At 35.7% G+C, this 144179-nt stretch overlaps 4 protein-coding genes and 2 pseudogenes across 7 annotated transcripts in view; 2 read left to right on the top strand and 4 right to left on the bottom strand.

Moving 5' to 3' along the window:
- Window positions 1–7710, bottom strand: part of LOC100820189 (8-amino-7-oxononanoate synthase) — a 14442-nt gene extending 6732 nt beyond the window's left edge. For both annotated transcript variants that reach the window (XM_003522833.5, XM_006578356.4), the window contains exons 1-5: window positions 7130–7710; window positions 6092–6234; window positions 5868–5975; window positions 4693–4931; window positions 4546–4587 (exon numbers count right to left, since the gene is read on the bottom strand). In XM_003522833.5, coding sequence (XP_003522881.1) covers window positions 4546–4587; window positions 4693–4931; window positions 5868–5975; window positions 6092–6234; window positions 7130–7373 — 776 coding nt within the window. In that variant the 5' untranslated portion in view covers window positions 7374–7710. The remainder of the gene's footprint in view (window positions 1–4545; window positions 4588–4692; window positions 4932–5867; window positions 5976–6091; window positions 6235–7129) is intronic.
- A 42199-nt stretch (window positions 7711–49909) lies between these two features.
- LOC106798507 (probable cellulose synthase A catalytic subunit 6 [UDP-forming]) lies at window positions 49910–54196 on the top strand (annotated as a pseudogene).
- Window positions 54197–56419: 2223 nt separating this feature from the next.
- Window positions 56420–93792, bottom strand: LOC100819656 (E3 ubiquitin protein ligase RIN2). 3 transcript variants are annotated; one of them, XM_006578355.4, is made up of 13 exons: window positions 93684–93792; window positions 92610–93048; window positions 91951–92028; window positions 91056–91142; window positions 90822–90943; window positions 84610–84706; window positions 84399–84504; window positions 83903–84060; window positions 83662–83799; window positions 83511–83578; window positions 83197–83427; window positions 81762–82140; window positions 56420–56874 (listed from the first exon to the last, which is right to left on the bottom strand). In XM_006578355.4, the coding sequence occupies exons 2-13, from the start codon at window positions 92847–92849 to the stop codon at window positions 56818–56820; spliced, it is 1761 nt and encodes a 586-aa protein (XP_006578418.1). In that variant the 5' UTR covers window positions 92850–93048; window positions 93684–93792; the 3' UTR covers window positions 56420–56817. The 3 variants fall into 3 exon arrangements, with proteins under 3 accessions (XP_006578418.1, XP_003522880.1, XP_006578417.1); XM_003522832.5 differs by having other exon boundaries at window positions 93634–93787; XM_006578354.3 differs by having other exon boundaries at window positions 93629–93786.
- On the top strand, window positions 79845–81736 carry LOC121174814 (secreted RxLR effector protein 161-like). Its single transcript, XM_041015090.1, has one exon. It carries the CDS (start codon window positions 79845–79847, stop codon window positions 80604–80606), a length of 762 nt encoding a protein of 253 aa, XP_040871024.1. The 3' UTR covers window positions 80607–81736.
- Window positions 93793–94439: 647 nt separating the features above from the next.
- LOC106798638 (uncharacterized) lies at window positions 94440–95583 on the bottom strand. Its single transcript, XM_041014635.1, has 3 exons — window positions 95215–95583; window positions 94915–95060; window positions 94440–94467 (listed from the first exon to the last, which is right to left on the bottom strand). The coding sequence occupies exons 1-3, from the start codon at window positions 95581–95583 to the stop codon at window positions 94440–94442; spliced, it is 543 nt and encodes a 180-aa protein (XP_040870569.1).
- A 216-nt stretch (window positions 95584–95799) lies between these two features.
- On the bottom strand, window positions 95800–96874 carry LOC106798506 (uncharacterized; annotated as a pseudogene).
- Window positions 96875–144179: the final 47305 nt, after the last annotated feature.

Raw genomic sequence — 144179 nt, 5'->3', positions numbered from 1 at the left:
CTATGTAACAGCTGTCTGCCCTTGACAAAAGCTAGTTGCCTTTCATCTACTAAGTGGTTCATGACCTTACCAAGCCTATTTGATAGGACTTTAGCAATGATTTTGTAAACGCAGCCAATGAGGGATATAGGCCTGAAGTCACTAATAAGTTGGGGATCCTTGATCTTGGGAATGAGGGCGATGAATGATGAGTTAAGGCCCTTAGGAAATACTGCATTCTCATAAAATTCTGAAAAGAACCTTAGAAACTCAGGCTTCAGCTCATTCCAGAAGAACTTTATGAACCTAAAATTAAGTCCATCGAGCCCCGGGCTTTTGTCACTCCCACAAGCCCACACTGCACTGAAAATCTCCTCCTTTTTGAAAGGTTCCACCATCATATCACGCTGGATAGTGGATAAAACATTAAAGGCCACCCCATCCAGATTAGGTCTGTTCAAGGAAGGTTCTGCAAATCTACCTTGGAAGTGCTGGAGAATTGCAGCCTTAACCACAGCAGGATTGTCTACCCATCTACCCTCAATGTGCAGCCCTCTCAAGGCATTCCTTCTTCTGCTAAAATTTATGATTTTGTGAAAATAAGAGGTGTTGGCATCACCCTCTTTAATCCACTTACTCCTAGACTTCTGTCTCACTATTGATTCGTGAATAAAGGACTGCTCCCATAGGTCAGCCTGAGTCCTCTTGAGCTCTTGGATTTGCTGATCAGAGGGATTAGCTGTTAGAGAATTCTCTAAATCATTCAGATTTTTCTGTGTTTGCTTCACCTTGCTGCCCGAATCACCACAGTTATCCCTGCTCCAGATTTTTAGCCTATGCTTGAGATTCTGAAGTTTGCATTTTAAAGCATAACCCCCCCAACCCAAAGGCTGATTTGCAGTCCAGCAATCCCTGACCACCTTAGTGTAATCCTTATTAGACAGCGAAGCATCAAAGACCCTAAAAGGCTTAGGGCCCCAATCAGTGTGTTTAGAATTCATGAGAATAGGGCAATGATCTGAATAACTCCTTTCAAGGTTGAATTGGGAACTATTGGGAACTATCAGGCCATTTAGATACCCAATCATCAGAGACTAACACTCTATCTAGCTTACTCTTGCAAGATCCATTAGGCCTAACCCAAGTAAAAGGCTTCCCCACACAGGGAATATCATCAACTTCCATTTGAGCGAGCCAATCATTAAATTCAGCTATAAGATTCACATCTGAATTGTAATGACTGCTTCCCATTCTTTCAGCTGGGTGTCTAATGCAGTTAAAGTCTCCTACAAGGCACCAAGGCTGAACCTGGGACTGGTTTTTCCTTGAGAGTAACATCTGCCATAGTTGTCTCTTGCTTTCTATCTCACACGGAGCATATATGTTGGCCACCACTACTCTCTGCATTTCTGCCAACCAAACCCCCTCCAGCATGATGAATCCTCTTTCAGAAATTTTGACCTCAACCTGAAAGTTGGTGTTGTTCCAGACACACAACAGCCCCCCTGCTGTATTCACTGCAGGGAACCACCCCCAATCGAAATCTGAATGGCCCCACAAAGCCTGGCACACTGCCTTATCCAGAAAGTCCCTCTTAGTTTCTTGCAAGCATAGAAGGTCTATCTTATGTTTCCCAACCAAACTCCTTATAGAGGCCCACTTAATACCTCTACCCAGCCCTCTAATGTTATATGACAGGATATTCATTTAAAAGATTTCCTGTTCCCCAGCTCCATTGCTTCTTTTCTGTCTCTGCACTCCATAGAGGCATAGCTTTGAAGAATATCTGAATTAGTTGTGGGTACCTCCATGCCTATGTTTTCTCCAAGATGCCATAAGTGTTGAGCCTCTTCCAACACCTCAGCACTACACTCAATAATGCTTTTTAGTCTCTTTTTTGCTTCCACATTATTCTGATTATTAGCCCTGTCCTGGTTGTCATTTTGAATTACTGAAGCAGCTTCTCCTTCTTGAAGCTGAGGGTAATTTCCTTCAATCTGCATAGGACGAGCTTTTTTGAGGGAGTGTTTCTGTCTAAAATAGACTTTAGAATACTTATCTGGGGTTTCTTTAGAGGGTTGGGGTACAGGTAGTGAATTCTGCTGGTTGCACCCCTCAGCTTTCGAAGTTGGGCCTATGGTGTTGCTTGGCCCACCAGTTTTTTTACTCTGGTCTAGATGTACACCCGACAGAACTACAGGGTAAATATCCTGCTTACTGCACCCCTCATATATCATATTTGGGCCTTTATTATAACTTAGCCCAGCACCTTGATGGGTCTGTCCCAATGTTAGAGGAGAGTGGAGTTGCATTACGTGGACCTCTTCTCCCCCAATATAGCTCTGGTTAGCTGGTGATCCTGTTCCAGCATTCAAAATACTTCCCGATAGATGATTATTCTGCCCTCGTGCTTGCAGTATTTCCTCTTTTGTGTTTGCTGCTTCCTTCTCAGGTCCCGTATGGCTATCTCCAAGGTCGAGCTTACCGCAACAGGGGTCCTGTACACCTTCGTCATCAAGGTTTGACATTGCATGGTAAGTAACGTCCACCTGGGTTTTACCCAAAGGTCTGATCGTATATCGGCACCCAGCGGTCCCTCCCTCTACCTCTTGGGTATCAGCCGATGACCGTTTCTGGTGGTACATCTCCTGCGAGAAGGACGAGCTAGTGTCGCCGTCGTCTATGGCGTCGTCAACGTCACCAACGTCGTCCGATAGAATCTCCTCCGACCATCCCTCAGACAGCGAGTTTGCTTTCCGGGTCAACCCGACTTCGGGCCCCATCTCTTCCACAATCCATACCCGATACTCTAGGTCCCCCACACGAACGCGAACCTCTGTCCTTATCGCCGGCGGAAGAGGTGTCCGCACCAACAGCCTAGCCCGGTCCAGTCGATATTTGTCTTCTGTGTCATCATCTAGCTCGATGACGTCGCCGATATTTGCTACAGCTTTTCTGAGGTGGTCCAGTTCCCACACCTGAATCGGGAATCCCCACACCTGAAGCCAAATAACCCTGTTGTTGGGCCTGCAGTCCGGCGTCCACTTCTCTAGAGAGTAGAAGAGGGAACTTCCGGATTCCATCTCCGAACGAATGATGTGCTGGGCTTTGTGATCAGGCATCCCAGGAAGAAGAACCATATCATCTCCGAGGAACTTCATGCGTGTGTTGTACCCTAACTCCCAGGCTATACGATCCTCTAAGGTCCCCACCTCCATCACCTTCTTTAACTTGCCGACCCAGGCATCCTTACACCAGTACCCTCTGTCTTCTTCTGAGTTGATCAGAATAGTTGTTATTGTTGCCTCCTCTCTCTTTGCGCCTCCTGTATACGCCCCATTAGTCGTTACGTCCGCGTATGATCTCCTCATAGGGCCAGTAGTTGCCCCACAATGCTTATTGGGTCCATCAAGAGACTTCCTCCCATTGGAACTCTTCTGCTGCAAGTCTTTTTTCAGTGCTGGCCTCTCGAACCTGGGTAGGTTGACGAACAATTTACAGTCATTGATGAAGATGTTATCCAGTCTCACCTCCAAGCCTTTTACGTCCGATACTCCCTTAAACCGCACGAAGCCATATCTCCTGCCTTCCTTGTTGAGCCTTTTAGCAATATAAACTTCACGAACGCCGCCCCACTTTTTAAAAAGCCCCATAGCAGCTCTTCGTTAACTTCTTCAGGGAAATGAGTGAAATAGAAGGAAGTGATATCAGCATTGTTCCTCCAGTTAAGGCTGTAATGTTTAGATTGTCCCCCTGATTCCATGTTCTTTGTTTGTCTTCCCGTTATTGGTTGTTTCTTTGTGGCCTTCTTTGATCTTCTAGTAACCACCGTAGTCCAGTTATCTTCATCAGCAAGAGTATTCACCCGTCCCTGGACATTGATTCGTTGCCCACCATGCAGATTTTCCTTTCGATCCAGGCTCCGTCGTCTCCATGAAGACCCAGTTGGTGTTCTTCTGTTTTCGCTCCATCTCTCCTTCCCTCGAGTTCTGTCACTCGCTCTCTCTCTTTCGCTCCTAGGCAGTCTCTCGCGCCCTCGCTCTCTCTCTCTGTGTCTCTCTACCTCTCTCTCTGTGTCTCTCTCTACCTCTCTCTCTCTCTCTCTCATCTCTCTCAACCATGTTCATATTTAATGTTTCTCCTGATTTTGTAGTTTTCAATCAATTTTAACCGAGAGTGTGTTTGAAGGAGTGTGTTAGAGAGTGTGTTCCTAGCACTCAACTATCAATAGCAACAGATGACCAAATATGATTTCATAAATGTTTCAAAAAAACACAAGAACACTTCACAACAAATAACAGTATCACAACATGTTAGAGTTTTAGAACGGTTTTTGGGTTATTTCTCCCAAACACACAGGGCAGAGCAGGGGGGTGAAGACTGAAAAGAAATGCAGAGCACAATTGCATGATCAGTGGTCTCAATGACAGCATGAAAGTGATAAATCTGGCCAGAGTCCAGAGATGTATAATAGACACTGCATCCTTCCAAACTCCTCCCAGAATATAACACTAGTTGTTTTAAACCTTGAAAAATATATGTTTTCCTACTAGCAGAATGACTAACCTGTCAGTCACCACAACTTTCTTCCTCATTCTGCAATTAGATCTGTTAAAATCATAAATGACAATGTCAAGTGTCAACACATTGAGTGACTGGATCAGAAGGGAAAAAGAGGTGAATATGCAGATTTCAGGAAAAGGTAAAACCTACAATAGCATATTGAGGTGGGACACGTCACAATGTCTATACACATACACCTTTACACTTTTTTGCCGCTCAGCAAGACGAATGCCATCAATTATTGATGCATGATTTAATGCATCAGAAAAGACAGCAATCTTTTCATCCTCTGAAGGTATTCTATTCCCAGCTAAGAGAGTACCGATACTTCCTATTGCTGTCATCAAGGCCATATTAGCAGCAAACCCTGTGGGACAAAGAAGGCAATCCTATAGAATGGATTTTAAACCAAAAATGAGTCAGCATTTCACATAATCCATATTTATTATCATATTTGGGTCCTTTCTTCAATTCATTAGACAATAGGTGGGTCTGGAAGAATGTAATCATTAGCTCCTAAGAATCAGAAGAAGGTGACCAGAAAATATAATTGATTCAATGGGATTAATTTTATACTTGGCAACTCATAAGTAGATTCAATCATGGTCACTGAAACCATATTCATAAATAAGTAAAAATGACAAAAAATAAAAGCAAATATTGTTATTATTATTTTAAGCTTGGGTAGGCCATATCAAGTACTAATTCCTTAAAAAATACTAAACATATTCTGGGACATGGACAAAATAATAACAACTTTCCAAACACTACTGGTGTAATCAAGCTTTTGTAGATCTATAAAATATATCACCTCAATAACCTCTTTGGGTGCATTTGGGTAAACAAGTTAATTAAGTGCTTATGCATAAGTTTGTTTCTATCAACGAAGAAAAAATAGGATTAAACTGTTTTTTCATAAAAGTTATTTTCATAAGCTATCCTAGATAGTTTACTGAAATAAACTGAAGACAGCTTATGAATACAACATAAGAAGCTCTCCTTATACAAGTGCTTATGTCATAATAAGCCCAAATGAATTGTCAATAAGCCCTTCTAAACGCACCCTATAGTCTTCATTAATAATCACAAAGATCAAGCAATGTTCAAACTAGGACAAAAGAGCAATTACAACTCACATTAAGTATGCATCAAATTGTGGAGTGAGCACCATTTCACAGTATTCAATTATACTAAACAATGGCATATGATTCTAGATTCTCAAGTTTGATCATAGCCATCAATTAATTATTCTCTGGTTAGGCTACAAAGAATAACTGATAGCCAAACCGGAACAGTTTAAATAGTTCTAGCAAGCCAGTTGTTACCTCTTTCTTTTTCAAATCTGCCAGGCTCGACTCCAATAGCCTATGATAATTGGTATATCCACAAATAAGAGCAGAACCTCTTGGTCCCATACCATGTTCTTGGGCAGCCTGATTCACAACAATGAACACTATAGCAATGAGCTCAAGCAAAGAAAACAGTAGAAGAAAAGATTCACTAAAGCTCAGTAAGAAGAAAGAGAACAATTCAAAATTCACAAGCACACCTTTGCAGCAGCCTTTCCAATAGTTGGATGGGAACTCAGACCAAGATAATCATTCCCAGAAAACAAAATTAATTTTTTAAACTTCTCATAAGATGCCCCTGCTTCATCACCACCAACAGCTGCACTACAAACAATCTCATCACCTACTCACCACCAACAAAAGAGTTTCATTATTATTGTCGGTAATCAGAACAAAACACATGTTCAATATACTCACGTTTCTACAGAAAAACAAAATGTAGTGGATTCTACGGTTCCTTTAGTTGAAGAAATACTTTTTTGAGTTTAATTTCTATGCATTGTCAGTATAAGAAAAATTTAGCTTATCAACTAACCAGGAAACATTGTTGATATGATTTTTAAGATATAATTATTATAAAATTAAGAAAATTTATCATATATGATAGTTTGTGATTGAATGATAATATAAAAACACTTTTAACTGTTGTGCATATAATATCTACTCTATATTTTTTCTGGTATGATTACTATATCTTTTTTATTTTAATTATAATGTTTAAATTAGAAAATAAAATATGACTAACGTGACATTGAAATTAAGAGCGTGCATTCAAATTAGCTTCTAAAATTACAAAAATGTGATTTCAGTCCTTAAAATTATGAAATATCAGTCATTTCATTTTGTCACCATGACATTGATGCGGAGTATCCACCAATTTTGTTTATGACTAATCTCCGCCGAAGAATCTGGTTGCCCACCTTTAGTGAGATCTCCCCTCCTAACAACATTTTTCCCATTCACAAGACTTGAACCCAACTGGATGAGAGACTTGTTGGTAAATATCAGTCATTTTAGTCTTTGTTCATACAATTTTATGAGTAAAACGATTGTTCTTTAATAATTTTAGGACCTTAAATATTTTTAAAATTTTAAGAAATAAATTGAGGGTGTAACTTCAATTCCACTTTGATGAATTACTCTTGACTCTAACTTACCTATAGTTATTAGCGAAATCATAAAAAACAGGTACATTAATAACTTTTTTAAGCCAAACATGGCCGAAGAATAAAGGGTACCAGAACTTGGGGTGTCGTGCATCCATCTACTAAACGTGGTTTCAGCAATTTCCACTTCGACAGAAGACCGGTCCCATTGCTGCATTTCATCGAACACTTGGAACGCACCATCGTCCACCCCGAATTGGAGAGGCTGGCTATTGCGGAGGCAAATGGGTCTGACAGATCGAAGGACTTTGAGAGAGTGAAGGGTCGCGAGTGCCTCTCCGACCCACTTGTCCCAGCATGCACTTGGCGTCTCCATGGTTGGCGCACACAACAGAATTGGGTAGTGTCTGTGGTAATTGGTATGCTAGCACAGAGGAATGAGAAAGGGAGGGTGTATGAAATGAATGCAGATTAGTTGGTTGGTTAGTTTGGCTTTTGATTCTGGTTTGGGGCTGTTGCTGGGTGCTGTTAGTGTTAACTTTTCATGTCAGCAGCAGCTCACGTGTGCTAGTTTTCTACGTCAACCTCTTACCTTTTATTGTGCTAACTGCCAACATAACTTTCAACTTCCTTCCTCATTTTTGTCGTTAAATTTAGGTGGATTGGATTCTACCGTCAAGAAGGTGAACAAGTTGCAACTTGCAAGTGCTTCATTGGTGAACCACTATTTGTTACCGTTGGATATATTATAAAAAATCAATGTATGAGATTCATCCCACTATTAGTTAATTAAACATGATAAATTAAAAACAGTTTTAAAAGGTGGAGGGGGAGGGAGTGGCACGGTAGAAAAAGAAAAAAAAAAGGAAGAAGATGAAAGAGGGAGGAAAAGAAAAAAAAAGTGAGGGTGAGCATTGAAAAAAAAAGAAAAAAGGAAACTTGAGGCAGTGAACCTTGCGGGGGAGGAGATAAACTATTTAATTTAATAAATAATTAAATAAAATATTTAAAAATGAGATCTATGTGGGACCTATAAAAAATTGTCTAAGATTTCAAAATGAGATTTATCACTAAAGAAAAAAATGGAACAGATTTTGAGAGATTTTTCGTAGCACTCTAGGATCCATCAAAAAGTGATATAAGATCTCAATTTAAGATTTACCATTAAAGATGCTCTTAGTTTTAAACACCCTTTCACATTGATTTCTCTCGAATCTTAAAATTGCTCTCTCTCTCTTTGGCCTTTCTCTCCTGCCCTTGCTACTCTTTGCTCGTCCCATCTGTCGGAGAAATCTCAAAGTGATCTTCGTCCTCCATCGTTGATCCCTTTCCTTCACATTGATCTCTCACTCTCTCTCTCTCTCTCTCTCTCTCTCTCTCTCTCTCTCTCTCTCTCTCTCTCTCTCTCTCTCTCTCTCTCTCTCGTTGTCGTTCTTCGTCGGTCACTACTCGTTAGTCGTCGTTACCCGCCTCCTGCCACTGCCTCTATCAATCGGTGAGTTCTTCGAATATGGTTCCTCTTAGGGGATACCAGTCTAAAGCTTTCATTTGAATCCGTTGTTAAAAATTTTGATTTCTCTTCTACGTTAACCCAAAATCTGAATTTCCCTCACTTTTCATTTATTATATCTCCTGCTAATTGCTATTGTGCATATGGGTAATGCATTGCACATGTTCGATTTCATTTTCGGATTCGCACTGTCCTAACTAAGTCGCGATGTGACACCCTCTACCCCACACATATATGTACTAATAATAAAAGGAATAAGAATGCATAATTAATTAAAAGTTTTTAAAACACATTTAAATAAAAGCATTTAAAAAGGGTCAAAGGTTCACATTCATTTTTCTAACATCATAATTGAATGTGTCATAATAAATAATAAAATCATCTCGGCTCAAAAACAAGGTCGTCCAAGACTTCATGCAATTAATATAGAAACATATGTCCCAATGACACTACCTATCAGAGCATTGTGTTCCAGCGCCTTCTAGCATGAGGTTCTTTAAAGTCATCCACCTAGTCATTTGCTCTCACGAACACAAAGTTCAAGATCATCGCAGGATACAAACACAAATAGCACACAGGGAGTGAGTTATCACATTTCTAAAAAAAATACAAATAAACAAAGGCGTAATCAAAATAAATTATGGAAGTATTTATAACATAGTTAAACTTAATACAATCCAAGTCACTTCGCCACTTTAACATTTAAAATTCATTTTGCAATCACCAATCACATTACACATGAATCACACACTCGGATTAAGACGTAATAACACTCATCGATTTCATAATAAACAATTAGCAAGCGTTATGCAATAATTATACTAAGACTCAAGCCTATATGCAATGTGGTACCATGTTAGTGAAAAATCACACTGGGATGCTTAAGAGTACATAACAAGACACACCACACAATGGGTATGTTAGGTCACTCTCACTAAGTAAAATCATAAGGTAACCAGTCAGGGTCACTCTGTTTTGCGAGAATGCTCCAACCATATGAAATCAACATATGCTTAAAGGAGAACTCAAACTGAGTATTTTTACCTCTAAGGCCTAGACTCCAAAGAATCTGTTAGGGCCTCACCTTCCTGATTCAGATCCAACCCCTAAAACAATTTTTGCACGCAGACACTGCTAATGAATTATACAATACCTACGACCTCACACTTGTGTTTCAAACACGTTTAACACATTGCGCTACAATTTAACACTTTAGATTTCTAACTAGGAATCCTACATTTTTCCTTTAATATTGTGCATAAACACTTTTCTCAAGGTAAACACCAGTCGAATTATTGTATAATTCACAGCTCACAACACAAGTATTGTCACATCAAGTCTTAATCACACACTTATTCACAATTGTGCACAATTTAACATCTCATAATGTCACAATCCATCATCATATTTTTACACGTATCTCACAAATTAACACATGTTCAACTTTGCACTTATACTCAATCTCAATAACAATATTATAATTTCAAAGCAACATGTTATCCCACAATTCATCACATATTCAATTTATCACTTATACATAATTTCAATCACAATTTCATGATCTCAATATAACTATTTATCACGCTAATCTTATCTAAAACACAAACAAATCATACAAAAAATTTTCTCACAACACGGGGAGTAAACCCCTCAAACAATTTCACATAATCATACAGGAACAATTACAATACAATAAGCATCCCAAAATAAACCCCAATTTGATCCTCTAAGGACCCCTACACATGTTCATTCTAACCCCAATTGTGATAAACTCATCTCTTACCTCTAAGCGGGTTCACGTGTGTATTCCGGTAGTGATAGCGACATCTCTAGCACTTTTATAAGATTCCTCAAGCTTTTCCTCTAGTTCCTCTATTAGGGTTTCCAAGTGTTAGAGCGAAAGAGAAGGGATTGGAGCCTCTATTTTATTGTCTCCGTGCGAGAGTTGCCTCTCTCTCTCTCTCTCTCTCTCTCTCTCTCTCTCTCTCTCTCTCTCTCTCTCTTTCTCTTTATGGACATTATTTCACAAATCCCAATGGTGGAGGTATACAAAAGTGAATTACAAACTTGATGTTTAAATTTCTTGACGATCCAACGGTTAACGAGCCCAGGATTATAATTTTACTAAAACAGATTTGGGTGTATGCAAGAAAAAGAAAGCTACTCTCAGCCTGAAAACTGACATAACATGTTTCTATTTATAGCTAGGGTACTCCCAACCTATTATTTACCCTGTTTTTTTTCTTTATTTTTATTATTTTATAAACAAAAACTTTATTTTATTTCCTATCAAATGAATAAATAAAATATCTTTTTTATTTTTTATTTTTCTTCAAACCATTATTTTAATTAATAAAGTTATTTCTTCTTATTTATTTAATTATAAAAACCTCATCATTTTTCTAAAACTATTTATTTTTAAATGAAAAATGTTTTAAATTTATTTTACGAAAAATAAGGTGTTACATGAGCCCTAAGTTCGTCCATTTCACTCTATTCGTTTTCCCATCCGTCTCCGCACGGTTGGCCCCACTGGTATGATCACCACCACCTTAACTTCCATTTTTCATGCCAATTACTAACAATAGTAACATCTCTTTCGTTATGTGTTTCTTCATTAAAAGCAATTTTGGGGGTTAAATTGGTTTAAAATGACTCGGTGGGAGCAGTCCTTGTCGTTAAGACTTATGTGCAAATTGGCTAAAGAAATTTGTTGGAGGACTATACAACATTCACATATTCTACAGTCTGCATAAAAATATTTAAATGTACATGATGATAAGGTGTCTCAATTCATGTCTTAAATATATAAATGAAATCATATTGGAATAGAAATTTTTAGAGAATTGATTCCCCTCGATTATGTGTGGGGTAAGTTTTTTCTTTCATTATTAATAGCACTTAGTACTCACGCTTTTCAAATTCATGTTTGTTAAGATGTTTAAAGTGGCTGATCTATTAGGATGATTTGAGTGTCTAGTTTTCTTGATAAATAGTTTGTGAATGCTTACGCAGTTCAACAGTATTGTCTGCTTTGGATTTTTTTTCAAGCAATAATAGTTCTAGCCTGATCCAAGGAGTAATGTTATGCACAAAGGGTGAAAAATCCTAGCATTCGAGGCCTAGGTACCTCTAAAAGAAAGGTGAGGAAATGACTTTTATTACTGCTTATCCATCTGAATACATCCATTATGTATATATAGAGTTTTTCCTACTAACAGTATTCTAACGGATTTTGGCATTATATGCCTTAGAGGAAATCAAATACTGGAATAAAAGCATCTTCTAACAGAATTGGGTATCTAGCTAACAATGCACCTGGAGGACCACTACTCTGCTGCCAGCTCAGCTGATACACAAAATCTTTAAGGTAATGAGGTTTGTTAATTTCCCTCCTTGGCCTTCGATTCTCTTCTCTTTTTTCGTCTGATTCTGTATCTTCTTACTATGTGTCTTGTTGCTCAATGCTATTAGTCATAACATCCCTATGGGCTTCCAAAACAACCTTGTCCTCAAGGTTGTATTCTAGTTTAAGGTCCTCACACTTTTCCCACGAAGTGTCTTCTAGAAACAGCCCCTTCCATTGCACAAGCACGAGTAATTGCCTTCCATTGTCAATGTTCTCCCATTTAGTATCGAGTATAGTGAGTGGTGTTATAATGGGCTGATTGTCTTCAGCAGAGTTTTGCAGTAAAATTGGAACATCAACCAGATTAGTGGGTGGGAGATATGGTTTGAGTAAAGAATAGTGGAATATTGGATGGATGCGCGAAGTTGCCGGCAGGTTAAGTTGGTAAGCGACTGGCCCTATCTTCTTCGTAACTTGGAATGGCCCATAGAATCTCTTGGCTAACTTGGAGTAAAGACCCTCCGTTACTGAAGTTTGTCGACGAGGTCTTAATTTCACTAGCAGCCATTCTCCTTCCTCAAAATGCACGTCACGCCTCCTCTGGTCTGTGAAATGTTTCATCTTCTATTGGGCCTTGGTCAATTTCTTTGTCAAACTAGTGAGTATGACATCCCGTTGACTCAACCAATCGTCAACAACTTCAACGTTCGTCATTCCGGTCAAATATTGAGGGATGCTAGGAGGTTTCTTGCCGAACATAACTTCATATGGAGACATCCCTGTAGTCGTGTGAGTGGATGTATTGTAAGACCACTCAGCCCATACCAGAAAGCGCCCCCAGGTAGATGGTCTTCGATGAACGAAAGCTCTCAAATATTGCTTAATGACGCGATTTGTTACCTTGGTCTGACCATCAGACTGAGGGTGGTACGCGAAACTCATGTGCAACTTCGTTCCACTGAGTTTAAATAGCTCCTGCCAAAATAGACTGATAAATAAGGGATCATGATCAAAAACTAAACTGCGGGGCATGCCATGTATCTTCCCTGAGATTTCCATGAATAGACGAGCAACTGTAGAAGCTGTATAATGTGCCGGTAACATTCCCAAGTGCACCCCCTTAGAAAATTGGTCCACCACTACCAAGATTATAATGTGTCCCCAAAAAGCGGGCAATCCTACGATGAAGTCAAGTGACAAGTCCTCCCATGGCTGTGCCGAAATTGGTAGGGGACAGAGTAACCTGGGGCGTTTTCTATGGTTGTACTTTGTCTGTTGACAATCAACTCAGGTGGTGACAAATTGATGGACATCTTTCCTCATTGTCGCCTAGATAAAATTTTTGCCAACACGAGCCAAAGTCTTTGCAACTCCTATATGCCCTCCGGTAGGTGTGAAATGAAATTCCGCGAGGATGATTTGAATGGCCGGGAGCCTTTTTGGTAGCCAAATATGCCCCTTCTGCATGATGAGATCCTAACAAATGATGCAATCAGGATGGTCTCGAGGAGTATCTTGTATCTGTTGTTGATATGCTAGGAAATCTTGATTACTCAATAGTTCTGCTTTCAAATCCTGCAAGAAAATCAAATTTGGAATTGTTAGCATTAAAAATTCATTGGAGAAGGATTCCAGTAATCACGAAAGGGCATCCGCTGCTGCATTTGATTTGTCAGCACGGTATTGAATGGTGTAATTGTATCCCAACAAATGAGCCAGGTAAAGTTGTTGCTCTAGGGTCTGAATTACTTGCAACATGAGTTCCTTGATACTATGATGATCCGTTAGGATCGTGAAATGGTGCCCCAACAAGTACTGCCTCCATTTCTTGATGGCGGTCGTCATGGCAGCTAGTTCTCTGACATAAGTGGATGCATGTAACAACTTCAAAAAAAAAGGCAGCCTTACAAAAGAATGCAATGGGATGATTTTGCTGTGACAAAATCGCACCCATGCCTATCCCTGAGGCGTCTGTTTCCATAACAAATGATAAGGAAAAGTCTGGTAGGCCAAGGATTGGTGCGCAACACAGAGCATCCTTTAAATTCATGAATGCTTGTTGGGCCTCAGAATTCCTGTGAAATTAATCCTTTGCCAGAAGTATTGTGAGTGGTGCCGCCATTGACGCATAACCTTTTATGAATCTTTGATAGAACCCCGACAGGCCAAGAAGGCCTCGTAGGGCTTTGGCAGAACAGGGTGTCGGCCATTGTTGGATAGCTTCAATTTTCGTAGGGATTGATTCCACTTCGCGTTTGGAGACAATATGGCCTAACTACTCCACTTGTTGGGTAGCAAGGGAACATTTTGAAAACTTAAGGAAGAATTGCCCTGCCCTCAGTACTTGAAATGCGGTTTTCAAATGCTCCAGATGTTCCACGAACGTCTTATTGTAAATTAAAATGTTGTCGAAGAAAACGATGATAAATTTGCATAGGTAAGGGGCAAATGTGGTGTTCATGGTTGCTTGGAAAGAGGAGGGAGCATTGCAAAGCCTGAAGGGCATGACCAAGAACTCGTAATGGCCGTGATGAGTTCTAAATGTTGTTTTGCTTATGTCACTCTCTGTCATCAGAATTTGGTGGTATCCTTAAAGAAGATCCAGTTTCGAGAACCAGCAAGCACCTCCTAATTCATCTAATAGCTCGTCAATAGTAGGGATAAGAAATCGGTCCTTAATGGTTATGGCATTTAATGCACGATAATCAACACAGAAGCGCTATGAACCATCCCTCTTTTTAACCAACGATACCGGCGACGAGAAGGGACTGGTGCTGGGTCAGATAACTCCATTCTAGAGCATTGTCACGACTTGCATTTCAATCTCCCGTTTTTGAAAATAAGGGTACCTATAAGGTCGTACATTAACTGGTGTTGAATTGGGTAGAAGATGAATGGAGTGATTATGGACGAATTTCATGGTCAATGCATTATAGTCTGTTAAGACCGGTCAGAGCGACTTAATCCATTGAACTCCCAAGACAATGTCGGCACCACATAATGGAAGAACATGGAGGTCCATCATGAACACACACCCTTGTACGTGAATCGTAATGCCCGGACAAATTCGATGGCAATCCACTTCATTACCATTTCCGACCATCACTCTCAATGGCTGTGTGGGCTGAGACAAAAGGCCCAGGTGTTTCACTAGGCGTTCTTGCACCAAATTATGTGTGCTTCCACCATCGATCAAGATCATGATGTCCTGTTTGGATACCCGGCCCAATAAGCGCAGTGTTTTTGGTGCAGAATAAACCGATAGAGCACAAAAACTGATTTAGGACTGGGGCGGGTTTACCTAGGGCGGATCATCTGATTTTAGTGAAGGGATCTCTATTTTAGGGTCTGCGTCTTCTGCTTCTCGTTCCTCATCTACGATGAGAAGAAAGAATCGAGAAGCACACTTATGGCCTCTGGTGAACTTTGCGTCGCAGTTGAAACAGAGGCCCCTTTCTCTCCAACTGGCCATCTCCTCAAGGGTGAGCCTTCTTAAAGGTAAGGGTGGTGGTTTGGCGGGTGAAGGTAAAAGGGGTAGTGTTGGGGGTAAGGGTGAGGTGAGCAAATTAGATGGTGGGTGGGAAATGGGTTCCATATATGTACGACCTCGAGGATCGTGATGATGCTCCATGAGCTTTTCTTCCTGGAGTCGCGCTAAACCTGCGGCATGAATCAGGGTGAGGGGCTGACACGCCTGGACTTCGTGGCGAATATCTAGGTCCAGCTCCGATATGAAGCAGCTTAGGAGAAATGGTGGTGGCAACCCTACAATGCGATTGGTGAGCACTTCAAATTTCGACAGGTAATCGTTGACTGATCCCTTCAAGGTTAATTTGAAGAGGATTCCAGTAGGGTCCTCATATGGTGAATGAGCAAATCGAGTCTCAATTACTTGTAGGAAATTCAACTACGAAATGAGTTGATGGTTTCTCATCATCCACTGAAACCATGCTAAAGCTAGTCCCTCCATATAAAATGAAGCAATGGTAAGGCATTCTGATTCCGCGGTTGAATGGTATTCAAAAAATTGTGTGATTTTGAAAACCCAGCTTGAAGGGTCTGAACCATCAAATCTCGGAACCTCGAGTTTCATGTGGGGTGGATGGGTTAAAGGAGTGGTTGATGTGGGAATGGCTGATGAAGAAGAGGGTGATGGAAGTTGTTGAGAATTGTTTTCAAGATTGGTTACCCGGTTAATAAGCGCATCAAGCTTTTATGTGACATGGAGTTTATTGGAGGCTAATTTGGCTATGGCTTCTTCAATTCGTTCTATATTGGATTTGGATTTGGTTGATTCTGCCATGGTTTTTCTCTCAATGAAAGCACCAAATGTTATGCACAGAGGGTGAAAAATCCTAGCATTCGAGGCCTAGGTACCTCCAGAAGAAAGGTGAGGAAATGAGTTTTATTTCTGCTTATCCATCTGAATACATCAATTATGTATATATAGAGTTTTTCCTACTAACAATATTCTAATGGATTTTGGCATTATATGCCTTGGAGGAAATCAAATACTGGAATAAAAGCATCTTCTAATAGAATTGGGTATCTGGCCAACAATGCACCTGGAGGACCACTACTCTATTGCCAGCTCAAATGATTACACAAAATCTTTAAGGTAATGAGGTTTGTTAATTTCCCTCCTTGGCTTTCGATTATCTTCTCTCTTTTTGTTTGATTCTGTATCTTCTTGCTCTGTGTCTTGTTGCTCAGTGCTATTAATCATAACAAGTAATGTGATATGTCTTTGGTTTAGTGAGCTTTGATTAATGGAAAATGGAATTGAATTTTGTAACTCAAATGCAGTAGATTGACTAATGTTTTCAACTGAGATACGAAAAGGAAGAAGTTTTTTTACTCTCCTAAGTTATGGTGTTGATACAAGGCGCAAAATGTTTTCTTTCTCCCTCCTATATTTCTCAGGAAAAAAAAGAGTTTTATTTAAAAAATTGTATATTGTTCTAATTCATAAGCCTAAAACTATTTGTATGAAAAAAATATGTGAGTGTGAGAACAGTGATAGTGTTTCCTGAACAAGTTGTATATTGTTTCCAGAAAAAAAATGTGAGCATGAGGGAACAGTGGCTGGACTAGATTGGTAGGTTCATACTAGATTGGTATTTGGTATGTAGGATTGTCAAGGCTTGTCTTTAGTTTTTTGTATTCACATGTTCATTACACTAGAGTACTTGTATTATTATGTGCACTGTTAATTTTATTTTAGTATGCTTGATGAGAATGAAGTGGTTGGAGATGATATGGTTGAGATTCCACATACAAAAAAAGATATATGGTCACAAAATGTTGAATCTCATTTCATAACTTTAATGGAGGAGGAAGTTAAGAAGGGTAATAGACAAACAACTACTCTTACAAGGTTGGCATGACAACACATCAAGGAAGAGATGAAAAAAATTGGTAAGAAATACACAAAAGATCAATTTAAGAACAAGTTTAATCAGTTGAGAAGAAAGTGGAAGGATTTCACTAATTTGATTAAAATGGAGATTTCATTAGGGTATAATTCAACTAATGGACAAATTATTGCCACAGATGATGAATGGAAAAAGCTATGTGAGGTATGTTTAATTCAATTTTATGTCTTTATGGTATATTATTGTGTTATTCTTTTACAATATACTAATAATTGAAATTATGATATTGCAAAAATATAAAACAACAAAGCAGTTTAAGAAGAAAAGTTGTCTTCATTATGATGAATTGTCTATCATATTTGGGGACACAGCTGCTTTTGGTGCAAATCAACATCCTTCTACAAAGAGTCCTTCAACAAATGATGATGATGATGGTGTAGAACATAGCTCTCAACCAAAAAAGAAGGCACTTGTTAGTGTTGATACAAAGAAAAAAAATCAAGAGAAAACTTTCAAATGGCATTTGCTAAGGCTTTAACAATTATGAGTGAAACTTCTGAAAGGAAAATTGATATTTTGGAAAAGATCAACCTAAGTCAGGTTGTAGGGTCATCCTTTAAAGCTACGGTGTGGGAAGTAGTTGGACAAAACAATGAGGATAACAACAAATTGATGGCTTGTTTAGCATCCTTGAAAAACTTGAAGGAATTGGTGTTGCTCCTTTTACAAAGGCAGTCAAGGCATTGAAAGATAACCCTACTTGGAGAGATGTATTTCTAACTATATCAGATGGGCGGAAGAAAGACCTACTCCTTAATCTTTGAATTTATGAATATGCTTATGGTTTGATTAAAACATACATATGCTTGAATCTTTGAATTTTTATATTTTGTTTTCATTAAGACTTGTAATTTTCCATTTTCCATTCTACAACCCTATGCTATGGATTGTTGGATTTATGAATGTTATTTAGTCTTTTGCTAATTTTTAGTGTGAAGTGAAATATTTATATTGTTCTTATATTATTGTAAATTTGCAGGAGGATTGTCATGTAAACATTATTAGAAGCTTAGTAAATGATTCAGATGAAGAGATTGAGAGTGTTATGCAACTTTATATTATGTTTGAATATACTAATTTGTTGAATCCAAAACCTCAACCACAAAGGACATCAATATTGAAGGGGCATGAATAGGTGGTTGAAACATTAAATGGTCATCCTAGAAATTGTTGTGAAACATTTCAGATGACACCATCCCAATTTATTAAGCTATATGAGTTGTTGAAAGAAAGGAAAAAAAATTAAAGACACTAGATTTTTAACTATTCAAGAGCAGGTTGCCATATTTTTTTGTTATTATTTGCCAAACGATGACTACTAGATTTGCATCGAGTCATTTTTAACCCTCGATAGACACTATTCATAGGAATTTTAAGCGTGTTTTAAAAGTCATTTGCTATCTTTCCAAGGATATAATTGTTCATGTTTCTTTTGGTGAAGTTACTTCATAAATACAATTGAACCCAAGATATAGTCATTTTTTCAAGGTAGTCATTATTCTTTCTTTTTTATAGTAATTATGATTATTTTTTTATATTTTATATCTTACCTTCTTTTATTTTGTTAAAGGATTGCGTAGGAGCTATTGATGGTACATATATATTTAGCATGCATTCCAAAAGATGAACAAATTCCATACCATGGAAGAAAACTTGAACCAACTATCAATGTGATGTGTTGTTCCTCATTTGACATGAAGTTTACATTTGTCAAGGTTGGTTGGGAGGGTACGGCGAATGACTCAATAGTCTTTTTAGAAACTATTCAGAACCCAAATACCATTTTCCCATTCCTCTTGAAGGTAAATATTATTTAGTGGATTCTGGATACACCAGCATCTGGCTTTCTTTCACCATGTCATGGAGAATGTTATCACTTGTGTGATTATAGAGGCCAATGAACACCCCAAATTCCACAAGAGTTATTTAATTATACACATTCTTCATTACACAATGTAATTGAAAGATGCTTTGGGGTTTTAAAAGTACGGTTCCCATGCTAAAATCAATGTTGCCATATGCCTTGAAAAGACAAAAATATATAATGCTTGCATGCTGTGTTCTTCATACTTTTTATTAAAATGAAAATGCAAGATGATCCTCTGTTTAGGCAATATGCAGAAGAAAATATTGAAGTAGGAGTTGAAGAATTAGATGGGAACAATATGACACAGTAACAGAGGCCACCATGTGTGACTACAACAGATACAATGACAAATTTTCGAGACCGATTAACTCAACGATTATGAGATGTAGCAAATGTAACATGGTAATTATATTGTACTTAATTGTTATTATTATCACATTTTTATATATATAAATCCTATCCAGATTTTTGTTTTACACATGTAATGTTTTGCTTAATAATGTTATGTAACCCGACATACTATTATTAGTGTTATGTTTGTGTCATTATTTTTTTTTAGTTTTAAGAAAATAATTGTACAACAATTATTTTATTTTTTTAATACCTTTTAATTATTTTTATTATGTTTAATTATTTTTTTACATTGCATAATTTCATTATGAAAAACGATAAAATAGAACAGTAGACTTATTTCATCTATTTCTAACTTACAATAGCTTATAAAATTTTGAAACTGAAACTCAACATTCAAAACTGAAATTGGGTTTAGTTTTTTATAATTTCAAAATTGGAAATAGAAAACCACCCAGAATAGGGTCTTAAGCTTCAATCTAGGTGGTTTTTTTTTTTTTACAGTTTGAAATTATTGAAAATTAAATTCAATTTTGAGTTGTGAGTTTTAGTTTTTTTTAATTTTAAAAATTATTGTGAATTGGAAATAGATAAAATAAGTCTACTATTCTATTTTATCGCAGTTTATTATGAAATCATGTAATATAAAAAATATAAAAACAATTAAACATAACAAAAAAGTATTAAAAAGTAAAATTATACAATATTTTTTTAAAAATTATAAAAAGATAATGACACAAACATAACACTAATAATAATTTGTCAGGATATATAACATATGTTTATACAATTTATGTTTAGTTTCTATCAAGAAAAAAAATACATGAATAAAATAGAAAAGTGCATATGGTTTATTTTTCAAAATGTGATAATAATAACAATTAACTACAATACAATTATAGTGTTACATTAGTTGCATCCCATAATGGTTGAGCCAATGAATCTCAAAAATTTGTCATTTGACTGTTATTTGTTGTAGTCACCAATGGTGGTTGTTAGGGTTTTATTTCACGTTAGATTTAACTTATAGGTCAAATGTAACCTAATCATGATGTAGTAACTGAGCTATTCTCCAAGTCATCTCCCAAAGGAATAAAGGAAGGATTTCATGTAATTATTTAACTAAGAACCAAGTTTTTGTATTTTTGTTTTGTGATTGTCACGAAATAAACAACATAAAATAAATTGCAATAAAAATTAAATGACAATAAAATAATTAAGTAAAGATAGAAATATTAGACTTGGATGGCGACATCAATCTTGATGAATGAATGTCTAGGTTTGGACTTGGAATTCGCTTGATCCACTGTTATTTCACAATTCTCTACCCATCTCTCTTACCCATCCTCAATTCACTAATGTATTCTACCCCGGCTTTGCATGGTCACAGATTCTAAACTACTTGTCCGATACCCAATCCCTTGGACTTACCGACACAAGCAATCAACATTAACGAGAATTAGTGAGACTTAATCAAGATTATTTCTATCCCTAGAGATAATCCCAATTAAGTACTTAATTCATGTTCGAAATTAAACAAGGCTTGCCAAAGGGCAAGTCAATTTCTGAATTCATTTATAAGAGGCCCAATCAAATAAAGCATTAAGTACGAAAATAAATAAAGAACTCAAGATGAAGTATTGAATTGATAGAATTAAAGCGAAACAAGATTCATCATTTCCTCTCCTAGGTGGAAGGAATTGCACTCATAAAAATGATACAATGAAACCTAGAATGTCTACTGGAATAATGGAGGTGTCTAGTAGGTGGAAGTCTAAAATATAATTCTAAGAACTGCTCAGGACTTCTACACACCGTTACAATGAATGTTTAGCCTCCTATTTATTAAATTATAGTTGGGTTTAATTAAGGAAATAATTACAAACAAATAACATCTCTAAGTAATTCAATTAATTATATTCTTTTTTAGCTGATTTATCCTTGAAAAATATCTTGCTCTTGATTTTCCCAGTTTTTATCTTCAATTTTGACATTTTCTCTTTCTAGAACTTTCTGCTGATTTTCGGCCTCTGGAGCTCTAGCTAGATGACCTGTTTTTGCTGAAAAAATATCAAAAATTCACTAAAATAACTAAAAAATAAAATTCTTCCTAAGACAAAGTAAACACTTAATTTAAATCTAATTTGATTCAAAATATGGCCTAAAGTTAACTAAAATGCCTAATAGAGGTCACAAAATGCATATGAAAATCTGGTAAATTTGACGTTTATCAGTGGCCTATGTTGTTTGTTATATTGTTCACATCTAATTCTTCAAATTCAACTTCAAATTCTACTTCAACATTTTTTTCCGCATAGTATCTAAGTAGAGGATCATCTTGTATTTCCATTTTAATAAAAGTATGATGAACATAATATGCAAGCGGTATATATTTTTGTCTTTTCAATGTGCTTTTAAAACCACAAAGCATCTTTCAATTACATTACATAATGAAGAATGTGTATAGTTAAATAACTCGTTTGGACCTTTGGGTGTTTGTTGGCCTCTATAATCACACAAGTGATAGCATTCTCCATGACATAGATAGTATTTACCTTCAAGGGGAATGAGAAAATGATTATCTGGGTTCTGAATCATTTTTAAAAAGACTCTTGAGTTGTTCGCCGTACCCAACCAACCAACCATTACAAATGCAAATTTCATGTCAAATGAACAACAACACAACACATGATAGTTGGTTCAAGTTTTCTTCCATAATATGAAATTTGCTCATCTTTTGAAATGCATGTTGAAATATGCGTACCATCCATAGCTCCTATACAATCCTTTAACAAAATAAAAAAGTAAGATATAAAAATATAAAACAATAATGATTATGATTATAAAAAAAAGAATAATGACTACCTTGAAAAAATGATTATATCTTGGATTGAATTGTAATTTTGGAGCAACTTCATCAAAAGAAACAAGAACAATCAATTCCTTGGAAAGATAGCAAATGAATTTTAGAACACTCTTAAAATGCCTATGAATAATGTCTATCAAGTGTTAAAAATGAATCACTTCAAATCTAGTAGTTGTCATTTGGCAAATAGTGACAAAATAATATGGCACCCTGCTTTTGATCAGTTAAAAACCTAGTGTCTTTAATTTTTTTCCTTTCTTTTAACAACTCACATAGCTTAATATACTGGGATGACATCATTTGAAATGTTTCATAACAATTTCTTGGATGAACATTTAATGTTTCAACCACCCATTCATGTCCCTTCAATTTTGAAGTCCTTAGTGGTTGAAGTATTGGCTTCAACAAATTAGTATATTCAAACATAAATAAAACTGCAAAATATTTTCAATCTCTTCATCTAAATCATCTACTATGCTTCTAATAATGTCTTCCATGACAACTATAAATATTTCCACTTCACACTAAAAATTAGGACAACTAAATAACATTCATAAATCCAACAATTTGTAAGTAACATTCATAACTCCAATAATCCATAACATAGGCTCATAGAACGAAAAATACAAAATTACAAGTCTTAACAAAAACATAACAATAAAAATTCAAATATCCAACCATATGCATGTTTTGATCCAAACATAAGCATAAAACATATTTAGAGATGAAGGACTCGATCTTTCTTTCGCTCATTTGATATTGTCAAAACACATATCTCTCCAACTAAAGTCATCTTTCAATGCCTTGACTGCCTTTGTAAAAGGAGCAACACCAATTCCTTCAAAGTTTTTCAAGGATATTTTACACAAGTCATCAATTTGTTATTATCCTCACTGTTTTGTCCAACTACACCCTCCACTGTAGCATTAGAGGATGACCCTACAACCTGGCTCGTGCTAATCTTTTTCCAAATATCAACTTTTCTTTTAGAACTTTCACTCATAACTATCAAAGCATTGGCAAACAAATAGGGGCATTCTTTCTTGGTTAAGACTTATGTTCCTCTTGATCAACATCATCTCCTTCACTGTCATCAACATCACTTATTGACAAATGTTTTGTAGCAAGATGTTGATTTGCACCGGAGGCAATTGTGTCCCCAAAAATGATACACAATTTATCATAATAAAGATAACCTCTCTTCTTAAATTGCTTTGTAGATTTATATTTCTACAAGATCGGAATTTCAATTGTTATTATATTGTAAAACAATAATCATTAATAGTATACCATAAAGACATAGAATCAAATTAAAACACACCTTACATAACTTCTTCCATTCACCATCTATGGCAACAATTTGTCTAGTAGTTGAATTATACCTGTCGCAACCTACCTCACGACAGGACAACGAAAGCAAAAACAAATAAGCCAAAGCATTCGTCTCCTAGGGAGAAAATGCGTGGAGTCGCCACCAAGGTTTATTCGAGGAAAATGTTAGAAAAACCGAAAAAGAGGTCTGTGAATTTTGAAAAGAAGGGTTAGGGAGTTGTTTACGCATAGGGAAGGTATTAGCACCCCATACGTTCGTCACAAGGGATGACAACCTTTAATCAAGTGTGCAAAAATGTGACTTCAATATAATTTATTTTCCCTTTTTATATTTTTTTTTATTTTTTGGGGTCGACAAGGGGGCTGCCCTTGCTCCTACGTATCCTCAGGTGCGATGAGGAATTTAGACCTACGTAGTTCTTTTAGTTTGAAAGTTTGTGTGTTGAGTTGGTTTTATGCTTTTGAAACATTCATTTTAATTGCAAACAAAGAGTCGTTTAAGGCGTTGGACCTTGAAACGATGTTTTAAATTTTGAAAAGCGGAGAGAATCGTTAAGGTGTTGGACCTTGAAACGATCTCAAGTGATATTTGACGAAATGAAGTTTAGTTATGAGTTGGTTTTATTTTGGTTTTTTCTCTATTAACTTTCAATCTCTTTAAAGACAACTTTACGACACTAGTGATCGGTTGAGATTAAACTTTACAAAAAAAAATGAGATTACCGATGATAGATGGAGGAGATGAATATGCACATAATAACAAGGGGGACCCCTAAGGGTACATAGATCATATTTAATCTTTAAAAATAAAACTAACTGACTGCCGCACGAAGAACACAGAACAAGAAACGACGTAGGGATTGATCACGATCGCGATTCGGTAGCGTCTTGACTTCGTTTCCTCTTCTTTCTTCTTCTTTTCTCTCAATTCTCTCAACTCCCTTCAATGTTGTACCTTCTAACCCCTTAAAACTCCCCCCATCATGCCTTTTTATAGGAAAAATAGTCACCTTGAGGTGGTTTAAGCTTGCCCAAGCGAGCTGAACCTTAGCCCTGAACTAATGAACTCGCCCAGGTGAGCTGATTGCTTAGCCAGGAGGTAATTCCATGGCCTAGGTGAGCCAGATACTAGCCGAGCGAGCTGGGGTCTAGAAAAATAAAAAGACCATTTTGCCCCCTTCCTTGGTATCCTTTTGTATTCTTGATCAAAAAACTGAGTGATCCTTTGCTTTGTGCGGTAACTGGTGTCGAACACCGCAATTCAGCTATTGAGAATCAAAACATCAGTGAATGATAGTCCCCAGACGAAATTAGGGTCTGACAATACCCTAATCCAGTATCCATTTTTATCAAATTAGTGAAATCTTTCCTCTTTCCTCTCAGCTAATTAAACTTGTTCTTAAATTGATCTTTAGTGTATTCCTTGCCAAACTTCTTTTTCATCTCTTCATTCCTTGATGTGAGACCATGATGACCTTGTAAGAGTAGTAGTCTATTTATTACCCTTCTTAACTTCCTCCTCCAGTAAAGTTATGAAATGAGATCCAATATTTTGGGGCCATATTTTTTTGGTTGTTGAGATCTCAACCACATCATCTCCAACCACTTTATTCTCACTTGCCATGGTGAAAAAAGTTTTGACTTAAAACAACCACTCTAACATGAATAGAACACAATATACTATAGTTCGAAAGAAAAATAACCATAGAACTCAAAATCAACCATGAGAAACTCATATTCACACTGCACATATAAAAAGCTATAATCATCATATTCAACAATAAAGAACTATTGGACATTTTCGTCCCTTGAGAATAAAAGAGTTTAGAATTAGGAAACATGTTTATTAAACAATGGAGAGTATATTAGAATACATCAACAAGAAGTACTACATGAAGAATTTTACAAGATCTAGGGAAAAACAAAAGTATTTTCATGAAGAATATCATCTACAACCAAAATCAAACAATAAATTGAAATATGCCACCCATAACTTTCCATATATTCAAGTCTCTATTTAGCTACAAATAACTTGATGATTATGTTTTATTGACACAAATATGTAACTAATAACATAAATTGGTCAACCTGTGAAGATACAAAAAACCATATAAGACCACTAAGAAACTAAGGATTCTTCCCCCTTAGCACACATATCAAACTCGAATTGTATAGTAAGGTTCCCTGACATTTTTAAAAATAATAAAGTAGCTTTATCTCCCCACAAGGAAATTTTATTTACTCTTTAATTCTAATAACCAAACAAAATTTCTTCACAAAACATAAACTTGAAAATGACTAATCATACAAGAAAAAAAACAAAAGTGTCCTGACTACAATCAATCATACTGTTAAAATAATGATACAAATTTCTAGACCTTTCCATAATGTTTTAGTGTAGTAAGCATGAGAAGTAAAAGTTCAATGTCCATATTACCGGAATCAAAGAATTTACAAATTTTTAAGCATAAAAGATTTTAACTAGAGAAGGAAAGAGAGTCTTAGTCATAGGTTTCATACTTTTTCAGTGCAACTTGAAGATCGAGAATTTTTATCACTTTTGTTTCTACACAATAAAATAAAATTAAATAAAAACATTCAGTAATTGAATTGAATTGAACCATATACAAAGGAAGCATATGTTTGACCTGTTTCTAGTTTCTACTATTTTATACAAGACAAAAAAATGGAGAGAGAAAATTACATATAAAGGCAATCACACACTTAGAGAAAGAGGCAAAGAGGGAGAAAGAACATCTCACAGGAGGGAGAGCACCTACGAGAGGGACAGGGACTACGACAACATAGCGAAGGCAAAGTGACAACCCAATTGGAGTAAGTGCAGACTAACGCACTAGAGGGAGAGGAACAGCAATAATGCGGTGTCACGACGGTCGAAGAGGGCAGGTCAACAGATGGAGGGAGAGTGGAGATCGAGATTTAGGGAGAAGAGATGAACTGGTAGGGAAAGGGCCACAATGGGAGATTGGATTGAAAAAAAGGTGGCCTATAAGGTAAAATGCAAACCATAAACCATAAACACTTTTTTTTGTTTCTCAAAAGGGGTCAAAACCGTTTTCAAAATGGTTTAAAACATCAACTTGAACCAATTTTTGCCAAATGTGTTTGGTTTTGAAAATGCATTTTAAACTGGAAAACTGAAAACTAGCAATCACCCTAAATGAAGCCTTAGTTATTGGTTTTCTGGTTTATGCTTTTGCTGGTGATTGTCCATGTCATTTTCATTGTTGTCGAAGTTGAACTTTTGCAATTACTATCATGGACAAGCAAAATTTGGATCATGATTCCAAATCTTAGTTTTTTTCCATGTCTCATGTGTTTAGACATGATGTTATCTTAGTTAACTAGCATCGTCTATGTGCAACGAACCATCTTTGAAGGAAAACAAAAACAAACATAAAAAAGAAGAATTGTGTGAATAAAAAAATTGAAAAGTTGTCCAACCGACATATGGCATTGACGGGATAGTTTTTATATAATTTTTAATTATTAATGAGAGATTAAAAATATAATTTATCAAAAAAATTATATGTGATAATCATGTTAGACTCCTTGATGATGTGACAACTCATTAAAATGTCAACCTGATTGTTACGTCATCAATTAACATTAATAATTGATAACTAAGACTAAAATTATTAACAAGAAAAAAGTATATGGACCAAGAATCCTAAAAATTTTCTTTAGGGACAAAAAATATATTATTTTTTTATCTTTTTTTATATAAAATAAACTATTGATCCAAAACAATTACATAGAAGACTAAAATTTTGCTAAAAGGATTCCGACAACATGTTGGAAAACTGTATAACTGATGTTGTGAATAAAGAAGTTTTCAAGATTTTGTCATAATAAAAATTTTATTAAAGAGAATTCAAATTTTATTTTTGTGAATACTATTTTTTAAGTCTTTTTTCTGTACATTATGAAAATCATATGAATTTTCTTTTGCATTTAAAAATATTTATTACCTTTTATCTCCTTATGAAACTCATTTATGCATGATACAATTAAGAAATTAGTAACCTAATAATGCTAGTTATCTTTTTCTCTTTTGTTTTAACACATTTTGTATGTATTACTTAATCGTTCACTATAACAGATACTTTTGTTGACAAAGAAAGTAGGGTTGGGGATAACTTAAAAAATAGTGATATGTGAATTACATAATTATTTCTCATTCATTTTTTAATTTAGTGAAATTCATAAGTTTGACTAAATATGCAATTTTTATTCGCTTTTTAGTTGGTCTCGTTATGAAAGTAATAAAATTCATAAAAAGTTTGATGATGCGTTAAAGGATTAGATAATATGTTATGAACCACTAAGATTGACCTAGTGGTAATGGGTTTGAGTAGTATGCACGAGGTTATAAATTCTAATGTTAGTGCAACAATTATACACACAAAAAAGTAATGTGTTGTAAGCATTGTGACAAGATCCACTTAAATAAACATGTTTCACCTTTATCATTGCCTATAATCATTATTACCAAAATCATTATTTTGAGAGACACATAAACATGCTCCATGCATGAAACAAAGCCATCTAATTATGGGAGAACATAAACATGCATCGTCCATGAAACAAAATGTTGTCCCAAGAGGTCTTTAAACATGTTTCACACATGAAACAAAACCATCTTCCAAGAGGCACAAAATCATTCATGCATGAAAACTTGACTTACAAAGCCATTTTCTAAGAAGCACATAAACATGCTCCACACATGAAACAAAACCTTCTTTCGAAAGGCATATAAACACATTTTGCTCAAGAAAACTTGAATTAGTTATAACAACAAATGGTGATAAACATTCATTGTTGGTTCCAAATGTTCTTCCATGCCTTCTAAAGACCCTAACCTAGATAAAACTTCTAAGTAAGTCTTATCGTTCAAGGTGTTAACGATATGGTAGCTAATAACAAGGGTCCAATATGTACTTGAATGAGGAAGGAATCTTTATGATGTCATAGGGAATCCTTATGGATTGAAGGCTATGAATCTCATCGCTATTGGATGCCTGACAAGTGATCGAGAGTGATCTATACTTGGTTTTTCCAGAATGGATTAACATGACCCTATGATCTTAAAAGAAGATTTTATCTACTAGTATCTTGTATCCTTATGGCTAATATTGTAATTTAAATGCAAAACTTATCTAATTACTACAACTTTGTTTAGATTATGATAGATCTTATTTATTATCATCCTATCTTTTATCAATTTATTGTGCATAGACTTTATAAATGTACTATACAGTATCAATGAAATGAAAATGAGAATTTGTCAATAGTATATATACTCTATATTGGATCAATCACCTCAGCTTAATGATGTTCAATCCATAACTTTTCCACCACGATTTCCTTTTCTGATAAAACCACTAATATCCTTATCACAAATACTTAAACAATAAACGTACTTAACACTTATATTTCCATTAAGCTCAAGGGAATCAACTTTGGAGATTTAAAATTAAGTCTTTCCTTTATGGCTATTATATCATTGGCTTATTTTATGGCACTTGCCCAACCTCAAATCACACCCCAATTATTCCTATTGGAAATGCTAAGACTTGGTCATCCTACATGCAATTATCTCCTCTGTTGATTAACATGTCATTATTGTGCTTGACAATGTCAAAAATTCCAAACAAACATTGGATATTCTCTATAAAATGTTTCCAAGAAAATGCTATGATCATTCACATCAAAGAACGGTTATCTTGATACATCGATGGAGCTGAATTTGTCTTTAAGTATCTCCATGGCATTAAGTCCTTAGAAAATTAACTTGTAATCATCAATTCACCACTTGACGATTGTCAAACCATAATTTCATCCAGGTACAATGTTTTATCATTTGGATATGACGTTTTGATCATTGCTAATTGAATTGTGGTGTTTGGCACCGGTTACGGCGCAAGGTCGAGGGGTCGCTTAGGGTTGATGTTTGATTGTCAGACCTAGAAACAAAAGCCACAAGAAAAGGGGTAAAATGATCATTTTTTGGAATTTTCTGGATCCTAGCTCACCCTGGTTAGCATTTGGCTCGCCTGGGGCCATGAAATACCTTCAGTCTTAAGCAACCAGCTCGCCTGGGCGAGCTAATGCCTTTAGCTGTAAGAAACCAGCTCGCCTGGGCGAGCTTCCCATGCACCAAATGGCGTTTTCCTATAAATAGCCATGTTGGGGAAGGGTTTAGGGGGCTAGCAATTGAATGAGAAAAAGGAAAAACGGAGGGAGAAAGAGAAGAAGAAAAAAAGCAAAGCCGAGGCGCCGTTGAATCGAATCATGGATCATTTCCTACATCCTTTCTCTTGCTAGCCTTGTACCCTGTATGATAGTCAATTAGTTTACAAAGGATTGCAATTGTTCATATTGTTGGTGGTTTCCATAAACATGTCAATAGGATGTAATCAATTTTGAACAAACTAATATAATTTGAATGGTATCGCAAGAGTTTTGATGGAATGTGAAGGATGTTGATGGTGCCATGGGGAAGAGGATGGGGAGGAAGAAGATATGGGAGAAAAAAAGAAGAAGAGGTGTTGCTATAAAAAATTGTCTTTATTGCCGACACACAGTGACGCGTTGACAAAGAGGGCTGTAAAGGGAATTGAGGAAGGAATCTAGTGTGCAAGACGCATGATACTATTGTGTGCTTTAGATAAAACTGACAATTTGGTGCACAAAGTACTGCGTCTAGGGATCACTTTTGCCACTTGGATTTTCCAAGTCGTCCTTCACGTGTCATGTCACCAGAAACGTTAACTGAAATGAAGATCACTTAACGGTATGACTAAATTATCAATACATTTACACAATTATGGACTAAATTGATCATTTTCATAGTACAAGGACTAAATTGACAGTGAGTGTAAAATATAGGAACAAAATTGGTCATTTACCCAAAGTATTTTGTAAGCAATCAACACCCACCACTACTACAAAAAATGTTTTTTGCACCGGTTAAAAAAACATTTTACATTGGTTGTATGACTGATGTCTATGCAGGCAACATAGAAAAGTCTAACCTTTTAGATTGGATTTTAACCAATCTTAAAATTTACCTTTTAAGATCGATTGTCATACAACCAATCTAAAAACTTATTTGAAATGCCTAAATTGGTTTAAAAAACACCATTTTTAGATCGGTTATGTCTTATAACTAATGTAAAATTTTATCATTAACTAATTGGTTTTTATTTCATTAATTGATCTAAAAAGTTTGCTTCTTACATATGTTATTGCACAACCCGATGTAAAAAATAAACTTCTTACATCGATTATTATCATAATTGATTTTAAAACTTTTCTTTTAATTTGAGTTGTGTTCTTATTCATTTCCCTATGTAAACAGTCACCACAACCACATACATACCACAACACAAACAAACAAGTTGATCACAAGTTATAATGTATTTGCTTATCAATAAAAGCATCAAATACATTCTAACCAAATTATAGTCAAATATTATAAACATGTACTACTCATTGAACCTTACATAATATAAACAACACAAATAAGTTCATCACAATGTCATATATTTCTTAACATATAAAGAAAAAGTACTCATTAGAGTTTAACATATATGTATTAACATACAAAATATTATACACAAATAAGTCTAATATTTGTCAAGTTCAAGAAAGAAAGTGGTCCAATGGTGTCAAATGTTAGCAATATCTTCATCGAGCATTGAACCTGAATTATTGAAGTTCTAAAATTCCAAACAAACATATAAAGTATTAATTCATGAACTAAAACAAAAAATAGTTAATTTTATTTGTTGAGAAGTTCATTAATTACATGTTTCCATGCAACAACAATATTGTTGGTGACAATTTTGAGAATATGTGTCATGACACAATATCTACACTCATAACTCCTTGGTTGCATTTGACACTACAACTGAATATCAAATTTGAATATAATAAGAATTGTTTAAGTAACTATTTTAAATTTTAATTTATCGTCAGTTTGTAAACTACTTACACAGGAAAAAATCTATATAGTCTTCTTTCTATTTGTTGAAGCCAATTTAGCCTTATCTATTGTTATGGTCTAGAATACCTAGTTTCTCTTAGACTTAGACATCTGGGATGATTCAAATAGTGAGAAGAGCAGCAATTTAGACGATCAGCAAGCTAATATCTATCTGATGGCAGATATAGACAAAAAGGTTAAGATATCCTTGGTAGGAAATTGTCAGACCCTAATTTCTTTCGGGGACTATCATTTGCTAACGTTTTGATTCTCGCTAGCCAAATTGAGCAGTTCATCACCAGTTACTACGCAAGATGAAAGATCATTCGACGTTCTGGTCAAGGAGGGCAAAAGGGTCATTTTAAGCCTTTTTCTAAACCCTGGCTCACCCAGGCTAGCCTCTGGCTCGCCTGGGCCCCAAATAGCTTATGGGTGAAGTAACCAACTCGCCTGGGCGAGCAAGGTTACTTTAGGTTGAAGCAACAGCTCGCCTGGGTGAGCTGCCAAAGTCCCAAACCCCCTAATTTCCTATAAATAGGTGTGAGGGGGCTGAAGAAAGGGTTCAACTTTCAAACATTGAGAGGTTTCAGTGAAAATCTAAGAGAAGAAGAAGAAAGAAGAGAAAAATGAGGTCGAGGCACTACCGAATCACGACGGTGAGTGATTTCTACATCGTTCTTTGTGCAGTGTTCCTCATTCGTCATCCGGTTAGTATTTGTTTTAAGAATTTGGGTACAATCTATGCACCCTTAGGGGTCCACTTTGTCGCTTTGCACATCATCATCTCATTCTTCTACCATCAGTAATCTCTTTTCTTCTTGTAAAGTGAATTTTGACCGATCATTTACGACACAAATCATTTTTTAAAGAGATTGAAAGTTAATAAGTGAAACCAAGATGAAATCAACATGTAATTGAGTTTTTTATCCATAAAAGTCACTTGAATCCGTTCAAGGTCCAATGCCTTAACGATCTCTTTTGTTTTTGTTGGTTAAAATGAACCTTTCAAAAGTTTAAAATCAACTCAACACACAACATTCTCGCTTTTAAGAACTACGTAGGTCTGACTTCCTCACACACTTAAGGATACATAGGAGTAAGGGCAACTCCCTTGTCGACCCCAAAAAATAAAGAAACATAAAAAGGGAAAATAAATAATATTGAAGTCACATTTTTACACACTCGATTAAAGGTTGTCGTCCCTTATGATGGACACATGGGGTGTTAATACCTTCCCCTCGCGTAAACAACTCCCGAACCCTTTTCTTTGAAATTCGTAGACCTTTTTTTGGTTTTTTTCTAGCATTTTCCTCGAAAAAACATTGGTGGCGACTCCCACGTGTTCTCCTTTTTTGGAAGACACACCTTTTATCTCATTTTGCCCTCTCGTCGAAGGGTGGGTTGTGACAGTTGGCAACTCCACTGGGGACTTGTTAGAGAGTTAGGCCATTCAATCAGTGTGCAATATTTATCGTGACCTTTTCTTTATTTTGTTTCCCCTTTTTCTTTTATGTTCTTATGTTCATATAACTCTTTTTCTGTGCTTTTGTGTTTGTTGTGGCTGTCTACCTACTACATGCATATTTTAGAAATGATGCAATCCTACCCCCCTAGGGCATTAGATAGAAGACTTCAAGAAGATTGGGCGAGAGATGCAGGAGAAGGCCCTAGGATTCTTATGGGCCTTAGGGTAAATTTTGGGCCCATGGGCTCAATATGAGCCCACTTATCTATGTATATATTAGAATAGGATTTCATTATTTTTGGGCCTTGTATTTGGGGCTCCATAATGTAGGTAGGGTACCCTAGAAATGTAGGATTTTTCAACCCTTGTATTTTAGGACACCTAGACTAGTTTTTGTATTAGGGGTAATTTTGTAATTTCACATACATTAAGTGAATATTTGATGTGTGTGTTGGGAAATAAATTTATTTGAATTGGAAGAAGCCCAATCCAATTAAATTTTAGAGGGGGAGGTGAGCATTTGCTTGCTACACCCCATTGTCACATCATACAGTCACACTTTGTGCATGTCCTTCATGTTTTACATGCCTCATGACACCTAAGCACACTTAGTGGAGAATCTTGGACTTTATCTTGGATTAGTTGGCAAAACCATAGCCAAAATTCACTAATCATAATTAGTGAAATTTTGGCTCCAAAATTTGACTCCACAAATTCAATTTCAAATTCAAGTGAAATTTGAATAGAAATTCAAATTTCTCTCCAATTTTGTGTGACACTTAGGCTATAAATAGAGGCTACGTGTGTGCATTTTTTCAACTTTGATCATTTGAGAATTAAACTTCAATGTTTAGACCTCATTTGAGGCACAAAATTTTGTGCTTCTTCTCTCTTTCTCCCTCCCCTCATCTTCTCCTCCTTCAAGCTCTTATCCATGGCTTCCTATGGTGGTGAGCTTGTGCTTGACTCATCTTCTCCTTGAAGTGGCGTCTCCAATCATCTTTCTTCCCTCTCCATTTTGCTGCCATTGAACTTCAAGAATCAAAGGACTCTATTGATGAAGAAGATCCAAGGCCTACAAGCTCCACATGGAGGTATGTCATGTGGTATCAAGAGCATCTTCATCTAGGTGACGTTCTTTTGCTTCCTCTATCTTTTTGTTCGGTCAATTCACTTTAATTCCTTGTTCGTCATCTTACTCTCCATGTATATCCTCCATTGTCTTGTGGTTTGGTTTTGTTTGGATTAGATTCAAAAAAAATAAACTGATTAAATCTTAGATCTACACTTGTTATTGCATTTCAATGGTTCAAATTTTATAGACCTACTCTTGAATCATGTTTCTATGTTGATTTTAGGTTCTATCTTTTTTTAGTCATAATATTCTTGTGCTGAACCTTTAGATCTAAATTTTATTCCAAAATATTGATTATAAATAAAACACAAAAATCTAAGTGTGAATCACTTAATCCATCTTGTCTTAGAGTCATGTTTAGTCATAATAATTGTCACATTATGTTCTAAGTTTGTGTTGAATTTTTATTTTGTTGATTGAATTCTAGATACATTCGTTCATGTATTCTTGTCATTCTTAGCCTATCTTTTGAATTTTGAGTCAAATTCATGCATGTTATTTAGTTCATAACATGTTCTAAATCAATTCCTTGAAGTAGTCTTGTTGTTGAACTTTATTTTGTTTTCTAAGTTTCCTATATGATGCCTATGAAGAAATTGAGTTGTGGTGCTGAGTTGTGGCTGGATTTGTGAATAAAAATAAGTCATAAGCTCTCTTGAATTGTGTTATTCAATACATTTGAGCATAAGCAAACACAAATTGTAATTATCCAAGCCTTAACCAACATAAACACTACTCTTGATTTCTAGGTTGAAATCGCTGGTTCTGGCAGCGTGAACATATGTACTTGTAAACATTACTGGGAATTGGTCACTGCGAATTTTGATATGAAATTTTTACTGAATTTTCTAGACATATGGAAAAAAATTATAAATAAATAACCAAGTGATTTGGATAAAAGGACAAAATACGAAAAATCACATAAGTTGGAAGGGAAAATCAGTGTTCAGGAAAAAAAAAGTGAAAGGGAAGTGTGCTTGTTGTTTTGGCTCAAAATTTGTTCTATAATTGATGCCTATTTTATAACAATCTTAGTTATGAAATTTCATTTGAAATTAGTGTGAAAAAAAGTTCCAAAACTAGAGATTTCTTCAGTCTTATTATTTTTAGTTTTTTTTACTCTACTCTAGAACCATTCTAGGTTTTTCTTTGAGTCCTGGCTTGCTTTTATGTGCTTTTCATTTCTTTAATTGTTGAATAATCCTTGAAAATTTGTCTTGTTAAAACTCTATTGGTTTGACTTTCATTTCATTTTTTGGTCTTTGGTTACTGATTGTCTCTTTGTTTCCTTGTTTGTGAGTTGCCATATAGGGAATTGGAAATGAGGATTGGTGTCATCCTTTTAAGAATTTGAGTCAAGAAGCAAGGGGCCAACCGCCATAAGAGCTATTGGACTAAGAAGCTCTCCAAATTGAGTGAATCACCAAAGAGAGCACGACCACCAAAATTGAGGACTATTTTGTAATTTTGTAATTGGCAATTTACTTACCTTCATTGCTTTCAAATTTTGTAACAAAAAGGTCTTTCATTGGAAGTGTGTTGAGAGCCTCCAATAGGTTACCAAACTTCCATTTGTGTGTAATAATTTTAGGCAATTTTCCCTTAGGATAGTGAGTGTTTTGTTGGGAACCTTAAATGTGGTCATCCATACACTCCTAGGATCCGCCTAGTTTACATGTCTTGCACTTTAATTTCTTGCTTACTTTCATAACTTATTTTCTTTACTAGTCATGCCTAGTTTATCTTGTAATTACATAATACTTTTTCTTGCTTATCACGCTTATCTTGAGTTCTTTTGAACCCTATCTTTTACCTTTTACAATCCCCCAACAAGAAAGAACCACAACTTAGGAACCAACATGAGTCATCATTCATCTAGTGTTAATGGTGAGGGTACTAGTCATAAGGATCCTCTATCTAAAATCTCATATGAGTTGAGTTCCCTCAAGTTATAGAAAGAAAAACTAGAAAGAAAAGAAAAAGGAAAAGAGAGGGTAGAAGTAAATCAAGATGAGAGAGAGAACAAATAAGAGAGGAAGAAAGAAGAAAAATAATGAAAGAAATGAAAATAGAAAAACATGCCTCCTATAGTAGTCATGACTCTTGCAAGAGTTTAAGTGAAGAACTTAGCGACTATTATAGAGGGCGCCATAGTTCACATACTAAACATCATTCCTAAAGAAGAGAAAAGGATAGAAGGCATTAAGAGTTTAATATTTCCATGGAAAAATTAATGTTGAGGCCTACTTAGATTGGGAAATGAAGGTTAAACAACTCTTTGATTGCCATCATATTAGCGAAGAGAGAAAAGTTCCATTGGCTACCCTTAGCTTTCAAGGGTATGCCCTCTATTGGTGGACTTACTTTGTTAGGGAACGAAGGATTCATGGGGATCCTCCAGTAAAGTATTGAAATGATCTTAAGAGTGCCCTTAGGAAGAGGCACATTCCCTTCTACTATGAGAGAGAGCTTATGGACAAGCTCCAAAGGCTTAGTCAAGGGAGTATAAGTATTGAAGAATATATACAACAAATGGAACTACTCCTTTTAAGAGCTAGAATTAGGGAGGTGGAAAGAACAACCATAGTTAGGTTCCTTAGTGGGCTTAATATGGAAGTGAGGGACAAGGTTGAACTCCATCCATATAGGGACCTAGATGAGCTAGTCCCACTTTGTATAAGAGTGAAACAAAAACTTAAAAGAAAGCCTTCTTCAAAATCTTATGGCTTTCACTTTTATCCAAGGAAGGACCAAGCCCAAGGAATTTTGGGGGTTGCACCTTCAAAACCCAAGGAAGATAAGGGTAAGACCATAGAGAAATCCACCCCTAAGACTAGTTCCCAAGAAAGGACTAGCAACATTAAATGCTTCAAATGTCTTGGGAGAGGCCACATTGCCTCTCAATGCCCAACAAAGAAAACCATGATTATGAGGGGTCAAGACATTTATACTAGTCAAGAGTAGACTACTTCTTCCCCTTCCTCTAGTGGAAGTGAAGATGAAGTAAAGGGTGAAGAGTCTAGTGAGGAAGTCTACCCCCATGAAGAAGGTTACCTCCTAATGGTTAGAAGGCTCCTTGAAGGTCAATCTTGTGATCTATCTCAATCCCAAAGAGAGAGCATATTTCATACAAGATGCAAAATTTTAGATAAAACTTGTTCTCTCATTGTGGATAGTGGATCTTGTTGCAATTGTTGTAGAACAAGATTAGTTTCCAAGTTGAACCTCATTATCATTCCCCACCCAAAACCTTATAAACTTCAATGGCTCAATAAGCAAGGGGAAATGATAGTTAACCAACAAGCGAAGGTACCTTTCTCCATTGGGACATATATGGATGAAGTTAATTATGATATAGTTCCTATGAAGGCAGGGCATATTCTTTTAGGAAGGTCATGGCAATTTGATAGGAAGATCATTTACAATGGCGTAACTAATGAGATTACCCTTACCCATCTTGGCACTAAATTTGTGTTGCATCCTCAAACACCTTTACAGGTGGTCAAAGAGCAACTAACAATGAAAGATAAGAGGGATGAGGAAGAAAAACTAGAAAAAAAAACTGTAGATGCAATTGCCTTTGATGTTTTGATGATGATCATGAAGATGTGTTACAATTGATGCAAATGGGCTTTTCAAGATTGAATTCAAGACAATACTTCAAGATTACAAGTCACAACATCAAGATGATCACTAGAATATTAGGAAGGGAATTCCTAATTGAATTAGCAAAGGTTTGGCCAAGTGATTTAAATTAAAAAGTTTTTCTCAAAGGTTTTACTCTCTGGTAATCGATTACCAGAGGATGTAATCGATTACCAGTGGCCAAATACGTTTTATAACAGCTATAAAAATTTGAATTCGAAATTTTAGACTGTGTAATCGATTACACAATTTTGGTAATCGATTACCAGCAGTTAGTAAACGTTTTAATTCAAATTTTAAAAGCTGTAATCGATTACACAATTACTGTAATCGATTACCAGACAGGATTTTCAGAAAAATAATTTCAAGAGTCACAACTTTTCAAAGGCTTTATTCATGACCACCAATGGTCTATATATATGTGACTTAAACACGAAATTGCTCAGAGATTTTCAGAACAACAAGTGTTTATCCTCTCAAAGAGAAAATTCATTTTATCCTCTTACAAATTCCTTGGCCAATTCAATTGCAATTCATTAAGGAATTATTTGAGTGCTCAATCTGTAAAATCCATCTCTTTCTAGAGAGATTTGTTCTTCTTCTTCTTCTCATTCTCTAAGGGATTAAGAGACTGTGAGTCTCTTGTTGTAAAGGAATTCTAAACACAAAGGAAGGATTGTCCTTGTGTGTTTAGAACTTGTAAAAGGAATTTACAAGATAGTGGAACTCTCAAGCGGGTTGCTTGGGGACTGGACGTAGGCACAAGGGTGTGGCCGAACCAGTATAAAACTGAGTTTGCATTTTCTCTTCCCTTAATCTCCGTTATTTATTATTGCTTTATATTCATATTCAAATTGTTTCATTTGAATTAATATTTAAGAAGATTGTCATTAAGGGAATTCATAACTTGAGTAAAAAGTGAAATAGATTTTTAATTAGGGGAAATAGTTTGGAATATCTTAATTCAACCCCCCCCCCCCCTTCTTAAGATATTTGAGGCCACTTGTCTAACAAGTGGTATCAGAGCTTCATTCTTGTATAAAGTTTAGAAGCTTCAAGAAAAAGATGGCCTCAGCAAATTTCTTATTTCCAGAAGAGAATTCTATCAATAGACCTCCAATCTTTAATGGAGAGGGTTACCACTACTGGAAAACCCGAATGCAAATTTTCATCGAGGCAATAGATCTAAATATCTGGGAAGCCATAGAAATAGGGCCTTATATACCCACCACAGTAGAAAGAGTTTCAATAGATGGTAGTTCATCAAGTGAAAGCATAACCATAGAAAAACCTAGAGATAGATGGTCTGAAGAGGATAGAAAACGAGTACAATACAACTTAAAAGCCAAAAACATAATAACATCTGCCCTACGAATGGATGAGTATTTCAGGGTTTCAAATTGTAAGAGTGCTAAGGAAATGTGGGACACTCTTCGATTAACACATGAAGGAACTACAGATGTTAAAAGATCTAGGATAAATGCACTAACTCATGAGTATGAATTATTTAGAATGAATGCAAATGAAAATATTCAGAGTATGCAAAAGAGATTTACACATATAGTAAATCATCTAGCAGCCTTAGGCAAAGAATTTCAAAATGAGGATCTTATAAACAAGGTGTTAAGATGTTTAAGTAGAGAATGGCAACCCAAAGTAACGGCCATTTCTGAATCAAGAGATTTGTCTAACATGTCTCTTGCCACTTTATTTGGTAAGTTGCAGGAACACGAGATGGAACTATTGAGATTGCACCAAAATGAAGAAAATGACAAGAAAAAGAAAGGAATTGCTCTTAAAGCATCATCCTCAATTCAAGAAGAGAGTGATCAGGATAATGATCCAGATGATGATGATGATCTAAGTCTCTTTGTAAAAAGATTCAACAAGTTTCTTAAAGTAAGAGGAAATCAGAGGCGACCAAATTTTAAATCAAAGAGAAGGACAGAAAATTCATCCTCTACTCTAAAATGCTTTGAATGCAATCAACTTGGACATTTGAGGGTTGATTGTCCCATCTTCAAGAAAAAGATGGAAAAATCTGAAAAGAAAAATCATAGTGAAAAGAAACTAAAGAAAGCATACATCACATGGGATGAAAATGATTTGGAATCCTCTGAAGATTCTGAAAATGAAGAGATAAATCTCTGCCTTATGGCCAAAAGTTACGAAAGTGATGAAGAGGTAACATCTTCAAACAACTTATCTATTTCTTTTGATGAATTGCAAGATGCATTTGCTGATTTGCATAAAGAATCAATTAAACTTGCAAAATTAGTTTCATCATCAAAGAAAACAATTTCAAATTTAGAAAATGAAATTTCGAAATTAAACAAAGAATTAGATCTTCTTAGAAATGAAGTCTCAATCTCTAAAACAAATGAAAAAGTTAATATCTCCACTATTAATGACAAGAAAATAACAGATTCTTGTAGTTGTTGTGATAAATATGTAAAAGAAATTAAAGAGTTGAAAAATTCACTTGCAAAATTTTCATATAGTAGAAATAATTTAGATGTTATATTAAGTAAACAAAGATATGTGTCTAATAAAAATGGACTAGGGTATAAATCTGAAAAACAACAAAAGATTCATAAAAACTTTTCAACTTCCACACAAAAATGTAATTCTAATTCTATTACTTGTTTTTACTGTGGAAGAAGAGGACATGGCATATCAACTTGCTACTTCAAGAAAAATTACAGTAACATTAAAATGATATGGGTCCCAAAAGGATCCTCAGTTTATACTAACATGCAAGGACCCAATAAAATTTGGGTACCTAAGTCAAAAACTTGATTATGCAGGTTTCTTTGAGAAAGAAGTGGTACATAGATAGCGGATGCTCAAAACATATGACTGGAGATGCATCAAATTTTACACATATATCTCCAAAGAAAAGCAGGCATGTAATATATGGTGACAACAACAAAGGTAGAATTCTTGGAGTGGGTAAAATAGGTACAAATTCTTCAAACTCCATTGAAAATGTTCTACTTGTTGAAGGCCTTAAGCACAGCCTGCTTAGTGTTAGTCAATTATGCGACAAAGGCTATCTAGTATCATTTGATTCTCAGAAATGTCTTATAGAACATAAGCATGACATTAATATAAAGCATGTAGGACATAGAGTCAATAATGTTTACATGATAGACTTAAGCATAAAACAAGAAAACAATCATTGCTTTCTTAGTAAAGATGATGATCCATGGTTATGGCATAAAAGAATTGCTCACATAAACATGGATCACTTAAATAAATTAATTTCAAAATATTTAGTAGTTGGTTTGCCTAAATTGAAATTTGAAAAAGATAAACTATGTGATGCATGTCAAAAGGGCAAACAAACTAGAGTCTCATTCAAACCTAAAAATGTTGTTTCAACCACTCGACCCTTACAGTTATTACATATGGATCTATTTGGTCCATCTAGAACCATGAGTTTTGGAGGAAACTACTATGCTCTAGTTATAGTTGATGATTTCTCTAGATATACTTGGACATTATTTATTACACATAAAAGTGATTCATTCCAAGCATTTAGAAAACTTGCTAAAGTCATACAAAACAAGAAAAATCTCAAGATTGCATCCATTAGAAGTGATCATGGGGTGAATTTGAAAATAAATATTTTGAATTATTTTGTGATGAACATGGTATTGAACATAATTTTTCTGCACCAAGAACCCCTCAACAAAATGGAGTTGTTGAGAGGAAAAATAGGTCATTGGAAGAAATTGCAAGAACTCTATTAAATGATACTTCTCTTCCAATGTATTTTTGGGCTGAAGCTGTCAATACTGCATGTTACATCATGAATAGGGCCTTGATAAGACCTATTTTAAAGAAAACCCCATATGAGTTATTTAATGATAGAAAACCTAATATCTCTCATCTACATGTTTTTGGTTGCAAGTGCTTTGTACTCAATAATGGCAAAGATAATTTAGGAAAATTCGATGCTAAATCTGATGAAGGCATTTTTCTTGGATATTCATTACAAAGCAAAGCATATAGGATATATAATAAGAGAACTATGAACATAGAGGAATCCATTCATGTTACCTTTGATGAATCTAATGCTATATTATCAAGAAAGAATATGCTAGATGACATTGCAGATTCTGTAGAACATATGAACATTCATGAACAAGATTCCAAAGGAAATGACAAAGGAAACATTGAAGATCCTCCAGAAGAAGTCAAATCCAATGATGAACTTCCAAGAGAATGGAAAGCTTCAAGAGACCATCCCCTCGACAATATTATTGGTGATATCTCAAAAGGGGTAACAACTAGACATTCTCTTAAAGATTTATGCAATAATATGGCTTTTGTATCCATGATTGAACCTAAAAACATAAAAGAAGCCATAGTAGATGATAATTGGATCATTGCCATGCAAGAAGAACTAAACCAATTTGAAAGAAACAATGTGTGGAAATTAGTAGAAAAACCTGAGAATTATCCTGTCATAGGAACAAAATGGGTTTTTAGAAATAAATTAGATGAACATGGTATACTTATTAGAAATAAAGCCAGGTTAGTAGCAAAAGGGTATAATCAAGAAGAAGGAATAGATTATGAAGAAACATATGCTCCTGTTGCAAGATTAGAAGCCATTAGAATGCTTTTGGCATATGCATCCATAATGGACTTTAAACTTTATCAAATGGATGTTAAAAGTGCCTTTCTAAATGGTTTAATTCAAGAAGAGGTATATGTTGAACAACCCCCTGGTTTTGAAATACCTGATAAACCAAACCATGTTTATAAATTACAAAAGGCTCTTTATGGTTTGAAACAAGCCCCTAGGGCATGGTATGAACGATTAAGCAATTTTCTTCTAGAAAAATATTTCTCCAAAGGTAAAGTGGATACCACATTGTTCATAAAGAGGAAGCATAATGATATTTTGTTGGTTCAAATATATGTTGATGATATAATTTTTGGATCCACTAATGATTCATTGTGCAAGGAGTTTTCCCTTGATATGCAAAGTGAATTTGAAATGTCAATGATGGGAGAACTAAAGTACTTTATGGGATTACAAATCAAGCAAACTCAAGAAGGTATATTCATCAATTAATCCAAATACTGCAAGGAATTGATCAAAAGATTTGGGATGGATAGTGCAAAACACATGTCTACACCGATGAGCACTAATTGTTACTTAGATAAAGATGAATCTGGTCAGTCTATAAACATAAAACAATATCGAGGTATGATCGGATCTCTTCTTTATTTATCTGCTAGTAGACCTGATATTATGTTTAGTGTATGCATGTGTGCTAGGTTTCAATCCAACCCCAAACAATCACATTTAAGTGCAGTAAAGAGAATCATGAGATATCTATTAGGAACAATCAATTTAGGATTATGGTATCCTAAGAATTCAACATGTAACTTAATAGGATATTCTGATTCTGATTTTGCCGGATCTAAAACTGATAGAAAAAGTACAAGTGGAACTTGTCAATTTATTGGATCGGCTCTTGTCTCATGGCATAGTAAGAAACAAAATAGTGTTTCTTTATCTACTGCCGAAGCGGAGTATATCTCTGCCGGTAGTTGTTGTGCACAGATTTTATGGATGAAGCAACAATTATCTGACTATGGCATCATTCTTGATCGCATACCTATTAAGTGTGATAATACTAGTGCCATAAATCTATCCAAAAACCCAGTTCAACACTCTAGAACTAAACATATAGAGATTAGACACCACTTTCTTAGAGATCATGTCCTAAAGGGAGATTGTGTATTAGAATTTGTTGATACTAAGAATCAACTTGCTGATATTTTCACTAAACCTCTCCCCAAGGAAGTGTTCTTCTCTATTAGAAGAGAATTAGGTCTCTTAGATGTAAGAGATTTAGAAAAATAGGGATTGATTGGTTGATTTACTCTTACCTTTTGATTGTAGATTATTTTGTTTGATCTTGTTTGAATTCTTGTTTTTATGATAGAATTTATGATTTCTTGTGTATATAATAATTGAATGATTGAATTTAGTGTATTAGTAGTGAAAATTAGTCATATAGGATGTATTTGAGCATAAACATGAATTTAGGGCATTAGATAGAAGACTTCAAGAAGATTGGGCGAGAGATGCAGGAGAAGGCCCTAGGATTCTTATGGGCCTTAGGGTAAATTTTGGGCCCATGGGCTCAATATGAGCCCACTTATCTATGTATATATTAGAATAGGATTTCATTATTTTTGGGCCTTGTATTTAGGGCTCCATAATGTAGGTAGGGTATCCTAGAAATCTAGGATTTTTCAGCCATTGTATTTTAGGGCACCTAGACTAGTTTTTGTATTAGGGGTAGTTTTGTAATTTTACATACATTAAGTGAATATTTGATGTGTGTGTTGGGAAATAAATTTAATTGAATTGAGAGAATCCCAATCCAATTAAATTTTAGAGAGGGAGGTGAGCATTTGCTTGCTACACCCCATTGCCACATCATATAGTCACACTTTTTGCATGTCCTTCATGCTTTACATGCCTTATGACACCTAAGCACACTTAGTGGAGAATCTTGGACTTGATCTCGAATTAGTGGGCTGAACCATAGCTAAAATGCACTAATCATAATTAGTGAAATTTTGGCTCCAAAATTTGACTCCACAAATTCAATTTCAAATTCAAGTGAAATTTGAATAGAAATTCAAATTTCCCTCCAATTTTGTGTGACACTTAGGCTATAAATAAAGGCCACGTGTGTGCATTTTTTGAACTTTGATCATTTGAGAATTAAATTTCAAAGTTCAGACCTCATTTGAGGCACAAAATTTTGTGCTTCTATCCTTCTCCCTCCCCTCATCTTTTCCTCCTTCAAGCTCTTATCCATGACTTCTTATGGTGGTGAGCTTGTGCTTGACTCATCTTCTCCTTGAAGTGACATCTCCAATCATCTTTCTCGCTTCTCCATTCTGTTGTCATTGAACTTCAAGAAGCAAAGGACTCCATTGATGAATAAGATCCAAGGCCTACAATTTCCACATGGAGCTACATCAAGAAATATTTGTTTGTTCTATGCACACATGGTAGTTACACCTTTGCACACACAGTGAGTTATTGGGCCCTATACCCGGGTCCGTGGAGACATAGGAAGTGGAGGTTGATCTGTGGTCATGCTAGGTCTCTGACTCGTTTGATGACAGTGAAGCCTCATCTAGAGTTTTTCTTTTTCATGATACATTGTCGCTGGTAGTCCTTACCGCCACAATGTTTGATGTCTAAGAGGATGATATCTCTAGAAACCTTTGAAAGTTATGTGCGACCATCCTTGGGAGTTTTCACTAAATAGAAAACCTTTAACACTTTTCATTAGGTTCCTAATTTAGGTACACGGAACAACCACACTATGTGTACATCATTCCTGTATTTACCATGTTATTATGTTCACACACGGTATTTTGGCATTAAGTCGTTGCATTATCATGCTCATTCATTTAGCGTGTTCTCTTTGTGCTACCAACCTCATACTCTCATGCATGCATACCCATGTTGTGTCATTACTTATGCATTGCATTTGTTTCGTCATCTTTGTCACAGGAAGTCGGAAGGTTTGCATTGTGGCGTCCCTAAATAATGACTGGATTAATAGTAATAAATTAAATAGCAGAAACCATGAAAAAAAAATTTGTTTTTTTTTCTTTTTCTCTCTTTTTTTTGCACTGTTATTCATTTCACGGTAATTAAATTCAGAAGGAGAATTATCACTATAGAGTCCTGAATGGCCATATCACAACTCTATTCGGATTCATTTCTTTCTGATCACTCATAACCTCTAAACTATTTTGCTCTTTCAAAAAAAATATACTAGCCATCATTTTAGGTCGTCGCGTGAAAGATAATAAGATGCAGTCGGTAAACTCTTTTCAAATAAAATTCGTTAACATTTCCTTTTCAAATAACAAGATCAAACATAATTGTTTTTATCATCTAAAACTGTCCAAAATATGGGAGTTTGCAAAATAACATAGTGACATCCGGAGCAAAGGTAACAACTGTGGTGGCTTCAGCCACATTATATACAATCATCAAAATTTCTATACAATAGGTCTACCCATCCAAAAATCAAAAGAGTAAACCTAGGAGTCTGAACTAGATACACCCATCCACAAAAAGTATGTACGCCTAGTCTAAGGAGCCGTCTGCTATGATGAAGAGTCGTCACTATTCGCTGTCCCTCCAGGGCCACTCTCCTCTATAGAGTCTGCCTCAGATGATGACATAATATCCTCTAGAGAATCAACATCAGGGAGTGGGTCTTCATCATCCTCAGGTAAGTCAAGGGCGTCCATAGCAGGTTCAGGAGGTAACTCCTCTGGGTCCTCTTCAAGATCTTCTTCAGAGGATGACACCTCTATCACTTGAACCGGCTCAACTAGTCGATATGGAGTAGGTGTAGGTAGTATCCACTCCACAGGCTGCTAAAGTGTGCGTGTGGGTTCCTCCGGATGTACTAATGAAGTAGCAGTGAGTCGAATTGTGCCACGGAATCGGCACCTCTCATTGCCTTCGAGGGTCTCCCAAACACCCTCTAGGCACTCCATCACCACACGATCATGGATCAACTGTGCTGCCATCGCGATCTACAAGAGATAAAAGAAAGAGGGTAGAATCTTTCACAAGAAATCTAATTACACAGGTAACCATACTATGCGTCCCATAACGGCTACGTATAGTAGAAATGTCTTTTTCAAGGGATTTCCTCTCTGGTAATCGATTACCAAAGTATGTAATCGATTACTAGTGCCCAAAAATGAATTACTCAGCCTTTGCACATTGGAATCTACAAATTACACCGTGTAATCCATTACACATAAATGGTAATCGATTACCAGTAGCAAGTAGCACTCTGTAATCGATTACACACAACTGGTAATCGATTACCAGTGCCCTATCATACTGTGTAATCGATTACACACAATTGGTAATCGATTACCATAAGCTACTTAACATCCTGTCTCCATTTTAAACCCTGTAATCGATTACCCACGAATGGTAATCGATTACCAGAGGCTAATTTTCAGATACCACCCAAGATACATAGTTGACCAGCCGCCACACAAGCCTCCTTGCTTCGTGGTCTTTGTTCTTTTATTGGTTGACTGCCAGGAGCTCGCCTACTTAGGTACGTCGCAGGTTCTCACTGACTAACTATGCCCGGGTTGGGTCAGGATTGGCCAAGTTTGGTTTTGGGCAATAGCACCCCACCTGACGTCCCCAAGGTCTCTTGACCCCCGCGACATATCTCCAGGTACCACTCTGTGGTCAACAAACAAAAGTAGGAAGATTGACTCTTCCACGCTTCCTCATATCAAGCTTATTGGATTATGGGGCACCCGTCATATGTGGTACTAGGTGGCGATCGGGCGATGGTGCAAATCAACTCTCCCATTTCCACAAGTCAGGCATAAGCACACCATCCTTAGTTGCCCACCTTTAAATTGAGCTAACGCACTCCTACGTAGCCCTTATCCTCGTTCCTCTCAGCACCGGGTCCCATCAACCCCTCCAAGCTTTCACAATATCCAAACAATTCAATTCCATATGTCATGAAACTAACCTAAACCAATAAAAATAGAGTGGAGGTAGAAAACTTTGTACAAAGCTCATTCAAATTCCACAGTTTTTCCTACTCACATGCCCCAATAACATTCTCTTCGTTTCGATTTGTTAACCATTGGATCGCCTTGAAAATTTTATTGGAGGTTCCTAATACAGAAATCTAATTTTTGACCGTTGGGATCTACTAAAAAATGTCTAGAACACGAGATGTACTACCCTTCCTGTGACTAGCACTGCACAACTATTTTTCTGCACATTTGGTAAAATCTACTACACAATTTAACATCATTTTTCTGCATAATGTGGCAGATTTCGAATTCTAGCTTGCTTGTATCCAATTTCACTCAAATTGGATCCTACAAGTCCTAAACCATGTCTAAATCATGTTCAAGCCAAAAACAAACTTCAAACCAAGGTAAAGCAAAATATAGGTATCCAAAACCCACCAATTTAGTGAATTCTCAAGGTTTGAAAGGTGAAAATGAGAATTGGGTAATTTTGGGATAAACTCTCATCTTCATCAAGTCTATAACATTGATTTAGACTTGCTCAAACTGGTTTTAAGATGAAATCTCTACCTATTCAAAATTTGACCTCTCAACACCCAATTTACCTTAGAAATGGCTCTTTCCTTTCACATTTGTCACTCATTTTTCTCATTTGCCATGCCCAAGCTTTCCTACAAGTCCTAATTGACATTATAAACTAGAATCAACTCACCTTAGACTCCAATTTCCACTAACCCCAAATTTGGCTTTTCTAACCCTCAAAATCTCACACTTTTCCACTCACAACACTACCATTCTCACATTTAACCCTAAGTTAACTCTCCCCATCATCTCTACCAGTTTTCTATCAATATTTTAAGCATACATATATAAGAAAGGATCATTATAAAACCCTAAATCAGCATGGGTAGTTTTGCTCACATCAAACATGTCAAGTTTAGCATGATTTCAACAAATTCCTTCACAAATAACTACCCTAAGGCAATAACCTAGTAGATCTACCCATCATAGCTCCCAAAAACCCAACACTCACAAATTTCAAGTGAGAAGAAGTCCACCCTTACCTGAAATTTAAAGCCCCACGAAGTAGAGGTATGCTCCAAGACTCCGAAAAGGGCTTTTCCTCGCAATTTGGGGTAGAAAGGAAGAGGAATTTGGAGCTTCAATGGAGGCAACAATGGTGGAGAAGAAGAAAGAAGAAAAGCAACGTGGAAGGGAGGAAAAGCTTCTGAAATTTTTCTGAAGGAAGAGAGAGAAGATTTGGGCTTTTTATAAAAAATGATTTTTCTTTTTCTTTTTCATTTTCTTTTTTTAAAAGCAATTGTCACATGTCCCATTTTAAATGGAACAAAAGGGCCCACCTTTTTCCTTTGATTTGACCTCATACTCAGCCACAAAGGAGAAAAAATTGGACCTTTTGGGTGCTGAAATCCTACCTCGGTTTGTGTGCCGCCTTTCTTGTTCCAGTTTCTCTGCACTCGTCGGGGCCCATTTTCGAAAGTAGGCAATATATATATCAAAACGCTCAGAATGAGACCTTGAGCGTGGTTCAAAGGTTGGTTTTTTTAAATTTTAAGTTGCACGCAAAACGATAATTTTTAGACTAATTAATTACGAATTAATCTATAACCGTTCGGTTATGGGTTACTCTTTGTTAATTAGTCTAACCCGCATATCTTTCCCCCAATGTACATACTTCTACCAAGAATATATATATATACACTGAATAATATATATATAATTATTTAAATGTAACACTTACAAAATTCCGGGTAGAAATTCTAGCATGTCACATGCATCGCCTTCTTAATTGCATGCATTGGGCACCATGGTAATGACTGCGAACGAACCATGATGCCCAATGCAATGTGGGTAAGAAGAGAGGGTCTTCTGAGCTCTTGTGTCCATAGATAAACGCATTTGTCATGCATAGCATAAACATGCCCTGATGCACTCATCGTACCTCCTCTATGATAGGGTGTTGAAGTATTGGTCATCAAAATTTTCATTCTAGCAAACATGGGGTCGAACCAAGCGCCCTCTTTTAAAAAAAGGTTATATCATGTCAAAGTCAAGAACCTAGAACTAGCTAGCTTGCGAGAGCTACGGTAGAGGATGGATCAAGTTTGACGTTAAGCCTTTAGTAAGGCATATGGAAAAATTTGTGATTTGGCCATGATAGAAGTGTTCGTTGAAGCCATAACATCTCTCGCTTAATACTATGACCAGTCACTCAGATGCTTCATGTTTGGGGAATTTCAGTTGGTACCAACCATAGAAATGTTCGAAGGGATCTTAGGATGCCCGCTAGGAGGAAGGAAGCCATATCTTTTTTCTGGATTCTATCCTTCCATGGCAAGAACATCAAAAGTGGTCAAGATCTCAGCACAAGAGTTAGACCGAGTGAAGCAATATAAGAATGGGGTGGTAGGGATACCAAGGAAGCGCTTGGAGGAGAAGGCAGAAGCTTTGGTAGATCAAGGAAAGTGGACCTCGTTCATTGACATATTAGCTTTGTTGGTGTTTGGGACTATACTATTTCCAAATGTAAACGGGCTAGTGGACTTAGATGCCATCAATGCCTTTCTTGCTTATCATCACCGCAAGGAAAGCCTGATCATCGTTGTTTTGGTCGATGCATATGATACGTTCAACCTGAGATGCAAGAAGAGAAATGTAAGAATTGTCTATTGCACACCTGCTCTTTATGTGTGGTTGGTCTCTATTAGTCGGTGAAAATGACTAACTTTTATGTATAAAACTTGTATAAATTGTATCAAACTCTCCTAATTTATGGTTATTTTGTAGTGTTATAAGTATTTTCTGTTGAGTATAGGTAATAAATACTAAGTATTCTCATTTTATGTGTTTAATAATCATTTTCTCTCAATTTCAGGTTAATTAGGCAAGCTTTGGAAAGTGTTGTTTTTCACCTTCTCGCTAAGCCAATCTGCTGGCTTAGCGAGCGTCTGCTAAGCGCAACACTCTTGGGCTAAGCGCGAGGAAGATTATGGAAGAAGATGAGTTGTACAGGTTCGCTAAGCGCACCACTTCATCTCACTAAGCGCACCGCTTCAGTTCATCCGCTAAGCGAGAAAGGCGCGCTAAGCCAACAATCACTAACGTGCGTTAAGCAGTCCATAAGTGCGCTAAGCGCATAAGCACGAAAAAGCCCACCTATTTAAGCCTGAAATTAGATTTAAGAAAGAGAGTTTGGACTAGGATTCAGAGCTTTGCATGTCTAGGGTTTCTAGAGAGAGAAAGGTCCAAGTTCCAAAGAGTTTTTGAGATATTTTGTTGTGTGAAGATCTGCAGAGACCAGAGCTTGAAGCAGGAGTCGGTTTGAGAGCTTGAGATGAGTTTGTGAGAGATTGTGAGATCCTAGAGCTGAAGGAGACATTCTCACCACTTATATTTTTACAATCTTTCATCTTGTTCTTCTCTTTGTTGTTAAGAAGGCTTCCTGGTATGGAAAGCTAAATCCTCTGTTGGATCTTCCCTGTAGGTACCTAATGTAAATATATTTCTATCTATTTAATGATGTTTTGTGTGTTCTCTGTGCTATCTGATTTTCATTCCAGTATGCCTTTACCTTGATCACGTAGATGCATGCTTTGTTAGGATCATTCAATAGTGGAAACTGGTCTGACTCTAAAGTCCTTGATAGTGCAGGGCTGAGTTGTCGTGCTTTCACGAGGAATCGGGGTGCGACAATTTAGTTGAATATGTTTGTCTTAATGTGGTCCTGGTTGAGTTTAGTCTTACAAGAGGAATCTGCGGACGATGCTTGATCAAGATTAGGCTAAAATATCATGAGGAATCGGGGTTTAGTATCTCAGGAGACACCATAAGAACACATGAGCATTGTTAGATAGAGAATATCTTTTTAGCATCAGGCACCTATTAGGAAGACCAACGTGTTCTCTACTTTTTTTACACATCATTTTTCTCGCATGATTTTCTTTCTTTTTATGGATCATTGAATGCATTGGTAAGCAACACACAAAAAATGAAGGTGACAAGAAGCTTGAGAAAGCTCCACAATTTTATGTAATGATCTAATTTAGTGCAAACTTTCTAATGTATTTCTTTGTTGATGATTCCATCTAACAGGTTAGAGTGTCGGCTGTGCTTTTGAACGTGCCTTCTATGTTGAACTTGGACTATAATCATTGCATCAATAATAGCAAAGTTGTAAGAGAGGCAATGTGTTTCATGATGGACCCATTATTAAGAAAAAGGGTCTCCTATGCTCAGTTCTCACAGATTTGATAGTATTGATAGTGATAAGCAATATGTCAATCAAACAAATGGATTCGTTGGTGTATGAATACTCTAAGAAAAACAAACTTATTTCTTTGAATTTCCCTTCTAAATGGAATTGTAATAAGCTAACTCTCTTTTCTTTTAGATTAACATGAAAGGCTTGGATGGTATACAAGGACCTACATATATTAGGACATGATGTGTTTTTAGAAGGCAAGCACTCTATGGTTTTGATTCTCCAAGAAAAAAAAAAGAAGCCTCCAACCAAGACATGCAATTGTTGGCCAGAGTGGTGCTGTTGTGGATGTTGTTGTATGGGAAAGAGGAAGAGGAAGAAGTTGAAGACACCCAAGTTCGAGATAATGGAGACTAGTCATAGAAAAGTACATTCTGAATCATCTATAGTTGAAGGTGCTTTGAAATATATTGAACATGGTACTATATTATATTTGCCTGCAAGTTACAATTAATTCTCTTTTGCATTGTCATATATAACAGTTATGCCAAGATGCTAATCAGATTAGAAACACTTTACTTTTCAATTGTTCTTTGGAAAAAAAATATAAGGTTCAGTGAAGAAACTTATGAAGTAGGAACCAAATGATTTTATAAAAAAAATATCATTGTCTAATGTAAATTAGTAAAACATTGAATGCAAGCATAGAAGATGAAACATCAGCTCACATTTCAAATCCAAAGTTTGCCAAGAAATTTGGACAATCTCCTATTTTCATTGCATCTACTCAACTAGTGGATGGTGAGACACTCAAGCATGGAAACCTTGCTTTTCAACTTACATAAGCAATACATGTCATTAGTTATGGCTATGAAGAGAAACAAAATGGGGAAAAGAGGCAAGGAAACCTTTCCATTACTATGTTCTTCTTCAAGTCTTCTTGTTCAAGTTGTAACTTGTAAGCATGGATTCAACTCTAAAAGAATTGTTTTAATTGCTCAGGTTGGGTGGATCTATGGTTCAGTTACAGAAGATATATTGACAGGTTTTAAAATGCATTGTCATGGATGGAGATCTATATATTGTACTCCTAGGAGACCTGGATTTAAAGTATCTACCCCAAGAAACCTTTCTATTGGTTTGCAACAAGCCTTTCAATGGGCCCTTGGATCCATTGAAATATTCATGAGCAAACATTTCCCTTATTGGTATGGATATGGAGGACTAAAGTGGTTGCAACATATTTCTTACATAAATTCCATAGTATATCCATGGACATCAATACCTTTGGTGGTATATTGCACCCTCCCTGTTGTTTGCTTCCTCAATGGGAAATTTATCATTCCTAGGGTATGAAGTTTATCTTTTTTTTTATCCAAAAGAGCTTTTCAGTATTCTAATTTAATAGTATGACTGCAACCTTAGTCTTAGTTAATAAAGTATATGATTAGTTGGTTGGTTAGGAAATTAGTTACAGATAATTGGCCCAATAAACAGTATAAATAAGAGCATGTGTAATTAATTTGATAATATTTTAATCAATCAAAACGTTACCTTCTTATTATGCATCTCTTTCAAACTAATTGGCTTTAGCCTATGATTTTTGTCACTCATGTCCTCTAATTACTTGGTGTTAAAGTTATGAGTGAGTGACTTGGAGAAATACATTAAAATCACCTATCACCATTTCCTATCCCTTCAATTAAAAAGTGACACAATTAAAAAAGTATCACTCCACTGGTTGTTAGTTTTTTAGCTCATCTGACACTATAATTGAGGGGAAAAAGAGAGGGACAGGAAATAGGGAAAGGTGGCTTGGTTTCTAATTTTTTGCTAGAATATTGCAAATAATATCAATATGTATGCTTATTATCAATATTCTTGTTGGCATTGCAGCACAGTAATGCAGTTGGCATGTGGTTTATGTCTCTTTTCTTTTGCATTTTTAATACAATTGTGTTAGAGATGAGATGGAGTGGTGTTACAGTTAATGAATGGAGAAATGAGCAATTTTGGGTGATTGGAGGGGTTTCGACACATTTTCTTGCAGTGTTTTCACGGATGTTTAAGGTCTTAGGAGGTGTAAATACATACTTCATTGTGACATCAAAAGCATATGACAAGGAGAATTCTGACATGTTTGCTTTGAAGTGGACCACTTTACTAATCATACCAACAATATTGTTGACACTAAACATAATTGTTGGAGTTGTTGAAGTCTCATATGTAATAAACAATGGCTTTGAGTCTTGGTGGCCTCTACTTGGTAAACTCTTGTTTTCTTTGTGGGTAATTCTTCATTTGTATCTTTCCTCAAAGGTATGATAGGTAGGCATAACAGGACTCCTACCATTGTTCTAGTCTGGGCAATCCTTCTTGCCTCTTGGGTGTTGCTAGGTGCACCCAGCATTTTTTAAAAATGTCAAAATTGTTCCTGCGCTTTCTTCGCATTTGTGATGGGTGTGCGTGAGGGTGGTTCGTAAATTGTATAGATCAAGTTGATTCGTAAACCTTTTACAGATCAACTTAAAAGGCTTACAAATCAAGGGTATTTTAGTTTTTTCCCCTTAAGTGTTGGGTGCACCTAGCAACACCCTTTCCTCTTTCATTTCTGTCTTGTGGGTGAAAATTGATCCATTTTTACCCAAGTCAAATGGGCCCATTCTTGAGGAATGTGGATTGGATTGCAATTAGCTACAATTTTTTTTTCCAACCAAAATGCTATGATGCATGGATGATAAAAGTTCTAATGCAAACTAGAAATTGTTTGGTTGTGGGTTATGAGGAAGGTTGTTTGACTTATTGACACTTTTAACATGTGATAATTGTATGTTTTATTCAACTCTAGTTTAGGGCCTTGTATTCTTTTCTTTGTTTCGGATGCAAGAAAGATAAGTATTTGTTTGATTTTTTTTCACAAAATAAGGCATTCCATCATTGTAGTCTTGTTTTAAAATTAGATATGGACATGCACGATGCACGGATAAATAAGTAAATTAGTTCAAAAGTATATTGAAAATATATTTTTATTAGTTGACGTGTTAGCTTAAATGTGACTTAATTTTTTGGTCATTACAATGAAACAATATCTATTTATTATCTATCTATGTATCTATCTTTCATAATATATACTCCCTCCATTCTTTTTTATAATAAAAAAACAGTTCAAATTATTTATTCTCAAATATAAGTAAATCTCAATTACTTTTAATTTATTTTAATGAAATTATCTTTAAAATATCCTTTATATAATCGAGACCTTGTGTTTGATATCAAATTCCAATTAATGATAGTTTAAGAAAAAAAATTAATTGGGATTTACAGAATTTAGTGAATTTCTTTTTTTAGTATATAAATGAGAATAGATAGAGTTTAATTGGTAGATCTTTTTTCCATTCTTACGAACTAACATGTTTTTTTTTTTTTTTTGTTTCTTATTCTGTCTTCATCAATGATGACACCCTTGTGAAAAAGAAAGTTTCTTTCTTCATAAGGTTGAATGGTTCTTAAGATAACAAGAGTATAAGACCATAAGACTAATGACAATTTTTCATAAGACATATGTAATTCTCATACAAAAGTCACTAAATATTTCATATGTACTTAAAAAAAACTCGTTAGCAATTAACACCCTTATTCATCACCTTATTTGTTATTCATTGAAACCATGAGGTTAAACCATCTTTTCCTCAACAAATTGGATGTACAAGTATTTTTTTTATTTTCATACAAGATATAAATTTAAATTCTCAATTGAATTGGTTTAGAAAACTTATCAACAAGTATTTATAGGAGGATAAGAATATAAGATAAATTTAAAAAGTAAAATAAATTAAATTTCTCTCGTAAATTAAACTGACTTATGCCTTAACTTGTGAAAATGTTAAATGAGTCTTCTAAAGTTTTTTTTAAAAGAAGTCTTCTAAAGTTATTGAAATGCATAAATTAATTTAAATTTACAAGTTTTTATTAATTTTACCTTGTTAAATTATTTCTCTATCTTAAAAGTACATGTTGAAAAATTATCTATTAGACCTATCGTTACATTAACTACTGCTCTAACATAGGCCTTGACCACCATGTTGTTGAGTAAATATGTCTTCTTGCATCATTTGATTCATTTCATCGTATTCGGGAAAAAATAATAATGTAGAAATATACGAATTATCATTTAAAAATAAGGACTATGTAATTATTTATTTTTTATCATTTTATTATTACGTACAAACATCAGCATTGGAATCAAATTAATGCACGATCTATGATTCTAATATTACAGGTTGTAAACACTTGAATTGAATATATAACGCATAATTGGGATTTCATATGTGCAACTATTTCAATTCCGATCATACAGCCTCTGTGGAAAAAAGAATAAGATAATTTGTAAGTATTGTAGGAGTTTGTCATTGAAAGGGTACATCAGTTGTTTATAAATCATGAATTCTACCACTTAGAGAAATAAATTGTTTGTCTCTTAAAAACTTTCTGAAAAGCTAAAAATAAATAAATGTCTATTCAAAATAAATTGAACTCAACCACCAAACTTGCACTGAATTATTTTGTTACCATCTTCCAATCGCACCGTGATAATAGAAAACCTATTGTATAAGTTCTGTATAGTTTAGAACACATTCGAATTAGATGTTGCATGACCCAGATTGAGTCACTTGAAGAAATTGATATTCCCCTCATTCTCTCTGCCAACCCCGCAAAATGGAGTGGGAGTGGAAAGAACATTACAACATATTTTGGAGGTAGCAACAGATTCAAAATTACAATTGAAACGGAACCATGACAGATAGGAACTTACCCAACTTGGGAACATACCCCACACTTATTTTACTACAGATTCGAGGAGAAGACAGAAAGCAAGAACATGCCTATATTTTCTGCTCTTTCTTAAGTAGAGCAGGTTGAATGTGCTGACTCTATATACATAAAATGAAGCCTATGCCTTTCCAAGGACAATTGTAGTAACTCTCAAGTCCTTGATTCTTCATATTCCTTGAGGAGTAAAATAATACACCTTGATACGTCACATTTGGAGGAGATTATTCACAGTAACCGTGACTGAATTTGTCCTTTGCAAGTCCTGCAATATTAATTGCTTTAGATTCTAATGCACATTACATCAAGCAAGCAATCTATATGATAAAATCATGGATCCAAAATAACAAGTAAACCCCCTCAACTATAGATCAATTGCAACTACACCCTTCAACTATAATATTTGGAAAGTAAACCCTTAAAACTTTGAATAAATAATATATGCTCCTGACAATACAATATATTTTTTTTTTTGAACTGCAAAAATAATTATATTAATAGATAAAGAGTACCAGGGGTACTACATAAACACAGGAGAGAGATCTCCTGATGAAGATACAGAAGACAGCAACCCAACAGAAAGACACCACAAACCCAACCCTACAGAGCAAAACTATATAAAGGCTAAGGACATTGCTGAGGACCAGTGGTGAAAAGGAACATTGAAATCTTTTTCCCACCCCTTCAGCCAAGACCAAGTGAGGAAAATTGTATTGTCCACCAGCTTAGAGATATCAAAAGACTGATTATGAAACACTAAGTCATTCCTGAATTTCCAAATTGACTTTGTAGCAGCCAACCACCATATCTTCCATCTTCTATTGATGTCCTTCCTTCCTGCTGTAGTTGAGTGCTGGAGAAAGTTATCCATCGGCCGATAGTGGAGAACTCTATCTTCCTTAACCCATGTATTGAATTCCCACCACAAAGGCAAAACTTTACCACATGTGAAGAACAAATGAGAGGCAGCCTCAGGTTGGCTTTGACAAAAGGGGCAGAGATCATTGTCAATGTCAACTAGTCTCCTAGATAAGTTATCCTTAGTAGGAAGCCTATCCCAAAGCAGTCTCCAAGCAAATGATAAGGCTTTTGGAGGGATTTTAAGATCCCAAAGCTGATGGAAACCCAGACATTGGACTCCAGAAGACTGCTCTGCTTTAATAAGGTTGTAAGCAGATTTGGTAGAAAAGATCCCATTAGATTCAGCTCCCCACACCCAAGTGTCCTTCAGATTACCATTTATACTGATAGCTGCAATTTGATCAATAAATATTGAAGCTATCCCCATCTCACTGTCAAACAAATTTCGTCTCCAAGAGAAACTCCATTCCCACCCATTTTCAGAAAAAGAACCCATATCTTCCACAATCTGTGATCTTTGGGAAGAAATTTGGTATAATTCTGGAAATTGGTCTTTAAGAGGTATCCCACCATCAACCCAAGAGTCTTCCCAGAAAAGAATCTGATCTCCCCTACCCACCTTCCAAGAAAACTGATTAGAGACATCAACCATACTCGGACGCTCATTAACAGACCTTAGGTCAGACCACCATTGAGAGAAATACTTCTTTGGTGGCCCCTGTTCCAAGCCTCTCCATCCCTTGTATTTAGAGACCAGGATCCTGCTCCAAAGCTGATCTGATTGGTGAAACATCAGCCATTTCCATTTGATTAGAAGAGCATTGTTGAGGACCTTAATGTCTTTGATCCCCAAACCTCCCATATCTCTAGAGGCACACACTTGTCTCCAAGCAACCCAGGCTATCTTCTTCCCTTCAAAGCTGCCACCCCAAAGAAATTGCCTTTGAATGGCAGTTAGCCTATTAATCACTGCTGAAGGGGCCCTGAAAAAAGACAAATACAACACTGGCAATGCTGTTAGGACAGCATTGATTAGGGTAATCCTGCCAGCCATTGAAATGCTTCTCTGGTTCCATTTATTCAGCCTAACCTCAAATTTTCTGATTATAGGTTCCCACACCACCATTCTTCTCAAATTAACTCCAATTGGTAGCCCTAGGTAACAGAAAGGGAAATGAAGCAGGGCACAATTTAAGTAAGCAGCGGCAGAAAGGCACCAATCCTCTGATTGCCCAATTACTCCAAATTGGCTTTTTGCAAAGTTGATTCTCAGTCTAGAAACCATCTCAAAACTTCTAAGAATGACCTTCACAGCTTTCACAATCTCCATAGAAGCTTCTCCAAAAAAAATAGTCATCAGCATATTGAAGAATATTCACACGCACCTTATTCTTCCCCACCAAGAAACTTTGAAAGCAGTTTTTGCTTGTTGCTTCCCTCATCAAACCTTCAGCAACCAAATCAAATAAAAGCGGGGCCAAAGGATCCCCTTTTCTCAAGCCTCTATGAGGCTTAAATTCAGAGGTTGGGCTTCCACTGACTAGGATAGATACAGAAGCTGAGGTGATGCATCCCTTGATCCAGCTAATCCATCTCTCATGAAACCCCATTCTTCTCATCATGTAGAAAAGGAATTGCCAAGACACAGAATCATAGGCCTTCTCAAAATCTACTTTAAAGACCAGACATGACCTCTTGAACCTCCTAGCCTCCTCAACAACCTCATTAGCAACCAGAACTCCATGGAGCAGCTGTCTATCTTTTACAAAGGCTGACTGCCTTTCATCAATGAGGTGAGCTTTTCTCAGCCTATTAGCTAGCAGTTTAGCAATGACTTTGTAGACACAGCCTATGAGGGAAATAGGTCTAAAGTCACTGATAGACTGAGGGTCCTTAACCTTAGGGATGAGAGCAATAAAAAAGGAATTACTGCCCTTAGGGAATGTAGCATTCACATAGAATTTTGCAATAAACCTTAGCAAGTCAGGTTTTAGCTCCTTCCAAAAGTGTTTAATAAACCTGAAGTTAAACCCATCTGGTCCCGGACTTTTGACGCTGCCAAAATTCCACACAGCACACTTTATCTCCTCTTCATTAAAAGGCTCAACCATCATCTCCCTCTAAGTAGGAGACAGAGCATTAAAATAAACCCCATCCAAGTTAGGTTTGTTCAGATGAGGTTCATTAAATCTACTCTGGAAATGCTGCAAAATTTCTGCCTTAATCAAGTTAGGATTTTCTACCCAAATACCATCCTTCATCAGCCCCCTCAAAGTGTTTCTCCTCCTGCTATAGTTAATAATTTTATGGAAGTAAGAGCTATTACTATCCTCCTCCTTAATCCATTTGCTTCTTGATTTCTGTCTGACAAAAGATTCATGCAGGTTAGCCTTTTCCCATAGATCAGCTTGAATTTTCTTCAACTGTTGAACTTGCTGGTCAGAAGGCTGAGGAGGCATGGAATTCTCCAGATCATTCAAATTCTGTTGAAGCTGTTTCACCTTGAGACACAGATCACCTGCATTGTCTTTACTCCAACTTTTCAACCTTTGTTTGAGAGTCTTTAGCTTGCATTTTAGAGCAAAACCACCCCACCCCAAAGGCTGATTATCAGCCAGCAATCCCTCACCACCTTCTGATAATCCTTATTATTTAACCATCCATCAAAAACCTTAAAAGGCTTAGGGCCCCAATCAATGCTCTTGGATTTCATGATGATAGGACAATGGTCAGAGTAATTCCTTTCAAGGTTAAGTTGAGAACTATCTGGCCACTTAGATAGCCAACCATCAGAGACCACAACTCTATCCAATTTGCTTTTACTGGATCCATTGGGCCTAACCCAGGTAAAAGGCTTACCTGCACAAGGAATATCATCAACCTCCATAACAGCAAGACATTTATTAAATTCAGATATTATGTTGGTATCTGAATTGCCACGATTGCTCCCCATTCTTTTTGAGGGATGCCTGATACAATTAAAATCCCCAACAAGACACCAGCAATTGTCTTGGGATTGCATCTTCCTTCTACTCAAATCCTGCCACAGCTGTCTTTTACCCACAATATCACAGGGGGCATAAATGTTGACCACAACAACCCTTTGCAAATCAGCCAACCAAACCCCACCCAACATGATGAAACCCTTTTCAAAGACTCGAAGATCAACCTGAAAATTTTTATTATTCCAAACACACAGCAGCCCCCCAGTAGCATTCACAGCAGGCTGCCACTCCCAAGCAAGATCAGGATGACCCCACAAGGCTTGGCAAGATGCCTTATCGAAAGATTCCCTCTTTGTCTCTTGCAGACAAAGTAAGTCAACTTTAAGCCTACCCACCAGGTTCCTGATAGAGGCTCATTTAATACCTCTACCCAACCCTCTAATGTTATAGGAAAGGATATTCATCTGCAGATTTTTCTATTTCCCAGCTCCATAGCTTCCTTCCTATCACGAAATTCCATGTTGGCAAAGCTGTGGATATAGTCAGATTGATCTGTTTCAGCCTCCAAACCTAGGACTTTCCCAAGGTTCCATTGCAGTTGAACCTCTTCCAACACTGTTGTATTACACTCAATTGTGATTTCTAGACCCCTTTCTAAATCGAAATGTCTCTGATTTGGGCTTTTGTCTTGTATTTCATGCATGACATCCATTCCATTATCATCTTTTATTATTTGAGCTTCCTCTTCCACAGGCTCGAGAGATGGGGCTTTAGATTTAGCATGCTTTTGTCTAACATAGACTTTGGAATACATATCAGAAATTTCTTTAAAAGAATGGGCTGTGGGTGAGTGTCCATCCTTATTACTCCCCTCATTCTCCCGAAATGGGCCCAAGTTGTAACTTGGCCCAACATCTTTTTGGGTCTGCAAGGAGGGCAGACTTAGATAAGGATGTGTGTGCCTTTTATCTCCCACGCTTTCCCCATAAGGAGTCTGGACATTTGAAGCTTTATCTCCACAATTCAAAATATTTCCTCCAGGGTCACCGTTATGCTCCCGAGAAGCAGCTTTATCCATGTTCAGGATTGCCTCTTTTAAGCAACCATTTGCCTCTGCCTTTTCTGCACTTCTGCTTCCAGAGTCAACCTTTGCTGTATTCAGGCTCAGGGTAATCTTGACTTTATCCTCTGTTCCCTCTCTGCATGTGTCATCAAAGTAGTTGTTACCCAGCGGTCTGGACTGGTATGTGGTGTCGCGGCTGTAACCACTGGTTTTGTCATCTGACCAGTGGTTCGAGCGGAGTGTCGACTTCTTCAAGGATAGCTCTGGCGAGAAGGAGAAGGTGGTATCACTGTCATCGTCGGCGTCAACATCGTCGCCTCCTTCCTCCGACGTTACCTCATCCGACCATGAGTCGGACGGTAAAGTTCTCCTCAAATTCGAATCTCCATCGCCCCCTACTTCCTCCACCATCCACACCTTATAATTAATATCGCCGACACGGACATTGACCTCCTTCTGAATCGCCGGCGAGAGGGGTGTCCGAACCAACAGGCGAGCTCTGTCCAGCCGGCGACGGTCTTTAGTATCGTCGTCAGGTTCGATGACGTCGCCGACAGTGGAGACGACCGTCTTAATGTGCTCAAGCTCCCACGCCTCTATCGGGAAGCCCCACACTTGGAACAAAACAACCCGATTGTTGGGCCGACATCCCGGCTGCCACTTCTCCAAGGAATAGAAGAGTGAGTTCCCGCTATCAGTCTCCATATTGATAATCTGCTGCGCTTTTTCGTCCGACAGCCCAGAAAGAAGAATCATGTCATCTCCAAGGAATTTAGTACATATATTGTACCCTAAATCCCAGGCTATTCGGTCCTCCATTCTCTCCACCGCCATAGCTTTCTTTAGCTTCCCAACCCAAGCACCATTACACCAGTATTTCCTACCTTCTTGTGGTTTGATCGAAATGGTGGGTGTTAAAACCTCACATTTCGTCTTGTCCCCTTGAGAGTCACCCTTGATCGTCACTTCCGCATAGGATCTCAGTGTTGGTCTGCTGGTTACTTCTCGAGGTTTGCTGAACTCGCTGCTAGGCTCCCGTCCGTTAATACCCTTTTGTTGCAAAGCTAAGGTTCGAGTTGACCTTGCAAACCTAGGTAAGTTGACAAACAGCTTGTGGTTATTGATGAAGATGTTATCCAACTTCACCTCCAGTCATTTTGCATCCGAGACTCCTTTAAACTGCACAAAGCCGTATCTTCTGCCTTCCTTATTGCAGTGTTTGGCAATGTAAACCTCGCGCACATCACCCCATTGTTTAAACTTTTTCCAGAGCAGCTCTTCATTGACTTCATCTGGGAAGTGAGTGAAGTAGTAGGACGTGATATCCTCCTTATTCCTCCAGTTGAAATGGTGGTGTGTAGAGTTACCCCATGACGCGTGATTATATGGTTGTCTCTCAGCTAGTTTTATCTTCTTCAGTTCCTTTGTTGTCCTCCTGCTAACCACCTTAGTCCAGTTTCCTTCATTACCATGGCTATTATCCCTGCCATTGTCGTTAAGGTATAGCCTATCGTCTATTTTCTCCCTTTGTTCCCTCCACCTCTTCGAATGACCTGCTAAGTTCCTTCTGTTTTCTCTAGTGTTACCTCTGTCTCTGCTTATGATTCCATGGCTCCTATACTTCAGATCTCTCTGACGATGATGATGGTACTCTCTCTCTCCCTCTCTCTCTCCCTCCCCCTCTCCCTCTCTCTCCCTCTCCCCCTCTCCCGCTCTCTCTATCTCTCTCATGTATCTCAAGTAGTTGCATCAGTGTCACATTCTTCGACAATACAATATATATATATATATATATATATATATATATATTGTCCTTCAATCACAAATCATCCTTCCTGTATGATGAATTTGTTGACTTTTATAATAAATATCTTAAAAGTCATACTAAGATGATTTCTGATTGGTTGGTCGAGTAAAAACTTCTACACCTGCATACTTTATGTCTTGGAATCAGCACCTTTATCCAAAGTCTATCAACATCAACTATAGGATGCAGAACAGTAATCAGAGGTGGCAATCCAATATGACGAAAATTTTCAGCATCAATTTTTTTAGTTTTGTTCATAACAAGCATACTTTGTCCTTGAGAAGTTGAAAATGAACTCTGACAATGACATGTATCATCAATGATCGTAAAAGTTATCCATCTCATGCCATTATGTCATTGACAGAATTTGGGAGATACTTCATTCACTGAGAAACTTTAAGGGTATACTAACTACCTAGACAATTTCTTTAGTTGCCTGCTATAGCCACAAGTAAAGTTTATGGGTTTGTGACAGTACAGATATTTTCCTATTACTAATGTCTTTGTGAGGATTAATAAAGAGAAGGCAGTAGGTTAATGTCTCACATGAGCTAGAAGGATAAGGTTGAATGGTATATGAGACAAGGGAGGGAGTGCAGGATGTCATTTGATATGGTTTCTGGGTTTGAAGTAGGAAGGTTTACACACCATCATAGCTGTTCTATCTCTTTTCTTTCTTCCCATATCAGAGTGTAATCTATTATCTATCTTCCTTGTACACTGATATTCATCAAATATCAGTAGCCGAAGTGTGCTTGCGAATATCATGTTTTTATTATAGCAATTCTATATCAGTTCACTTGTATGTTTCACCCAATAATGGATCATTCATTTTCTTATATATGAAACAGCTACATAATAAAAAGACTGACCGATACATGCAATCCAAAGAAAAACAAAATATTAAAGAAATAACATTTTGTAGACTTGTTACCCCTACAACCAATTTTTCTTAAATTTTTCATATTACAAAAGTCAGCCAAACCAATTCCATCCACCATTTTTATAAACATGATATCAGATCATTTCATTTACCCTTCAATACATTCTTATCCAAGTATTAAGAAAGTCATAAAATGAGGAAGAATACAGCAAAGAAGAAATCAACTGGAGTTACATTGAGTTTATAGATACATATGTAAGCGTCTTAGGAGATGAGAGAGAGAAAGGAGAGAGAGGAGAGAGATGAGAGAGAGGAGTGTGTGGAGAGAGACACTGGGTGGGTAAGAGTGACGAGTAGAGCCAAGAGAGGTGTGAGGAATCGTGTGAGCCTTAGAAAGGAACCCCATGTGAGGTATGCCGAGACAAGAGGAAGAGCACAGCAGAAGGCAGCTATAGTAAACTGGAGAGATCACACAGATATCTCTTCATTTTACTTTACAAGGTTTACGGATGATATCACAGAGAATGAACTCTGGCAGCATTTCAAAAGATGGGGTGATGTAAGAGAAATCTTCATACCCAATCGAAGGAACTACAATGGAAGAAGATACGGTTTCGTCCAATTTAAAGGGGTCCGAGACGTACAGCAGATGGCAAGGCAGCTAGATAACATTGTCATTGGAGGTCAGAAGCTCTTTGACAATATTCCCAAGTATAATCAAGAGAGACGAACACATGAAGACATGGGTAGACAAGCAAAGAACGAAAGAGGAGACATGCCCACACGATTTCAGCGAACCATGCAGCAATGCCAGAGAACAGCACTACCGTACGCGGATGTCGTGAGAAAGAAAAACACCACTCAGCCACGAAGACAGGACCAAAAGCAACCTGTTTGACGGGACGAAAGCAACACTTCCTCAGTACACTTAAATGTGAACAAAGAAGAAACCAAGTGGTTAGAGGACGCATGGGTTGGACGACTGACCAACCCCGCCAGGTTCGAAATGTTGGAAGAGGAGTTGAGATGGGAGCTGGGACTGGATTTAGCCCCGCGATACTTAGGGGATGATCAAGTTCTTTTAACTGGAATGAATGAAGACGAAGCTGAACGACTCATGAACGGCGGATTACATGGAACTATATCTCATTTCTATTCATTGGAGAAGTGGAAGCCAAATCTTCGCACCGGAAATAGAATGGTGTGGGTCCACTGCTGGGGTATTCCACTTCAAGTCTGGGACAAGAATCGTATCAGGCAGATAGTTGGGACTATGGGAGACATGGTGGATGTAGACGAGGATGTCGAAACTAAACGACAAGTGGATAGGGCACGAGTCCTCATCAGGACCCCATGGCCGCCGACGATCAAGCACGTCATTTAAGTTCACGTCGACGACGAAACCTTCAAAGTTTCTGCTGTTGAGGAGTGCGGGTCCATGAGTTGTGAGCACCACAGTAGGGGCAGCAGTTACAGTGACTCGTCGGAAGAAAGGGAATCTGCCGATAGCCTTGCCGGAGACGAATTTCTACAAGCGACAACTTTTGCGGGTACAAACCGAGAGCTGACGCGAGACTCGCCGTTGAATCAGCGCTCCAACTCCCCACATAGCTCTATTGTGCCAAACACCGGCGTCGGAGACACGACAATGACTGGAATGCCCACTAGATGGAAGCAGACCGAAGACCCGATGGATAAGGAGGAAGGCCCGCGGGTAATGACTGGAAAGAATGATGAGGAAACGGTCAATGCCAATATCGAGACGCATGCAGCAAAGTTCCCAACTGTGGAAAGCTACTTCAACGGTCAAGAGATACGAGCCTGTGTCTTTCACCAAAATAGGCAGAGAGAGAAGGGGGAGACTAGTGGTGTACAGTGTCAGCCCCCTTCACCTCCACGTGATTATGCAGCAAAGAACACATCAACAAAAGGAAAGCAGGCTTTTGGTAAATGACGGGGCACATGACATAGAAGAATGCTTTGAACATCAGAATATGACATTACAATATGGGCCTAACTTGGGCCAGCCATCCATATTACTTAATGAACCTACAAGCTACTTGGGCCACACCCCCTCCAAAAATAAAAATGAAATGGGATGTAACTGGCAGGTATACTCCCGCGAGAGTTGGTCCCATAGGAGACATCAAAGGCTAGAAGGGCAAATACAAATGAAGGCAAACTATGAGCAACCAAATAACATACAGCAAAATAACATATAGTGAGAGAGAGTGTACGAGAGAGAATGAGAGATCGTGAGAGAGAGAGAGCGAGAGAGAGAGTGTACGAGAGACAGGGAGAGATTGAGAGAGAGAATGAGAGACAGAGAGACAAAGACTCTGGGTGTGAGAGAAACTTTGAGAGAGACACAGCAAGGGATCACGAGTGGATAACAGTGAGGAACCGAAAGAGAGAGAGGCAGCGTGGATGGAAGCACCTGAACGAGGGCCTTGGCCATCGTCACGGCGGTCGGCGGCAACGAAGGGTTGATGAGCAACGTAGCCACTATCAAGTAAACTGGCGTGACAAATCTGATGTCACGACATTTTACTTCACTCGATTCCCGGAGGAGGCATCGGAGAAGCAGCTGTGGTTTCACTTCAAGCAGTTGGGGGACGTGAGGGAGGTTTTTATCCCTAGACAACGAAACAAACAAGGAAGAAGATACGGTTTCGTCAGATTTGTAGGAATCTCCAACGTGAGTCACATGGAAAGAAAATTAGACAACATGATTGTCGGGGGTCTCAAGCTGCACGTGAATATCCCAAAATATGGGCGAGGAAGGAAAGAAAAGGATATTTCTGGGGCCTGTCATAAGGGGTATAAGGAGGGTGATATCCTGCGGAGAAACATGGCAGCAGAGCAAAACATGAAGAGATCATACGCAGAGGTTGTCACTTCATACGAAGAGAACAAGGAACGAAAAATCTGTACCCCCCCCTTGACGATGACACGAGGGAGAACACATTCTTCTATTACTCTCGAGATATCGGAGGAGACGAAGAATAGATACGCACATACCTGGGTTGGAAGACTGAAGAAACCGCAGGTATTTGAACGAGTTGATGAAGATCTCTCGTGGAACCTTGGTGCAGAAGTATCGTCGAAATATCTAGGAGATGACTGGGTTCTCCTTATCGGCCTCTCTGACACAAAGGCCCATGACTTGATTACTGAAGAATCCAATCACGGCACAACTGTGTTCTACGAAATGATGAAATGGAACCCGAAGCTCAAACCAACCACCAGACTCACTTGGGTGCAATGTTGGGGTATCCCCCTAGTGGCATGGAGTATCGATCATATACGCCAAATAGTCGCGGAAGTGGGAGATTTGATCGAGGTTGATGAAAACTTTGAAGACATGCAAAGGCTTGACAGAGCTCGGGTTTTGGTCAGAACCCCACGGTTGCCGATAGTTGAGCATACCGTCATGGCTAATATAGGAGGGGATGATTACACGATTTCAATCGTGGAGGAGAACTGCAACGAGGGGGTAGCTTGTGCAAGGCAACGTCAAAGTGTATGGGGGTCATCGGAGGAAATCCTCTCCGTCGGTGACGATACCGACACTATGCAGTCATGGCCGACGGACAGTTCACCGCCTATTACCACCTTCGAAACGCACGGCGACAACCCAGTCCGGCAAAGATTGGTAAAATCCATCGGTCAAAGGGATAGCCCTTTGGATATTAACCGCAGCAGAGAGGATCAGGGTCTGGGTAAAGCTATCAGTCATTCCGAAGCCGTAAATGGAAATGAGACAAACTTTGAAGAAGGCAACCTAGGTGTAGCAGCAGAAAACATCACGGCTTTGGAAAGTCAGCCTGCAGCAGTTCAATGCCTGGTTTCGCAAAAAGGGGAAGATTGCCTCCAACGGCTTCTGCCCATCACAGAGGAGGATCAAATAGGGGTGCCTTTTATCGTGGACCAAGGTCTAGTGGGGGAGACTTTTCAAAATTTCAGCAATGGGTCTGAGGACGAGTTGCTTAATAAGTCACGTGACATGGTGGACTTAGTTGGGCCTAATCCTAATATGGGCCTTCACAGATCTATAACCCCTTTGAACCAGGGACTTAGTCAGCAGGAAAAACCTGCAAGCACCTTGCAGGTATACTCAAGAAAAAAGGGGTTGTCTAAGAAACGGGCCCAAGTCAGGGGGAAGCAGATTAACCCAAAGATTCTGGATTTTGCTGAAAATCCCAGTAACCACAATCACAATGCTGCCTCGTGTTCTCCGAATGAAGCCCTGGAGTCTCCAAAACAGCATAATCCTCACCAAAGCTCTTCCTCTGCAATCTGTCCCAATAAGAATGAAATGGAGGATAAGGAAGATGATTATCGGGAATTAGCAAAGGAACTGGGTGTCGTTTTTGCAGATGCTAATAGTAGTGGTGCAGAAGTGAAGACTGATATGGGCAACATTGAAAATCCTCCTCAAACAGTTGTTGTGCTGGGTTATGAAGATAATGCCCCATGAATATCTTGTCCTATAACTCTAGAGGGCTGGGAAGTGGTGTCAAATGGTCAGCTATCCGTAAATTGACCATAGCTAACAACATAGATGTTCTGTGTATTCAAGAAACAAAAAAGGATTATGTTGATGCTTTTCTCTGTCAGTACCTGTGGGGTGATAGCAGTGCTTCTTGGGAATGTCTTCCTTCCTCTAACACTGCTGGTGGCCTTTTGTGCATTTGGAATAATGGATCTTTTGCGGTTGATAGGAGGGTGCTGGGGAGAGGTTTCATAATGTTGGAAGGCTTGTGGTTAAAGGAGGATAAGAGGGTCACTATTATTAATGTATACGCCCCCTGTGATCTTCAAAGGAAGAGAGAGCAGTGGAATGATTTGCTGCAGCTGAGATCATCCCATCAAGCAGGCCTTTGGTGTGTCTTGGGAGACTTCAATTCCATAAGGCATCGTGAGGAGAGGTTCAGCTCATCTCAGACAAGGGATGCTACTCTTGGCATGTCTGATTTTAACTCATGGATCTCAGATATGGAGCTTGAGGAGGTTAGGTCTGTTGGGAGGAGATTCACATGGTGTAGACCTAATGGCAGTGTTATGAGCAAATTGGACAGATTCTTACTCTCTGACGAGTGGCTGTCCCAATGGCCGGATTCTACTCAATTCGTGTTGGAAAGGGATTTTTCTGACCATTGTCCTATCCTTCTGAAGGCTAGAACCATTGATTGGGGGCCTAAACCACTCAGAATTATGGAGTGGTGGCTAAAGGATAAAGGGTTCCAGGATTTGGTGAATCTTGAATGGGGAAATTATCACCCTCCAGGATGGGGGGGATTAGTCCTGAAACAGAAAATCAAATTCATTAAGCAGAAAATCAGGCAGTGGAGTATTTCTCAGGGTCATATAAATTCTAGGAAAGTCCTTGATTTGAAGAAGGAGCTCAATGCCTTGGAGGATGGATTCATTAACAGAACCTTATCTCAAGATGAAGTCAACCTCAGGAAATCTCTCCAGGAACAACTCTGGAATGCAGCCTTTGCAGTTGAATCTATGCTAAGACAAAAAGCTAGAGTGAAGTGGTTAAAAGAAGGGGACAGCAATTCCAATTATTTCCACAGATTGATTAATTACAGAAGGAGTCAAAATGCTATCCAAGGGCTTTTCGTAAATGGAGTATGGGTGCAGGATCCTAGAACTGTGAAATCTGCAGCTGTTCATTACTTTAACAGCAGATTTGCTGAGGAGAACATTAGGAGGCCAACTCTAGATGGGGTGCAATTTCCTTCTCTGCTTCAAAGAGAAAAGGAAAGCCTTGTAGCTAGATTTTCAGAAGAGGAGATTAAATCAGCTGTGTGGGACTGCGGTGGGGACAAAAGCCCTGGTCCGGATGGGCTAAATTTCAATTTCATTAAGCTTTTTTGGGAGACTTTGAAACCTGACCTTATAAGGTTCATGGATGAGTTTTATTTTAATGCATCCTTCCCAAAAGGCAGCAATGCCTCGTTTATAGCTCTCATCCCAAAGATCAATGACCCTCAATCCCTTGATGACTATAGGCCCATATCTCTCATTGGGTGCACTTATAAAATTGTGGCCAAAATTCTGGCTAAAAGACTGGCCCTTGTGCTGCCTCATCTTATCGATGAAAGGCAAACAGCGTTTATGAAGGGGAGGCACATTCTCCATGGTGTTTTGATTGCCAATGAAGTCATAGCTGAGGCCAAATTAAAGAAAAAACCTTGCATGGTCTTCAAAGTGGATTTCGAAAAAGCTTACGACTCAATTTCTTGGGGCTTTTTAGATTATATGTTGTTGAGGCTGGGCTTTTGTGAAAAATGGAGGAAATGGATTAATGTTTGTTTATCATCTGCATCTATTTCCATTTTAATTAATGGAAGTCCTTCTCAGGAATTTGTTCCTAGGAGAGGTTTAAGGCAAGGTGACCCTCTTGCACCTTTGTTATTTAATATAGTAGTGGAAGGCCTTACTGGATTGATGAGATCTGCAGTAGAAAAAAATCTCTTCAGCAGCTACCAAGTGGGAAAGAAAAAAGAGGAAGTTAATATTCTTCAATATGCTGATGACACCTTGTTCTTTGGGGCTGCCACTAATGATAATGTTACAATTCTAAAGTGCATCCTGAAAAGCTTTGAATTGGTCTCTGGTCTTAAGATAAACTACAATAAGAGCAAATTTGGATGTTTGGGCAAATCGGAGGCTTGGTGTAGGGAGGCAGCATCTTCTCTCAATTGTAGTCAAATGGATATTCCATTCTCTTACCTTGGAATTCCTGTAGGGGTGAGCTCTAAAAGTAGGTCTGTGTGGCAGCCCATTATTAGCAAATTCGAGGCTAAACTTACAAAATGGAAGCAAAGAAATTTATCAATGGGGGGTAGAATAACCCTCATTAATTCAGTCTTAACAGCCTTACCCATTTATTTGCTATCCTTCTTCAAGATTCCTAAGCTTGTGGTGCAAAAGATTACATCTATACAAAGGAATTTTTTATGGGGCAGCCTCCAAGACTCCATTAAGATTCCTTGGGTGAGGTGGGACATAGTCTGCCTCCCTAAGAGTAAGGGTGGGTTAGGGATCAAAGATTTGATTAAATTCAATGAGGCTTTGCTTGCTAAATGGGGGTGGGAGTTGGCAAATAATCAACATCAGTTGTGGGCCAGAATTCTATTGTCTAGATATGGTGGTTGGAGGGATTTGATTTCTGATAGGAACTGCAGTTTAGACTCTCCTTGGTGGAAAGACCTCAAGGTTATCTTCAAGCAGCAGCATAGCAACATAATTTGCAATAACATGAAGTGGAAGCTGGGATCGGGAGACAAAATTAGCTTTTGGAAGGATAAATGGCTTCATCATAATCTGACCCTTCAACAGAAATACCCCACTTTGTATCAGATTAGTGGACAACAATCCTCTACTATCAATTCAATGGGGACTATGGTAGAAGAGAGGTGGGAATGGAAATTAAATTGGAGGAGGAACCTTTTCGACCATGAAATCCAAATGGCAGCAGATTTCATGGCAGAGCTTGATAGTGTTCTAATTATCCAGACCAGTGGGGATTTTCTAACTTGGAAACCTGACCCTAACGGTGTCTATACTACAAAGTCAGCTTATAGTCTGTTGCAGCAGCATGACAGGGAGGTTCCTGATGACAGTGCAGCAAAGATAGTTTGGTCTTTACATATCCCTCCTCGAGCAAAGGCATTCTCATGGAGACTTTTTAAAAATAGGATACCTACCAGGGCTAATTTGAGAAGAAGACAGGTGGATCTGCCATCATATACCTGCCCTTTATGTGATTCTGAAGAGGAAACTACCAGTCATGTTATGTTCAACTGTTCAAAAACTAGGATCCTTTGGTGGGAGGCCATGAGTTGGGTCAATAGGGTGGGTCCTTTCCATATAGATCCAAAGAATCATTTCTTGCAGTTCTCACATTGGAATTTGCAAAGAGGCATAGATAAAAGATGGGAAGTTCTTTGGATAGCTCTGTCTATGACCATTTGGCAGCATAGAAACAGTATGGTCTTCAACAACCAGCTCTTTTCTCCCGAAAAAGTTATGGACGAGGCTCTATTCCATACCTGGTCGTGGTTAAGGTGTTTGGAGAAGGACTTTAATGTCCACTTCAACCACTGGTCATCTAATTTGAGGGAGGGATTTTCTAGGGGGGGCTGACATACTCTGTCATTGTATTATCCTTTTTTGGGCAGTGTCTCCCTATGCCTATGATTTTTGTTGTACCTTTCAGTACATCTAGTACTGAACCATATTTATAATATTAAGTATTTTTGCTGTGCAAAAAAAAAAAAAAAAACAGAAGAAATAACTCTAGCAGTGGGACAAGAGATATCAACAGAGACTTTGAAGAGGAGGCAAATACAGATAATATACAGACCCAGGAAGCAATTAAAATGTGGGAAATGATCCAACAATTGGGGGTGACAGTGGAAAACATAGAAGATGACCAGCAAAGCAAAATTCTACAAAAATTAAGTAGTATGGAGACCAGAGACAAGATAGAAGCTGAGAGGTTGGGAGCTAATGTAATGGATCCATGAATATAGCCTCATATAATGTTAGAGGTCTGGGGAGGGGAGTAAAATGGGCTGCCATAAGGAGATTGATCAACAAAGAAAATATTCATATATGTCTTCAGGAGACTAAGAAAGACACTATTGATAAGTCATTATGTCAGACTCTATGGGGAAGTACTGAAGTTATGTGGGAGATGCAGCCTGCAAACAATTCAGCTGGTGGCATTTTGTGCATGTGGACTGAAACAGCTTTCAAGCTACAAAATAAGGTCATTGGAAATGGATTCATTTACTTGGAAGGAGAATGCATCAGAGAAGCCCAGAAAATATGCATTGTGACAATATATTCTCCTTGTGACATACACAACAAGAGAATATTGTGGGATTCAGTGAGACAGCTGAAACAATCATCCCAAGTAAGATTATGGTGTGTGCTTGGGGACTTTAATTGCATAAGGAACCCAAATGAGAGAATTGGAAAATCTGAAAGGCTACTTGGAGACAATAGTATTCAAGAATTCAATGAATGGATTGATGATTTGGAGGTCTTGGAGGTTCCTTCTGTGGGCAGACAATACACTTGGTTTAGACCAAATGGTGAGTCTAAAAGCAGACTAGACAGGGCATTAATATCCCCTGAATGGAGGGACACATGGCCAGAAAGTGTGCAGTTTACCTTACCAAGAAATTTTTCGGACCACTGTCCTATTCTACTTAGAGCTAACAATGTTGATTGGGGTCCTAAACCTTCTAGGATATTAAATTGCTGGTTAACAGATAAGTCCTTCAGAGAAGTAGTACATCAATGCTGGAATTCTGTCCAAGTTTCAGGATGGAGAGCATATGTATTAAAAGAAAAAATCAAAAGGCTGAAGTGCAGACTAAAGATATGGAACAAGGAACAATATGGAGATAGCTTTAAAAAAGTCCAGAACCTGGAAGAGAAGCTAAATAAGCTAGAGGAGGACACACTACATAGACAGCTGACTGATCTGGAAATTTGTAAAAGAAAGCAGCTGCAGGAAGCTTTGTGGATGGCTGCCCAAGCCCATGAATCATTGCTAAGGCAGAAATCTCGATCAAGATGACTAAAGGAGGGTGATTGTATCACTAGATATTTCCATATCAGGATGAATGTAAATAGAAACAGAAATTGCATTAAAGGACTACTCATTGAGGGTATATGGATAGATGAACCTAACAAGGTGAAGGAAGAAATCAGAACCTTCTTTTCCAAGAGATTTCAAGAAGCAGATATTCATAGACCTAAGATTGATGGTATTAGTTTCAAAACCATAGATCAACAGCAGAATTCCATGCTTGTGGCCCCTTTTCAGGAGATAGAAATACAGAATGCAGTTTGGGAGTGTGGCAATGATAAGAGCCCAGGTCCTAATGGCATTAATTTCAGATTCATAAAGCAGTTCTGGGATACATTAAAGCATGATATATTTAGATATATCCACGAGTTTCATGCTAATGTTGCTATTCCCCAAGGTTGTAATGCTTCTTTTATAGCTCTTATTCCCAAGATATCAAACCCACAACATTTGGGAGAGTATAGACCCATCTCCTTAATTGGATGCATGTACAAGATAGTGGCGAAATTGCTTGCAAACAGAATCAGAAAAGTGATGCCAGCAATAATTGAGGAAACACAATTTGCTTTCATTGAAGGTAGACACTTGCTGCAGAGTGTACTTATCACCAATGAGATAATAGATGAAGCAAAAAAGAACCACAAGCCTTGCCTTATATTTAAAATAGACTTTGAGAAGGCATACGATTCGGTATCTTGGGAATTCTTGTTGTACATGTTAAGAAGGTTTGGATTCAGCTCTCGATGGATCAAATGTATTGAAGGAAGTATAAAGTCTATGTCAATGTCAGTTTTGGTGAATGGAAGTCCCACAACTGAGTTCCTACCTCAAAAAGGAATTAGACAGGGGGATCCGCTAGCACCCTTCCTGTTTAATGTGGTAGTGGAAGCCTTATCTGGTTTACTGAGAAAGGCAGTAGCTGAAAATATGTACAAAGGCTATCCAGTGGGATCTAAAAAGGTTGACATAAGTATTTTACAATATGCGGATGACACCATATTTTTTGGAGAAGCAAATATGGAAACTGTGAGAGCTTTAAAGACTACTTTGAGGGCTTTTGAGTTAATCGCAGGCCTAAAAATCAATTATGCAAAGAGTTACTTTGGAGCTTTTGGGGTTTCAGACCAGTGGAAGAGTGATGCGGCTAAATATCTAAACTGCAGTCTGCTAACTATTCCTTTTACATATCTTGGCATACCTATAGGGGCTAATCCGAGGCGAACACAAATGTGGGACAACATCGTCCACGAATATGAGAGGAAATTGGCAAAATGGAAACAAAGATATATCTCATGGGGGGGAGAGTGACATTAATTCAGGTTGCACTAACATCAATCCCAATTTATTTCTTGTCTTTTTTCAAGATCCCAAAAACAGTGATGGAAAGGCTAAAAAGGATACAACTTTGATTTTTGTGGGGTGGAGGACTAGATCAAAATAAGATCGCAAGGATTAAATGGGACCAAGTATGTTTGCCAAAGGAAAAAGGTGGGCTGGGGATTAAAGATATTGATACCTTTAACCTTGCATTGCTTGGCAAGTGTAAGTGGAATCTAATGCAAGAGAAGGGAGAGATATGGTCCAGAGTGTTGGAGTCAAAATATGAAGGGTGGAGGAGTCTTCATGAAGCAGGGAGGGAAGGACACCAAACTGTGTGGTGGAAGGATTTAAAACAAACAGTAAATTTTGCACATCAGGGAGACATCGTTCACAGCAAAATGAGGTGGAAGGTCGTAGGTGGGGATAAGATTAGGTTCTGGGAAGACAAGTGGAGTCAGCAACAACCTTTAGTAGAGAGATATCCTAGACTGTATCTAATATCATCACAGCAGAACCAAACCATTAGACAGATGGGACATCATCTACATTCAGGGTGGGAGTGGCATTTTATGTGGAGAAGATCGCTGTTTGATAATGAAATCGAGTCAGCCATCAATTTCCTAAGGGAGATCGAAGGCATGAACATTCAGCAGCAAGGATCAGATCAATGGGAGTGGTTAGGTGATCAATCAGGAAATTATTCGACAAGCAGCGCATATAATCTGATTTTGGAAACTATTACAGGAGGTCGGCAAGAGGAATGGTGTAAGGAATTATGGAAGATTAGAATTCCTAGCAAGATAACGGTATTCGCTTGGCGGTTAATAAGGGACATGTTATAATTATGGGTATTATTAGATGTATCTTTAGAGTAGATTTCCCTATTTTATCTTGTTGTAGAAAACAGCAGTGTGTACTGTCTTGTCAAAGCTTGTCAAGCTGTCTCTCTCCTATTTGTATATATATATGTTATTTGAATGAAATAAAACTAAGCAAGTGAGTGAAAAGTTTTCCTCCTCACATATTCAAAGCTTCAAGTTAGTACCAGAGCGGGTCGTATCCGCCGCCGTCCGCCGCCGCCCGTTTCAACCGGCAACTACAGGGTTCTGTGCGCCTCGAGGAGCGCAACCCAGCCCAACTAACCGCTGGGCCAGGAGCTTCCCCACGCGCCGTCTCCGTGCGCGCCAAACGCCGGCGCGTGACCACCACGTGCCGCCCTCCCCTTGCCGGAAACGCGCGCATTTGCTTCCGACCGTCTCGTCGGGCTCTCCTGAGTCCATATCAGCCATTAGTTTTTGGTTTCGGCACTTCGTTGAGTGACCTTGTGCCTTCCTTGTCTCTCTACTTTAGTTTCCTTTGATCTGTGAGTGAAAATGGCTTCGTCTGACCCAGTACTTTCGTTTTCTGGAACTCCCACTATCACAACAGCAAAGCTCAATTGGAAAAATTACTTATCCTGGTCTGCTTCAATAGAACTGTGGTTCCTTGGGCAAGGGCATCATGACCATCTTGAAAAAGATGCTGAGGCAGTTCCGGATGATAAGAGACCTGAGTGGGAAAAGTTAGATTATCAGCTCTGTGCTGTCTTATGGCAGTCAGTTGAGGCAGATGTTTTGGAGATTCTCATATCGTTCAAAACATGCTGCTCTTTTTGGAAAAAGGCCCGAGAAATCTTTGCCAATGATATTCAGAGTTTGTTTGATGCAACCATGAAGGTCACAGCTCTCAAACAAACCAACCACGATATGATTGCACACATAGGTAAAGCTCGGGCAGCAGTGGAAGAATTGAAGAGGCTCCTTGTGGCTGAATCGTTGGAGGAAGTGAATAGAAAGCTAGATAAGTTCAATATGGTTCTCATCTTGAGGAGTCTACATTCAGACTTTGATCACGTTCGTGATCAAGTCTTAGCTGGAGATCAGGTTCCATCGATGGATTCTCTCATCACTAGGCTGCTTCGTGTTCCCCATGCATTGAAAGAAGAAAATCCGGCTGATGTAGTGGAGACGTCAGCCATGGTTGCACCTCGTGGGAGAGGGGGAGGACGTAACAGTAGAAGAGGCCGCGGTGGGAGAGGTGGACGTCCTCAATGCACATATTGCAAGAGGATGGGCCACACACAAGAGACTTGTTACTCCTTGCATGACTTCCCTGACAAAGTAGCTCAGGTAACTCAGACCGAAACCGAAAAATCAGAATCTAAGTTCTCTGATAAAGAATATCAAGAATATTTTAAGCTGAAATCTGAGAAATCCAACAGCCAGACTTCATCTTCCTCTGTACCATGTTATTCAACAACATGTATTTCTCAATCTATCGATGGTCCCAGTCCTTGGATACTTGATTCAGGTGCCTCTGATCATATTTCTCGTAACAAGTCTTCTTTTACATCCATTTCTTTTCTAAAAATTTCTCATCTTGTTACTGTGGCTAATGGTTCCAAAGTTGCAGCTCAAGGGAGTGGTCAAGTGTCTTTATCTTCCTCATTGAAGTTGGATTCTGTTTTGTTTATTCCTCAATGTCCCTACAATTTAATTTCATTGAGTCAGTTAATCCGTTCATTAAATTGCTCAGTAACCTTTACCGCTAATTCTTTTGTTATCCAGGAACATGGCACGGGTCGACTGATTGGAGAAGGACGTGAATCACGAGGACTTTACTACTTGAAGCCCAACTTTTCTGTTTTTTGTTCAGCAACTTCAAACCCCAAACTTTTGCATGATCGTCTAGGTCACCCAAGTCTACCAAAACTGAAAATGATGGTCCCTAGTTTGAAGAATCTTCGAGTCTTAGAATGTGAACCTTGTCAACTAGGAAAACATGTTAGGTCCTCATTTCCACAAACTGTTCAAAGATGTAATTCAGCCTTCTCTATCATTCATTCTGATATTTGGGGACCAAGTCGTGTTTCCTCTTTTGGTTTTCGATATTTTATAACTTTTATTGATGAATTTTCTAGATGTACTAGGGTTTATTTAATGAAAGACAGATCTGAACTTTTGCCTATTTTCATGTCCTTCCTCAATGAGATTGAAAACCAATTTAAAACAACAATTCAGGTTTTCAGAAGTGATAATGCCAAAGAGTATTTCTCATGATTTCTCCTCTTTGTTATCTTCAAAAGGCATTCTACATCAATCTACATGTCCCCATACACCACAACAAAATGGTATCGCCGAAAGGAAAAATCGTCATCTCCTTGACATCACACGATCACTAATGTTAGCCTCTCATGTTCCCACACACCATTGGGGGAATGCGATGCTTACTGCTTGTTTCCTAATTAACAGAATGCCTTCCTCCTCTCTTGAGAATCAAATTCCTCACTCAATCATTTTCCCTCATGATCATTTATTCCATGTTCCACCTAAAGTGTTTGGTTGTACTTGTTTTGTTCATGATCTCTCTCCTGGTTTAGACAAACTTTCTGCCCGCGCAATCAAGTGTGTCTTTTTAGGTTATTCTCCTCTTCAAAAGGGTTACAAATGCTTTTCACCATCCACCAGGCGATACTACATGTCTGCAGATGTAACCTTCTTTGAAGACACACCATTCTACCCATCATCTACTGACCATTCTTCTTCCATCCAGAATGTCCTTCCAATTCCCTCTCCATGTCCTCTAGATACCTCAAATCCAGATGTCAGTGAGGTTCCTTCTTCTCCACCTCATCCAACTGATGTTGCTTCTCCACCTCTTCTCACAAACCAATGCAGGATACAGCCAGTTGGTCCTTCAGTACTTGAAGCTTCTCCTCATGATTCTCCTCCTTCTTCAATCAATCCTCAAGCCATGGATCCTGCTACTTCTCATCCCTCTGATTCAGATTGGCCCATTGCCATCCGAAAAGGTACTAGATCCTCTCGTAATCCTCATCCTATCTATAACTTTTTGAGTTATCATCGTTTGTCTCCTTTATATTCTTCGTTTGTTTTCTCTCTATCTTCACATTCTGTCCCTTCTAATATTCATGAGGCACTTAGTCATCCTAGATGGAGACAAGTTATGATTGATGAAATGCAGGCTCTTGAACATAGTGGTACTTGGGAACTTGTTTCTCTTCCTCCCGGTAAGAAGGCTGTGGGTTGTAGATGGGTCTACGCAGTTAAAGTTGGGCCTAATGGTGAAACTGATCGACTTAAGGCTCGATTAGTAGCTAAAGGCTATACTCAGATATATGGCCTTGATTATTGTGACACCTTCTCTCCGGTAGCTAAGATCACTACTGTCCGTCTCTTTCTTGCTATGGCTGCCATGCGTCATTGGCCTCTCCATCAGCTTGATATTAAAAATGCATTCCTTCATGGTGATCTTGAGGAAGAAATTTATATGGAGCAACCTCCTGGGTTTGTTGCTCAGGGGGAGTATGGTCTTGTTTGTAAGTTGCGTCAATCTCTCTATGGGTTGAAGCAATCCCCTCGGGCTTGGTTTGGTAAATTCAGTCATATTGTTCAACTTTTTGGGTTGAAACGTAGTGAGGCTGATCATTCTGTTTTTTATTGTCATTCATCCCCTGGAAAATGTGTTTACTTGATAGTATATGTTGATGATATAGTGATTACAGGGAATGATGCTTCTAAGATTATTCAGCTAAAGGAGCACTTATTTAGTCATTTTCAACCAAAGACCTGGGATATTTGAAGTACTTCCTTGGTATTGAGGTGGCTCAGTCAGGAGATGGTATTATGATCTCTCAAAGGAAGTACGCCCTTGACATTTTTGGAGGAAACAGGCATGCAGAATTGTAGACCTGTTGATAGTCCTATGGATCCGAATCTGAAGCTTCTTGCAGATCAGAGTGAAATGTATTCTGATCCCGAGAGATATAGAAGACTTGTGGGAAAACTCATCTATCTCACCATTACAAGACCTGATATTTCCTTTGCTGTTGGAGTGGTGAGCCAATTTATGCAAAATCCTCGTGTTGATCATTGGAATGTTGTTATGCGTATTCTTAGATACATTAAAAGAGCTCCAGGTCAAGGATTACTTTATGAAGACAAAGGTAATACACAAGTATCTGGATATTGTGATGCAGATTGGGCTGGTTGTCCTATGGATAGGAGATCCACATCCGGATATTGTGTCTCTATTGGAGGGAATGTTATTTCTTGGAAAAGTAAGAAGCAAACTGTTGTTGCTAGATCTAGTGCAGAGGCTGAATATAGATTTATGGCTGTAGTTACATGTGAACTTATGTGGGTCAAACAAATTCTTGAAGAGTTGAAATTCTGCAAAGTGATGCAAATGAAGCTGTATTGTGATAATCAGGCTGCTCTTCATATTGCTTCAAATCCAGTCTTCCATGAGAGAACCAAGCACACAGAGATTGACTGTCACTTTATTCGGGAGAAGCTACTGTCTAAAGATATTGTCACTGAATTCATTAATTCCAATGATCAGCCAGCAGATATTTTGACTAAATCCTTAAGGGGGCCTAGAATTCAGTTTATATGTTCCAAGCTTGGTGCATATAATTTATATGCTCCAGCTTGAGGGGGAGTGTTATAATTATGGGTATTATTAGATGTATCTTTAGAGTAGATTTCCCTATTTTATCTTGTTGTAGAAGACAGCAGTGTGTACTGTCTTGTCAAAGCTTGTAAAGCTGTCTCTCTCCTATTTGTATATATATATGTTATTTGAATGAAATAAAACTAAGCAAGTTAGTGAAAAGTTTTCCTCCTCACATATTCAAAGCTTCAAGTGGACAGACTACCAACAAGGATGAATCTGCATAGGAGACAAGTACAGATTCAGGATTTGCGTTGTCCTTTTTGCAGGGGTGCTGAAGAGGAGGCATCTCATCTGTTCTTCCATTGCATCTTGATCCAACCAATTTGGTGGGAATCGATGTCTTGGTTGAACTTAAAAAGTGCCTTTCCTCTCGGGCCTAAACAACACTTTCTCCAGCATATTTTCATCCAGGCAGAAGGGTTAAGGGTTAAGAGGTGGAGATATTGGTGGTTGGCGGTAACTTGGGCTATTTGGAAATTAAGAAACAGAATTCTATTCTCAAATGCAGAATTTGATGCTAATAGATTGTTTGATGAAGCTATTTTCTTGACCTGGACTTGGCTTAGACATTTTGAGAAACATTTCACAATCCATCTAAATCAATGGTCAAGCAATATTAGGCGGGGTTTTCTTATGTAATGGGTGTTACAATTAGAACAAAATACATGTTCTCCTAATATCTAGAATACCTTATTTTGGTGTCTAGATATGAGGATGTATATCCCTTTGTACTACACCTCTGGTACTGTTTTGATCATATATATATAATATATTTAGTTTTGCTGATCAAAAAAAAAAAAAAATGCAAATGATTGAGCAGTATCACTAATAGACTGCTACATTACATCAATCGTTTTCCAATATTAAAGGCTTTGGTGACATTAAAATGAACATAATACAACGAAGAAAGTCAAGAATAACAGACCACTACAGTGCCCTTCTAAAGAGATGTTACTACAACAGCATCTTAAAGTACAGACAAGTGAAACTACAAAGTTACATTATAAACTTCATTTATTGGCCCTCAACCATCACACATACCCAATATTAAATGCTTAAACAAAATTTCTCTAATGAATGGAAATGGTTTTGAAAACTCTGGCACATTATATAATGCAAATATCCAAAACACACCTGGAATATCATGTCATCCGGAATATGAGGTAGAACCTCCCGAACAGTCTCAGCCATGGCAAGTATATTTGCAACATCATCATTAGCTGACTGTGAAGCATTCCTTAAATGTAAACTACCAGTTCTTTCTGGCAATCTTCCACCAGGGGGAGAAATGGTTGAACCACTTGCAGAAGCCTGAGAGGGATTAATGGGCCAAAGGTTCCACGCGGTATCTTCAAAGGCAGTCTGAGCATAGGTTTCTCCAACCGATGCAAGATGCCTCATCATCATTTGAACTCTTCCCAATCCAACTGTTCTGATAGCAGTAGATGGACCAGCCCCATCAACACCTTGATTTGGCCAAGAATGCCACCAACCTGAGTCCAGCCCTGCACCCCTAGATAAGAAAAAGTAAAATCAGCAAAAGAGAATGCATCAATACATGCAAGATAACAAATCTATATATTTTAAATGCAGTGGGTAACTACTAGGTTTGTCAATAAAAAGAAGAAAAAAAGTAATCAACCATTCTTTTCTTGCAATAAATCAAATAAGAGGGAGTTAGGTAATATTTCCTTACGGTAGTTATTGTAGAGTCAATATCCTTTATTTATTTTGATTATTGAACATATTTCCTTTTACAGAGTCCAATAGATGGATACAACTATACTTCTTCATTCAAAAAATGAAGTTCCTAAACATAAGAAATAGCATCATTAGGAGACAATATAAACATTTTAAAGGATCTGGTGCTTGTATTTCTTAAAGTATTTGATTTGAAAAAGATAAATTTCTCTTCCAAATCGTTTGCAAAAGATAAATTCAGTGAACAAAAAGTTTGTTCCCCTTCTCTACTTTTACAAATATCTTTTAAAGACTTAAAGGACCTAAACAGCTACATCCCCTGATATCCATTTCATGTGTTTTCAAAGTTCGGGGTCACAGTCATTTTCACAACATTGAGAAGTGGCCAGTCAACTTCAGAATTGCCACCTTGGAATTCTTTTGCTTACTCTGGGTTTCACCAGCCTCTACAATCACACTTTCAATTCATTTTTTCAGAGGCTTTGGTAGAACAAAGAAATACAAGACCATGCTGCTGGGTCCTCCTTTTTCAGGGTTGTGGTGTTTATGGTTGGAAAAAAAAATAGATCAAGGATCTCCAGCAGAGATTCCATTCATGCTCTTTTATTGAAATAACTGCTTAATTGACTACCTCCAGGATTCCAGGTGCTTCCTTAAGTTCAACTGAGTGATTGAGGAGTTCTATTGAGTTTATTTCTTTGCTTTTATTATTAGCGTTTTCATTTGTTAGGCATCTGTGCTTACGAATTTTGTATCACCTTCAGTTGTGGCTTAATAACTTTTCAAAACTACATTTTTAACAAATAAATAACAGCTAAATTCAAAAAAGAGAGATAAGCCCATGTAGCATTGAGTATGAAGATTGAACCTCCAAGGAACACCTTCAGGAGTGTTTAGTGTCTGATTTGGATACAATCCTGCAGGCATGGTATGCCTAGCAGAGTTTGGCCGATCCAATCCAGCACTTATTTGCCGTGCAAGTTGCTCATCACTAGATATCGTCCCCACATCGGAGTTTGTTTGATTTTCAGGCACACCCGCAAAAAGTGGCTTTCGGCATGTTGGACAAGTATACATCTCAGTCAGGCCTTGATCCAACCTGGAATCAGTAAAGCAACCAATAGTATCTCAATAAGATTAACCCAAATAGAAAAGGATAAAAGTCCATAAAAGCAACCCTACCAAGATCTCAAACATGCAAGATGGAAGAGATGATTGCAGTTTAGCCTTTTAGCCTTAGCCATTGGTTCCTATCATAAACGCATTCATAATATTATTTAAAAATATATCCAACCAATACCAAGATCAATCAGAGGGCAGCAAACTAGCATACTCTACAAATAGCACATTCATCATCATATGCTCTTAGCTCCTCAGTTGTTGCATCAGGAAGAGCTGCATGAAGTGTTCCTAGAGCTATCCTTAGCCTGATAAAGCCTTTTATGCGATTTATTATTGCACTAAGCAATGCCTGCTCAAAACAACATCAATGATTACAAGTAGTTAATATGCAAATGTCAGTTAAATTTCTGTGGATAGTAAAATTCATGAAGAATCAAGAATGAAATAATTACACGTATATTTAGAAATATGAATGCATCTACTAGATGGAAAGCCATGCCATGAAGCCACCATATATACAAGTAATGGCCAAGTGCCATAAAAAATGTTGCCATGTCTAAGAAAAACCCCAAGTTCCGAATGAGAATTCCCTTCAATTCCAACAATGAACCTGCAGTTACACCACTTAATCAGGAAGCTAGAATTAAGTTCCTCCAAGGACACAAAGATATATCTTGTGACTTAAAAAACCAAGCTTCATCTTTCATGCAAACAAACCGATGAAATAAGTAAATTAGTGATCTTTTATTTTCAGACAAAAGAAAGGACTTATATTTCAAAAAGATAGCAATTTATTGGTATTGCAAACCATCAAAGTAAATGAGCAACCAGGGGGAAAAGTAGTGACAATCTAAATTATGTGTAGAACAGAAAGATGCATATTCTTAATATCCCAATCATATTGATGAGTTATTCGATGTTTAAAAAACAGATTTTTATCCAAACTACCTGCAGTTAACATGTCAAGCAGTTTAGGTGTTCGGAAATCATTGCTATTGCAAGCTGAATGATGCAGCCATATGTCAAGCAACTGAAATCCATGTATCAAAATGGCCTACAAATCATATAACACAAAACAACATTAAACCCGGCAACAGTACCTCATAGGAAGCTAACCAGATGAATGTATCTCAAATCTGCAAAGATGCATTCTAAATACCTGTAGGGTCTCAAAAACAATACTGAAAGGCTCAAAGAATAATAACAGATACATAGAGGACCCATGTGTTCGATATATTGTCAGACAAAACCTTATCCTAGGAGCATAAAAAAGTTAAGTGTCAGAAGCATTCAGAAGCTATCCAATTACAATAATAACAGAGATTGTTTCAGCATTCATGAAAATTAAATCTGAACATATTCAAAGTGAATTGACTATATTATAAATTTAAAAAGTAAAATCATAAATTCTACAGTTAGCTCCCCAGAAGTACACTTTAGAGACTATAACGATTGACATGATGCACATACAATGAAAAAGAGCAGCATTCAGCAGCAACTTTCCAATAAAAAAAGTCAACTTTCAGGGAGATGCCAAAGGAGCCAGTGTTATCAAATTGCAGTTATGGTAGTGCCATAGCGGTTTGGCGTGGCTTTTTTTTTTTACAAAATGCCAAAGAATAGCGGTGGCGTGGTGGGTTCTGTATGGCATCTGCAACATTGCTGCTGCTGCTGGACAACCTCCAATAATGACTCTGACACCGGTGACGGCAGTGGCGGCAATCTAGATGCCAGCAACAACCTCACCAGCGACTCTGCCCTCCCCGGTGCATTTGGCTCTGTTATTTGTGTTTTTTTTGTCTTTCCTTCCTCCGGCGACTGCTATCTCTGGCAACAGCTATTGATCTTCTGTTTTTGTTTTTTTCATCGTTCAGCCTTTTTCTACAATGGCTGAACCACACTACACAAGGTGGAAAAAATAGCAGACCCAGGTTGGAAGTATTGTCATCCACAGGTGGAAGGGGATACAAACACCAGTGTTTGTAATTACTGTTCAAAGGTCGCCAAGGGAGGAATAACCAGAGCCAAAGAACACTTGGTAGGGAAGCCAGGTAATGTTGCTGCTTGCAAAAGACCCCACCAGCCATTGTTGCAGAGCTTAAGGAATATATGGCTAGCAAAAAGAGTGGGTTCAGTAGTGTTGCTACTGCTAGTGTGCCAAATTTCAGAGATTCTGAGTTAGGTTATCCAATTGAATATGATTCCAGTGAAGATGAGATTGAGAACTGTGACACTGCTGCTGCTTCTGCTGCAAAGAGAACGAATGCCCCTAAAAAAGGCCCAATGGACAGGTTTTGCAAGAATTCAGCAGATGAAACCAGTCTGAAAAAAAGATATTGAGGCAAACTAACATAAAAGAGTCAACGGAAAAGAATGAAGTTCTGAAGGTGCACCAACATATTGCTCGCTTTTTGTACCAAGCCGGTTTGGCATTCAACCTCGCTTTTTGAGTTGCTGGATGTTATTGTGGAGGAAGTTGGAGAACAGAATGTGGTTCAAGTTATCACTGATAATGGGAGCAACCATGTTGCAGCGGGTAAGATATTGATGGAGAAAAGAAAACATATTTTAGACTCCTTGTGCAGCCCATTGTATTGACTTGATGCTTGAAGACATTGGGAAGCTTCCCTTGATAAAGAAGACAATTAGAAGGGCAAACAATCTAGTTGAGTTTATCTATGCTCATTCTAGTACTTTGAGCTTGTTGAGAAATTGTACAAACCAGAGGGAATTGGTGAGACATACTATTACTAGATTTACCACTTCATATCTAACCTTAGAAAGGCTCCACAAAGAGAAAACTGATATCAGAAAGATGTTTATTTCTGATGGGTGGAAAGCAAGTACAAAGATGTATTTGAAATCATTGATCAAAGATGGAATTGTCAGCTTCATAGGCCAATAAATGTGGTTTCCCCCTTCTTTTTTTTTTTTTTTGATCCACAAAGAGAATTATATATTAATATGAAAGCAGTACAAGGGGTACTGTTATATGTACAAGCACCAGTCTCCCATGTGGAGGTTTGGTTCCCTAATACAAAACTATTCAGCATGAATTAAAGAACCAAATCTCTGACTGTATAGGTTACATAGATGATCCCAGCATGTAAACCTAGTTTCCCCTAATTACAGAAACCTTCGTCCGTCATGTTTCCCCAATACATCCCAACGAAAGGCAACTGCCGTCCCTGTCTTTGTCAGCCATACCCAATAAGTCAACATCGTCCCCATGCCATACCCACACCTTCCTCGTCCGCGTGTAATACCAGAAACAGGGAACGCCACCTAGCAAGCATCCCCGTGCTTCATAGGATTTTGAGATCCAGAATGGGATGTTGGATTGCATTAAGAAGATGGTACCAGAATTTGAAGTGCAACCGAAAATTCTATCTGAGTTGCATTTGTACAAGATTTGTGGTAATCACTTTGGCTCTAAATTAGCAATGGCACAAAGGATTACCTATTCTCCCAATAAGAAACTTCTACAATTTGATTTTTTTTAAAATTTTAATTTTACAATTCATATTCAGAATTCTAACGTTCTAGTTTCTAAGTCATGCTTGGTTGGAATTGTAGCTTATTGGTGGAGAATGTTTAGGTCCCCAACTCAAAATTTGCAGAAGCTAGCTATAAGGATTCTGAGTTGCACCTGCAACGCTTTAGGCTGTGAAAGGAACTGGAGTGTATTTGAGCAAGTATTCTTTTTATTTAATTTTGATGGTCAAGTTTTATTTGGAGTGTATTTGAGATATTGAGCAAGTTTAATTTATGTTTCAGATTCATTCTAAAAAAAAGGTATATGCTTGAGCACAAAAAGTTGCATGATTTAGTGTTTGTCAAATACAACCAGCAACTCAAACAGGGATATAATGCTACAGATGAAATCGATCCAATTTCTCTCAACGAAATTGATGTGAGCAATGAATGGTTAGTGGGAGAGATGGATGATGATAATGATACTGGAAATGATTTGGTATTTGATGATGATGAAGCACTAAATTGGAGAACTGTGTGTATGAGGCTTCAGAGGTTGAAGAGACTAGGATATATACTAGGTGAAAAACAAAGGGAAGAAAGCAACCACGAAGACATGATGCTACTGTTGTTGCTGCTAAAAAACAGGCAGTGGGTGCTGGATCTTCAACAAGGAAGCAAAAAGCGGTCCAACAAAATGATGAGGATTTGGAGTTTGAGGATGTGGAACCTGAAGAACATGAGAATGAGATTCAAGACATCTTGCATCATTTTGAGGCGTCCGATGGAGAAGAGGGAGAGGGAGATGCTCCAATTGATAACAATGAAGAGGATTATATTGGGGTTCCAGAAGATGATTAGAGTCTTTATGTTTGCATTATGCAGTTATGCTTTTATCATTTTGTTATTTTGAACTCTCAAATGAGTTTGTTAGGTCCTGATAACAAAACAAAATCATTCAAGAGTATGTTCGGTTATCATTGTTCCTAGCTCTTCTTGTTGTTTTGAACAATTGAACTCTTGAATGAGTTTGTTAGGTGTTGCCTATTGTGAACTCATGAAACTTGTCATGTTTTTCATTTATATGTACTGTTTTTAATTACTTGGGCCCCATTCGGGGTGGTTGCCAGTTTCTGATTTATGGTTTTAAAATGCTATTTTAAAACAAAAGCATGTTTGGGTAAATCTGCGGTAAGTTGAATTTTTACTACATTTTAAAACTGCTTTTACCATAAACCACAAACAATAAAAATAGGTTTTAGGATTTGTGGGGTTGGTTTTACCCAAGGTCTCTTCACTCTTCTCAGTCTCTCAAATGTGCTCTCTCTCTCGCGCAGTTGATGATTCTCTCTCTCACCGCTGTGCTGCTCTCTCTCTCTCGCGCTGATGCTGATCTCTATCTCTCACGCGTGCCACTGCTGCTCTCTCTGCTGGTATCCACGACGCTCTGTCTCACCCCCTCTCTCTCTCTCATTGTTATCTCTGTTCACACACTGCCATCTCCTCCATTCACGGTGGTCTCTCCGTTTCTTTGCGCCGTTCGTCGCTCGCATCTCCGACCTCCACCAGTGTGTGGCACCGCTGCCACTTGAGGCGCACAGGGGATCTTCCCCTTTGTTTTTTGCTGCATATTTATCTCCTTTTTCATTAATCCATGAACAGGGATTTAATACTTATCTCCTTTTTTAATGCAATATTGACACTAATATGCACAGGCTGTTATGCAATACTATTTATATTTTCTTTTTGTTTGATATGCAATTGTGATTCAGCTGAATTTGACATTTTTTTATGATCTGAAATGCATAATGAGATGCAATCTGACTAGTTGAACACATGTGATATTGGTTCTATATTTTTTGAGATATGATACACAAACAACAAGTTGTACAACAATTTATACAACATCATATTTTGTGTGCATCTCTCTCCTCAATCCTATCATTTATTACAATTTAAATTCAATTTTTTCCTTTTATTTCTTTCTCTCTTAGTTGTGTATTTTGTTGTATAAATTGTTGTACAAATATCATTTCTCATGTTTTTTTGCGTTGATTCTCATTTAGTTGAATAAAAACTATGCTGCAATCTGATTCTATTTTTTTTTCATTTTCATGTTGGTTTATTAAAATAAATGTTGAAGTTGCAATCTGATGAATGTGATGAATCTGTTCATGTTGTAATGTTTAAGGAAGAGGATAAGGGTATTTTTGATAATAAAAAAATTCATTAAAACACATGTGCAACTCACATGACTTATTTTACAACAACTTTTTAAAATTTAAAAACCAAAATAAACTGAAACTGAAAATTCAAAACATAAACTGGATTTAGTTTTTAATAATTTCGAAACTGGAAACAAAAAACCACCCCCAGAAGGACCTTATATCTACTGTTTAGTTTTATTATTTGTATTTACTGTTATATCTACTGTTTTTTTTTACTTTTTAATTTATATATACTGTTTTGTTAGTATTTCTAGTTTTATATAAATATATATATATATATATATATATATATATATATATTTTCTTTTTGGTCTGCCATTTTCCGCAACGCCATCCACCATAAATTTATGGCAGATTTTTGGCTTACCACCATGATCCACCATCCGCCATAAACAACACCGAATGGAGCAGAGTATCATTGGAAGCTAGTTTATCAAATGAGGTTCAGTAGCATCTTTTGAGCAAAGAGCCTATTTAACCACGAGGTATTAGAGTATACATACTCTGATAGGTTTTTTTTTTAGATAGCAGCACAGAGTGGTCAACTTCATAATCACTAGTGGGATGGCCGCTATACCGAAAATTGGAAACAAAAATAATTATAATTATAATTTATCCAAAATTAAAGTTATGTTCATAATTAATAATCAAAAGTCAAACATACATTCACTATTCATTCAAGCTATGAACTAAGGAATGAAGTTAAAAGAAAGGAAGAAAATGGAATTTATAGAGAAAAAACAGAGAAAAATTAGTGGAATTCTAGGAACTATATAGTGTGAACACACTATACAGCACAAAAAAAAAAATGTTGTGCATATGCCACAGTTAAGTAGCAACAACTAAGAAAGTGCCCATACTGTTACCACTCCTCTGTTTTTCAAATCTCAAAGGAGAGTTTGGAGGTGCAAAGGAACAATTAAGTTTTTTCCCAAAAACAAACAGATAATTAATAATATCAATGTATTTTCAAATATTAGGTTGTCTAAGTGTTCTAGGTTGAAAAAAAACAAGATAAGAAAATAGAAATATAAAATAAAAGCTGTCTGTGCTTGCACTTGTATTAGAAAATAGATAGACCAACAAAACAAAAAAAAGGCAGACAAAAAAGGAATAAAAAAAGGGGCAGATAAGTAAAAAAGGAAACAAGATAAAAAAAAGACAGAAAGATGGAAAGGAAATTTTCATGCAGAACAGAGGAAGCTACAATGGAGTTAGTTTAGCCAAAAATGGGATGGGTCAGGAAAAAATAGGGTGAGCTTGGCTGGAATGTGTGAGCTATCAGGTTTTGCAGGAAAATGGAATAGGGAATAACAGCACTATCCTCCACAATTCAGCTGCAGTTTTGGCTCCTATTTGAGCAAAACAAAAATGTGATGCTATGAGTTTCCTTATAGTAGCCAGCAGCCACAATGCTCCATTACCGCACAATAGCAGCACTATTTGCTGCTATTGATAACTATGAGTGTCTCAATTAGCAAGCTGAGCTTCCATATGGGCAGACTTTATCTACAGAGCAAGGATATGAATCCTATTGGAAGCCGTGTCCAGGACAAAAGCTATGCCCAAGTAGGGAATAGAGGAATATCCAGTATTGTAATAAAGATAATAGCAGTGGTAATAATATGAACATTGTTACAGAAAAAAAAAAAAAGAGAGAAAATTGTACCAGAGAACATCAACCATGAAAACAAATAACAATGCTGAATATACACGAAGATATGTCCAGGGTGTAGCAGCCGGAGATGCATTCAGCCGTTCCAAACGATCCCTAGCCAAAGCTTGAAACATCTATGCAATATGTTAACCGTGTCAGAACAAGTTACTAAACACTGGTTTTGTTTATATATATCAAATCTCTACAGAATTATTTCCATTTGTTGTTTTTTACTATAACATATACCTTCAAAGAACAAAGCACAGTCAACCAAGTTGACCAAAGGCCTGCTTGATAAATTGTTGGTGGCACAATCAATGGTAGAAACATCCCCTGTTCATCCACCATTACATATTACTTATAAATAACAATTAAGTAGTGTCAATTTATGACTAATAAGCATCACACGGTTCCTAAATTACATTTAAACTTTGCAAAGCTAATACATAATTACATATTAACTGGACCATTAACAATGATCAAAAGTAAAAAAAAAATGAAGCAGATAATTTAAATAATATGATGATGATGACGATGATAAAGATGTTTTCCTTTAAGTAAAATTCGAAACAAACTATATTGATAATTTCTTAAATGTCACTAAACTTGACCATTAACAATGATCAAAAGTAAAAAAAATAAAAATGAAGCAGATAATTTAAATAATATGATGATGATGACGATGATAAAGATGTTTTCCTTGGCATCCTAGCACATCAAACTGGCCAGCAAAAGAAAAAAATTGACAGCTACTACTCTGCCACTTATGATTAGATATGTCACAACTCACAATATGATTTGTTTATCCACAGATTCGACAATCCACATATCTGAGAAACACTTGCATTGATCATGTCAATTAGCTAATCAAATCTTGCTTAAAAACAAATCTTAGGAGCAAACTCTAAACCAACACATTAACAAAAATTTATATCTTCAGTAAAAGAAAAGAATGGGAGAGGTGAGAAAAGAGATGCTCAATCAATGCAGTAGCTCCCATCCATAAATCAGACACAATAGACTTGATAATAAAATGATTCTAAACAAACATATACTTTAGTAACATTCATTGTCAATAAATAATCAGAATAAAGTTCACAGTGACACATTTCAGAAAACAGCGAAACAGAAAAACGCTAACCTTGTAAATGACATAATTAATGAGACGTTCAACCAGTTTACGAGTTTCAGAAGCATATAACTCCGTGAAAAACACAGCCTGCAAGTGATAAGAGGTCCCATAAACAGTAATAAATATATTAATTGATAAAAGAAATTAACAGGATCTATACTATCATGGACAAAAATCATGGACACCCTAGCCTACAAGATTACTTAGAAAATAAAGAAGAAAGCAAAAGCAGCATAAATTGAACAATGTGTAAATCATTGCTATTACACCTTTCTAATATAAAAAATTATAAAAATAAAAAATGTTACCAAATCCTAGGCAGAAAAAAGATTGATTATAATTGACCACCACAATTTTCAGGAACTATATTACACTATCCTATTCTTGTATCAACTTACTAGTCCAAAATAGGAAAAACACCAACAACCTAGTTAAGACTTAAGAGCTACTTATCACCCCCCCCCCCCCCTCCTTTTCTATCTTAGTCTGTAATGAAGCAGAAGAAACTCTTGAAATAAAGTTAAGAGCGCAGCTATATTAAATGCTATTATTGTACACATTCTCAACCAGAAGGGTGAACATACAGGCCACCACAAATTAACATCATAAATTGGTATAATCCATGAATTCCTAATATTGGTAACTACTGCTCAATACAACAAACTCACCTTGAGGCAAAGATTGAGAAGGATAAATACATTGATCATGCAATTCACCAGTAGCCCTATGGTGGTGTACAAACCCAAAGGCAACTCAATGTCTTGGCTGGCATTGTCCAAGTGAATTAGATTCCAGCCGACTAGCCCATCTGATGTAAGTTTATCCAAAGACAAGTCTGTGCAAAACTGCAGACCCACAAAGCTTAATACTGTAGAAACCACTGAAATTGCTATAACCCTCAAAGCCATTAGTGATAACTTCAGCCTCTTTGCCCACAAAAATGTTCTGAATTTTCATCTGAATTAAATTACCACCGCCCTTTGCCCATCATAAATATGGTTCAGAATCCAATGGAACCAGAGGGCAAAGTCTATAAATCAGCTTAAAACACGACCATCTGTGTGTTACTGTTTTACCATGTCAGGTCTCCAGATAAAATAGGATACCCTAAAAGAGAAAGTATGAACAAGTGATCAGTTAAAATGCCACCAAAAACAAGTCAAAAAAGATTACACAATAGAAAACCCTGAGCCCAGTGAAGGCAATCCCACAACTCATTTCCCAGCAAGGGACTTAACACAACCAAAAGGAAAAGGGTATTTTTTTTTCAAATTTGCAATTGCAACCACTAAATCAATTGTAGCAATCAAAGAGCATGTGAATTTCGCATTTTTCTTTGGGAATTATCAATACCCAAAATTGAAAAACGACTTTACTTCCATTTCTTATTCAAACTGACAATAAAAAAACGAAATTGAAACAATCCAATTTCTCCCCCACACAAAATCCTCCCACCAATCAACGACATATCTACTAATCAAGCTCAAAAATTGTAGAAAACCCTAGAATCATAGTACTAAAATGATGGAGAATTTGCAACAAACCCAAATTAATCATAAAATTCAAAGGGTAGTTGATGGTAAAGTTGATTAAGAAAACAATTTCATTTTGTCAGAAAATGAATAAATACAAAAACAAAATAGGGAAAGAAAAAAAAAAAGGAACGAGAAAGAAACACGAAAAGAACCTGACTCGATCTAGGAGGAGGGAGAGGAAAGGAGAGTTGGGGTTTCTGCAATTACCATTCGCATCGGAATCAAGACAAAGACATGAGAGAGAGAGAGAGAGTTTAGGTAGAGAGAGGAAAGATTGAAATGCGCGAATTTAATGTAGGTTACTTGGTAAATGTTACATTGACTCACGTATAGATTGCATTGTTAATATATTTGAATTAATTTTAGATTATGTTTGGAAGTAGAAATTTAAAATTTCAAAAAAGAGTTTTAAATTTTGATAATTTCAAATATTTTAATTTAAATTTTTTTATTTTTAAAATTTTGTATTTGGATAAAGAAATTGAATTTTTTTTATTTTCAAAATTTTGTATTTAGATAAAGAAATTGAATTTCTTCATTTTTAAAATTTCTTATTTTGATAAAATAATCAAATGCATTCTTTTTTAAAATTTTATATTTGAATAAAACAATTTTTTAACAAAAGAATTATTTTTTTCATTAATAAATTCTATATATTATTTGTCGAGTGTGATATTCCAATAAATATGTACTATTTTAATCTATTTCAATTAAAAATATATTAATTTAACTATTTAAATCATTATTCCATTTACGATCCATTATAAAACTCAGAGCATAAAAAATATGTAGTACCATTTCACCTTGGAATGTTATTTAGAAGTCTATAAATAAAACTTGTTTTATGTAGAAGTCATTGGCCAGTAATGCAATTACACCAAAAAAAATTGGACTAAATCAAAATATAGTCACAAAATAAGTCAAACTTCCAAAATAATTCCAAATTTTCTAATTGCATTTGCTTTAGCACACGAATTCCTTCACATCTTTTCTGCAGAAGAAAACATAATGTTAAGTGTTACTGAACAAATCATATTTGTTAAAACATAATTTGTTATATAAAATGAGAGATATAAATGTAAAATATAATTATACAACATCAAAATACTTGTCATGATATCAAATGTACCTATAATTTGGCATCAAGGCATAAAAGACGATATGTAATCCTTCTTCCCATCCAATGGAAGAGCTTTTATAATCGCAAACTTAATGGGATTTTCTGTCAATCAATCGATTACTCTATGTCGAAGTGCACCATTAAAATTAGGTATATTATCTAGCTCACTCACCACTTCATGTACCACTTCTTGAGCTTCTTTTATCTCCATCTTTTTTTTTTTCTTCATCTTCTTCTTAGTCACTTCAACAAATTCTTTCAATGACTCGGCTACTTCTTTCATTGAGGAAATCATCCCTTCTTTCTCTCCACTCTTACTTGGGCAAATATTTTTTTCTTGTGGTGGAACTTGATCCCTCTAAGTCAAAACTCACACTATGAATTGCTTCCTCTTCATTTGTTTCTTTGCTCATGATATCATCTGCATCTAATGCATTTTCTGCTCTGATTCCAATAGCTCTATCCTTTGCACTTAGGTCAACAATATCATCCAATTAGGAATGACTTTGAATCGAAATCGTTTGGCCTCTTCATGTGACTTGAAAAAAAAATAGAAACGCGTTAATAACATCACAAATAATAACTACAATTGAATAAAATTAAAAGATGATTGACTACCTTTACATATTCATTCCATGCAATTTCATTTTCAACAGTAATCATGTACTTTGTGCTATCCCAATCAAATCCACTTTGACTAAGAATGTCACTCACAATTCCATACCATGTTCTCCAAAGCTTAAAACGGTTCTTAACATTATCTGCCATGAGGTGAACTCCAAAATGCTTGGACAAAATTTGAGGTGTAGTACTATATGCTACTGCTTTCCAATTTCCATCACCTTTATTACCCAAATTTCTTTTATCTCTAAGCACATCAGCTAGCACACGCACCATTTCCAAGTTCCATGTGAAGTAACTTCTTGTGTCCTCACTAGACATCTTTCTTTTTCCACTTGACTTGTTCTTCACATTGCTTGATTCCATTTCTCTAGACAAAAAAAATCTCACATATATAATTACATATATATAAAGGTGAGACAAGTCAAATTAGCATTCTACGAAAGTATAAAATTAATTACACATAAAAAGAAAACAAAATCTAAAGTATTATGAAATACAAAAATCCAAAGTATCCACATACATGAGTATAGAGTCAATTACACATAAGAAACAAAATCCAAATCCACTAAAAACATCTCTCTAATCAAAGTTTCTTCTTATCTGATAGGTGGCAAACATATTCGTTGCTAAAGTATCACGAAATCTTGTCCATTCCTCAATTGTTTGAATAGTTGTGACTTCATCTCCAATATTATTGTGACTCTTTTCATTTGTTGATTGATTAACTTATTGTCAACAACAGATAAAAGTTCCAAGTCTTGGGCTTCCAAAATTGGATCACTTTATTGTTCATCTCTTATGAAATTATGTAGCATGAAACAAGCATTAATAATTCTTATTTGTGTTTTTATATCAAAAAAAGAAGGAGTTCTTAATATACTTCATCTTTTCTTCAATACCCCAAATGACCTTTCAATAACATTCCTTGCATTTGCATGAGGAAGATTAAATAACTCATTGTAGTTTTGAGGGGTGTTGCCGATCCACTCATTAAGATGATATCTAGTCCCTCAATAAGGTGCTAAAAATCCAGGGCCATTTGTATACCCCGCATCCACAAGAAAATATTTACCTACAATGGTTTAAAAAAAATTATATATAAAAAATATGCATATTTCTTTTATATGTTAAATAAAGTTTCATCATTTCATAATATTATCATTTGGAATATAAAGACAGTTTTGACGATGCAAAACATCTCGCAATACTCCAGAATCTCCTGCTGATCCTTCCCACCCAGGCAACACATATATAAACTTTAAATCTGGACCGCAAACTCCTAAAACATTTGTAGAGATATCACCTTTTTTATTACGATATCTAGGTCTATCTTCTGCAGCAACTGTTACTGGAATATGTATCCCATCAAGTGCTCCAATCGAATTTTAAAAACATTTTAAAATAAAAAATAAGTTGTAATCACTTAAAGTACCTTATAATTACTAACAAATGACAAACTTACCTTAAACCATTTCCATTTTTTTTCCACCGAGCCCTCTAGATTATAGTCATGGAACTTCAAATATTCTTTGCTTACTTTCATTATAGCTCGCAGGATATTCTTGAATTACCTACTTATTATTTCCATGGATCTACAATAACTAAAGTTCACAACTCTATACTTTAGGTTGTGAGCAAGGATATGCAAAAACATTGTCATAGCTTCAGCTATAGGAACTAAAGTGCATAACTCTAATTCCAAATTTCGAGCAGGTTCCTTAACAAAGTACTTGTCATGATACCAAGTCAGTGCACCCAAAAGCATAGTGACAACACTAACAATAATGAAAAATGCTTGTTCAAGTTCTTCTTCCTCTTCTTCATCTCTTCTACGTTTTCTTGAAGCAGCCAAAGCATCAACTATACTACTTTCCATTTCTTGACTATCCACACTATATATGAGGAACAAAGAGGAAAAATAGAGAATGGTGTGTACGTGAACAAGTTGCTTCTCCTTTATACTTTGTAATTTGCTCCCGTCCAACTCCACAATTACGTAACTTACACAAAGGCTTATTCACGTTTTTTAATAGTCAAATCTTTGGCCTATGTGTGTACAACATTCATTTAATTTATAATCAGAATTCAATGAAAATAGATGCAAAAGCCTCCATATAAATTTAGAACACATGAAGGGGTGACAAAGTAAATGATACTAGACCTGGCAGATTCCACAAGCAACCGTCAACACCTACACAAATTGACATTCTGCCCCCCAGGCAAACCTCTAAGGTACTTCAATCATCTGATTTTGTAAGATATTTAAGTAATAGACACATGTTTCATTTATATTTTAAATGCATAAGATTTTGTCCCTAGTAAGATTTTATGATTGCTTTTATTGTGGCCAGCACCCAGAATAGCACCAATTAAAGCATGGCCAAAAACCCAAAAGTTTTTGGCTAAGCAAAATCATATAATTAGAAAAAACAAGCAGCATTTACTGCTACAATGATACTTTTTAAGAAAAGCCAATAGCTATTTAGAAAGTAAAGTTTTAAGACATATATTCTTCCAAATTCAGATTGATTTGAATGTTTTGAAGTTAACTACTCAATCCTCACATTTTCTCATTTGTGTTATTTTGGCTATGCATGACAGTCTTGTAGCATTCCAAGATGTAGACCAGCCAGAAAGAATGAGGTTGAAAGCTTCAACAAAGAGGATATTATGGAGATGAGGCGCAGGTACTTGAATCAGAAAACAATGAGAAGAAGCCTAAGTGATCTTGAATTTGAAGAAGTTTAGGGGTTCAAGGATTTGGGGTTCTCATTCGAGAAAGAAACCTTAAGTCCAAGTTTAGCTAGCATACTACCTGGTTTGCAAGAGAAAAAAAGAGATGAGACAGAGGAAGATAAGGCAACAAGGAGACCATACTTATCAAAGGCATGGTTGGTACAAAGTTGTGCTCCTCCAATTCCAAATTGGACTTCTCACAAGTATGATAATAATAGCAATTCTTCGTATTTTCCTACTAAAATACATATTAAACAAATTCTTGTGTATATATTTTTTTCTCTATCATTACTAGACTTAGTATTATTTTGGAAATTCTGTTTTCAAACTAACTATAGAATTCTCTATCAAACTAACTTACAGAACCCCACAAAAACACCAACCATGTCCACAATTGCAAAGAGAGATTTGAAATCCTTTAAACATACATAAAAAATATTTGATCTTTTAAACATCTCCTATCAAAATCTAAATTGATACACAACATCCTATGTGTTCATGGCCACATCAATTTAGAGTTACTCACATCTCCTATCAAAATCAAAATTATGATACAATCCAAAATATGATAAAATAGTTGGTATATGTTCTGAAAGAAAGAAAATTGATTAAAAACAGTACTAAAAAGAGGAATAGTCCAAATCTAGCCATTGTAGACTGCATTGATACACAACATCTTATGTGTTCATTCACAGTAAAAAAAAAAACCCAGCAATATGTTGCAGAGTTGGGACCCAACACTAGTTAATCACTGTACTTGGTTTCTCTATTTCAAACAGATTTGTTTCTCTATTTCTCTTTGAAGCATATTCACAAACATATGGTGCTCACAACCTATCTCAACTCCAAACTCATTCAATTCCACACCCACCAACATATCAAAATCATTGAAACAAAATAAATGAAATAGAAAATGAAACATACATCAATAAAATCAAGCGACCCTTGTAGCTACAAAAATGAAATCAAAATCGAGCTACAAAAATGAAATAAAAAATGAAACATAGATTGTGATGAATAGAGATGGTTGAAAGAAAAACTTACTTGTGAGAGAGCGCTACATGTGGTGTGTGAGAGTGGCTGAGAGGGAGAGAGAGCTACGGAGAGAGCTAGTGTGATGAGAGGGAGAGAGAGAGCGTGTGCGACATCGTGAGAGTTGCTGAGAGCTAGGGAGAAAGAGTGTGCGTGAGAGTGGCTGGGGAATTTTAATTCCTCTATCTTTTGGGAGAATTAAAAATTCTATCAATTTAGTCTATTAAAATGCTTTAAAAAAATGATAACATTTTAATTACTTCTAAAATATCCTATCCAAACAAATTATTTTATAAGAAGGCATTTCAATATCCCTGTTAAAATACTTTACCCACTTTAATTTCTCCATCCAAACATACTTAGTGTCCTAGTTTATTCAATATGTAATTTTGGTTTCTTATAAAAAAAATTGAGACATGTAATTGTTTTAGTTTTCAAAATGGTTACTCATTTTTCATGCGTTGATTGTTATGTTTAACATTGAGTTTGATGATGTGTCAACTTCCAATTTGTTTTTTAAAGGTGCGGTATTTTTATATAATTAATTAAAATAATAACAAAATTATAAAAAAAATAATTAGATAACTTAAACCAAAAGTTGTTGACACAAGTGGTTCAACACTTAGGTCCTTTAACTAAGGTTTAGGGTTCGATCTTCGACTTGGATATGGAGTGACAACTAGAGGTATCACTTTAACCCAAAAATGAGTCAACCCAGTGCGAGGGGGATTACACCTCCTGGTTATACCGGACAAAGAATAGACTAACTTAATTTTTGTAACTATACTGAGACTAAAGCTTTAAAGTGATACCTATATGGTTTGTGTTTTTTTTCTCCCAAAAAGAGCTCAATTAGATCATTTTTATACTTGATGTGGAACTCACGTGTGATGAGTTGGAGATTTGAATGTGGTTTCATTATCTTACTAAATTATAAAACTTAGTATATAAGTACATCATAATTTAACTACACCAAAATTAAAATATAAACTTATATTACATAAGCAAACAAATACAAAGCTTTTGACACTTGTGTGTCTTACAAAACCTTAAAAAGATACATAAACATAAATAAAAATCCCATACATTGGAAACTACAAGCTATATTAGTCTTCCTCAAAGCAAGCAACTCCAAGCTCCAAGCTTCTCCAAGAGGCGTTCATCCGCTAACATGTAAAAACAGTAAAACTAAAGGGATGAGACACAATGTCTCAGTGAGTGTTTTGAGGACTCTAGGCTTACTCCATTTTAGAGATCATTTTCCTTCCTCTCTATGCTTCTTTGATCTTTTCTTAATTCTCACTTTCATAACTAACACTTTCTAATAATATCTTAACCTTAGACCTTGGATTATACTCTAACTTTTCCTTCGACACTTAGAATTAGCCTCCTATGTTAATTCTAATATCACTATCTGAGCCGCTTAAATACCATTGGCCAAAGTGGCTAAACTACCCTTCTATTATTAAGGGTGTTTCCTTCCCTTCCATAAGTGAGACTCCCTTCATAATGAAGGATTGCTCTGTCCTGCTTCCAAGAAATTGAGTTTCCCTTGTATCCTCAAGGGACAACTAGAAACCTGATGGCTCTACATATAGGGGGCATCTTGGCTCTCCATGTTCTAACTATCATAGAGATACCTCATCATTATTGTTCCCTGGACTACTCATTATCCCTTTGGAAACTTGTACTATTTCTTCTCTTGAAAACCTTGTTCTCTTTTTCTTTTCTTTGAAATCTCATTATATTTATCCTTTCTAAAACCTTTACATGAAAGATCCTTTTATAAGCATTTTCAAAACTTATCACTCCTTGGTTACATAAAGGATCTTGAGTCCCTTTGCACACCGTTTTATGGTGAGCGTGTAACTCTTGGACGTGATTGGTACCGAGGAAGGTTCTACCCTATATCTCTGAGGGGATACTCTTTTTAAAACCTTACATGAACATAACATCTTTTCTTGAAAACCTTTACTAAAACCTTAGGGAAAACTCCCTACCCTTTCCTTTGCTAAGAGGCATAGGTATAATTTTATGTGTCTTAAGTATCTTTTATTAAACAAAAGGTTTGTCGTTGCATACATACAACCCTAAGCATGAGGCAAAATCATTGAATTACACTAACAACACAACATAGCGTCAAGCAATCATATATATACATGGACGAAAACAAAGGGGACAACTGACTAAGTATAAATCTTAATATTACCTATGTACTCTTTTTAGAGGGTCCTAGACCCATACTTTGGGCCTAAACTTGCTTAACAAGACCATTATCTCTTAGCAAAATAAGTCTTCAACGTTCTTACTCGCTCAAGGAAAATATACTCGCTCAATGAATTACTTTTGTGATCACTTGCTCACTTAACGCGCAACTCAAAACAACTTTTCAATGTTGCATGCTCGCTCAACACCCAATTTGCTCACTAATCGGAAATTCCCTTACTCGGGATATCACCACTCAACATTCCCTGAAGTTCCTTTGAACCGTTTAGACCGTCCCTCATTGTACCTATTGTATTGTCATTCACCCCCACTTAGTGAATCCTCACTCATCCTTCATGATGAGAAGCATGAACGATGGTTGCATTGGTACTTGTGAATGGATATTAGAGAGTGTATTCCCACTGAGTATAGGGTCATGCCCCAACTCCCGACACAATAATCCTTCTAATTCTAACACAATCTCGCTACCTCATTCATCTATTCCTTCCTCGTAATGTGTGTCGATCCTCATGAAGCTCCTAACTGCAAATATCCTCCATCATGCATACACACGCACACACAAACATATCAAGAGGAGAAAGAAATTAATCATCTTCTCCCTCTAAGATCATTATCAACATAACCTTTTAGTGGAATAGTCCACTTTACAAAATCATACATCACCACATATCTAATCACTAAAATCATTGCAAGACATTCAAAGTAAAATTTTGTCGCGGGTCAAACACCCTTGGATCCAATCTTAAAGTGCGACGGCTTATAATCAACATCATAAATAAACTTAGATTTATAACATGCAACATGTTTTGTCAAGTGGTCACACTCACTTGGTCATACAACCTATAATATAAAAATTCCCACAATTTCACATAATAAAGTCTCAATCAAAGTAAACAACTCATTCCACAATTCACATCATTTATTCCATACATTTCTACATATTCATGACACATTCTCACTAGGAATTGTACATAATTGCCCACTTTGAAATCAATTTTCCCATTGATGTAAAAAACCATTTAAGATAAACCATATATACTTCTCAAGATTTTCAAATACAATGAACTTAGTTTCAGACTCATAACTCCCTAAATCCACTCCCATTTGACCCTAATAGCAAACTTCCCTACACATAATTCCTAAAGTGCACAAAACTTGTTTTCTAATTTCAAGACTTGTAGAAATCCCTTTCTTGCAAAGTTTATATCAAACCCTATGTTTCCATACATGAAGATCTCATTTCCATGGTCAAAATCTACAGAAACCAAGCTCATAGGTATAGTTAATGCAAAACAGAGTAAGATTTATTGAAAAAGAGCAAAACTTGAAATTGTAATTTCATAAGCTATAATAACTCAAATAGGGTGAACCTTATGTCTAACCCTAGGTTTTTGGACCTAGTGAGTTCAATTTTGAGGTCCATAATCACATATTCCTTCTCCAACTTCAAAATTTTTTAAAACAAAGCAATATGCATTTATATCTTGTCGTAACTTAAAAATTTAATTCCAAATGCTATACAACTCCAAATGAGACATATCATGTATGTTTTCCTAGGTTTTGGGGTCAAAGAACTCATTTTTGTGCCCAAAATTCAAAAATACAGCACCCATCATTCATAGTGGGGCAGGTCCAGATACGAAATTCACACAAAGACATGCAAAATCACAACATAAATGAAGCTTAACTTCATAAAATCAAAGCATGGCTCTTAAGAGATCAAGTACTCATCCTTTACCACTTGGTTAACACAAAGAAGCAAAGAGATGAGTGTGGGGTGAGTTGAAACTTTGAGCATCTCCTAGAGTATAGACATGAAAATGGAGCAATAGGAAGAGATGAAGAAGAAAAGATTGAAGAAGAGCATGGAAAGTGGCTAGCAAACACACCTAAGTCTCTTCAAAAATCTTCAAAATACCACAACAATGAAGGAGAAGATAAGAAAAAAAAAAAAGAGAAGCTCCCCCCCTCTCTATCTAGTCGGGGGCACTAAATGGGAAGGGAGGGTGAGTTGCTCTCCTTTTATAGAGGGCTTAGGTCATGAGGGTTGCCCCTAGGTTTATTCCCTTTTTTTAACTACTCTTAATGACTTAAGTTCTTATTTATTTCCTAATTAAACTCTAACTTCTAAATTAATTCTAGAGTAATTGATTCATTTATTATTTTTTTATTAGACATAACTAAAAATAATTAAAGTGAGTGGGAAAGTGATTCTCTTCTTTCTTAATTAATTAAACTAATAGTTTCTCACATCTAGACGCACTAATGCTCTAAACTTTCATTAATTAGTCTAAATGTAACATCTCAAATTCTACTCCAAATTATTTGCTGGAAAAACATTTATTTAATTTATTTTAAAATACGTGACACTGCTTTTAATTTTTACTTCCAATTGGCAAAAACATCTTTTTATATATTTTTTATTATTAAAACAAATGTGTCAATCAGAAAATAATAAATCCTTACATCAAATTTAAATAAACACGGATATAGAATAACTTGGCCTTCATACATAATTAAATAACATCAATAGTGTCACGAGAAATAATATGGATACAACCCAAAATAGTAGAAAGTAAGCAAAATAAACAATACACCACCGGTACAACAAAATACATGTCCTTGGAGAAAATATCTCTTAAAATACATCAAAATCAGTAAAAGAAATTGGGACCAAAGTAAACCACAATCACACTAGTAGTACTGAACTATCTAAGATAGGTCCTCAGAAGGATCATTACCCTCATCCTCTAACTTTGGCTCTAACTACCATAATAGTTCCTTGTACTCCTTGATCTCTTTGGATGACATGTTCAAATGGTCTCCTCGATCCTTTGTAACTTCAATTGGGTGTACCGGCTCCATGTTATATTTGAGAACATTGCCCCGTTCATCATACTCCATCGAAGTCCATAGGAATTCCAAATCATGACGAGGCTCTTCTAGTTCAAGATACACGCGAAAGTCTTCATAATAATCATCAAAGCTCTAAATGAGATGTAAATCCCCATGGGATATAGCAGGTTAATGTGTGGTCTAAAGTAATGGGCATTGCATCCAAATTTTTTGCTGGCACGAGGTGGACTCGAGTATGGCAAGTGTAACATGTAGTCCATGTTACTGCACACAGTCATGCCCACTCTCTTTGCGAGCTATGTCAAGCCTGCAGATGCCTCAGTTTCCTCGACATTGTCATTACCTAGAAATTGTTGGTTGTAAAGATGTGTCCTTCACTCCTCAAATGCCACAACCAAACCATAATCAAATAAGGAAAACATACAACCTAATTAATCACTACATCTGATTTTTCTATGCAACCAACACTCTCAAGATCCTAAGTGCATACTAGCACACTTGTCACCTATTAGGGCCTAACATTTGTAACCAATCCTCCCAAGTCTTAATGGCCTTACACATTTATTTGGATGATGGTTGAGAGTTATCTCCACATATGGATACAACATACACTGATCCCCAAGCTTCCAACTCAAAAATCCATAGTCTCAAAGCCTGTCGGGAGTAGCAAAGGGAGGCATGTGAGTTTCCCGTGCCAAATAAGTGCACCAAATGTTAGATATTCACCACTCGTTAATTCTCCCAAGTTATTTGAACCTCTCCTCCTAGTATACCCCAGTTTATCTTTGTCCATCATCCACTTTCTCAATGTAATCTCACCTTCTCATAGAAGAAATAGAACCATCAGTTCCTTCTCTATCCAATCCTCTTAAATTCTATCATTGCATCGTGTGCATAGCCCTCATGCCACGTGCATCAATGATCTCAAACATCCAACAAATAAGAGAGAGAAATAAGGCTGAAGTCAACATACTACTTTCTGGGAACCCATCGTGACTCCTTAAGCGGTAGCACCACTTGTCACACAAAACAATCAGACAATATAACGACTATAATTATACCCATCTAACAAACATAACAAATAATTTGTCAAGAGTCAGACACCCCTGAACCCAAACCACAATGTGTACAGATAAAATAACAATATACAAATATATAACAAAATATAAACTCGACACCACATATATAATTTTCCAAAGTTCACACTATGTCGTTCCTATCATTCAATAACAATGATAATATATATATATATATATATATATATATATATATATATATATATATATATATATATGCATGCATCTCAGTCATTCATTCTATCAGCTGAAAATCACCACAATCCAAAGCATGCATCAATTATCAATTTTGGTAATTTATCTCAACAATAATATAGTAAATAAATCAATTGTTCACAATAAATAATTCTAAGGTAACTTTATCCAAAGGCACAAATTCCTATATTAAGTTGTCTATTGTCTAAAATTACTTTACCACATAGTTTTACAAAGTTCCACTCCTAAACTTATTTAGTATCCTAAGTGCTCTAGGAATCAGTTTTTCATGAATCTTATATACTACCCTACATTTTTACATCTAACAAACTCATTTTTTTATGTCAAAACTTTAAGAAAAATAGTCTATGTTGTTGTAACAATCAGTTTAATTTCGTGATAGATTTCCATCCTACGAGAAGTCCTTAAACTTGTTTTATTAATAACTTTTACTAGAAAACTCTTATTTAAATGAAATTTAAGGCTATCCCTAAGTTTTAACACCCAAATAACTCATTTTAAACCTTAATAAATCAAGAAAAACAACATATTACATTGTTTTAGTCATGGCAAAAGATACAAAATTCTTAACATTTCACACCTCTTTAATAATTGATTGATACCACACATATTGTAATAAATCAATACATTGATATTTTCTTCAAATACTACAATATTAAATTTCAATTTTTCTAACCATCTTTTCAAAATAGGTCATGAAAAATATAAAGAAAAATTTAAACATCCAACAACCATGCATATTCAATATAAGGGTTTTAGTGTTAGAGAATGAGTTTAAGAACAATGGCACCACATTAACCCACACAACGCATATTCTCATGAATGAAACTTCAAAAAAAAAGTAAAGCTAGAGGGAAACAAGAAACTCCTCCTTGCCTTAAGTGGTGATCGACATAAAATTGCACAGTAAGTCAAGGGATAGACACTTGTTGTGTATAGAATTTCTTAGTCACCAAAATGAAAAATCAAAACCATAGGATTATAGCTCCTGAAATTCTAGAGAGAAAAATGTAGATTAAATTGAGTTTTGAGTTTACTTACTCAGGGATTCAAAGCTAAAATACCAAGAATAAAGTCAAAACAAAGTGAGGATAAACAACTTTCCTCCTTCCTCTATCTATGGCACTCACGGGGGTAGCATGAAACAATAAAATCTTTGTCTCTCTCTCTCTCTCTCTCAATTTTTATCTTCTTTTGAATTAGGCACTTAACTACATGTAGGGGTGGCTAATTCCTTTGTCCAAGACTTTAATAAAAAAAACAAGGATTAAAGGTGGGTGATTGAAGTAATTGATGAACACATAAAGAACTTGGTCATTCGGCCAAGTAATGCACATATTTGGGTATTTTATTTTTAATTTTGGTCCCATAAATAGTTAATGTAGGATTAACTTTAAGTTATCATTTTACTTTAACCAGAACTAGTTAATTTGTGCTAATTAACATAGGTAATAGTGTTAATTACCTAAATAAATGTGTAATTCAAATTACTCATGCACAATGTTAATTTACACTGTGTGAATTTACATGGTGTAATCTTACACAATATAATTGTACACAATGTAAAAATTAAATTCTAATAAATCCTAAATTTTGCTAAATTTACCACATAAAATAACATGTTTATAATTTATTAATTACTTGAAATAGATTTTCATTATAAATAATTTTGGAATCAATTATATCTTCATATATCACGCAAACACAAAATTGTCTATAATTTGAGTGTTAATTTTCAAGGTGTGATATTAGGAATGATAAACATTTGAGGAACCTAAAGTAGCTTAGGTATTCTAGCCAATATAAAATTGAGATTTACATATTTTCAAATAGTGATGTTACTTTATTTCATATTTATGCCTTCATTTGAATAAGTGGTATATAAGTTTGCCTTCATTTGTATAAGTGATTTTGTAAGTGTATCTTATTTTTTTCCAATAGTGATGTCACCTTATTCTAACATTGTTGTTTGATATGATGTTAACTTTATCTTAGCTTCAATGTGTTGTATCAATTGACTATTTCACATGAATAACACGACTAAGTGAATTTATCTAAATTCTAAATTTGTAAAATATGTAAGATGATGTTAATGATCAATATTTAAGCAAGATTGATATAACACTCTTCTGGCATATCACTACAACAACAACAATAGTTTGGTGATTACCCACTATTGAGTTGCTTTTTTTGCTATTCGATCACCAATCATATACACATAATGTTAAGAGTTATATTTTTTTTTTTGAAGGTTGACTTTCCTTCTAATTGCTTATTATTTGCATCATCAAGTCTCTAAAGTGATATTTTTAAAGGTATTTTTACTTGCTTCATTTTAGTTTGTTTCTTTTTCTTAATCAACCTTACAATTGTGTTATTTAATTGTGGCTTATATTTTCTATTGCATGTGCATATTTCATTGGCCTATGGTCATCTTAATTTTCTCATTATTTAAAAGATTAGATTGATCTATTATTAATCTTAATTTAAATACAACCTTGCTAAAGATAGACCTATAACATGATTATAAAATGATATAATCATATTTTTTATTAGTTGTACTACAAGATCATAAATGATCAAAATTTAAGCAAGAACATTGTAGCAAAAGAACACTTAAAAAAGTTACATAATGCGAGAAAAAATATCAATAAAGATAATAGTACTAAACAATTATGTCCTGAACCAAGATTAATAAAATGAGGAATCCACTCTTTGATTTAACTTTTAGCAATACCAATCAACACAATTAGATAAATATCAACCAAGTTCTATCTAGAATCCTATATAGAGCAAACAGAGTGTAAACTGTACTGATATGCTTGGTGTAAATTTATTGAACAAATTTAATGAGATAAGTCAAAAGTTAGCCAATGAAAATGATAGAAATGAAGACTCATATTGCATAAACTAAATACATCCATGTCAACATCATCTCATTCTTTAAGAACACTTGTCCATGTTGACACTTAAAAGGAACATGATGAAAATGGCAATGCATAGCATACTCATTTAGATTTTGATTGAGTTCAAGATACTTAATACCAATATTATCATGAGATTACGTTTCATCTATGAACTTTTTCACTTATCCCTTATTTTTTATATGTAACTCTATTTTTATTTTAATAGATTCCACTACAGATAACAATTCAAGTTTTAAGGGAGAAGAATTAGATAATAGTATTAATCATGCTCTAAATGTCAAACTTAATCATCAAAGTATTGTTTTTTTGTGAAAAAAATATTTTAAAGTGTTGTATATTATTTGAAAATTTTGATTTCATACTAATTAGATATTTTCATATCGGTGATAAGCTCATGTGATGTCAACATCGTAAAGCGAATATGTGGTACCAAGAAAAATACGATAACACAGATATAATACAACTCTCAAATATCATCTTTATTGTGCTGATAAAAAATTACAATTTCCACTTTTGGAGAGATCACCATAGTGCTTGAAGATCTTCTATTTGATTACAAATCACCTGATACAAAAAATTTATCAATAGCATATTTAGGTGTAAAGTATAATGTTTGCATTCACATCATTGGGAGCAAAGCTTAATAGGTCCACTAAAGGATTTTTTTACCAAAATGGTATTTTGAAAAACTAATTGTCTACCTGTCAATGATGTTTTTGCCACCTAGGATTTAAGAGGCGACACTCAAGCTTTTTCATTTGCAAGCATCACCTAGTTGGGGTTTGACACCACTTCAGGTGTGAGTATAGGAGGTACTACCCAATGCCTAGCCTACAGGTAGTGTCATTCAGAGGGTCTTCACACTTTCTTTTTCATCTAACGAGACTTCATCATGTTCATTGCTTACAAGAGACGTCACCTTACCTACCATTACCTGTGTGTCCTCATTTTCAAAGCTGGTTAGTGAAGGAGTTGCTGGGCAAAAAATTCCCTACAAAAGGCACCACCTAGAAACATGTCTTACGTTTTTTGTTGGTGAAAGCTTTACCTGTATTTTATCGTGAATTAATCAAATGTGAGTGTTTATATTGGATTTGATTTGTATTATTATTTTACTTTCCATTTGTATGATGTTTTTACTTGTCAAACATTTTAGTAAACTGAAGTTGAAATTTTGTTAGAAGATGATACATGAAACTACATGAAATGCAAAAAATAAGAAGGCAAAAACTTCATTCAAATTACAATCATAGGTTGTTTTTATTTTTGTCTTCATTCACACCAAATTAATCTCAAATTTGAGGACAATTACTTTTGTTGTTCCCTTTATGCTTGTATTGGCTACACGTTTGTTTACATTGAGATTTTATCCAGATCATTTCGTTCCTTATGGGCATAAAATTTTATTTACCTTTGAGACATAATTTGGATGCATATGAAACAATAATAAAGCCACTCCTTTTAGGGATGGTTTCCTCACAGCCAAGGGAATTCCAATTGCCAAAATAGGTTGAATGATGCTTTCAATTTTGTACACCAGATCTACATACTAGTATCAATTGATGTTAACACGAGCACACACTGCTATGATGTGCTAGCAAGGATATTTGTAGGCTTGAAAATCTTCATAGTCGCAGTAACACTCATTTAAGATAATAATCCATGTTTTTCCTCCTTTTTGTGTTGCATGATTGAATGGCTCTTCAACGTTAAAATTTGTTTACATGATATCGTATCCTACTTTATAAGTACAAGCTTTGGGGTGATTTTTGTCAAAGGCATCTAGCAACCTCTTGCAATGTTGTCAATCAAAATTGTATTCTACTTTGGCTTGCACACCTCTACATATAAAATACTTGACCAAATTATTATGCATAAACTTAACCAAAGCAGTTATGAGCATATTTTGTGTACCTTTGAAAATCTTATTTACTACCTCTAACATATTAGTTGTCATATGGTCATATCTATGCCCACCTCGATCATGTGCAAATATTCATTTTTCTTTGGAAATTCACTTAATCCAATGCATAATTTATGCATTAATCTCATGAAATCTTTAAGTCTCCATTCAAATTGGCACAAACATATTCTATAACCTACAGAAATGTGTAAAAATAAATTTAATAGTTTGTTGGCATGTGTTGACCAATTTTTACATATAAACAAAAAGAGCAGCAATAATCTAATGTGATCAACTCTTGTGTTTAACTTTGTATTATTGAATTTGTGGTTAAAGTTGTTTGCAATATGAAAAATCCAATACATGTGATAAGACTGTGGTGGTTGCAATTTTGGTGATCTTACAACAATTGATACTTTGATGTTGATCTGAGATCAAACATATGTCTTGTTTTGGGTGACATGTTATCCTATCTTAGACAAAAATCACGATCAATCACGTAGTATCTCCCTTAATACAATTGCCAAAGCAATGGGATGTCAATAATTATTTCCATCTTGGGAAGTTGCAATCAACAGGTTTCTTTCATATTTGTCATACAAGAATGTTCCATCAATTTCAACTATGGGCTTACAACAGTTGAAATGTCAACAACAAATTTAAACGTCTAAAAAATACATTTAAATTGGTGAAATCACATGTGAAGTACACCTTCAAATGAAAAATTTATGGTTTCAATATCGTAAGCGAATCCTAAACAATTTCGTATCATCCATTCCAACCACCTTTTTAAACATATTTGTTTAACTTTCCATGCTATGATACGATATTTTAAAATGTCTTTTGCTTGAAATTCGTTCTTGAATCATGGATACGGAAACGAGTGGATCAATTTCAATCATGGCTACACAAAAAAATGAAAAAAAATAAGATTAGAAAAACTTTAGAAAACCATGAATAAAAAATGATATTATATTGAGAATGTTGTTGCTGATGAGTTGGGATGTCATCTTCACATGATTTTGTGTTAAGCTTGGGTTGACGCATCGATTTCGATCATGCCATTTGCTTATTATCCATTTCGCAATCTTATAGGACAACAAAACTCTCATTCTCTAACAACAATCCATCTTCATTTCTTGGAAATTTCAATTTCAATGTTGTTGGCCTACTTTCAACAGTATCAAATGTTTGATGCATGTTCATTAAGAGACTACAACATTGTGGACATCCTGTTTTGAATGAAAATATAACTCTTTATACAACTCTTGGCCAATCTTCTAGAAACCGAGTACATGCGATCTAGGAAAGTCTATTTCTTAGTTGGGATAATTCCAGATGATGTTGGAAAATGTAATGATGAATCTCAAAGTGATTATTATGTGTAACATGTCAAGACAAAAAAATTTCACGTAACTAGTTATAGTTGATTAATCACAAACAATGAAACTCAATGCATGTACTTCTGAATTTGACGACTGATGTTGGGAGTCCTACGTGAATGGAACATAATCGTCAAAAGGTTGACTAGGAGTCGCATAAAAAGTTCCATCATTGGGTTGAGTTAGAGGTGGTGGCAACTTAAAAGCATTGTGTTGAAGGAATCTTCTTTGTCAATGAAGGTTGCGTCCTTCCCTATGACCCATGCTAGTATTGACATTCTCCGATGGGTGTAAAAAATGTTGGGTTAGTGGAGGGGCTACTTGTGTTGGCCTTGTTATGCGATCCATTTGATTTCAATCCTGCAACACATTTGCAACAGTAGTTCCAACTTCATTATTTGTGTTGGTTTATCAGTGTTGTGATGTCGTCGTGTGATTACTCCAATGTATCAACTTGCAACAAACATAAAAATATAAACTGAATTCTAACCACATAAATAATAAACGTAGTCACCCTAAACATCACACAATCTGAAACATAAATTTTACTTACGCAAAACCTAGCCTTGCTCCTTCTTTACTAATCCTTCATCAAATTTGGGCTCAATACCATACCATGTAGCTTGCATTACTTGGTAAGTGCATTTTCTCAGCAATAGGAGCACTAAACACCCTTTCATGTTTTGAATTCCAAATATCTATGAAGACTTGGTGCGCATTAGCCCAATTTTTAATTCCTTTTTTTCATGGTAAAATTATGGAGTTTGTCCTGTTGAAGTGGTACGTTTGGAATGTTGTTGCATGCTAAATTTGTGAAGGACACAATCCAATTAATGCCACTCAACAATATGGAAACAAATTATTAACACTGCAGATCTCCAAATTTCATATCCTTGAAAACAAAGAAATGAAAGCAGATGCATGTGTTGTGTGTACGTATCTCATAATATCTACAAGATAACAAAACAAAAGCATAGAACATTCATAAGTGTGAATATTTATTTTTAATAAAAACTACTTATGTCATGGGTTTGCATCTTGTCCAACTTCTCTAAGTAAATTATGATTTCTAACCTACGACTAGTGAAATTAGGGTTTTAATCACCCTTGTACCTATTAGGTATAAAGCTAATAAAGCTAGGTTATGTAAAAAGTTCAAATTGAAGAAAGTTTTATTGTTTACATACTTACCATGCACCAAGGGGAAGACCTGAACTGACGACTAATGTTGTGATGGTGCCAAGAAAGGGAACCTTTACCATGCCCATAAATGTGCCAACAAACATGCTTTCCTAATTTCTTTGACTTCATAATCAATCGTCTTACACAATTTAAGATACAAAAAACCAAATAAAATTGATCCCCAACTATAACTTCAACATTGTTAAAGGTCTGCAATCATCAGAAGATATCTAAGTGGTGCATATACACAAAAATGATCAATAAACCACTCTCCAAACAAGCATAAAATTAAAGCAGAGGTAAATCGCTCCAACTGCAATTGCCTATGTACATGCTCAAAGATGTTAAAATATTATTTTAAGTCATTTCAATTTCACCATACTCTCTTTCAAATGAGTACCAATTGGAGCCACTCCCAAATAATCTTGGCATAATTGAGTCCAATCGTGGGAACCAACATCAACCATAGATTCACCATCAATGGATAAACCAAACAAAAATACTAACATCTTGGAGTGTGATTGTGTACTTTCCAACTGGCATGTGAAACATGTGAGTCTCTGGCCTCCAACACTCAACAAGAATAGATATCAATCATGAAATTTCATCAACAAAATTTGGTAATTAACATTTTTATATTCTATTACATATCTAATTAAGTATAAAAAATAAAATTAAAATTATAAACAATAATTAAGATAAATAATAATAATACAACATAACAATCACATAACTTAGTAAAAAAATGCACCAAATGTTTTTCATATAATAAATAAATTATGGCAACAAAAAATTTCTATTATTTTTTAACAATTATATATTTTTTTCTATAGAGTGACAAATGCATCAAAAAATTTATATTATATTTTTTCTACAACTATAGTTGGTACTACAACATGACAAAATACAACAAATATTTTCTAATATTTTAAAATACAGAGTAAAAAATGGAATCATATATTTCCTATTTTTTTTCTACGAAGTAAAAAAATGTCAATAGATCTTTTCTACTATAATTCTCTAAAAAAATTAAATGTATCATATTATATTTTGTTCCACATAGTAAAGAAAATGGTAACAAATATTTTTTACAACATTTTTTTCTAGAAAGTAAAAACTAACAACATATTTTCTAGTAAAATATGAACTAAAAATGTAAATAAAACATAAAATAACACCACCACATTTTTTTAATATTGGACTATCCATAACACTATAAAAAACTAATTAAATTTCAATATTATTAAAATCAATTAAAGAGATTATAAATATATACAAAAAATAGAAATATACACAAAAAAGAGGACTTACCTGTAAAATGGAAGCACCAAGGCAGAACCAACATAATAGTCTCACAAACGAAAAAAATTCACCATACTGCCTCCAAAAACAACCTCACAATCACAAAAGGGAACCAACAACAACCTCACACAACAATGACAACATTTTCATTCTATTACTATTTATAGGTAAAATATTAGTTGGTACCACATATATAACTGAAGGAAGATCACAACCTAGCGTCACTGGTAGGCTTCTCAAAGAAGGTGCAATCAACTTGCATTCTTGCACGAGACTTCCAATCACATTGAAAACAAATAATCGAACACGTTGTAAATGAAATTGCATAGGAGGAAATGAGCTTAATGGCATCTCCGATCGGAAATCACTTGAATGGTGCCTCCTTTACTAACACCACACTTGAGTGGTGTCAAACCCTAGCCCGATGCTTCCTACAAAAGACAGCTTGAACATGAGATGATACTCAAAGTGATGCCTCCTAAATTCTAGGTGGCAGAAATTACCCCTAACAGGTAATTAGTTTTGCAAAACACCCATTTTGGTAATTTATTTTACAAAAAAAACATTTTGGTAAAAAAAGCAAAGCCTTATTAATGAAGGTGGAGGTCCAACTACTACTAGTATAAGGTCAATCATGCCATAGAATTGATAGTCTATTGCCTATACTTGGTTATAGGTAAAAGTTTGCACAACTTTACATCTTTGATACTAAAAATGAAATACAAAATATGATTCAAACATTAAGGTACATACAATATTTATCATATATTTGTACAAATCTACTTTGAATGCTTTAGATTTTACTATTAATATTTAACACTATTTTTTTCTTATATTTTAGGAATCAAAGCATAAAATATCCAAAAATTGAATCCTAAATGTCGACAATGTTATATTAATATGATACACACAAAGTCTTTTTGAATGGCTAAGGAAATTTTGAAAATTGAGCATGTGCATGATCTTTAATTGAAATTAGTTTCAAATATATTTAAGGATGGTAGAATATACAGCATACATCATTTGTCTAAAGTGGTTGTTCTTATTGTTGGTGATGTTATCAGTATAGAAAAATATATAATTATGGAGATACAAAGTAGTTAAATTCAAAGAATGGACGAGTTGCATACAAGTTATCTAAATTTTTAATATCTACTTTTATTTTCTTATCGTGAGGATAGGTATAAGCATGACATCATTCATCAACTTACACACACTTTGAAAAACTGCAAAAGTAGTCACCTTACTATTGAAGAATGACTTTGTTTTAGAATCCAATCCAAACCAAATGAGGTCAGTACCCTACTATAGACGATAATGAAAAAATAATATCAATATAAATATCATGTCAAAATGGAGCAAAAAGTTTATGATTTAGATCAAGCTCAGATGATCCATGGCTCATGCAAGCTAACTAACACATCATCACCGTGCATGAGAGATGAAAGGTAGTCTAAAAATTATCGTAAGAAATTCTAACACTCAATAGTTTCTTATCAAAATGAATATTATGTCTATAGTATAAGAGATAATGTTTATACAATTGTCAAGAATGAAGTTACTATTGACAATCATAGTGTTGTCTTGTATAACTTAATATTGTTGATGAAGTAATGTTGGGGCTGTGAGAAATTTTATAAGTGCAAATATTTTATGTCATGTTCAAAAATGGTTAATTTAATTTATCCTGAAAACATTGCTTATGATTTGTGGTTCAAAGAGGAGTATATTTTGATCGAATCAAAAGCGAATTTCTGTAAGTTGATGTTATGATTAAATATTGACATTCTATCGCAACCTACCCTACGACGGGACGACGAAGGCAAAATAGATAAGCCAAAGTGTTTGTCTCCAAGGGAGAAAATGGGCGGGAGTCGCCACCAACGTTTATTCAAGGGAAAACATTAGAAAAACCAAAAATAGGTCTACGAATTTTGAAAATAAGGGTTCGGGAGTTGTTTACGCATATGGAAGGTATTAGTACACCATGCGCCCGTCACAAGGGACGATAATCTTTAATCGAGTGTGCAAAAACATGACTTCAAAATAATTTACTTTTCTCTTTTTATATTTTTTATTTTTTTGGGGTCAACAAGGGTGTTGCCCTTGCTCCTACGTATCCTTAGGTGCGATGAGGAATTCAGACCTACGTAGTTCTTTAAGTCTGAAGGTTTGTTTGTTAAATTGATTTTATGTTTTTGAAAGATTCATTTTAATTGCGAACAAAAAGTCGTTTAGGGTATTGGACTTTGAAACAATGTTTTAAATTTTCAAAAATGGAGAGAATCGTTAAGGTGTTGGACCTTGAAACGATCTCTTAAATTTGAAAAGCAAAGAGAATCGTTAAGGCGTTGGACCTTGAAACGATCTCAAGTGATATTTTCATGAAAAGAAGTTATTTATGAGTTGGTTTTGTTTATTAACTTTCAATCTTTTTAAAGACAACTTTACAACGCTAGTAATCGGTTAAGATTGAACTTTACAAAGAAAATGAGATTACCAATGATAGAAGGAGGAGATAAATATGCACAAAGCAACAAAAAGGACCCATAAGGGTACATAGATCACATTCAAATCTTAAAAACAAAACTAACTAACAGTCGCACGAAGAACACTAAACAAGGAACGATGTAGGGAATGATCGCGGTCGAGATTCGGTAGCGCCTCGGCTTCGTTCCTTCTTCTTCTTTCTCTCTTCTCTCAATTTCCTTCACTATTGGACCTTGGACCCCCCCCCCTTCCTCAACCTCCCTAGCATGCATATTTTTAGAAACAAGGGCACTTGGGACCATGGCAGCTCGCCCAGGCGAGTGAAGACTTACTCCTGAAGTAACTGGCTCGCCCAGGCGAGCTGGTTTCTTCAGGCCAAAGCAATTTAGGGGCCCAGGCTAGCCAGAGGCTAGCATGGGTGAGTTAGGGTCCAAGAAACTCAATGAAAAGACATTTTTGACCCTATTTTTTGGTATTTTTTGCATTCCTGATTGAAACACTGAATGGTTCCTTGCTTCTCACTGTAACTGGTGTTCAACACCGTAAGTCAACTAGCAAGGATCAAAAGGTCAACGAACGATAGTCCCCAGACGAAATTAGGGTATGAAAGTTGTCCCTCTTTACTTACCTTTTATTGGAAATAAAGGGGAAGTAAAGATAAGGACACTAATTTTGTTCGAGCAATCTTGCTATTCGACCGGGCAACTGGCGAAAACCAAGGAAGTGAAACCGAAAAAACATGAGGACATTGAAGTTTTACGAAATGTAAAATGGAGGACATTGAAGTCCTATAGAGTGAAAGACGTTTGAAGTTCTTTTTTGTATTATTATTATATAAATAGAGGATGTTGAGTCCTGAGAAGCACAAAGACAAGGACATTGAGTCCTATAAAAGACAGAAGACGTTGAAGTCTTATAAAGTGTAAAAGACAGAAGATATTGAAGTCTTATAAATGTAAAAGACAAAAGATATTGAAGTCTTTGAAATGTAAATGACAGAGGACTTTGAGTCCTATGAAAGATAAAGGCGAGGACTTTGAGTCCCATGAAAGATAAAGGCGAGGACTTTGAGTCCTGTGAAAGATAAAGGTGAGGACTTTGAGTCCTATGAAAGATAAAAGCGAGGAATTTGAGTCCTATGAAAGATAAAGCGATGACTTTGAGTCCTATGAAAGATAAAATCGAGGACTTTGAGTCCTATGAAAGATAAAGCGAGGAATTTCAGTCCTATGAAAGATAAAAGCGAGGACTTTGAGTCCTATGAAAGATAAAGCGAGAAATTTGAGTCCTATGAAAGATAAAAGCGAGAACTTTGAGTCCTATGAAAGATAAAGGTGAGGACTTTGAGTCCTGTGAAAGATAAAAGTGAGGATAAACAAGAAGAAGTCACGATAAAAACATTGCACATTGATCGAAAGGCTTAACTCTCTAAGGTCCTCAGTGGAGTCGCCATCTGTCACAACCTACCTTACGACGGGACAACGAAGGCAAAATAGATAAGCCAAAGTGTTTGTCTATAAGGGAGAAAACAAGTAGGATTCGCGTACAACATTTATTCGAGGGAAAACGTTAGAAAAACCAAAAAGAGGTATGCGAATTTTGAAAATAAGGGTTCGAGAGTTGTTTACGCATAGGGAAGGTATTAGCACCCCACACGCCCGTCACAAGGGACGACAACCTTTAATCGAGTGTACAAAAATGTGACTTTAGAATTATTTACTTTTCCCTTTTAATATTTTTTATTTTTTGGAGTCGACAAGGATGTTGCCCTTGCTCCTACGTATCCGTAGGTGCGATAAGGAATTCAGACCTACGTAGTTCTTTAAGTCTAAAGGTTTGTTTGTTAAATTGATTTTATGTTTTTGAAAGATTCATTTTAATTGCGAACAAAAAGCCGTTTAGGGCATTGGACCTTGAAACGCTATTTTAAATTTTGAAAAGCGAAGAGAATCGTTAAGGCATTGGACCTTGAAACGATCTCTTAAATTTGAAAAACGGAGAGAATCGTTAAGGCGTTGGATCTTGAAACTATCTCAAGTGATATTTTGATAAAAAGAATTTATTTATGAGTTGGTTTTATCTTTGTTTTATTTATTAACTTTCAATCTTTTTAAAGACAACTTTACAATACTAGTGATCGGTTAAGATTGAACTTTACAAAGAAAATGAGATTACCGATGATAGAAGGAGGAAATGAATATGCACAAAACAAAAAAGAGGACCCCTAAGGGTACATAGATCACATTCAAATATTAAAAACAAAACTAACTGACAGTCGCACGAAGAACACCAAACAAGGAACGATGTAGGGAATGATCGCGGTCGTGATTCGGTAGTGCCTCGGCTTCGTTCCCTTTTCTTTCTTCTTCTTCTTCTTTCTCTCTTCTCTCAATTTCCTTTGTTGGATCGAGTGGCCTCAGAATAATTAAGAAGGGGGGTTGAATTAATTATTCCTAAACCTTTACTAATTAAAAAATTACCTTTCTAAGGCTTTTACTAAATTGTTAAGAGAATGAGGAGTAGAAGAGAAACTTAACAGAAAGTAAAAGCGGAAATTAAATGCACAGCGGAAAGTAAAAGAGTAGGGAAGAAGGAGACAAACACACAAGAGATTTTATACTGGTTTGGCAACAACCCGTGCCTACATCCAGTCCCCAAGCGACCTGCGGTCCTTTAGATTTCTTTCAACCTTGTAAAAATCCTTTTACAAGCAAAGATCCACAAGGGATGTACCCTCCCTTGTTCTCTTTGAACCTAGTGGATGTACCCTCCACTAGAACTGATCCACAAGAGATGTACCCTCTCTTGTTCTCAGTCAAATCCAAGTAGATGTACCCTCTACTTGTACCACAAAGGATGTACCCTCCAATGTGTTAAGACAAAGATCTTAGGCTGTTAAACCTTTGATACTTTGTGAATGGGGATACAAAAGAATTCTCAGGCGGTTAGTCCTTTGAACACTTTTGTATTAGGGAAAGGGAAGAATCAAAAGAATTCTCAGACTGTGTTGTTTTGAATTCTTTGAAAAGGGAGAAGGGAGACACAAAAGAATTCAGGCGGTTAGTCCTTCGTTCTTTTGGAAAAGGGAGAAGAGAGACACAAAAAGAATTCAGGCGGTTACTCCTTGGCGAATTCTTTTTGGCAAAGGGACAAGGGAATGAAAAAGATGAATAGCACAAGTTTTCAAGGTTTAGGAAAACCAAAAAACTTTGGAAAGCTTTTGGCAAAAGGAAGAAGAAGAAGAAGTTCAAAGAGACTCAGAAATCAATGTGGAAAACTTGCTTGTGTAAAGAATGAATTGGAAAAGATTGATTGATAGAATGAATGAATGAAAATGCAAAACAAAGCCTTGCTTTTATAGACTCTTCATGTCTGGTCAAGAAGACCATTTAGAAGAGTTATAACTTTTAGTCATCACCTTTGTCATCATCTTTGTCATCATCTTTTGTTATCATCAAAACATCTTTAAATCACTCTTGATTCATCATGAAGCTTTGCTTCTACATCCTTCACTATTGAACCTTGGACCCCCCCCCCCTCCTCAGCCGCCCTAGCACGCCTATTTATAGAAGCAAGGGCACTTGGGACCATGGCAGCTCGCCCAAGCGAGCCAAGACTTACTCCTTAAGTAACCAACTTGCCCAGGCGAGCCAGAGGCTAGCCTGGGCGAGCTTAGTTCCTAGCTTAGCCCATAAATTTTTCCAAAAATGGATAAGGAACTTAGCATCTCTATTAGACATAATAGTGTTAGGCAAACCATGAAGCCTCACAACTTCTCTAAAAAAAAAGTCTTGAGATGTGGCCAGCATCATCTACCTTATGGCATGGTATGAAATGTGTCATCTTGATAAACCTATCCACCACCACAAAGATAGAGCCTACACCCCTCTGGGTCTTAGGAAGCCCAAGGACAAAGTTCATACTTATATCTACCCAGGGTGCAGATGGAATGAATAAGGGTGTGTATAGCCCATAAGGCATCACCCTAGACTTGGCTTGTAAACAAGCCACACACCTAGTGCAATACCTATGGCATTTTTTTTCATATGGGGCTAAAAGAATTTTTCCTTGAGGAAGACAAGAGTCTTATCAATTCCAAAATGCCTCATTAGCCCACCCTCATGGCTCTCTTTGACCAACAACTTTCTAATGGATCCTTGGGGTATACAAAGGCTTCCCTCCTTCAACAAATACCCCTTAGCAATGTAGAATCCATCTCAGGCCTTGTGCCCACAACTAGAATAAATGGGAGAGAAGTACTCATCAGAAACACACAATTCCCTTATGTTATCAAATCCTAAAATTTAAGCTGCAAGGGAAGAAAACAATGTGTGTCTCTTAGAAAGAGCATCTGCAACCACATTGGTCTTTCCCTTTTTGTATTTGATAACATATGAAAATTGCTCTAGGAACTCTACCCATTTTGCATGCCTCTTGTTTAGCTTGCATTGCCCTATAATGTACTTAAGTGATTCATGATCACTATGAATAACAAACTCCTTTGAAACAAGGTAATGTTCCCAATTTTGGAGAGCTCGAACTAAGGCATAAAGCTCATTATCATATGTGGGGTAGTTGAAAGCGACACCATGAAGTTTCTCACTAAAGTAAGCAATAGGGTGCCCACCTTGCAACAACACAACTCCCACACCTACACCAGAGGCATCACACTTTAGCTCAAAAGTTTTAGAAAAGTCAGGGAGAGCTAGAACGGGTGCCTTGGTGAGCTTTTCTTTGAGCAAAGAAAAGGCTTGCTCTTGTCTCTTACCAAATGTGAATGCCATATTCTTCTTCACCAACTCATTGAGTGGTGAAGCAAGTGTAGAGAAATTAGGAACAAACCTTTTATAGAAACTTGCCAACCCATGGAAGCTCCTAATATCTCCTACACTTTTTGGGGTATGCCACTCTTGGATGGCCTTGATTTTCTTAGGGTCCACATGAACCCCATTTTTGCTAACCACAAAATCTAAGAAGACTACACTATAGACACAAAAGTCGCATTTATCTATATTAGCAAAGAGAGTGTGTTTCCTAAGAACTAAAAGAACTTGCCTTAGATGTCCTAAGTGATCATCTAGGTCCTTACTATAGACTAAGATATCATCGAAATAAACAACTATAAACCCACCTATGAAATTCCTTAGGACATGATTCATTAGCCTCATGAAGATGCTTGGTGCATTAGTGAGCCCAAAAGGCATCATTATCCACTCATACAACCCAAACTTGGTCTTGAAAGCAGTTTTCCACTCATTACCTTCTCTTATCCTTATTTGGTGATAATCACTTTTAAGATCAATTTTGGAAAATATATTTGCACCATGCATATCATCAAGCCTAGGAATAGGGTGCCTATACTTCACAGTTATGTTGTTGATGGCCCTACAATCTGTACACATTCTTTACTTACCATCCTTCTTTGGCACCAACAACACAGGCACAAGACAAAGAGTTGTTCAACCTTCATTTCCCAATCTAGGTAGGCCTCAACATTATCTTTTCCATGGAAATAGGGGAGGCTAATGTTAACCTCTTGAGGCCTTCTATCCTTTTCTTTTCTTTGGGAGTGATGTTTAGTATGTGACCTATGTCGCCCTCTATAATAGTCGCTAAGTTCTTCACATAAACTCCTGCAAGAGTCATGACTACTATAGGAGACATGTTTTTCTCTTTTCATTTCTTTCATTATTTTTCTTCTTTCTTCCTTTCTTATTTTCTCTTTTTCATCTTGACTTATTTCTTCCACTCTTTTTTTTGTTTTTCTTTTCTCTCTTGTCTTTATTTCCACAATTTAAGGGTCTTAACTCATCTAATATCTTATACAAGGGGTCTTTAGGAGTAGAACCCTCACCATTAACACTAGATGAAGAATAAAGACTCATGTTGGTTCCTAAGTTGTGGTTCTTTCTTCTTGGGGGTTTGAAAACAAAAGGTAAAAGAAACTATGGTTGAAACTAGCCAAAATAAACACTAAAAGAGGTGTGAAAGATATGGTAAAAACTAATTGGTAAAAAGCAAGCTATCTAGGCAGTTTATCAATGGAAGGTAAAGGAAATTTAAAGCAAGCTAGACGGTTTCCTATGTAAAGGCATGAATGACCCTTTGGAGGTCCCAACTAGCTCTTCACTTAGTCTACACATTTTACACTAAGCTATTACACACAAATAGAGGTTTGGGTAGTCTCTTGGAGACTTCCAATACACCCCTGAAGAATGTCCAAATACAAGGAATTGCAATAGAAAAAAAAATTCAGCACTCAATTGTTCTATTACAACAAATTTAACAAAGCAATTAAGGTCTTCAAATTTGTCTTCAATGCTTGTTTGTTTTCTCAAGTGTTTCACTCAAAATTTGGTGAGGCTTTGGTTGCTTCAAATCCAATGATGCTCCTAGGATGGTTAACCTCCAAGACTAAAAAATATTCCTTCGAGCAATGCACCAATTTCCTCTTCCAATCCTTATTGTAGACAACACTTAAACACAAAAAAGAAGACAAGCAAAGAAAAAAAGATGAAATGAAAGCTAAACCAAAAGGAAATTTAACGTGACATTAATTCAATGAGATTCAAGAAAAAATAAAGCAAAAGGACAACACCACAAGCCAAGGTGGAACACAAAGGAAGTCCTAGAATGGCACTAGATTAGATTGACAAATTAAAAATAAGACTCAAAGAAAAATTCTAGTTATGTCAATTTAGAAACACATCTGAAAGATGAACAACTCCAAGTAGTCAAATAGGCTTGTAATACAACTCAAAATAATGAACCATTTTCAAGCAAATCAAGCATACACATTTTTTTGTGTATTTTGATGTTAATCTTTATAACCTTTTCTTGCTCATTTCTTTTTCGTTTTTGTTCATTATTTTTCCATTATTTTTGCCTAGATGTATATTTTATCCAGTTAAAATTTTAGCTCAAAACTCCAAGTATTCAAGCCATGGTGGAGTTAAGAAGACAGTGTGCCAAAACTGACAACAACCAGAATTTCAACCTAGAAATCAAGAGTAGTGTTTATGTTACTTAAGACTTGGATAGTTACAATTTGTGTTTGATTATGCTTAATTGTCTTGAATAACACAATTCAAGAGATCTTAAGACTTATTTTGATTCCCAAATCCAACCACAACTCAGCACCATAACTCAATTTCTTCATAGGTATCATATAGGAAACTTAGAAAACAAAAAAAAGGTCAACAACAAGACTACTTCTAGGAATTAATTTAGAACATGTTATGAACTAAATAACATGGAATAATTAGACTCAAAATTCAAATGATAGGCTAATAATTGCAAGAATACATAAAGAAATCTATCTAGAATTCAATAAAAAAAATCAAAATTGAACACAAACTTAGAACATAATATGACAATTATTATGACTAAACATGACTTTAAGACAACATGAATGAAGTGATTTACACTTAGATTTTTGTGTTTTCTTTTCTAATCAATATTTTTCAATAAAATAGAGATCTAAAGGTTCAACACAAGAAGATTATGTCTGAAAAATGATAGAACCTAAAATCAACACAAAAACATGATTCAAGAGTAGATCTATAAAATTTGAACCATAGAAATGCAAGAACAAGTGTAGATCTAAGATTTAATTGGATTATTTTTTTGAATTTACTATAAACAGAACCAAAACACAAGACAATGGAGGAGATACATGGAGAAGAAGATGAAGAACAAAGAATTAAAGTGAATTGACCGAATAAAAAGATAGAGGAAGCAAAAGAACATCACCTAGATGAAGATGCTCTGATAGCACATGATGTAGCTCCATGTGGAGCTTATAGGCCTTGGATCTTCTTCATCAATGGAGTCCTTTACTTCTTGAAGATCAATGGCAGAGGAATGGAGAAGGAGGAAAGGTGATTGGAGATGCCACTTTAAGGAGAAGATGAGTCAAGAACAAGCTCACCATCATAGGAAGCCATAGATAAGAGCTTAAAGGTAAAAGAAGATGAGTGGAGGGAGAGGGAGAGAAGGGGGTACGAAATTTATGTCTCAAATGAGGTATGAACTTTGAAGTGTAATTTCTCAAATGATCAAAGTTGAAAAAATGCACACACAAGGCCTTTATTTATAGCCTAAATGTCACATAAAATTGGAGGAAAATTTGAATTTCTATTCAAATTTCAGTTGAATTTGAATTTGTGGAGCCAAAATTTCACTAATTATGATTAGTGAATTTTAGCTATGGTTCAACCCACTAGTCGAAGATCAAGTTCAAGATTCTCCACTAAGTGTGCTTAGGTGTGTCAAGAGGCATGGAAAGCATGAAGGACATGCACAAAGTGTGACTATATGATGTGACAATGGGGTGTAGCAAGTAAATGTTCACCTCCCCCTTAGGATGGTCCAAAATTTAATTGGATTGGGTTTCTCCCAATTTAATTAAATTTCTCTCCCAACACACACATCAAATAGTGCACTTAATGCATGTGAAATTACAAAACTATCCCTAATACAAAAACTAGTCTAGGTGTCCTAAAATACAAGGGCTGAAAAATCCTATATTACTAGGGTACCCTCCCTACACTATAACGACCTAAATACAAGGCTAAAAAATAATGAAACCCTACTCTAATATGTACAAAGATAAGTGAACTCATACTTAACCCATGAGCCCAAAATCTACCTTAAGGCTCATGAGAACCCTAGGGTCTTCTCCTGCATCTCTGGCTCAATCTTCTTGGAGTCTCTTAATCATGGCTCTGGTATTGGGTCCCTTCCTTGGGAGGATTGCATCATCTCTCCCTCTTGAAGAGGATTTGTCCTCAAATCTGTAGACCTTTCATCATCTAAATCAGTTACACTTGCAAAATGAACCAAATAAGTAATGTTAAAGGTATTGCTAAGTCCATACTCCTCTAGGAGGTCTAGCCTATAAGCATTGTTGTTGATCCTCTCCAAGACCTGAAATGGGTCATCACCTCTGGGGCTAAGTTTGGACTTTCTCTTAGTAGAAAACTATCCTTCCTAAGATGGAGTCAAACCCAATCCCCTTTATTAAGCACCAACTCCTTCCTTCCTCTAGGGCTAAGTTTGAACTTTCTCTCGGTTTGTGTTAAAATTTGTCTAATATTCAAGCAACAAACAAAATTCATTTTTTTCATACAATTTATATTTTAGTTCTTAAAATATTTATTATACTAATCAAATCTAATTCTTAATTTATAGACTTACAATTTAATGATGACCAATTATAGAATTTAACTTTACAAAAAATTATAAAATTATTACAAACAAACATAAGGAGCATAAAGGACTATCAATCACTTTTATATCAAAATCATTATGTCATAAATCAATTGAAAATAAACTCATATATAGAACTAGATTATGTTGTAGTTAATTTACATGCACAATTCTAAAATTTATTTATTTCTCTTATTGATAATATTGTTTCCATAAATAAAGACTACTTTGGTTACTTATTATATTTCAATATATTCATTAATTATCAATTTTGATTGATTGTTATAATAGTAACATATAAACAAAGAAGTATATTTCACCAAATAATGGAAAAGTTAATAATCAATAAGGTAGCATCGTTTTCTTATATGATTATGGTCAGTGATGGATCTAGAGATCAACTAGAGAAGGACTAAATTTGTTTACTTCTACATTATTGAAATGTCAAATTTTTAATAAATAATTATTCAACAAATAGTTATTTCTATAAAAATATTTACTCATTCTACACATAAAATTAAATTTGATTTTTATTTTAAAATAATAAATAAAAAATTAATAAATATTTCAATCACTAAGAAAATTATATTTTAACAATATTTTTTATCATTAGGATACCAATTATTCCCAAATAAAGGAAATATATTAATTATTTAAAAATTATTGAATAGTATAATAATTGTTTAATATGAAATTATGAGTTGTGTATAGAGATATTTTATCTATATTAATTTTTTAATTATTTTCAATTTATTCAAATAGTGAATGGAATAAAAGATTATGAGGATCCTCACTTAGCACTCATTGGAGCGTGAAGACCAAAGTCTTATATAGGAATTCGAGTGAACAAACATAATCAACGCAAAAAGTATTCTTGAGTCATACTATATTGTGCTCGAGAAAGAAAATAGAATTTTTATTCTTAAACACTTAAAATGAAACTCTCACATACATATATTTTAAACATGAAAGTCATGAGAGGGGGGGGGGGACTTGGGGCCATGCTTGCCCCCTTTGCATTATGATGGCACTGGAAAAATGTTAATGTGAAAAACATTTACTTTTGTATTACAATCTCAATGACAAATTGTATTAATAGTTGTATCAAGTGGCATTGCATCATTGTTATTGTTTGGAGATACAATAACACACTCAAAATTCAACATTCATGTTTCCACACTAGATAACTTAATTTGTAACATTCACCAATGGAGTGAACTTACTAAATTGTTAAAAATTAACAAAGTTGATAATATAGGATAAAGTTTCAATGATACATAAATTTTATTTTGAAATACTAGATAAAATTCTAAGGAACATCCTAAGAGTTGATCATGAAAAATCTTCATGTTTGGAGGAAAGATCATTCTTTTTTATAAAGACTTTAGACAAATTTTACCAATAATTATAAGATAAAGTTATTTTGATAATGTCCATGTAACAATTAATGTGTCATATCTTTGGAATCATTATCAAGTATTAACTCACCAAAAATTTGTGTTTACTAGGCAACTTGGACAACTCATATGCATCAAAACTCAATGAATTTTCACAATGAATACTGAACATTGAAAATGACTAAATATCACAACCAAATGATAGTTATGCTTCCAAAGGTATTTCAAAAAAAATGTTACAAATTTTGATGATCCCAAAGATAATATTATTCAAAACACATCATAATTTAATGAAACAATACAAAAAACGATGAATTCTTGTAGTCTAAAGCTATCCTAACATCAACCATTAAGATTGTTTATCAAATTAAGGACTATGTTCTGTCTTTTATTTCAGGTATTTTGTTCAATATATTGATTGAATGCAAAATTAATATTAACACTACATACAATTTGAGGTGTTACTAAGTTAATTACATTGATTCTAAATTATTTTAGGTAATGAAAGGGAACATCTAGGTTTAGATTTGATTGATAAGCCGTAAATAGTTAGAAGTTAAACATTTGAAGCACTTACATGTGAATTTCTTAGGTCTTTGAGAACATTTAATCTTTCTATTCATAAAATAAATTTAAAAGTGGTAACTCCAATCATGCTATTAAGAAATTTAGATCAGCCTGAAGGGCTATGCAATGGTACTAGATTGATTGTCAGATACTCAACCCTTAAGGTCAAGCTTTGATACCAACTGATATAGCAATAAACACACTAAAAGAGAGTTGAATAGTGTGTATATCAAAGATATAAACTTTTGCCATATAAAAGTGGATATAAATAACAATATATACATATGTGTGTGTGTGACACGTCATCCACTAAAGATAAAGTTGATATTTAATGAAGATCAATATAGTTGTCCAGTGGCTAGGTAAAAGAGGGAGTTCTTAAAATAGTTTTCAAATAAACACTTGGTGTTAAAAGATGATAGAAAGTGTTATATGAATGTTCAATAAACCGTTATAGAAAGAAGTGAAAACACTTGGTTTATATAGGTTCACTCAACCTGAGCTATGTCCAGTTTTTCTTTACTCACTAGTAAAGAGTTTCACCAATAAAAATATTATTATAAAGAAAGTATTCTAACCTGTCACTTCTAATTTTATAAGTATTCTTAATACCACTTCTAGTACCTTCTTAAACTCTCCCCGAATCTAAGAAATTCAAGTATTGTTTAACACTAAGCCACTCCTAGTTTTCACAAACAAAACTTGGGATAAATACAAGTATTCTTGACACTCAACGAGCGAATGAAAAATTAAGCTCAAATACAAATTAACCTTTCTTAGCAAAGAATAAACTAATGAAAATTGTATATTAGTCATTTGTTGATTTTAATAGAGTTTTGCTTCAAATATTTTCTAGCTCACTTGTAAGATTTTTCGTCAATAGCTTCCTTGATGGAGATGGCCTTTTATAGACTTCAGTGAAAGATCTATTACAGGATCAACATTGATTCCTTGAAAAGACCATTGTCTCATATTGAAGGATAAGATGACGTGTCATGCTCTGGTTGAAGAGGAAAAAACCATAGTACAGACAATGTCATGTGCTTCTTGTCCATAGCGAAAGTAATCTTTAAGAGAATATTCCATGAAAACTTTCTATACTATTTTATACTATCATTTTCTTAAATTCAAACATTTGAAATTCAAAATAAAGAGAGACAAATTGAATTTGTATAAAATAGAACATGTGCACTTCCCTTTTTCGTTACTCTTAAACTTTTTAAGTTTCTTTGTGTCTGGATGCACAAGGTAACTAAAAGTCAGTGTATTATACTAATTTTCATAAGGATGGACGCTCTCTAGATTTTCACAACTTTTTCTTGTCCACTTGTCAAAAACTCATTAGAACATCAATAATTTACACTTATTGTTATGCATCAAAATTCAAGGTGGATGAGACGAATGGTCATCAAGACCTAACAAATTTCTTTAGTGATGACAAAGAAATAGTTCATAACATTTCCATTGACAAAAAATATAGCATTTTTTTAAAAAAATTTACAATCTCATGATAAAAAAAAATCAAAATACTCAAGTTTCTACAAGTTTAAAAGAATAAAATGGGTAAAATTAGTATCAATTTTTTTTATTTGAAAATAATTCTCTTATGAGAGAAATACCTATTTTTTATGGGGGCAAAAATAATAATTATTTAAATATTCAAGTAAAAATAATTACTTAGTGGGGGCATTTGTCCCCATAATTCACTACGTACATTTGTCCATGTTTGTAAGATATTATTTCTAAACTTGTGTTCTCATTGGAATTTTGGTTATTAGATATTTTCTAGATCATTTCTAATTTTTATTTTTCTTGATTTATATTATCATTTTATAATCTTGTCCAAATATACATGCTAATTTGTTCATTTATCTATAAAACATTGATAGGAATCCTAACATATTGAATAATTGCATGTTGTTATTAGTAGTGCATCTCGCATATAAGATTATCATGCATTATGACACTTTACCAAACTCATATACATTATTCATCATCATTTTTTTTCATAAGTCATTGTTCTTATTTGTAGGATGAATATGCTATTGCAATGTTCAAGATTGTAAACAAAGAACTTTTTGGACGCAAGTTCTTTGTTATGTGCAACTTCTTCATTCCCTTCAAATAGTGGCATCACTATTATTATTTTTTAATATATATTAATGATTTAATCTTCAAAAGTTGTTAACACTAGAATATGATAATATCTATGTTAGTATACTTTGAGTTATTTTGTAGGCAAACTTCTGTAACTCATATTGTTGATTACACAGAATATAGTTCTTACAATTACTATGATATTATGTATTTTTCAATTAAATGCGTTTGATTTCAACAATAATGACCAATTTTCAGTATGTTTATTATATGACAAATGTTAACGCTTCGTATATTAGATTTCCTTAAACTATTGGGAAAAATATGTTTTTAGCCCCTTAACTTTTAATCGTTTTTGTTTTTAGTCCCTCAATTAATATTCGACAGGTCTTAGTCCCTCATCTATTTTTCTGTGTGGTTTTTTGGTTCCTATCATCAAGTATATCAGTTAAATGAGGAAGTGTTAGTGATTTTTAAATTATTTTAAAATATTTTTTGATGACTTTACTATTGGGAATTTGAAACTACCGATAATTGCTTAAATAAAAATTATCGAATAATAATTTTTATTTATTTTGTTTTGTGAAGCCTCTACCTAATCCAATGACCCTTACTACATTAATTCATTTTCATACACTTACATCATAAGAGAAGTTGGGAATTGAGGATGAAGCAGGAGATATGAATGTTGTGTTAGACAAATGGCCTCAGTTATATTAAGAAGGGGGGGTTGAATTAAGATAACAAGAACTATTCCCCAATTTAAAATTTCGCTCTCTCTTTTTAGATTAACAATGCACCCTTAACATGAATTACTCAAAAGATAATTCAAAATAAACTTCTTTAAAGGCAAAAGATAAATAGCAATAAATAAAAGAAGTTTAAGGGAAGAGAGAAATGCAAACTTGATTTATACTGGTTCGGTCACTTCCTGTGCCTACGTCCAGTCCTCAAGCAATCCACTTGAGATTTTCCACTCTCTTTGTAAAATCCTTTTACAAAGTTTGAATCACACAGGGACAACCCTTCCCTTGTGTTCAGGAATCCTTTACAACAAGAGACCCTCAGTCTCTTAACCCTTTTTCAGAACTAAAAAGAAAAGAAGAAGAAATCTCTCTTGAAAGAGACAAATTGTACAATGAAGATCAATCACAATTCCTTATTTGAATATGCAAGTGTTTGACCAAGGAATTCTTTGAGAGGATAAGACATTTCAATTTAGAAAAACTCTCTTAATCTTTTGAGAGGATAAAACTTTTTGGGCAATAAAAAAACTCTCTCTTGATTCGTGTTTCCAAGTCACATATAAATAGACCTTTGATGGCCATTCATAAACCATTTGAATAGATGTGACTCTTGAAAGTTATTTTCTGAAAATCTCCTCTGGTAATCGATTACAATATTTGTGTAATCGATTACAGGCTTTAATATTTGAATTAAAACGTTTATTAACTGCTGGTAATCGATTACCAATATGGTGTAATCGATTACACAGTCTAAAATTTGAATTCAAATATTTAGTAGCTGTTGTAAACCATTTTTGGCCACTGGTAATCGATTACATCCTCTGGTAATCGATTACCAGAGAGTAAATCTCTTGAAAAACACTTTTTAACTCAAATTACTTGGCCAAACCTTTGCTAAATCAATTAGGAATTCCCTTCCTAAAATACTAGTGATCATCTTGATGTTGTGGCTTGTATTCTTGAATCATTTGCATCATTTGCATCAAATCATCATGATCATCATCAAAACATCAAAGTCATTTGCTTCTACAATCTCCCCCTTTTTGATGATGACAATATAAGTCCTGAAATCAAGATTCAAGCAAACAATGTATATATATAAAATTTGCGTTTACTCCCCCTATGTTTTGGAATTGATGATCACTTGATTTCTAACTTTTATCACTTAATTTCTAAGCTTTTTGATCATCATCAAAACACCAAAGATCTTCTACAATCTCCTTCTACAATCTCCCCCTTTTTGATGATGACAATCCCTGAAATCAAGACAAGCTATATACAATATGATAGCACGTTCACACAACCCTTACTCCCCCTATCTTTTGGCATGTATGCCTAATTTTACTTAATTCTAATTGATTTCTAACCCAAGCTCTCTCAAGTTCTCTCCCCCTTTGGCAACATCAAAAAGAACTAAGCAATACAAACAAAATCCAAACATAGCCAAACATGAAACCAAAATAAATCCACACATTGTTATAACCAACCAAAGCAAAGTCCTGAAATATAATAATAGTGCAAGAGTACGATAACTAGAGCAACAAAAAACCAAATACACGGCGATAAAGCAAAGTACTAAGAATACTTAATTACTAATAAGACTTAGTCATAATAATAATAACAATTAATCTAAGAGGATGATGGAGGCGGTGGTGGTGGATCAAAGCAACTACGGATGAAGGAGACATCTTCTTCAACTTGTGTGAGGCGAATATCCATGCCGGCAAAGCGTGTATCCAATGAGTCGAAACGTTCACCAACATAAGAACGAAGACCTCGTAATTCGGTAAGGACTTCATTCAGGAGTGCTGAATCTTCACGCTGAAGAGGAGGTGAAGGAGTATGCTCATCTTGAGGAGGGAGTGCGTCTTTCTTCAGCCATTGACCATTCCGATCCTTACGGTAACCAAAGGAAGTCACAACACCAGCACCAATAGCAAAGGAACGCTTGACTTGAACAAATGGCTCATCATCAAGCGGAATTTGAAAATGACGCAGAAATAAAGTTATTAAATGTGGATAAGGTAGAGGTGCATTGGCCCGTAATGCCTTATGCATTCGGTACCGAACCAAATGGGCCCAGTCGATCTGACGACCGGTAAGAAAAGCTCACATAAGAATCAAATCCTCCTCAGAGGCTTGAGCTAAATTTGAAGAGCGGGGAAGCAAAATTCTAACAATTATATAGTGCATGATGTGATTATCAAATGTGAATGACCCGGCCAGCAATCTACCGGTCATTTCAGCCTGGTCATTGCAGACCATACGGCGAGCATAATGACTAGAATAATCAAACTTCCAGTCATCAACAATGGTGCCCTCAAAAGGTGCACCTTGACTGGGTAAATGAGTTAAAGAAAAGAATAAGGATTGATCAATGATCATAGGAATACCATGCACCTCAGAGGAAATAATGTCATCCTGAATTTTCAAATTGCAGTAGAAGACCTTTACAAGTTCAGGATAATGTGGCAGTTTTAATGACATGAAATCAACAAGGCCAGAATTTTGAAACACTTGATAGCAATCAAACGTTTCATCATTAAAGAACTCTACGTCTAGGTACTTAGGGTCTAAGATTATTCTAGAAGAAAATTGAGAAAGGTACCGTAGACGTTGATCATCAGATGAAAACAGTGTTGATGATCTTGGAGATGACAAAGAAGGATGAATAGGTGATGTGGGTGCTCCGGATGGGCCGTGGCGGCGATGGGCAACAGCAGCAACGGTGGAGGATGATCCCTTTCTCTTCTTCGATGGCTCTGCCATTTGATGAAGTTTTTGTGGATTTTGATCGGTGGAAGTGAAAGAGGAGTGAAAAAGAGGAAGATTGGGCTTTACGGGACGTGATTTGGTGAAGAATTGAGTGAGATTCAAAGATTTGAAGTTTTAGGTATGGAGGAAACGTGGAGGAGGCTTTGGCTGCGCAGCAGCTCTGATTTCGTGAGTATTTATAGAAGAGGATGAATTGTAATCGATTACAGGGATTGGTAATCGATTACAAGACCAATAAGCCTACTGGTAATCGATTACAGGATGTTGTAATCGATTACAGGCTGCCTGTTCATGTGTAATCGATTACACTGGATGGTAATCGATTACCAGAGCCTATCCTAGGCTAGTTTCTTAAGAGAATATCTATGTTTATGCTAAAACACATCCAATATGATTAATTATCACTACTAATGCACTTAATTCAATCATTCAATCATTACATACACAAGAAATCATAAATTCTATCATAATAACAAGAATTCAAACAAGATCAATCAAAATAATCAAATACTTACAATTAAACACAATCTAACAAAAGTAATCATCAAAACATAATCAAAAACAATAATCAACATAACTATCAATCAAAAACATTAATGACAATCAAATACTTAAGGAGTAAACAAGCATCAAAAACTCAATCAAAAGTTAACAATCATAGACAAAAATCATCAAAGTAATCAATCAATGACAAGTGACCTGTTGGTATCATTTGATATTACTTGTTGGGCTTGTTGATCAAGTGGCCTTTGTTTGTTGTCTCCATAAATCACATATCCATTTGTCTTGGGGAGAAATATGAATAAACTTTGATGCATGCCATGTGTTTGGAGAAATTGCTATCAATGTATCGCCTTTGCTCTTCTCCGTTTTCTCAGTCTTTCATCATGATACCCAGATTTATGATTTTATTTTTCTGAATCACTTGAAGAAATTTTTTTTTTATTTTCTTCCCAAGTGATCTATGCTTTCTTTTCTTTGAGATTCCTCTTGTCGGATTTTTCAATTTTTCTTTCAAAGACAAGATAATTGAATCTCACGTGCCCAGGTTGATTACTTTCATAGTATGTTGGGGCTAAGGAGGAGTCTTCTTCTTTCTTCTTTGTATTGATGTTTGATTCCCTTTTATTTCTTTTGTTTCTCAGAAATTTATTGAACCTTTTCACAAAGAGTCTGAAATCATCATCATCTTCTTCTGTTTCAGTCAAGTCCTCTTTATCACTTTCTTCTTGAATAAAAGATGATGAGGCTCTGAGTGCTATTCCTTTTATCTTTATATCATTCTCTTCATGTTGATGGAGTCTCATAAGTTCCATTTCATGTTCTTGAAGTTTTCCAAAGAGAGTGGCAAGAGACATATTAGTGAGATCTCTTGATTCTGCAATTGCTGTTACTTTTGGTTGCCATTGCCTGCTTAAACATCTCAACACTTTGTTAATAAGATCTTCATTAGGAAATATTTTTCCCAATGATGCAAGATGATTAACTATACGAGTAAATCTCTTTTGTATATCTTCTATGGTCTCATATTGAAACATTTTGAACAGTTCATATTCATGTGTGAGAGTGTTTATTCTAGATCTCTTGACATCAGTTGTGCCTTCATAGGTTACTTGCAATGTATCCCACATTTCTTTTGCATTTTTACAATTTGAGACTCTAAAAAATTCATCCATGCCTAATGCAGAAGTGATTATATTTTTGGCCTTTAAATTGTATTGAACCTTTCTTCTTTCATCATCATTCCATTCTTCTCTTGGTTTTTCTATAGTTGCATTTCCCACTACCTTTGTAGGAATAAAAGGACCAACTTCAATGGCATCCTATATATTTAAATCTATGGCCTCAATAAGGATCTGCATTCAGGTTTTCCAATAGTAATAACCCTCGCCATTGAACATAAGAGGCCTATTAATAGAATTTTCCTCAAGAAATGGAAAGTTGGATGAGGCCATTTCTATTCTTGAAGTTTTTAAACTTTATACAAGAATCCTGCTCTGATACCACTTATTAGACAAATGGCCTCAGTTATCTTAAGAAGGGGGGGTTGAATTAAGATAACAAGAACTATTCCCCAATTTAAAATTTCGCTCTCTCTTTTTAGATTAACAATGCACCCTTAACATGAATTAGTCAAAAGATAATTCAGAATAAACTTCTTTAAAGGCAAAAGATAAATAGCAATAAATAAAAGAAGTTTAAGGGAAGAGAGAAATGCAAACTTGATTTATACTGGTTCGGTCACTTCCTGTGCCTACGTCCAGTCCTCAAGCAACCCACTTGAGATTTTCCACTCTCTTTGTAAAATCCTTTTACAAAGTCTGAATCACACAGGGACAACCCTTCCCTTGTATTCAGGAATCCTTTACAACAAGAGACCCTCAGTCTCTTAACCCTTTTTCAGAACTAAAAAGAAAAGAAGAAGAAATCTCTCTTGAAAGAGACAAATTGTACAATGAAGATCAATCACAATTCCTTATTTGAATATGCAAGTGTTTGACCAAGGAATTCTTTGAGAGGATAAGACATTTCAATTTAGAAAAACTCTCTTAATCTTTTGAGAGGATAAAACTATTTGGGCAATAAAAAAACTCTCTCTTGATTCGTGTTTCCAAGTCACATATAAATAGACCTTTGATGGCCATTCATAAACCATTTGAATAGATGTGACTCTTGAAAGTTATTTTCTGAAAATCTCCTCTGGTAATCGATTATAATATTTGTGTAATCGATTACAGGCTTTAATATTTGAATTAAAACGTTTATTAACTGCTGGTAATCGATTACCAATATGGTGTAATCGATTACACAATCTAAAATTTGAATTCAAATATTTAGTAGCTGTTGTAAACCATTTTTGGCCACTGGTAATCGATTACATCCTCTGGTAATCGATTACCAGAGAGTAAATCTCTTGAAAAACACTTTTTTAACTCAAATTACTTGGCCAAACCTTTGCTTAATCAATTAGGAATTCCCTTCCTAAAATACTAGTGATCATCTTGATGTTGTGGCTTGTATTCTTGAATCATTTGCATCATTTGCATCAAATCATCATGATCATCATCAAAACATCAAAGTCATTTGCTTCTACATGTTGATCATAACTTTGAATAGTTCAAACTTGGAGAAAATGAAAAACAAGTAAATGCCTTTATATGAATATATTTATAAATAGATGACACAAAAAAAGGACACCATATTTTACAAAAGGGAGGAAGCATTACCATAATGTTCAACATCTTTTGAAGCCTCCTTCTTATGCAGGAAGAATAGTAAAACAAGATAACATTAATGAATATATCATTAATTCATAACATGCTTATGGAAAAGCTGAAAATCCACAAATCATTGCACCTTTACACCAACCAGTCATTGTTGCCCCCAACAAACTATTGTGTCACAACCACTCAATACTTCATCGCAAGATTGAAAATGAAAATGTTCCTAGTTCAACGGAGTGATCATTAAACCCCTTGATGGTCATGAGAATGGGGGATAATGAGCTCTTATTCATGTTGATACTGAAATGAGTTGATTCATCTGCCTTTTGTTACTTTGGTTAAAATTGGTTTCTGATTTAGAAGTTGGGAAATGTTGGTTGCTAGAACAATTTTTGTAAAGATGGTACAAATCGTGATGACATGTGGTAAGACATGAACGTGCCTTTCCCCTTCACAAATCATCGATGCCATAGACCTTATTCTTCATCTTCCTTCTTTGCATCATCACCCAACTTGCCAGCTTGTAAATACCTTTGTACAAAATATCCATTTAGAAATAATGTTTATAAATTTCCTTTTAAGTTGTGTTGTTTTTTTACCGGTCTTAATGTTTCCTTAACAGATGGTTACCAACTCCCAAGTCCTAAGAAATATTATCAAAGCCAAAAATTGTTTTGCTTGTAAGACATTGCTAGACAGTGAAGTCTGGTCACTATGATGTGTTTTTATTAGTGATCTAAAAATTGAGTTTTTTTTCTTCTCGACATATGTTTTTCAATTTGACGAGTGAAAATTAAATGGGACACCTCATAAGTCATACCATAAACTCTATCACTTAGCTTGACATTGAACACACGACAATTAGTTAACACTTGGTCGGACATTCAATTAAGAACATATTCTCAAATTAGTTAACATGTAAATGTTTTGTATTGGCAGAAAGCAAACAAGGCTGAAAGCATTGTGATATTTATGCTCTATTTTGTATGCTATTTTCTGGATTATGATATGCGGAAGTACAATATGAGTATGCCAATTGTCTTGTGTTCTTGGTTGCAAGTGCTTCAGTAGCTGTGGAATGCAAATACAAGGAAGCAATTTCCCAACCTTCAATTGAGCTTTTAATTTGGCCTACCGAAAATTTGAATTTTCTTCTTGCCAAAATTTAAGAAAAAAAAGGAATGTATTCATAATTTTATATTATTTTGGTATGTACAAAACTGGTTGTATTTACCATAGCTGGCAAGTGGCATCAACTTACTTTGCAATTAAGTCAGGATTTTGGGGCCATTGCTTCCTGTATTCGATTTTTTCTTCCTGCACCTCACAGGAAACTTACATGCTTTGAAAGGACAAAAAAATCCTTATGCATTTAACACATTAGGCAACAATTGACACCGCCTCCATCCCAAGCTATTGTTGAACAAGTGACCTCAATAACTTAAGAGGGGGGGTGAATTAAGTTTAAAAAATTTCACCTAATCAAATTTTAATTCCCTCTTGAAATAAAATATGCAGACTTAATATGAATGATGTAAAGAGCAATTCAATTGATACTTCTTTAAAATAAGCAAAGTAAAAATAAAATGCAATAAATTAAAGACGTTTAGGAAAGAGAGAAATGCAAACTCAGTTTTTATACTGGTTTGGCCACGCCCTATGCCTACGTCCAATCCTCAAGTAACCCACTTGAGATTTCCACTAACTTGTAAATTCCTTTTACAATTTCTGAACCACACAGGGATACCCTTCTCTTGTGTTCAAAGATAATTATAAATCAAGAAACCCACTGTCTCTTGAATAACAGTTGTTTGCTTTGAAGTAAGAAGAAGATTTCTCTCTTATAGAGAAGAATGTTACAAGATGAAGATCTTATAAGAATCCTTATTGATTTTACAAGTGTTTGACCAAGGCTTTCTTTTGAGAGGATAGGACAATTATTGTTCTGAAAAACTCTAAAGAATTTCGAACTCAAGTCACAAATTTATAGACCTTTGGTGACCTTTCAAAAACTTGTGAACAATTGTGAATTTTCAGAGAAAAACTGTTTAAAACTTATTTTTGCTTCTGGTAATCGATTACAACTTTTATTAATTGATTACAAGAGAGAAAAACATATTTTCAAAAATAGAGTTTTACTTAAAAACTTTTGTAAAATGTTTTGAAGATTAACTTTTAAGGTCAAACCTTTGCAACCTCTTTAAGAGATTCTTTTAACATATAAAGGACTAATTGTTAATCGTTTCTCTTGAATTCTTGATCTTGACTTTGGTCAATCTTGAATAGCTTTCATCTTTTTGGCATCATCAAAAGCTTCATACAACATATGCTTCTACAGCTATCATCGAAGCTGATGCTAGAACAAGTATTTCCCCCTATTGTAAGAAAATGCCTATAAATTAATTATTTGAAAATATAAATTCATAATTATGAAAACATAATTTTGGAATCCTGAATCCAGAAGCTAAAAAAAGTGTAACTTACAGATTATCCAATCCATATTACATGTGTTGGTTGTCACTGCCTGAGTTAACGTGGTTGGAGCAATGACAAAGGTGGAGGAGGTTATGGCAGTGACCCAAGAAAGGAGAGGCGTGATGGAGTGAGAGATAGGAATAGGAAGATGGAAAGGAGAGGAAGGTGAGTGAGGGGAGATGAGAAAAAAGTAAGCTATGGATATTAAAATTTTTTAGGGTGTAGGAAACAAAGATCGAATTTGGGACACTCAGTAACCAATTGGGCTCTAATTGACTATTGAGGTCCAATTCGAATATTGTTGGGAGTTAGAGGTATATGAAGGATAAAGGAGTCAGTTTGATTTATTTATTTTGGTTGCAAACATGTTGATTGATTTAATGTAGCTAGCAAAGGACCATTGAGGATAATGACTAGGTCGAATTCAGTGAATGTTTTAAAGTGGTTACTTGAATCAATTACACCAAGAAACTGGTGGATAACACTTGTCAAGAATCTAGGAATAGTTGAAGATTAAGTTGATCTCTTAAAGGAACTTATCTTAACCTCAATCAAGTGGTCTCAATAGGAGGTCTATTGAAATAGTTAGAATAATGTTGAGCTTTAACCTATGGTTAGGGTGTTAAAAGGTTAGACCAAAATAGTTATATAGTTATATCCATTGTACTACATTTGAGAAACACCTTCAATCAAATTTAAAACCCAAGTTTTATCCTTTACCATATTTTAATTTTAGTTTTGAGTCTTATTACTTTTCTTTACTATTTAGCCTTATTTTGTCTTCACCTATACCAATTGTTTTCTTTAGCAACTTGGGAACCCATACTTGAGAACCAAATTCCCTTTCTTGGCATCAATCATCTAATCAATTGTTTTGAGATTGCGTTAAATCATATATTGAATCCATTTGGTTAACTCTCACGTGATAACAATAAAGTAAAAGTCACATTTGTGAAAAACTAACAAGAAATATTAGGTATGAAATAACACTATTTGTATGATAAAAAAATGTTCACTAGCTCAACATAGTGAACTAGTGATTCCAGAAGAATAATAAGCTTCTTAATGTTTAGGCTAAAATGAGTTGTTTCATCTGCCTTTATTTTGTACCTTTTGTTAAAATTGGTTTCTGATATACACTATGTTTGGATATACATTATAGATGTGAAAATTATGTTAAAATGGTAAATAATGTTGAAGGTACACATTGTACCTTTTTGTTTATATGGAAAAATACATTTCAAGTATGACTAAACACCCACTTAGAAAGTTTGGTGTTACGTATTTGTTGATTTAGAAAAATACGTTTCGGGTGTGTTTGATTGGGAAGAGAGAAATAGAGTGGATAGAAATGGAAGAGAGATAATTTGAAAAGCAGAAATAAAGTTAAAGGTTGAATTGTTTGTTTTAAGATAAATAAGTGAGAAATAAAGGAGAAAGAATTTAATATAGTTTTGAAATGACATTACTACCCTTAAATATTTTGAAAGAACCTATTAGTCTTGCGATAGTATAATTGATTTTTTTGGTTCAATTAATTGATTTTATTGTGCCAACAATCAATTTTATGTTTGAGGATGTAAACAATATCCATGGTCATCACAGTCTTTCATGCTTATGTTGTATACATGTTATGCTTATGATTTTTGTTTAGAATGAAAGTGTTTGGGATTGAACGTTTTTTCGACATACTAGATGAAAAGACAATGTTCACGGAGCAGCAGCACAATCTAAACAGAGTTGCTATGAGAGCTTCACCAAAAGACGACACATGTAGCGTGCTTGCAAGACCTTGACACGGAATGACTTCTACACTGTGTTCAACAACAACCATCATTGCAGTGCAACAACCCTTGATGACTAGCGGCAAAAGCCCTAAACTAGGTCGGGTTCGCTTCATAAAAGACTTTAGTGGTTGGAGTTCTCTACAATCCCCTTGTGGATTGGTCTAGTGGGTCACCGAAAAAAAAGGTAAAAATGAATGTATCCATCCACAATTTGATATCCCGCCTATGAAAGAATGAAATTTTCACCATGAGACCCAAAATGATCAATGTTATTTCTTTGTTTAGCACCCTAAATCAAACGTGCTAGCATTATTCCGTCGTTGCTATTTTGTTTCTATTGTGACGACCAAACACAGAGTGTGACTAAACACACACTTAGAACCAACACGACTTGGTCTATTGAAAAAGGCTAGTCTCCTATGTGGTGAATCAATGTTCAAAATTTTCTTAGGAGAGATACTTACATTTTGTGTTCAACTGTATCTCAAATGTGACATCATCTACCCCGATATACATATAAATAAGAATAACATATAAAATGCGGAATTTAATTAAATCAATTTTATTCAAATCACATAAACAAATTCATGTGGGTAAAATGGTTACATTCGCTTCATTGTTACATAATAAAACTCATTAAAAACATCCCCGGTTCAAAACAAGGGCACCCAAGTTTACAAAAGAACTCAAGTTAAGCAGCATAATAAAATAAACTAAAATAATATGTTCAAAATATTATGCAATTGAAACATAAACCCAACCCCTAATGTCACATCTTATTATAGCATTGTGTCCCAACGTCCTCTAGCACAAGATTCTTTAAAGTCATACGCTTAGTCATCTGCTCTCGCGAACACAAAGTTCGAAATCATCACAGGATCCAAACATAAAGAACATGCAGGGAGTGAGTTATCACATTCCTAAACAGGTAGAGATAAACTAAGGTACTTATATATAATATAAGTATAACAAACTCAACTTAGCATAATTCACATCATTTTACCACTCATTGCGTAACATCACTTGTCCCAAGGATTTAATCGCAAAATCACATTCCATAACTTTACATTAATCACGTGTTTCGAACAACACATCTCAAATACAATACAACATCTCACATTCACACAATTCATTACCATCATGTAACAAGTCACAATGATCATTATGCAAGCGTTATCCAATAGATGCACTAAGACTTGATCTTATATGCAATGTGGTACCATGTTAGTGAAAAACTTCTTCGAGCGCCATGGATTACATGACAAAACAGACCACATTGGTAAGTCGGGTCACTCTTGTTAGATAAAATCATATGGACACTAGTCAGGGTCACGTTATTTTATGAGAATGCTCCAACCATGTGGGATCGACATAGGTTTAAAGGAGCACTTAAACTGGGTGTATTTACCCCCAAAGCATAGATTCCAAAGAATCCGTCAAGGCCTCTCCCTCCTAGTTCAAGTCCAACCCAGAAAACATTTTAACATGCATATTATATCTATGAAATGTACAAAACACACAACTCCTCAATTGTTCTCAAAATAATTTTAACTCGTTGCGCTTCAAAGTGATTCAACTTGTTGAGTTCTCACAGTGGATCCCATCACAATACTCGTCGCGCATTAACTCGTCACCCTTAAAAGGTCTTACGGTCGTGTGATTGTATGGTTCATAGCATTCAACTCAATGCACACAACATCTCAATACACGTCTGATATCATAATTTAACACATACTCAACTTGTCACTTACACACAGTTCATCACACTTTCATAATCCTAAGACATCATGTTATCGCACCTCATGCATCATATACATATCACACAATAATAATATTAATCTGTTATGTTTATATGACTAATGATCTCATTAAAACATACATTTAAAATTATATATGTGTCACTGGAGTTTAAACTATGCAATACACACAACTACTCAATTGTTTTCAAAATAATTTTTAACCCATCGTGCCTCAAAATGATTCAACTTGTCGAGTTTCCATAGTGGATTCCATCACAATACTCGTCGCTCTTAAAGGGTCTTACAGTTGTGTGATTGTACAATTCAAAGCTCACAGCTCAATTCTATCACTTTACACTTCACAATAACATGTATAATCACATTGAAGAATGTATTAATCCCACACTACACATGTCTCATCACACCTTCTCACTAACACATTATCACATCATGGGGAACAAAACCCCTCAATCAATTTCAAGAAGACATGCAAGAATCAAGAATTCCCAATTTTCTAGGTTTCTAACATTCAAAGCCAAACACTCAATTAAACCATCCAATTCGCATCAAGGCATTAATTGATCCGTCAAACACGAGAAATTCATAATTATCATTGTACATAAAAAATTAAAACGCATAAAACACCCCAAAATTAACCCCAATTTGCTCCTCTAAGGATCCCTACACATGTTCACTCTAAGTTCAATTGCGATAATCTCATCCCTTACCTCTAAGAAGGCTCATGTGTTTAGTTTGGTAGTGATAGTGATGTCTCTAGTGGTTCCTAAGATTCCTCAAGCTTTTCCTCTGGTTTCTCTACTAGAGTTTTCAAGCGTTAGAAAGAAGGAGAAAGAATTGGAGCCTCAATTTCACTGTCTCCATGTGAGGGGAATTTCTCTCTCTACAGGTATTATTTTCGAAATCCTAATAGTGAGAATGTGTAAAAATGAGTTCCTAAGGTGTTATAAAAATTTCAAGATGATCTAACGGTTAAAGATTTTGGAATCATAGTATTTCTGGGATAGGTTTGGGTGTATGCAGGATAAAGACAGAGTTTTTGGGAGAAGAAGAAGGGGGAATAAATTTGGGAGGAAAAAAGAGCGTAGAGACTTATCCTAAGTATAAAAATTGATCTAATATGTTTCTATTTATAACTAGGGTACTCTGAGGCTATTATTTATCTCTTTTTTTATTTTGTTATTTTACGAAAAAGAACTCTATTTTACTATTTTATTAAATAAATAACCAATCAAAACATCACTTTATTTTCTAAAATATCATTTTACTCTATTTATTTTCTAATACTATGAAACCCTTATTTTAATTAAAAAAAATTACTTCTCTCATTTATTTAATTTCTAAAAACTCTATTAATTTCTGGTCTACACCACTAATCATTAAAACTCAATCTCAACCCAATATCTCACCTAAAATATTTACTTAAATCATTTAATTATAAAAAAATCAAAATACTTACACAATAAATATCAATATATATATATATATATATATATATATATATATATATATATATATATATATATATATATATATACACCAAAAATTACATCAAACATAGTTGCTCTTGAAAAAGGATACATGTGAAAACACACA

The sequence above is a fragment of the Glycine max genome, chromosome 4 (genome assembly GCF_000004515.6).
Source record: "Glycine max cultivar Williams 82 chromosome 4, Glycine_max_v4.0, whole genome shotgun sequence".
Classification (NCBI taxonomy): Eukaryota; Viridiplantae; Streptophyta; class Magnoliopsida; order Fabales; family Fabaceae; genus Glycine; species Glycine max.
This window is presented reverse-complemented; position numbering and strand designations above follow the sequence as displayed.

Bases quoted from the DNA above. Each gene is read 5' to 3' on its own strand.
- LOC121174814 (XM_041015090.1), top strand. From the start codon at position 79,845: ATGCAGAATTGTAGACCTGTTGATAGTCCTATGGATCCGAATCTGAAG.
- LOC100819656 (XM_006578355.4), bottom strand. From the start codon at position 92,849: ATGGCTTTGAGGGTTATAGCAATTTCAGTGGTTTCTACAGTATTAAGC. The intron at 84,061-84,398 runs GTAGTTTGGATA...GTGTAACTGCAG, and splicing joins GCTTGACATGTTAACTGCAG to GTTCATTGTTGGAATTGAAG. The intron at 83,579-83,661 runs GTATGCTAGTTT...CGTTTATGATAG, and splicing joins ATGAATGTGCTATTTGTAGA to GAACCAATGGCTAAGGCTAA.
- LOC106798638 (XM_041014635.1), bottom strand. From the start codon at position 95,583: ATGGAATCAAGCAATGTGAAGAACAAGTCAAGTGGAAAAAGAAAGATG. The intron at 95,061-95,214 runs GTAGTCAATCAT...CTAAGTGCAAAG, and splicing joins CATGGAATGAATATGTAAAG to GATAGAGCTATTGGAATCAG. The intron at 94,468-94,914 runs GTAAGAGTGGAG...TTTCTTCTGCAG, and splicing joins AGAAAAAAATATTTGCCCAA to AAAAGATGTGAAGGAATTCG.